The sequence below is a fragment of the Sinohyriopsis cumingii genome, chromosome 14 (assembly GCF_028554795.1).
Source record: "Sinohyriopsis cumingii isolate HCF-2022 chromosome 14, ASM2855479v2, whole genome shotgun sequence".
NCBI classification, from domain to species: Eukaryota; Metazoa; Mollusca; class Bivalvia; order Unionida; family Unionidae; genus Sinohyriopsis; species Sinohyriopsis cumingii.
In genome coordinates, this window is record NC_142974.1 from 63,042,180 (window position 1) to 63,186,358 (window position 144,179).

A 144,179-nucleotide genomic window follows, 5' to 3' on the forward strand; every position below is an offset into this window, starting at 1 on the left:
AAACATAAAACAATTCAGGTCAAGTAGAAAATAAACTTGATTTAGGACAAGGTTATGTCCAATATGCAATGTTACTTTGCAATAGCATATAATGAAATATAAAAAATAAAAACTAACGAACAATGCAAAGTAAATATACATAATACTAGTACAACGTAGGTTCTAGAGTACATCAAGGAACAATAATTTGACCAACACTCTTTTCCTAGCAACAGCAGTGACATCCTAATTGAAATTGATTAAGAACGTCGACTATTCGCAAATGACTATATGTTACTAATTAATCAAAACCGGGCCTGATACTAAGATATTGCAAATGACATTTAAAAAGCTTGGACGATAGGTTAGAAAATGTGGCATGGGATTCCAACTTAACAATGCAGCATATGATTATTGGCAAGAAAGAAATGACATAAAACCAATATGTCGTATTTGCTAGAAGATACTATGTTAGAAAACCTCAACCAAACAAAATATCTAAAGCTCACAAGTACATGTGATCTGAAATGGAACCTTCAAATTTAACTCTAACTTTAAGCCAATAAAGACGTATCGTATCTTGTCATCTTACCCATCAAAAGCGAAAGAACTCTAGACTGTTATTTGACAGGCTAGGGGCTCACATGGGGATTGTGTTTCCGCTCCTGAGTTTGGAAGCCTATCGTATGATAAGCTAGAAACTCAAGGAGATGTGGTGTCTTTTTTTCTTTTAAATATATAATATTTATATATAGATGAATTCTGAAAATATCAATGATGTGATTGTTGCTATTAAAAAATTAGAAGAGCGCTGATTAAATATATCACTAAATTCTGAAATAATTATGTCTGATTTTGAATCATTGCAAGAAGCTTCATGCGCAGGGCGTTATATTTTTCCTGCTCAATATCGATTTGTAAAACAAATTCAAAATAATTTGTATAAATCGCTGGCTACAGTAGAAGAAGCACAAATAAATGAATTTGTTTCACTGTCTCGTGCAATTGAAAAAATTAGGTTGGCATTGGCGGCCGAGTATGAAATGAAAAAAATAATAAATACGCGGATTAGAAAATTAAAAAATGGTATGTCCCTTGACAAAGTCAAGGACGAAGTCAAGAACGAAATCAAGGATGAAATCAACGACGGCAAAATCAAGGAAGTAAATACCTCACCTTGATTTACTTGGAATTGAAACTGAAAGTAAAAAAATATATCACTTTTTTTACTTCCTTGATCAAATCGCCTTGATAAAAGCAAGGTGATGAAATCAGTGAGATAAGTTGGTCGGGTTCAATGCAGGAGTGTGCATAATTGAGAATTTGATCTCTGTCACATACAATTGAAATAAAATGCTCGCATCTGAGACTATCTAACTGTTGCTGTGTTAGTAAGAAGTCTTCGTCACCGTATTCATTAATAAACAATTTAACGTTAATTTCCTTTTGTGCAAATGCAGCCCTAACTGCTTGCTCGAGCGTTTGTTTGTCATACACGAAAACATTTATGTGGTCATACATATTTGAGATTTATATAAAATCTAGGATCTAAATACGCGTATATATTCGAGGATTTGATGTATACGGCAATGCGTGATCACAACACAATACTTGTAGTTGCGCATCAGTCAATATAAAATCGTCATTACCGTATATTTTTTCCGGGGTAACTTTTCCCCCGCTGACAGCTTCATCAAGAAGTTCTTTATTATGTATGAAACATTTCACGCGGTGATACATTATATAATGCTTGCTTGATTAATTGTGGAGTCTTCGACTTCCAATACTTTTTACAACTAATTTCTGTGATTTTTACTAGTAAACACCGCTATGAAATTAGCAAATCGGACGATTTCTGTGATTTTTACTAGTAAACACCCCTATGAAATTAGCAAATCGGACGATTTCTGTGATTTTTACTAATAAACACCCCATAAATTTCAGTGAATTTGTCAGTGTTGCAGAAAATATATATAAAATAAAATATTTTTACTGTTCTGCGAACACCGAAGATTTTTACGATTGAAAGTCATAAGACTGAAAAATCGTTTACGATTTCACAAGGAGACTAATATGTAGTGTTTTATTCCGTAAATCAAGAGGATTCCCACGCTGGTCTGTCAGCACGAAATTTATTCTGGTCAGCCATGGATTATGACAGCATAGATAGATCAGATTGATCGGCTCTTGCACAATCAGAAATCCAGGTGGTTCTTTCGGAGTAAATTAATAAAGAATAAATCCTTGCTGGGCTTGATTTGATACATCACACACAGGATTGACCGCGACCACTTCAGTTATGTTTACGATGCCCGGGGATACATGCCTGCCTTGCCCTTCGGTGTTATTGTTGGTCTGAGGATAGTTGGCTCCGGTAGTGTTCGCTTGTATTGTGCGAGTATGTTGTCGAAGGACTCATTGATGAGGTCGGTGACGGATTTTCTTAACTCGTGTACGTTATACCCGGGAAGTTTAAAATTTGTCAGCGTGTCTTCTGTGAGTGAATAATGGGTTAGAAATCGTCTATAGTCATGTATGTTGTCGTCAGTGTAATTGACTACTGCATGAATTGCTCGATGGTTAATATATTCCATGTCTGTGGCAAGCTGATTTAATATTTCAATCTGCGTAATAATTTCGCTGCGTGAATTTTCTATATAAAAATACGTTCTTGGAAGAGCCGCCGTAGCTGCGTTAGTTGTGTTTGATGTAACTCCTTAATGATTTTAAAATGTTCAACAATATTTGTTAGGTCAAGAAGAAGAATATGCCCTTTTTCTTTGATAAAAGTCCACCGAATATTGTCCTTGTCGGGAAAACTAATCCTGCTACCCAACGTTGCACTTTTTATAGCATCCAGATGTTGTTTGTATGACGGTGCACTTTCATGATATGATTATTTGTCAGTGACATAATCGGACTTTTTAGGCTCAGGCGGTATTGGTGGCGCCTCGGGTGGAGTTTCAGGCCATCCTAACACTGTTCTGATTGACCTATTGTATATACCCACGGCGTAGTCTGGGGTGCTTATTTCGATCGTGGACGACAGCGTTGGCTCATGAACAGTTATTGCTATTTTGGATTCCTTCCAGGTGATATTTTCTATTCGACGTTGTAGTTCCTCATTGATTTCTTCGATTTGATAAGACCCCGACTGTAACCCAATGACGTTCCAGTCTGGGGTGCCATTGGGTTTATTTTTATATGCAAATACAAACGAATTATTTGCTGACAATCAACCAAACGATTTTGATCTGATATTGGGCCAACTGTGATATACTCGTAATTGTGCTAACGCGATTTCGCTTACTGGAATCGCAGTTGCAAAATTAATACTGAATTTTGGCTTAGTTGATATAACTGTTAACAAAGATGTTCGCGCCGGGCTTGTATTTGCGACTATTTGATGAAGCAGTAATTCCATCATTATTTATCTGCCGTCGATTCAAATCGAAGTTCTTTATATGTTGAGCATAATCGTTGTACACCTCTGCCATCTGCACGAATTCGAAATCCGATATCATTATATCGTCAAGGCTGGATGATATCAACGACGACAATTTGGAGTAGGTGCTTGTGGCCGCGCTTTTTAACTTTTCATACTCGTACAATTTTGTTAGCGCACACGAGGATATTTTTTTCGCGATGATATTAGCAACTCCTGCAATCGTCGTTGATGTTGAAATTGTGATTGTAATCGCGATTGTAGTTGTCACTGGTGTTAACGCAGACAATAATACTCCCGTAGATGCAACTACCGCAGATACCGAATACACTATTGTGACTAACACGGTTACACGCCGTTTGTATTCTTTTATCTTTGTTGTGCATTTGTCAATAGTATTTTTAACTCTGCATGCCATTTGCGTCCTTGATCATATCTGTATTGTTGCGCTGTTGACTCCGTTGCCATTTATTATTTTACGCAGTAACTAATTGAGGCGTCTCAGCGATAAATTCCAAACACCACCTGTAAGATGTTGCGGTTAATTTCTTGAAGGCGGATTCCAGCATAAATTCCTCTTCAGTTCCACTGTTTATTATTACAGTTACAACACCGGAATACTTGTCGGTGTAATGTCTCCAGGGATATGTTGTAAAGATTTCAAATTTTGCAGCACTGAACACAGACAGTCTATACACGCCAGTGACTGTTGCTGTATATTTTAACGTATTATTTTGTCGAGACCATGTTGAAAATCCAGATTATACCGTGTACACTATGTTGGTGATATGTCCAGGAGTTATTCCGGCTGAAATTTTAATCAAACTGGTTTTGTTAACGATATCAGGAATCCCGCCACGATATCCTGCTGTGTGTTTTTCGTCGTGTCAATGTTGATCTTGATATCAGAAAGTTTCATGTCGATGACGGGAGGAGTTCCAAAGAACGTATCATCGGTTTTTTGAACGTTTCTGCAAAATCTTGAGAACGCGTTTACATGAGCATCATAATCAGCCCGCAACGTTGCTAGTTTACCGTTAATGACGTCAGTGGTTAAGTCAACATATAGTTTGTTTGCGGCATCTTCCGGGGATGTTGGAACCGCTAACGCGATTATTTTGTTGTTTCCGAGACGAAGTTCACCTGTCATTGTATCACCGGTCTTTTTTACGCATTCTCCTGCAGCTTTTTGTGTCATCTCGAAGAGCCGCAATTGATATAGATGAATCTTTGATTTTTCCACTATCAGTGAATACAGGGATGTCTCCCGGAATAGCTCCAATAACCCTAAGAATTATTTCATGCCATTTGATATCGCTGGTTTTTAGTTTTCCGTGCTGGTCCTGAAAAATAACAACCTCATCTGGATCTATCCCGGTTAGACTTAAAAGATTATCGATTTCATCTTTGGTCGCATATTTTGATAAATCCACGTCGGTGCGGGTTTTTTTGTCTTTGTTTCTAAAAGAGATCTTCCGTAAATATCAACCATTATTTGATAGGAAACTGTTAAATCGACCCATGGTGTACTCGTGCACGATTTTGTGAGGTGGTTTTGAAATCTTTGATTTCGAGATCGCATCAAGAACATTCAATACTTCACGGCCACATATCGAAGGATCGGTCAGTGTTTGTGTTGGTAGCGTTGAATACCTCACTTTTGTCGTTGTCAAGGACGCGGGGGCGTCTTTTGTATATTTTAGAAATTCAACTGGCGGTGCTAACCCATACGAATCAAAATAGATAATTCCACGTGGATCGATCGCGTAAGCAACCCAGTGAGTTCCTGGACCATCGCTGATATCAAGATTAATAATTCCGGTTTCTGGATTATTTGGTTCTTGTGGTAATTGATCTCGCATAAAGACGCTTCTGAAATGTTTTATATTTAATTGTTTAACAGCATGAAGCAAATCAAAATTTGACATTGGTGTAAAAATGCTAGCGGTTTTTAAAACCGTTTTGGGTACCATGATGGTGGAGTTCCTGGAAGTCTTAGCCCGCGTCCCTTTTATTTTGTATCCTTTCCTTGTGGCTTTCTTTAGTGCCATTCCAGCAGCGGTTCCAACAGCTCCTAACGCGGCAGCTTTGGCGACTGCGGGGGCAGCAGCAGCTATCAGTGCTGGTATTGCTGCGAGAAGAGGAAATATACCACCGGTTTTAACCATATCTTTGACAGCTGCAGGAGAGAAATCAAGTTGAGTTCCAGTTTTCGCCTGCTTTGCTTTACTGAAATGTTTTATTTGGGTTTTAGTCAACCATAACTTGTTTGGACCGCCATTAGCGATTTGATCGTGTTTTAGTGTTATTTTTGTCCCACATGTGCTCGCGTTCTTCGATTGTAATTTTTTTCACCTGACCATGAGTCAGAGTGACATTAACATGACTGTATGACATTTTATTTAATATGAGATTGATCTAATTGTTTACACATTGTTTAAACAATGTCGGAAAACTACAAGTTTTCCACTGGTGCATCAGCGAAGATCATTCGGCCGTCAGCACCTTCAAGCAACATTGCTTTATCGGAAAGTATGATCGCGATTGCTCTGTAATTAGCTATAGCTCCTACGTCTCTATTCACGATAGCCCGAAAGTGTATATCAACGACAGACTGTCTGGTTAAATCAAGATGCTCTAACGAGAAGTAATAGATTGGATAATGAGATATAAAATCCAATTGTGATATTTGCAAACCAGTATCGATATTTAGATCATGCGCTAGATATTTCGTCTATCGTTGATATGCACGTGCAACATGATTATTACCAAAATTTAACAGTATGTTCTCAGACGGTTCTTGATGTCCGTTTATTGTCAGAGAAACGTCAGTGATACCAAGTTGATCAAATATCATATGCGAACGTGTTTCATTACCCACTCGTGCAACATCCTGAAGAGCAATAAAAATATGTTGCGGCGCGGAAACCCCCTGCTTTGATGCTATATGCCATGTAAATAAACCGTTATTGGTACATTGAGCACTATCTATGGTTGTTGTAAGCCACGATAGCAACACTTTACCGCCTTGATTCATAAAAGAAAGCAGTTGCTGTTCTTCAGTAATTGCAGGAGTCATTACCGGCATCCATAGTGATAGTTTTGTTATGTTTACCTTACCAGCGTCACCTATAGGTCGCCATAAAGCATCATTGTCGTTGGCTTTTCTAACAAGCACGACAGTATGTTTTGCTCCAAAAATTACCTTTCTGACATCTCTGCAAAATCCAAAGATGTGCGACAGCGGAATAGCACATGAAAAATTTATATGATCACCTTTCAACATTTGTCTACGTGCAACGAAATCTAAATTAAATTCTGTATTAGCGCCATGAACCACCGGCGCCACGTCAGCGTCAGCGGTATTGGCAAAGTTTCTTGGTCGTCTAATATTGTACTGATCACTGTTAGGATGATTAGAAGTGTCCTTGGCAAACATCATTGATGGACCGGCTGATCTTGTATAATCATCAGAATATCTAGCTAGACAAATTATTGTTGCAGCAACATCGACATCCTTCTGAATCGATTCAATATTTTTTCCATCAATCATGTAGATAGCACTATCAAATAAGGCCATAATTCCGTTATTGACAAAACCGATTTTAACATCAAGTCCGTATACTGTATCATCTGTTTTTATAATTTCTCCTTCTACTTCAATAAATGCTTCAGCGGTCAGAAAATATCTACTTGTATCCTGAACTTGCAATTCAAATCGTCCTCGTTTATTTGGTTCTCGTGCGTCATAAGAATAATACTGATAATCACGCACTGATTCATTTTAAAGGACCGGTTCGTCTATGTCGAATGCTGGGTCGGATTCCCGTTTAAACATTTTATTATAGAAGTTATCGTCTAAAACGAAGACCACTTCCCGCCACCAAACTTGTGTTTATTTGTTCAGGATTTATCAGCGCTGCTAGTTTTTGATTTGCGGCTTCATTTATTACTTTACTAACATTTGCGGGCATGTCTGCGGTGGTTGGTAATTTTACCGGCGAACCTCTTTGAGGTTTGCGTATTAATCGTGCTAGTCTATCCTTGATTGGCAAGAATGCTTTACTGGCAGCGCTACCAACAGCGCCAGCAGCTTTATCTTTGATAACGTCAATAGCTTTCATCGATAATTGTTTTGCGATCGGTATTGCTTTAGGTGCCATCCTCGCGAATAAACCCCGAAGAACATCACCAAGTCCGTTGCCATATGTCATCCTGTATACGGGTACTCGTGAATTTACAACCCTGACCATTACTGGTCTACGATGAGAATTGTGTACGATCATTTTATTTAACTAGTTATTTCTCTAATCGCTATCCGTGAGTTCATCAATAAGTTCTCGGTAGATGTGAGCATCCATGACAGATATCGGCCGCCTCATTAATTATTTCTGGCGAGTTATTTCTAGCCCGCGCTCCTCCTAAGAGAACTCCTAACCGCGATACGTCATTGATAATATTGTTAGGGCAGGGAATAAAATCACCCCCCAACCACTGCCAGTTGCTCCTTCTGTTGTGTTTTTCTTAGATAAGAATCTTACTTTTTTAAGAAACTCCTTTTTTCTAAGTTCTGGCGAAGGAGACTGTTGTTGTTCTATTTGTTGCAGAGGTGGCTGGGATTCTAGTTGTTTTATTTTCTCTCTATAAAGGTTCTTTATTTATTCATCAAGAATTCTATAATTTAAATCATCATCTCTGGCTTGTCTTTTGTTTTCATATATGCGATATATCCAGTTAATAAGATTGTCGTCGGTTACTCCTTCAAACCGGATTTTAAGATATTAGGTTTATTAAATATACTAATTGATATTTTTTCAGGTAATTTTTTTCTTTTAGTATTTCTAATATCTTCAATAAAATCCCTCCTAAATTTTGCAATCAGTCCAATATTTTCCTTTACTGGTTTAGAGTTTAGTACCAATTTGTTCAATGCCTTCAAATATTTCTTCACCGGCGAGCGAAGGTTGAGCTGTAGCTATATCAGTTGGAAGATCTTGTAAAAGTTTCTTTGTATGTTTGGTTCTTCCAGCAATTTTTTCAGTCTGCTCAGCGGTTTGTTTTAACACTGGAAGAATACCCTTTCTTCGTTCCTTTTCCTCCTCGATATCATCCTTAGGATCTCCCAGTAAAGCTCTTTCAGTGACCACCGCAGCTTTCTCAGTAGCTGTTGCAACGGGTTTAAATAATTGTTCTGCACCTGTTGCAAATTCAACTTGTGCTTGATGCCGTGCTTGTAATTTTTGTCTTACAGAATCTCTTGCAGGAAGAAATGTTTTTATTGCTTCTAGTCGCTCTCGAGCTAGTCTAGCGGAATGTGCTTCTCCAATGTTGGCCATTATTGTTGACATAAATTTTTAATTTACAGCAGCAGAAACGGCGACGACATGCAAACCCTTCCAGGATATTACGGAGCAGACACAGAGCAGCAGAGAGGGCGAAACAATACTGAGTGTTTTCGCAAGATAGACCCTTGTATTAACAGAAATAGTTGTATAGGTAGATGTTTTCATGAGATAACCCTTCAAGTCAGCAGAGAAAGCCTATTGTGTCATGTTTTCTGAATAGAGGGTTTATTTTGTGAAAAGAATCGCTCTATCTAAAATGTTCTCGATAGAAGGTTCTGCTAAGCGAAATACTTTGCGGGATTCGCCCTCTCTGCTGCTACAACAATATGTTGTTGTCATACATATATAATATATTCAATCTTAAATGACATAATAATTTCAGTTGAATGTTCATTTATAAGTAGTGAATTGTTTCAGTTTTCGCATCCTTGGGGAAATGCATCCAGCGTCACTCGGTAATCACTATGATGCACATAGGGATTGCCGAAATGAAGGAAACCATCAGGGTATGTTTGTTGTTGTTGTTGTTGTCGGGTTTAACGCCATTTTTCAACATAAGAGAGGTCGTACATGGCGGCCATTATTAAGGGTAAAGGAAGAACCCGGGAGAACCCTGGAAAGAATCACTGACCAACTAGATGCTACTGGTAAGCTTTCTCACATACCGACATTGGCCGAACCCGAGACTCGAACACACGCCGACATGGTGGTATTGCAGTGATCCGAAATGGTTAGCACTTTAGACCACTCGGGGCCCCTGAGTATGTTTGAAAAGTACACTTCCATAGCAACATGTATAAAGGGAAACACATTGTGTCTGTTTCTTGTGCGTGGAGGTGCTGTGTATATTTTGTATACATGAAACTATTCTTTTATGTAACTAAGAAACTTCTTTTGTCATGTACCTAACTCGATGCTTTATGCAAAATCTCCTAATGGAGGAAATAACGATTAATGCGCGGAGAAAAAGTCTATACATAAGTATTGTTAATGTCAGCCGTATCAGAAAGAAAATTGTTGATACGACTATTATCTTCGGATCGTAGAGACAATATAATTTCCAAAATATCTTCCCTTCCCAAGTGACCGTATCCAATGGATATTATTTCTGTATTACCTAGACATCAAAACAAACATTGCTCCGGTTTGGTTGGGGAGTAGTCAAATGCGATTAGGTACGAGTAGAGATTGAGTTTAGGCATAATCGAAATTTTTAATCACGCGCCCCCCCCCCCCCCCAACACAAAACCTTAAACCTTCCAACCCCATCACCTTCTATCCGAGTTTGAGTTGAATCTCTTTTCACGGAAGTCCATCCAGTCTACCCACTGGATATTTTTATAGTCAAGTTTACACAGAACATATAGTCCAACCCCCCTCTATACCCCGACCTCCCCATTATAGGTTGGTCGTAGATTTAACATTGGTGTAGTCTATAACATGAAAAACACGTTGGCCAAGTGTGTTAATCAACAACATTCGTAACTTCAGGATGGTTGATTGTTAGACATTTACACACAATGAGGTTACCTCCACTGATGTCTAAACTCTGCTGATAACCCTTCATACCATTTCTATATTTCTTCAAAGTTACAAATCGGAGATCACGTCTTGTCTGAGTGGTATGGTATTTTGACGTAACAAAAGTTTCTCTCATACATAATGCAAGAGTCAGTTAGGAAAGGAACTCCAAGCATTAACGCACGTAAAAACACTTTGTAACTTTGTTTGTGTTGTTGTTGTTGTCATTATTGTTTATCCGATTCGACGTGTTGGTGAACTTAACGATGGACATGTTTTCTTAAATTCGAACCAGAAATTCGGGTCACCCGAAGCGAGCGAGATGAGAATATTTTAAGATTTATTTTAAAGGCGAGCATCTTAGACCACTCGGGTACCTGAGCCCATGATTTTCCTTTTCTATTTGTTAAATTGTTATTCAGAATGTGTCTTTGCTCCCATTCCTGGCGGGGAAGCCGAACGGATCCTATCCTAGGGCCCCTCTCTTCTACTGCAAGAGGTATGTCTGACTGACCTTTCTGGAAATGCACCAACCCCTACCATCATTCCCCACCCCACCCCTTCTATGTTTTCGGCGAACAGGACCACTCGGTTTTACTTTACTAGGTCAATTGCCCGTCCTTGGACAGGAATAAAAAAGAAGTAAAATATATTGGGATCAGCGACTTTAAACGAAAGTTTAAACATACAAATACAAAAAAAGTTTAAAAATAAGTGTGATGCCGCCGCTCGTTTCGAACTCGCAACCTCTTGTTTGGCAGCCTGGATTTCACAAAAAGACAGATGTGGGTTTTTTTATATAACTATGTTGATTCCCCGTCCTAGGATGGGAATTGGAATAATAAAAAAAATAAATAAACTGGGGTAGAAACTTTAAAAGAAGTTTGAAGATAAATATAAAAAAGTATTTAAAAAATATGTTTTCGAATGCCGCTACGAGTTTCTAACATGTGACTTTTTGATTGGCAGCCGGAACATATAGAAATACAAATATGATTTTTATTTATAAGATATACCAGGGTTTCTACAAAGCCGGGTGTTTTTTTTTTTTTTTTGGAAGTTGAAAAAGATCCTTTATGCATAGTAGACTATCTATCTGAAAGGTACAATGCTGAGTTTTTATTTTTGCAGTTAAATTCTTTCTCTCTTTATTTTTATTCAGTTCAATGTCGAATGACCTTTTTGCGTATAAACTTTCTTTTTCCAAAACGTGTTATACTGGTAATTTTTTAAAATATCTTCTTAATGCTACATCTCCAGTTTTCTAACAGAAAAATGCATCCATACTGTTTCGAGAACTAAACATAAACAAATTTGTATAATTAAATGCATTGTTGGCTGAGGTATTCACACAGGTTTCTAACTCTAGAAACATCTCGTCTGCCTTCACATATGAGCACATGATTGATCTTTGTGCGGTTTGGCTCCATCGCTAAATAATAAGGGAGACTGAAAAGGAAAGATAGGATGAAGTATAAGCCCATTTTTCGTATTTCTACATTGTTGCAACATGTCGTATTGATCTTCCCTTTCAATCATTCCAGTATGATCCGCCCACTCACCTTTTAAAAGCATTAGACATACAAGTGCCGGCAAGAATACAAATGAATCATTTATATCCAATAACGCAGCTTTACTGAGAGAAAACAAAAGGAAAATAAAAATGTACACTATACACAATGCTTCACTGATTATTTCTTCATTTTTTACATTCGATAACGTGTAGTTGCGAATATCAGCTCATCAATCCAACAGCTCAGTGAAATAAACGAGTCTGTTGTGAAATGCAATGATGTACGATGAGAATCCTCAAATATAATCACAGGATGAGACTAAAATTACGCCTTCATAGAGTTAAATAGTAACTACCTAGTCGGAAACGTCAGCGGTACCTTTATATTTGATTCATGTCACTACGGTTCAATATTCTGGTAGAACTGTTCCTGTGACTTGTGAATTCTTAAAACACTAAAGATAACGCGTGCGCACGTATTGCAACCATGTCATATCCATACCCTTGATACACTAAAACGCCTATATTAAACAGTCCATTGCAGTCATTGTAGCCAAAAGAAGCCTTATTTTAACATCTGCATTAACAGAATATACCATCAAGTTAGCCAAACCAGAGAACACAGTGCACACTAATGTCCATTTCCTGTTTCTAATATATATGGTTTGTTGATCTGGAGCCACATAACTCTGCGTGGTTTCTTGTGATGTGTACTCTGTGTCTAGTGATGTTGGTTCGGAAGAGTGCACTGGTGTTCCCAATGCGAGGGACCAAGGCTTCGCGACCATCGGGTCAGTGTTGAAGGTGAGGGCTCTCGTGGGGTCCTTCAATAGATATAGACGGGTGGACCATGCGTTGGGGCTCTTAGACAATTGACTAAAGCGGGTGGAACCGAAGATACATCTCTGACGTCAAATGGGCTCCACGATAGTTATATATATATATATATATATATATATATATATATATATATATATATATATATATATATATATATATATATATATATATATATTACGTGTTCTATGGTAGTGTTATTTTCAATATTGCTATCTGAGCAACGTTGCATGCATTCACATTTCAATATCGCTATATGTGCCATATATTCATAATTTCTTGCATTCCCATTTCTATATCGTTATATGAACGATAGATTCATAAATTCATGCATATTCTGATATCGCTTGATGAATTGGTAAATTGAAGAGTTGATAGACTAATGAATAGATGAGTATTATATTGATAAGTGCATAAATCACATGTTCTGGTCACCCTTGGTGTTTGAAAAAACCTTAGGGTGTAGATCATACAATTTGTTTTTGCTGATCGGTGATAGGACGTTATTTGCGTTTGTTTAAAATGCCATTCGTTAAATTCATCTTTGAGTTCTCTCGTTGAGTTACTTGTTGTTGATAGTTCCATGTTAGAAACTTTAAAACTCTCCATATCTTTTTGTTTATAACGGTGTCAGAGTTGGTCATATTTAATTTGCTTTTATAAGTAAATATCTTATTAACTGAGTTGCTTTCGGTGTCTTCACTAATCCAGTTCCAACCCGGTATACGTCATTTAAATAGCGCTTGGAACAACGGTAATACACAAATTATTGACAACCAATTCATGTTGTCCTTTTCCTTAATATCTGTAGTAAGAGACACGTACGACTCGATTATACGCATGGTTATAGTGATGTCAGATCGTCAAGTGCCTACGTTTAGCATGGCTGTTTTACGGCCTGCTAATGTCATACAAAGATACTGTAATGTGCTGCAGACCTTATAATTTCGTTATAATACATTTGAAATTAAATTATTATGATGAGAGGTCAATTGGATCTTCGCCAACATTTTCTTGTATCAATAAAAGGGATTCGCGAAACTTGCTGTAATTTGATTTTCGAATCTGAACAGATCAGCTAGATTTGATCAGTATAATGAAACCGGGATGCAGAAAGCGCATTATCACAAGCTAATAAAAACGTAATGAAAGATATTAATCAAACATGACCAGCAGCCGTTATAAAAACATATTGAGCCGAAGAATGAATGACAATGTTCGAAACAAAGGATATCCATGGTAAGCAAACATATATATTATGTATATATAAGCAAACAATTGTGTAAACAAACTTAGGAAAAATTAAAGTTAATATGCAATTCACCTACATCAAACATCTTTTTCATTGTGCTGCTCAACACAGAAATAGTCCCTTATATATATAGAGGCTAAATTTGACGCGTGAGCAAATTATACCATGTATTCGTAATTTACTTTTGAATATATAATCCAATAAATGTTGAAACTTTTGTTCAGTTTCCAGCTCGGGTGCAACAAATAATTCACGTGTATTACTTGTTAAACATAAGATTCTTGGATTAGCTTCTAAATCAAATGACATTTAATTGTTACAAGAAAATTCTCGTAATCGAGTATAATGACGATCAGATAGATATTCAGATATTAGGAATGGGTAAGATATAATTTACACCAAGACCTAGTGAAGGGATGGCACGAATCAAGCGTATAATGATTTTCGGTCGTTGTTTAAGAATGTATCGTCCCTACGTACCTTTAGCCAGGGATTGATCCTGTCTTAATACCGCCACGTTAGACGTTTGTGCAGAAGACATTATGTATTAGATGATAAATGAAAGACTACACTTTTATCGCGTTTCTACATCCGTTTATTCAAAAAAATCACCTATCTCGTAATTTAAAAAGTATTAACCTTTTCGTTTGGTATCCAGTATTCTAGTAAGAGAATTATATTTCATAGATAAAATCAACTAATTTTAATTTTTGATTAGATTAATTTATATGGACTGCAGACTACATGCAAAGCGAAGCGATTTTCCAATATTGACACTTTAAAAGTATTATTGACTCTAACCAATGACTAACTCCTCGTAACCCAAGTCGACGTGGCTTTGAGATGATATTCTATATTACGAAGGTCAGAGATGATTCACTAAAATATTGGCTACGCATCTAGGTATGGCTTCCTTTGTTAGTCCCCACCTTCAAGTGCAAAGGTCAGGGAAAACCGAACTTAGAACTGAACAGAATAGCTCTTCTAAATACCAATGTATCCCATTTATTCACTCTGAAGTACGACCCAAATATATTCACTAGGACATAATCCTAACATTTATAAGGAAGCACGTGTAATATATCGCTCAAACTATCGGTTCGTTTGAATGTATTGGTTGAATGTCCACTGCCCCAACAATCCTAAATACGATCTCCTAAAGTAATTTCTAGGTTGGTTGGGTTATGTCCCATCTTTGGTTCCATGCCTAGTGGCTTTGGTTAGTTTCTGCTGCGCAACAAAAGTGAACTATGTTATATAAGGACACCGTACCTAAGCAGACCCAGGCTGATATGGGAATATAACAATGAACTCCTGGGTAGAAAGGAAGTAAATGTCGAAACCTCGACACTATATTATTGGTGCTCATGTGAGAGACAAACCATCATCTCTTGTATGGTTGGGATTATAAGAATATATGTTGTGGTTCGGATTGAGACATGAAAATCTCTGTCATGGGGTTATATTATTTTTCTCCGTATTCTGAACAGACTCGTGGGCAGACAAATAATATAATCATGCGACTGGGGGTTTCTTGTCTTGGTACAAACTTCAACATATCTTATTTTTCTCACCCATATTTCATCCGATTCAGTTTGAATATCTCTGTACCTTGCAAATTATACGACATATTTAAAACACGGTATTGATCATAAATATTACTGCTTCTCACACTTTATACAAGTCATAAGGATTTGTACACCTTTATTACAATCCGAAAAATGATTTAAGTAGACTAGCAGCATACGCCGTTGCTATAAAACAAAACTAAAACAACAAAAAGGTAATAGTTGTTAAGTGTTGAAAGTATTGCGCAACTAGCGTCTCGAACCACATGGTATTATTCTTCAAAACATTAAGGCAGATTTATAGTGATATTTTTATGAGAGCAATGCGGCATCCTTTACCCTATGTAAACAAATCCTACCCATGAGAAAATAGAAACAAAAAAATAGTTGATATTATTTCTATATTATCACGTGTAATCGACAGATGTAATATGGAAGTACAAATATAGGTAATATCTTTTGATTGGTTAACTATTAACTTTCTTTAGTTCTTATTTGTAAAAGGTTTTATGATAGGCAAGGGTACGATACCTTACTAGGTACAGACTGCAATACCGTTTCTAAGTGAGTAGTGTGGAGGGGTTTTCTCATTCATGATAGTCTTGGAAATTAATATTTTCTTTCGTGGAAATGTGGCAAGTGTTGATATTACTAGATCAATGATACTCTATATGAATACCTTCTGGTGGAATAGCGTGAGGACTGATGAATGAAACACCCTGGTAAATGCAGGAATTATCATTTATTTACAATGTCTGATTCAACTAGGCTAGTTGGTGGTGTTTGACAAAGTTTGAACAAAGCAGGTCCGATAAAACACATTTCAAGTTGTTGCTATCTTTACGGTAGCCCTTGAGAGTGTTTGTATTTTCCATTTTGCAGTCAATACTATGTAGTCGTTGTGCATGGATCAGTGTTTGTGTTACAATTAGTTCTACAAAGCATCGGAAATTTTCGTCTCATCTGTAGCTCAGTAAATTTTCAGCTAAGCCTCATTAAATGTAGCTAACTGTACATCATAAGAAGTATCTAAACCTAGTTAGGTTCTACAGTCAGAATACAATTAACAATGCTGTGTGGAACGAACAAATTTCCAGCGTAATACCAGATTGCTCGACTTCGTGTGATTTTGTCGGTCTCTCTCAAACTGTTTTTGTATTATGTTTTGTCAAAGCGATAGAGATCAGATGCTGTAATAATCGTTCATATATATATTTAATTTAATTGCTAGTTTGTTAGTTTTAAAAAAAAAATCGTTGTATGCTTTTGTAATGTAACATTGTTTTCTAGATTTGACCTAGTCCAAAATTTAGTTCTTTTCTGCTTGAGCTGATTGACTTTGGTTTATTTTGTTTTCTATTTCATTTATATAAACAACTAATAATAGCTTTATTATTATCTGTATGAGCTTATCAACCAAATTATTATTTAGGTATGCTGAATTCAAACCTGGAAAAATATTTATGTGATTCAAAACGCCATGAAAGGTGCCATCTACAGCACAGCTATGTCAACGTTTGGCAAGAAACAACGACCCAGCCAGGACTGGTTCAACGCACACCTATCAAGGATGGAACCACAAATCGAGGAGAAACGAAAAACCTTCATAGCTTACAAAATAATGCCCTAATGAACGGACGCTTGCTGCTCTCAGAAGTGCCCGAAGTAACACCCAACGCATCGCTAGACAGTGTGCGAACGAGTACTGGCAACAACTGAGTGAAGGGATCCGGACACATCCAAGATATGTACAGTGGCATCAAGAAGGCTCTAGGCCCTACAGTGAAAGGGGTCGTTCCCCTGAAATCTCTGATGGGAGAGAAGATCACAGACCGTGGGCAACATATGGCCAGATGGGTAGAGCACTACACAGAGCTATACTCCCGAGAAACGCCAGTCACCGATGCAGCCCTCAGCAGCATAAAGAATCTGGCTACCATGGAAGAGCTCGACAAAGTGCCAACCTTAGAGGAGCTCAGCAAAGCAATCGACTTCCTTCCAAACGACATAGCACCAGGTAGTGACAGCATCCCGCCCGAAGCTATCAAACGTGGAAAACCAACATTGATTAAACTACTGCATGAGCTACTTTGCCTCTGCTGGGAGGAAGGAGGAGTCCCCATGACAAGCGCGATGCCACAATTGTGACCCTTTACAAAAACTAGGCGACCGCAATGACTGTAATAATTACAGAGGGATCTCGCTCTTGAGTATCGTTGGTAAAGTGTTCCCCCGCATCATACTCAACAGTCTACAGTTACTGGTGGACCGTGTCTACCCGGAATCCCAGTGCGGCTTCAGAGGAGGCAGGTCGACGACATACACGATCTTCTCTCTACGACAACTCTAAGAGAAAGCGGAGAGCAAGGTCAACCACTCTGCATGATGTTCATCGACCTCACCAAGGCCTTTGACTTGGCCAGCAGGAAGGGCCTTTCTGAACTTCTGAGCAAGATCGGTTGCCACCCATAACTCCTCAGCATGATAGCCTCTTTCAATGCAGATATGAAGGGAACAGATCTGTATGATGGATCCTCCTCAACCTCCATCCCAATTAACAGCGGTGTGAAGCAGGGCTGCGTGCTGGCACCAACTCTTTTTGGGATCTTCTTCTCCCTGCTCCTGTCCTACGCCTTTGACACGTCCACGGATGGCATATATCTACACACCAGGTCTGACGAGAGGCTGTTCAACCTGGCACGACTGCACTCAAAGACCAAAGTGAGAGCTGTGCTCATCAGTAAGATGTTTTTTACAGATGACGCATCTCTTGTGACCCACACCGAGGAAGCCCTCCAGAGACTGGGAGACAGTTTAGCTGATGCCTGCATGCAGTTTGGTCTCACCATCAGCTTGGAAAAAACAAATGTCAGCGTGCAAGATACCACCATTGCCAATTCCATCAAAATCAACGGTTTCACCCTGGAAGCAGTCAACAACTTTACCTACCTAGGGTCAACTATCAGCAACAATCTCTCGATTGATATGGAGCTGGACAGAAGGCTTGGAAAGGCAAACACAATCATGGCTCGATTAACGAAGAGGGTGTGGGAAAATAACGCGCTGACAGAGCACACCAAGGTAAGAGTCCACCAGGCCCGCGTTCTCAGCACCCTTCTGTATGCAAGTGAGACTTGGAGTACCTACATGAGGCAAGAACGCCGGCTCAACGAGTTACATATACGGTGCCTAAAATGCATAATCAAAATCAGCTGGCAGGACCGTGTTCCACACAGCGAGATCCTACAGCGTGCAAGTACCCTGAGCATGTACTCCCTGCTGAGCAAACGCTGCCTTCGATGGCTGGGACACGTCCGACGCATGGAGGATGGAAGGCTGCCAAAGGACATATTATATGGACAGCTGGCCAATGGCATGCGAAGAGTCGGCCGCCCCTCACTCCGTTTCAAGGATGTCTGGAAAAGGGACAAGAGGGCATGCAACGTTTCACCCGATGGCTGGGAAGAGCTGTCAGCGGCCACAGTAACGCAGACTACCCAGTATGTCTGCACCAACTCCAATGGGACTGTCATTCACGTATAGGCCTGCACAGCCACAGCAGACGATGCCAACAGAGACAGACAACACCCCAAGGGCGCTATTCGCATGGTCTTTCGAGACTGAGTCGCCAATGATGATGATATACTGCTTGATGTGCTTAACAACACACTCTCTTGCCTTGTGACTGGATCGCACAAAACGAAATAACCTTGTGTGAGCCATATTACTGCAATATTTCTCATTCATTGAAATGTAGAATTTGACTTGATCAGCAACCGGTCCCACACAAAACTCCTAAAAGATTGTTAAGGCATCGCAACAGACAGAAATATAACTAGTTTTGCTTCTTCCTTTCTCTATGTGTGATGATAGTCCTGTGAGAAAGACTTGAGATGGTGGTTAGTGGTTTATATTGCGGGGCTAATTATTCAGAAGTAATTTCTCTGCACATGAACCCCCAATTAAAGGAATATGCAATATATTTCAGTATGTTAAGCTACAGTTAGATCCTGAAATTGTATTGGAGTGATCGATATGTATGACCAATTAAAAAAGCAATGAGCGTATTGTATACTAGAGTACTTCCGTTTCAATACTGTATCGTCGATCTTAAATGCGTATATAAATCGAATTCATGAATATGTTTAAGAAACCATAAAACATTAACAGGCTCGACAGTAGTACAGTTAAGCACCTGCTCCGACGTTACATCGTGTGATGCGTATGTTAATCACTTTGAGATTTGAATAAACATCAAACACGGCGAACTCGAAATCTCAAAGGCATTAAAAAATGGATATTCTGTTTTACAATGCACAGGATCACCGTTCGTATGCTCATATAGTTTAACAAATGTGCATCAGGTACTTTAGATTAAACTATGACTTGCAATGTTATTTGCATGTCCTCGCTCTTGTTAGATTGTTTGGGGCTTTTTAAACATATTTTTAAATTATTTTCTCTCACAAAGCTGAGGAGCGAAAGAAAACACTGACTTTACATAATGTTCATGGGTTGAAACATTATAATATCTAGACACTATTGTAAAAAGAGAATAACTTTGTATTTACTATTAGTAGTCTGAATAGATTCAAAATCTAAATCCAGTGGGATGTATTTAATTGCTCCTATGTTTCAAATACTATTATCTTGCCAAAATAAAATGAATAGTCGTATAATATGTCCTGTATGTGCTCAATGCAATCAGTCAGTCTCCCAATCAATAAGGCAATCAGATATACAATCTTTTAAATTACAATCCACAAGGGACTACTGAAATGAGTGTACTCGCATATTATACGTAATGCATGTTAAAATTAATTTTGATAAATTAATAGTTTGCATTGAACGCTTCTGAGCAATCAAACGCATTATATGCAAAAGAAATGAAGAGCTTTGCTTTTACACTAATAGGTTCGCAAATACATGATTCTGATTTGTTTGATCGTGCCTACATGTAGGAATATTATAATCGGACTACACCAGCCACTATCCTCCACTCTTATCTTTACTCCTTCTGTTTCATTAGACCAATGGTGACTAATTCCACAATTCTGGCCAGCGTGCACGTTAGTTATTCATATGCATAATGGAAAGGATGTTTTCAACTAAAAACTTACTTTCAATCATTTTGCCCAATACACATAGTTTTCATCTTCTTGGCAATAAGACACGTTTTAACGAACTAAACACCTTTACAACAAAAAACTGAGTAGCATTTGTATTATAGAGATATAATATGTTGACAGAAGATTGTACGTACATGGAGTTAGCAAAAGTCTCAATTCTTAATGTACAGCAGAACGCTGGTCAGAATGGGAATTGAAGGTTTCAAAAAAATTGAAACAAATACAATACCTTACCTATCTGACATTTTTACTAAATATTCCTTAGGTATGCAATCAACTTGGAAATTACAATTATAATAACATCCAGATTTTCGTTAAACTTCAGCCACTAAATACTATCAGAAATAATGTTCTAAATACCTAGCTAATTGAATTTTTGTACGCAGGAATATATTGACTGCATTTGCCTAGTTACCGTTATTTAAGCTTCAAGTTCTTTTCATCTGAGCTATTTTTCTTATTATGCAAATACACAACAGCGGTAAATAGCATTTTTCTTTAACTAGACATACAGAGAGGACAACATCTGGCACTTAGTTCTACCACATTGTTCCATAGCTATATATGACATTGCATTTAAATCCATCAATCTCAACCTATATAATAGTATTCACAAAAACTGTTCTCTTAATTACAATTGCCTCGTGGTGTTGATGTCATCTAAATGTATTCTCCATCAAATATCTTCCTTTGGTGAGTTAGTTTTGGAACAAATAACAATCGAAGCAGCATGACGCTAATAAAGATTATCTTTAGGTATTTTTTTCTCTGCATATTTCAATCTTCTACATACAATTTTAAACTTAGTCTCACATGATATTTCGCCGAATTCAGTGTCATTTTCGTAACCAGATATATTAACCCTGCCATAATCTCGACGATCGCTAAAAAAGGCTAGATCAATTTGTTTGGATCCTATTCCAACCTCTATTGCCCTTTCTAGTCCACATTTGTCTGCAACTCTGAGATGAAAGAAAAATTGTGGGTACATTCTGTTCTCAGTGGTCCTCACTTTCTTGAACTTTCGTATAATATACTGCTCGCATATCCTAAGAACTCTTTCATATTCAAACCTGCGTGCAATGGTGGCAACTGGCTCCAGATTTGTATCTATAAACAAACATAAAACGTTTTAGAGTAATCTCAATATAGTATTACCTTGCAGTTTCCTACTATAAGGACAATATAACGAAGCAAGTTAGTTGTAATTTGTCCCAAGCTGGAACGGAACCCATGACACGATTAAAAGCACCTATCGTCTGGCTTTCATGATCCAACGTACTAAACCACTCAGTCCTCGGTCATCATCCACCCCCAATCAAGATAAATGAGATCTCTTTGTCATGATCGACATAAGAGAGTATCGTAATAATAACGTGATAAAACTGTAAGACGCCATCATTGTGTGCGTAACATTTTTTATTTATTTCAAGATTCACAAATAGTAACAAAATACGGCATTTTATCAACAGTCAAACTACGCTGCATTTGAAAACCAAGACTAATTAGATCCATGTTGTATATTGTATGTAATACGTCTATATACATACATGCATATATATATATATATATATATATATATATATATATATATATATATATATATATATATATATATATATATATATATATATATATATATATATATACTCAGTAGAAAAAAAAGAAAAGACTAGCTTTCGACTAAAATTTGTAAATTGTATATTGCTTCAATATGAGGTCCCTATAAGGTTTTCCATGGTCATTAAATCCAACACTGACATATCCTTTAATGCAAAGGTTCTCACATCATTGATGAACAGATCTGCATCAATAAATACAACTTTTGCACAACTTTATTGTTAAAGAAAATTTAATTATTAATTAAAAAATATTAAATTTGAAATTAAAATAAAAATACCAAAATGGCCTTAATAAATATCATCGCTTGTCTCACAATGAAGCAAAATATACTGCTCACCTAAACGTTAGCAAAATATGTTCATTTATCAAACAAATGTATGCATTTCCCTAAGACATCGAATGGCAAAACTAAAAGACTTTTATAAGAAAAACATGACGTTTCGTAAAGAAAAGAATTACTAATTTCATAATCAAATTTTAAAATTCAAAATACTTTATACACAAAAAATTGCCAATATAAATAGTTTTTACTAATAAACCGATGGACAATCCAATGTCTGTCTCCAGTGAATATTTTAATCGCCCAAATGAGTCATAAGTATAAATCACCATATTTGTTTTATCATAACTATTAGCTATGAATGCGCTACAGAAGGAATTGGTCAGAGATTGAAAATATTTAAATTTAAAACTATTACTCAAACTCTGTAACTGATCAGCTTTACTTCAAATACATTTCACTTATACAAGAAAAAAAAGGATGATCAGATGGTTTACAAAATAGACGACTTTTAAAGGAAAATACAGATTTAATATTGGTAGATACTAAATTGTCACCGTTTTTCGGACAAGAGCATTGTCAATTTTTGCTTTATGTTAACCACAAGCTGAAGCATGTATATGAAGTGCTTCAATATGGATGACCAACTGTAATTCTGAGCTATATCTGCATGATTTTATTAATCGGAGCATGAGCAAATTTAGACACGATTATTACTATATGAAATACAATTATTTAACATAAAGCCAACAACAAAATTAAAACATAATAAAAGGGTAAATATCACGACATTTATCATTCAACGATTGCCTCATAAAAACGGTGAAATAATAACAGAATTTAATTAATGCCTTCAGTGTACTAAAATACAATTAATTAGGACAGGGCGAGATAATCTAATCGAGTGTATATCGATTCTTATAATACTTAAAAATCTAGTTCACCATAAACGATGATGTCATAATAATGTTGTCAAGAAACAAAATAGAGTAATGTGTACGTTTATTTAGACATATACTTCCAATACCAAGAACCGTAAGCAGATTACTACCTCAGTAAAAACCATTTAAGATAAGGAATCATAGTAGGAAATGTCTGCACACATGGTTCCATCATTTAGTTATATTTAACTATCAAGCTTATAGCTCATCAAACTCCCTGCGGAGACTCGTCATAACTACAATGTGACACAACATAGCACTCTATTTCAATATGATGAATACAAGTCAAATGGAGGATGTCGTTTGTGATATATGAGACACTGGCATACTACATGTTAAAAAGAAAGTAGTTACCACACTAGGTGGATGTTTTATAGCAATGACAAAAAAGATTAAATTAGACGGAAACCATTTGCAATTGTTGGCAAAGGAACTCAATATATCTCACAGCGTGTAAGAGATACACGACATTATATAATATTGCGAATAAAGAAAAGGAAACTCTAGTAGATATGTTAATATCATTTTAATCGATTCATCTAAGCAAACATTCAAACAGAATGTTGTTATTGCTGTTGTTGTTGTTGTAGGGTTTAACGCCATGTTCAGCACACGATAGGTTTACATGGTGGCCAGTATTAGAGGTGGAGGAATAAACCGGGAAATCCCCCGTAAAGAACCACCGACCCGCGGGAAGCTACTGGCAAGCGTTCTTACATACCCACATGGGCTGAATCCGAGACTCCAACCTACGCAGACAGAGGTGAGATGGCAGTGACCCGTAAAGGAGACCACTCGGCGCCCCTCAGTGGAATGAATCATAATAGTATCGTCATTGTCTTAAATGGAAATATGGAAGCCAAACGTTGATTTGATACTTGAAGATTTACTGTAGCATAATGCATACTATATAACCATTTTATTCCTTTCCTTAACTTATGTGTGAGACGAGACGGATGATTTTAAACATTTTCTATGTCCGATTTAACTCTTGCAAATCTGCGTTATTGTTGGCTGTATTTAAGCAGAATTATATGATAAGAGAGATCTACACTCCAGCATTATCGTTTTTCCCTACGTAAAACGCTCAAACATAAACGTTTGAGAGGCTCTAGAAATGGTTCATAAGCTACTTCACAACGAGAAACTTCAAAGACACAAGTCGTCGCATCGCCCATGTTAGGTGCTTTACCATAAAGGTATATTGACGTGAAGTATTTGCCTCACCGTGTCTTCCTCATTTAAATTTAAGTATTTTAAGTATATAATGACTTAAGCATCCATTGGCTTATAAAATAGTAACAGTTTAGTCCTGAAATTATTCATTTCTTTAAAGAGTGTTCTGATTTAATCGAACGAGCGGTAAACCTTATTGCAGGGAACGCTTTTTCATACTTTTTAAAAAATCTTTTTTTGATTATCTTTGTTTTGTACGTTTAAATATTTTCCAATGGATATGTCTTTATACATTGTAAATAAATATATGGTATAGGTGAATCTGCAATCCTTTGTGTGCACATTGATTTTCATACGAGTTCCTAAGAATACAATCTATTTCATATCTCAAGCATTTTAAAGTATCATCATGAATAAGTAGTGATGTATAAGACAGCACCAGTGAACTGTAACACTGTACTTGATGTTCATATGCAGTAGTTTACATCTCCGATAGGGTTACAATTTAATTGACATGATTTTCGCTATTGCATCTATAATATTTGTCCGTCTATTTTTATGACAAGGGTCTTAATACCAATAGTCGTAAGAATAGTCCATCAATTTTTATCGGGGCAATATTTGCGGAAGATGCAGTGTGTTACATTGGTCTCTCGCATCCCTATATTTGTAGATCCCTAGATGCAGTAAATTATTATGCATTCAGTATAACAAAATATGTAGATTTTAAACCAAGACGGTGTCATATTTTTATTTTTTTATGATAAATTACATAAGGTGTCCTTAACTCGCTGCAAATGATAACGAAACAACTTCGTAAGATTTTCACCCGTAAGTAACAGCAGTTGGGTTGTTTTGATCATAATGCATCACTGATTCAGTTCAAACAAACTCAGGAACAAATATAATAATTTAATTCTCATATTAATAGGGAACATGGACAGCACAGGACCAATTATATCAATATATTCGACATTTCATTTATACTGATCTTATTGCAAATGTTTTTGTTTTAAAAGGTGTATGGATATTTGTAAAAAAACTACAACATTTAGCAATCATGCATATCATGAATTTAGATTTACACTTTACTGTGGGGATTTTTGTATGCTCTTTATTTAATTACTTTTCAAGATCTGCTATTCATTTTTTATCTCTATTGTTTTAAAAATGTGTAGTTCTTGGAGAAATAATTATCATACTTTTTAACTAATATGACTTGTTATTTTCACAGCTGGAAAAGTGTCTTCTTTGGATGTGACAATGAGGGGATTTTATATGATGTGTGTCGCCTGATTGTGTATGCCTAACAAAGTTATACATGCAACAAAAATAACATAGCATACGTGAAACAGATAATATAAACGGTTCCCCGTTAACTTTGAGATATGGACATTATTTCTACTGAATAAATTGTACTGGATTCTGTTCGAGTCCCCATACAGTTATTTCCACGTATTATCTTGACAACAATGATAAACAAACTGAGATACATTGCTGAATGATTCTTGTGCTGTTATCAGATAGGTTCTAATATTTTACATCTATAAACAATGTAATTTACTGTATCATATTGGGTCATCCCAATCCATGACCTCTCTTTAGTAGGTCTTATTTATATGATAAGATTATTAAGGTGCGGTTCATTTACCGAAACGAAAAGCTAGATGCAGCGTGTTGAATATTCAATTTATTATTTAAAGCTGTGTTTCGTTAGCAATTTAATGCCAGACAATATTCACACTTTTTTAACCTGTACAAATGCGTGAAATCATTCCTGTAGAGGTGCAAAAAACAAATCTAATTTAAGTTGTGGCTTCATCAAAGTTCATCGTTAAATTATAATTGCTTTGTATCACACGCTGACATATATCCAATATGTGTAGAGTACTGTTGACTAGTATGAAGTTTGTACAGAACATACTAGGTGGATGACTCGTTTATTATGATCCGTGCCAAAAACGATAATAAAGCGGGATTATCTTTCACATAGTAAAAGTTGCTAATGGCAATTGTAAAGAAACACAACAGTTTTATTCAAATCTGAGTATGATCTACCTGTAATCTCCAGGAAACTTTTAGGATGTAGGCATTGAAGAAACATAATAAAGTCTTTGCATGTGAGAGCATCAACTTTCAACCGTGATGGATCTCCACTGTTCTTAATCATCTGGGCAAACACACTTGATCCCTCCACTAGCAAATACTTGGCAAAGTGCAGTTCTTTTCCTTCTATAATGAGGGTGATATCTGTCAGTTCAGATTTCTTGAATAATTCAGGTATCTCTTGATCACTTTCGACATCATCAGGTAAACTATCGAACATTGTCTCAGGCGCCATATCTGAAATGACACATATGTAGGCAAATATATCATATTTTACAATTGAGATGTCTCTTGAAGACAACAAATATCAATCGTAAAACCAAATGAACATGAGTGATTTGTTTCATGTCATTTGAAAGGAGAACGTTTCCGCATAACTTGGTTTTAAATTTACAACGTGTAAATGATTTGTACAAAAGAAAGAAGTACTTACGCAAAACCTCTCAATGCAAATATATATATATAGACGGAGTGCTATCAATACGAATCCCCTCCAATGTCACCATTAGTCATCAGATCAGCACCATATTCATTCAGAACAAAGAACAAAGCTTGACATCGTCGATAAGTATTTTAGTGAAAGTCTTATGGAAGTGACAAGACATTCAGAAAGATTGTCAAAAAGAATGTTTTCCAGATGTCGGTAATATTGGCCATTTTAGATGTCTGATGGGCACCATTGTCACCTAGGACAACATATACATCACAAAAGAATCTTAGCGAAAAGTTCATTGTCAATGCAGAAGAAGTAACGATACAGTGTAAGATAGATGCCGAGTCAGCTATTTTGAAGATCGGATCGTCACTGTTTTCATTTATTACCAACATAAGGATAGTTTCAGTAAACAACCCATGTCGATAGTTCCATCCATTCAGGATGAGTAGCTGCTATCTGCTGTCTGCCGGAGCTGGATTTGTATTATTTAGGCGGAACTACTGGATTTACGAGAGGGGGCTCCTGTGAGCACTGCATTTGTAAATAAACTTTTAAGCAAGTTTTATATGATATCGAACTTAAAATTTCTTCCATCGATTTAAAGTTAATTTCTTTATATAGATATATTTTTTTAAAATTACTAACGCTAGGGGCACCTGTGAATGCCGGGCCCAAATGGGCCACATCGGTCCAATCCGCCAAAAACAGGCTCTGTTTCTGCTACTATTTTCTATACAAATATCAAGATAAACACAGTAGAAAATAAATGGTGATCAGCTGACATTATCCAGTAATTTCTACTTCAATTTGTTATACATTTTGCTAGCCAATACGTTGGAGTGGAACATAAAGTCAAATCGGCTAGTATTGGAAATAGCAGGCATATGGAAAACCTAAAAAAGATAACGTTACCAAAACCAAACCAAAAAAAAAACACATAATGGAAGCAATATACAGCTTTTCAAAAAAGAACCAAACATTACACAAATATATCACAGGGATTATAGAATTTTTGCAAATCCCACAGGACTTTAGGTCTCAATGCGAAAAACTTATGATATCGAATGAAATAAACGCAGCATTCAAGCAACTTAATAAAGGAAAATAGATTGATTCTGGTGGCGTAACGACATATTTATATAATACCTTAAAATATCTCTTAATTCCAATATTAAAGACATTTTATGTTAATATTCTATTAAATAATGAAATGACGTCCATGACAAAAAAGGGGCAGAAACACTTATGTATAAGGGGAAAGGAGATGTAAAAGATATAACGAGTTGGATATCGATGTCGTTTTTAAATACAGACTATACAATACGTAGTAAGATCCATGCTAACAGAATAAAAACGTGTATCGGAAACACAATTAACATTATATTCATACCAAAATTTTAAAATTAAAAACAGCGATTGATTTTTTTGGAAACTAAAGGAGAGTAGGGGGCCTTGATCTTCTGCAACAAGAAAAGGCTTTTAACAGAATAAAGTGTAGTTGCATAGAAAAAGTTTCTTATATACGCACGATGAAATTTAATTTAGAACGTTCCACGAGACAGGATTGTTCCTTATCGATAATATTATATGTAATAACAATAGAAGCCGTCCGAATAAAAATATATAACAATAAAAATGTAAAGGGAATTTAACTCCGAAACCTCAGTAAGGAACTAAACAAATGGTACAGCATATTCATGACTAATACAAATTTTGCTTCCGATGCCTGCACCTTCAAACGTTTAGAGAAGAAATTTATGGAATTTCGGAAAACAGTAGGATCTAAAATTAATGATACAAAAAAACTGAAATTATGTTAATAGGTAACTGGCGTGGGTGTGTGTATATATATGCATCAAGCAGTTAATACTATAATAATATAATTTCTTCGAAGACACAAGACACATACTCATAACTGACTTCAATGGTTTTAAGTGTATACAACATTTTTTAAAGTATTAAACAAACTAAATGACGAATACTAACACTGGCGATTTAATTTCAATCAAATAAACATTTGGATTACTTGGCTTCTAATATGTACATACCAGAATACACAGCTGTTTCGGAAGAAACCTCTGGCCCGTGAGAGTTCATACTTTTTACTTGTTCAGCAGGATGAGTATCTAGGTTAAGTCCAAGTTGGAGGGTTTCTCAGTGCGACAGGTAAATTAAGCCCAAGATTATACCACTCAAATAACAACCTGCAATAAGATGTTAAAAACTGCTGACGCACTGGCGATAGTCACGAAAAAACATTAATTTTATCTGCTAAAACAAACCTGTTTATGCCAGCAAACTAAGTAGAAAGCTAGAACTCAGTGAATGTGAAATTGTCTTTCCTGCTGTAAACATCCTGACAGTACAATGAATGCCCCTTAACACCCAAGTGCGTTTGATTTGTATATCATATCATTCATTTAACTATTTTGTATGCCTGTATGCATACATACATACACACACACACATCCACACCCACACCCACACACATACATACATACATACATACATACATACATACATACATACATACATACATGCATACATACATGCATAAGACATGAACCATATTTACTTCAAAGTGAAAGATAGAGATGACATTTTGTCTATTTCCAAACGTTTTGGTAACATTAGCCTGATATAATGACGATGCACAGTGCACCAGGGATTTGTTTTAAAAGATTTGCAATGGCTTGACTAACAAATATACATACACGCTTCAAAGAGTTGACACACACATATATATATATATATATATATATATATATATATATATATATATATATATATATATATATATATATATATATATATATATATATATATATATATATATGCAATAAACTGACAACGAACAGTACAAAACTAGTATATAGCTAGGCTGAGTACTTATAACATGTTCAACCATCATTTTGAATAAACAGCTAATAAGGAACACCCAAAAAAAGGCGAAAACGCGGGCATCAGTGTCTTACTCCTGCGTGAATATCGATGCACTGTGGTGCGCAAATAAAACACATCACTCGTATATACTAGATACTAGTTTCGCACGTTTGGATCCAGTGCACTTGGTATTCGCCGTATGATTTGTATTGTGTGTGTATATATATATATATATATATATATATATATATATATATATATATATATATATATATATATATATATATATATATATATATATATATATATATTACCAGCCTATATGTAACATAAGACGTATATAATGTGCGATATTTCACGTTCAAAATGTTTACTAGATATAATCATTCAGCGAGCACATTTTCCGTTTACAAATTATAACCAATCAATGTTTCTGACATTGCAGGAGGCCAGGTTGAATATATTATTGTATTTACTCTTCTTTATGAGCACAACTTAAATGCCAGTTGACCAGATCCTTTATCGTATCAGTAAAACTATCCTATCAAACATCGCTTTGAATTATTTGAAACAAATTTTATATATTAAGCAATTAAACTGTACAGATGATTTGAAAGCGTATTATGGAATGTATTATAAATGCAAAATGTTTCAAAAGAACTAGACGATGAGCGAACCTTATATTGATTTAGACTCAAGTGTTTACAATTTTTGACAAAATAACTCGTGGTTCGATTGTTTCCCTCTATACACTTAGCACACAAATAATACATACTTACAAGCTAAATACTAATTAGACTTTATGCTCTTTTCTAGATTATTGACAGGTACTGTGTGACCGTAACAAGAATATGGCAATCTTATGTGTAACAGTTTAAAATATCATGACATAATTCAATAGGCAAAAATGTGTTCCTTGAATATATATATATATATATATATATATATATATATATATATATATATATATATATATATATATATATATATATATATATATATAACAATTTAGATAAAAATAATACTTAGGGTCATTGTGTTATTGGTTCGTAGTGTTGCCAAAAATGTACAAAATCTTCCCAACAAATGTCAGTTAATCCGACTCATAAATTTCACATTAAAACTGAATGTACATACTTGCCTAAAACGATTTGTGATAACTATCACGATTTTCGTTTCATGACAAATATTTTACTGAAATACGAAACTAAGACTTAAGCAAGAAGACTTTCATAAATCCTTTTTAAGTATGTTGTTTAATATAAAAAAAATTAACTTACAGGTAAGACCTGTTACACTGACATAACTATTTAAATTATCCCGTCCCTGTACAAACTTTGAATTGCTCAGAATATTACCTTTTCATCCGTGCTGTCATGCATATCCAAATAATAATGAAAGTCATTGGCAACAAACACGTCAATACCTCAAAGCTAGTGCAAAGTAAGATTCCCGAACGGGAAGTGGAACGATAAAACTGAAATATGTCGACGCATGAGGCAACAGGCTTGGCTAGGCATAATATGTTCAATCACCATTTTGAACAAACATTAAGAAAACTGTAATTAATAGGGGACAGCCATAAAAAAGCGGAAAAGCGGGCATCAGTGTTGTATTCCTGCGTGCCTATTAATGCACTGTGATACACAAATTACGTCACTCGTATACATGGAGCGTCCTAAGTCATGTGAAATTTTTCGCTCTATGTAAAGTTATTATTTTGCATTAAACACATTAATACTTAGGTCAAAATCAAACTTGTTCTACTAAGGATACATTTAGTAGTCACACACGGCAAAATATTACAAAAATCTGACAAAAGGTCGGTTATAGTCGATAGCGTCAGAAGTCAACATACGAAACGATCCATTGCTATCTACGCCACTGCAATGTTTTCCAAAATTATCTTATACAGGTTGGTTCTCATACTAATATTCTGTTTATGTTGTTTCAATAGTTCTTCTCATGTATGCTTATCGCTGTGGTTACCACTTCTACTCTCTCATTTAAATGTATTTGCGCACAGCTGCATTTTGCTGTCTTGTTGCGATTTGTCCAGTCATGTAAACCTTGTGGTACACAAAACACGATAATGGCGGATACCTCTTGCTATGTATAAGCGCTTTGGTCTACTAATTAATGTCATCCATAAATCAAACGTTAATTCTGTGTATGATAATCAATCCATTTAAAAAAGAGGTCAATACAATGACAACGAGTAAGAATTTTCCACCTGTCAAACTTTCAGTAATTTCGCTGAGATATGCATACATACCTTTCATATGCCGCTTATCACTGGAAATAAAACATGCATCATGCGGAAACGTTATCTGTGAAAGGGCCTCAACAGCAGAGGTTTGTATTGTACGCGACAAACAGGGTTACCTTCCTTATACAATTTATACCACGCGACCGCGTTTTTCGTGTCTGAGTGTAAGTGTTTTCCAGCATGTTATATATTTCATCGTCTACGCTGCACTAATTCAAAATAATGAGAACTTTTAATAACATTGCACAAAAATTCTTAGTTTAAGCAATTAAGGTAAATCAACTGCTATCTCAGCTGAGTAACCATTTTCACTGACAGCTCAGGCTCAAAATATCAAACAATCACCAGAATAATTCATGAAATATTTTTTTAATTAGAAGAGAAATGAGAATACATTCAGATTTTAGCATAATTTAAAGTCTCTTAGAAACATTTAAAAGTTTGTGTGCAATATATTGCATGCACATATTTAAAGGTTAACAAATACATGGCATCAGTCGATATGCAGTGTTATAGAGTAGACAAAACTATTCATTCGTAATTACTTGTAATATATATATATATTTATTTATTTATTTATTTATTTATTTATTTATTTATTTATTTATTTATATATATACAGAAAGAGAGAGAGAGATCTGCCTAAAAATTCGTTTTCGGCTGACTAGAGCTTGGTCTAGACGGCAAATTAAAAAGTTTGAGACTGTCGCCAGTCATTCTATTTTTTCACGTTTTAATATCGGCACAGATAGGACAATAAAAAGGAGACTAAACAAAGCCATCACCTACAAAAGTTGTACGTCTTCAACTTGAAAATTGGAAGCCTAACATGGGTAGCGATGATAAAGATAAATGAAAATCAAATCGCAGAATATGACTACAAATGCACACTGCTGATTGATAAAAATGAGTTGGTAAAAGAAGCCTGGCTGGCTAACATTTCATGGAATAATTTTTGCAGAACCCCAACAACAGTGAAAAATATTATTTTTAAGCCAACTGAGAACTGTATGACTTTGGCAACAAAGGAATAATTTATGAGCGCATTCAACACTTCAACAGTTACACACCAGTCTTTGGCTACCTCAAGAGAATTAACTATACACTGTTCATCTCGGAAAAAAGGTGTTGTATCGAAATAGAACGGAAATGGCATTTTCTAAAACAAATAAACCTTTTATAATAAATCAATTGTCGAAAGGTCTCATAATTTATTGGTGACCTTGCAGTGAAACAGTGACCGTGTAGTTTTACGTACTGTGATGCGATAGGTTTGTACAGTGGTCAGAATCAATGAAAACCAAGCTAAAACACAAGTAAGTGCTGAATACTCTGTTCGCAATGAAACAAATTATCAAACAAGTTCAGAGATTATATGCTTTAAAATTAAAGCGTTGATAAAAGATTCAATAGGTAAATCTTTGCGTCCGCCACCAAAAGCGATGATGATTACGTCGTGCAATTTCATCGCATCAAGAGACTGTTGCCACATCGACGGCACGTACATCTGTCTGAAATGAATATAATTACCAGTATTCCTCGATGCATATGTATGGATAGAATATAAAAATCGCCAGGTAAATTTGTATGGTTTAACCATGACATTTGGTTTCACCTCATCCATATACAATTACTAACAAGCAGAGTGGAAGCAATTCCAAACAAGAAAGAAAATTTCCATTAATTAAAATGCAAAATTGCAATCGATAGTTTCGAGAGTCACAAGCCAATATAACCGATTCAAATATAATTTTTTTATATCAAGCATTATCTGCTAAATTCACAAACAAATGCTCATATCTCACCCATTCGGATGCTTCTCAAAACATTATGAATGTCGTCAAATACAATCATACAATATATTGCAAGCGCCATATTAAATGAGACAGTCCAAATAAGAAATATGTAGCTCATAGCTGAGACATTTATTCAGTTGCTATGGTTCAGATTTACAGCCGCTGTGGTCGACTTATATGGTCAGCTCTACAGCTAGTACCCCGTAGACTCTGATCAGCTCTATAGCTGAAGATGTGCAAGTCATTAAGTAGACTGATCACCGACAAAACGTCCTGTAATGTAAAGATTTCGTCATAAGATGAGGCATGTATACACAGACGATGAAGCCCTACATCCTTTGTGCATTTGATGTATTCGTTTTTTTTCGATCGAACGCACTTCGCACGTACGGCATATGATGAACCGGACTCACTCTTTCGTAACATAATACAATATACATAAATCACCCTCAGGTATAGATGTACACACACAAAAAACGAAACCCGAGTATATGCATTTAATACATAAATGGATTTCTACAATTCCGTGACACTGATATACACGAGAAAGTGCATCTGCAATTATGTTTTAATTTCCCCTTGCAACATGAAACTCGATCTTAACAATCTTTGACATTCATTTTCATTACGTTTGTGAGTGTAAGAGGGTTGTGATCATTAAATACAATAACTGGAGAAGAAAGAGGGCTAGTATTTACTTCAAAGCAAAAGCTAAAGCCAAACGATCCCGGATCAAGGCACAATTTATATAGTGATTGTTTAATTGTGTTAGATAGCACACTAGATGATCCAAGCCATAATTATCTTCCTGAATTAATTTCCCACCTACCCGTACCTAACTTTTACCAACAAATGGTTCTTTGAAATCGGGAGCTAAAAGAACTGGTGCACTTGTATATATGGCCTCTAAGTTGTCTACCGCCGCCTGACTTATTTCCGACCAATAATACTTGGTCTTCTTACACATTAAATTGGTCAGATGATGAGCAGTTATGGAAAACTCTGATCACATCTTTCTGTAATATCCAGCATAGGAAGTTCAGAGACAGATTTAACCTATAACAGGGTCAAGTACAACTTGTTTGAGGTTAGTTAAGTTTTCTTGTTCCATTCTAATCAGTCGAATATTTGTGTTTTATAGAGATGTTCGCAATGATAGTTTTAGAGCCAAACAAATAGTCATATTATTCCATTTAAAATGTCAAATATGAAATTCGGCGTTCAGGAGTTGATGCAGGTAAAGTTGAGATGTTAATGCAGAATTTGTGGATGAATGTGTTCTCTTCTTCATTGGCGACTAAATCACGCTTGCTATAATTTATTCAGTCAGCAACCACCTAAACGGTGTTGCTTCTCGCGCATGCCACATACGCACACCTACCAACCCGTATTGCGGGACAATTTACATGGCGAATAAGAACAAAAAAGATGGAGTTACTGCACCAAAACATATTTTCGAGGCCCTGTCAAAACATATAAATCGAGATGTTTTTCAAGAGCAAAGTGAGATGATAGTTGACACCTTAATAGTGACTGAAGTTATGTTCAGGTCAAACGGTAATGTCGAACCCTCTGAAGGAATTTGGCTTGACTATATTGCAGAAACTCCTCGAATTTCACATTAATATTATAATTTGTGGCCGTACATTAACGCCATCAGAACATCAACTAGAATTTTGTATGTCGGATCTAATGTATTACTGTTCATTGTAACAAATGAACTTGTTCATGTACTTTTATACACGTGTATCTCCAGCTGGCGATAATGGCATATGCTATGCTGTGAAACTTTACGACATTACTCATTTTTTGGGTATTAGGGTCAACGATATGTCTGAAAAAATTCATAACTGAACTGCTGCGTATTTAAAAAATAATGTCCTATCATGAAGTGACGTTAAGCCTTAATGACAAAAAAACTTGCAAAATTATATAAAAACAATAACATTAATTTTGGGGTCACATTCAAACGTTCTCTAGAAAAATGAAACGGAATTTTTTCTTTGTGGTTTACACAACTCGCTCAGCTTGATGCGGCCAAGCAAAAAATACCTCAGTGACATTATTCTTTTTAACTAAGACGAGACATAAATGCAGAAGACTGGTCGAATATTTTCATTCCTTGTAACGATTGAAGCAGCTCCAGTGGGTGTAAAGGATGTATAGTTATGGGCTGGCGGACCGGCATCAATCGGGCCACCTGGCAGAGGTCTTTGATTACCAGGTCAGGTCCCGTTGCCATACTTGATTTACTCACGCGGCTAAATCAATCAAACATTTTCCTGGTGTCTTTATATGAAATGGACTCGCATCGATGGTGCAAGGCACACGTAAAACCAGTATTGTCAACATGGATTTTGCAACATGACATTTGGGTTTGCACTTATTGATTTCACGCTAAAGAACTTATCGTGTGGTAGAGAATGGCTACTAATATTTAGGGCCGTTAATCTGCTGGATGAAACAGTGCTGATGTGGATCATTTGGTTTGCGGCCAGAGCACATGTGAGTAAGCTTACTAGTGTTGTTGTTGGTGGTGCTGATCCAGATGAGATTATGATTGTTCAAGAATAAACTGGCAAATTGGAAACGTATAACGTGGACATTCAAGATATAATTATCAGTTGAAAAACGCTCTAGCACAGAACATAGCTGAAGTCACTGAAAACGTTCCAATTAAAGACACTGTTGAATAATTTGCTTATATCACAGACGATGTTGATTATACTAATGACTCAACGAAACAATACGTCTATAACCAAATCACTAAAGTTCCCACACCACCGTGCCTATTGACTTCATTTCCCTTCATTGTGCGAGTATTAATCAGAAAAGGAGAGGAACAATCTAATGACTCAATCTAAACAAATGATCGACTCATTTTAAGTTACATAGATGATAGTGTCGCAGTAGGAGTGGGATCCGACAAAATGCATGAAACCGTTGAAATGACTGATGTAGAACAAGATAAACTATATGGGACACATCGTGATGGTTTTTGTGTGTTGTACAATGTGAATATGTTTATTTGATATACACAACATGGGGAAATCGATATAAGGGGCATCGCACGAGTCTCAATAACGTGATTAACATATTTTTCGCTATTTTCGTCAATTTAATCGTTTTTAATATAACGACCAATGAAATCTTTTTGATTTTTCATTTTTCCATCATCTGAAGCATTTGTAATCTCGAAGTATCATTTCAACGCACGATATTTTCTCCCAATAAACGCTACACACAACTGTGCTTTACCTTTATTGGCAACTCCACAAACCAGACAAGGTTTTAGGCCGGTACTTCCACGTTGATGCTATTAGTAAACTTCTAACTAGATGATAGAATGACTAAAGAAATACAATTATGTATACTTATAAAAAAAAGTAACCATATAGCATGGGACGATGTGACGAAGCTAGATTACTGCCAAAGAAAATATCAAGATCTCACAGGGAACATAACCATATTACCAAAATCAAAACCGATTTAAAACTCATCAGAAATTACATCAGATCACTTCAAGCAGTACAAGATAAGTTTGCAAGATTATCTAAAACTGACCACATCACCAAATCAGATTTTGACGGATTATCAGATGACAGAAAATAAATACATTTGAGTTACCACTGAATGATTTTGTAAAACAAGCAAAGAACGAATTTATCAATGACGATGGGTCCCATGTTTTTTCAACATTTAAGATTGATCACGATGGAACATTTATTGATTGCACCATGAATGACAAACGAGCATCTGCTGTTGTTTATAATCTTCTTGATGACAGCAAGTATATATTCCGAATAAAATGTATTGCTGAACATGTTAGTGTAGACAGCCCGACTGGGATTCTTCGTGATAAACTCGACCCTGTTAAGGAATCACCTCGTTATAACAATGATATCATAGTAAATAACAATTATAAGGCAGTTATTTTCAGCGGAATGACAAACCATACTACAATAATGCATATCCAGTTTCCGCAGTTGTTTATGCGTGTTATCGTTGAAATGAACTAGACATAGCTGCTAATGCTCCGACGAAAACAAACACGCTAAATTACGTGGATCAGCATGTCAGACAGCATTTCGCAAACTCGAGATGAGGAAATGGATTTACAGAATTAAGAATAAGAACATACATACATGGGAATGCTCTCTTATTAACAAATCTAAAATAAATGACGTGTTTATTTCAGAAAAAAATTAAAGATTCCAAAATGTAAAAAATAACCAATTAGATTTTGTACAATTGTGTAGCATTTGTGTTCCGATAATTGTATGTGATCATAATTCACGTGTATTGACCGACTCAGTGACAAAATTTCCAAGAGAGAGAATAATACGATTTTATGACGGCGATATCTACGAAGAAATCTAGAACATAGGGAGCGTAACCCTCTATAGATCTGGCTATTTCACGGAGATGACTTTGAGTCGGATGAATTTGATCAGTTTATTGTGCCATCTGGCGTTCTTTATTGGAACGATTCCTTACAACGTGCGATGAAACAAATGTTAGCAACATGTAATATATACAACGAAGATTTACTCGTTAACTGCTTTATGACCACGGCCGTTGTGGCTCATATAGCCCAACAAAAAGATAAATGACATCCAATTCCTAAGGCATTTCAAGATCATGTATCACAATCTTTTGTTGCGTTTGGCTATGATAATAATACACACAATATAATTCCTCTGACATGATTAATGTTGACATCATTGCTGCTAATCCGGCGGCTTTTCTTGGACTTGGCGGGTGTCATCGTTATTTTGAAGGCCACTACCAAATATTCTTCATGTAGTACCAATTTAGTTTGGTAAGCACGTCAATAAACCGGATACCAATGTCACATTTGCGCAAAATATCAGCGTGTTTGGTCTCCGATATTGCTATTTCGATACATGTTCCATGCTAAGTTTCTCACATCATTACCTATAACCTCTGCGATAATTTATTACAAAATCAAAATAATCTGTCTGGTTAACAAAAGATTACAAAGATATCTGCAGAAAAAGTATCGTAAGTTTAATCAGCGTTTATCATCTGATAATGCACGTCGTTGCACAAGATTAATCATCTATCCAGCCGAATTAGATTTTGTTGTCAAGGTCGCAGCTGCGCGAGGTGTGTTTTTGTCACTGATTAATGCAATCATGCAAGATGGAAAACACGTAGGTGCAAAAGTTATCTACTATGAGGGAAATTCTCCTCAGTTTACTCATTTGAGATCATATATGTTGGCATACTCATCGATACACTTATTATCGATGAACAACATATTTCCCGACGACGCTGTTACAGTCGCCACAGATTCTTTTTATATTAGTCGTTGTAGCGTGGACCTTCTTGAACCATTTATATATAATGCCAGGGGTACTGGCTGGGGTCCATATCGAGTAAAACTCGATCAAGGATTTTTTAACGCCAACTCACTGGCTTGCCAAAGAGATGAGACAACCTTGTGTCAGCCCATGCACGCATCATAGTTTCTTCGGATGGCGAGGTGATGACCTAACGAATCGTTGAGAAATATATCCCGAGACAAATTATATGGGATGAGATTTGTATATTATTCAAATAAACACGTGCTATTCATGTTAGCGATTATTGGCACATATGGGGAAGTCTCCTAGCCTCTGCGTCGCCGTATCCAATCTGGTGGTAACTAAGTATTTTTTTAACTGAACTTTTTCACGCACAAATCCACGTTGAGGGCCATTTGAATTTAATCCGTAGATTGGTGGCTTTGTAGTAGATCTTACAATGCTGGAAAGTGTTGTTACTCTCCACATGAATCGGTTACTCTTACTGCACCACCCTCAAGTTTAACAAGGATGATATAAATACCTCACGGTAACATGACTGTTCAACATTGGTTGTTGCAGCTGATCTGGTGATTTTTGTCGTGGTATGTGTTTTGAAGCAATTGCATCGACATGTTTCATGTCATTTCCCTCGTGACCTCCTTCTCTAACGAAACCACCACATGAGGTAGTCACGCAAACCATTATCGAGATCTGTCTTGAACGTACAGTAATTATTGGGCATATTGATGTCCAAAAGGTCGCTGTGCACCAGTTTGAATATATCGTTCAATGATTGCCTGATCGCGATGTATCGCTGTGTGTCCATGTCTGATTTTAAAGTGTTGCCGCTGCATCGGCATCTGTACTGCACCGAGATAATCTTTGCCAGGATCACGATGTAGCAGTTGTGGAGAGCGCAGAGGTCCTTGAGCAATAAACTCGTTCAAGCGCTGCTACGACCTCAATAACTGTTTTAGTCGATATTGGTTCAGCCTTTGTATATCCACTTGCAACATCTGCTACAGTCAACGTGTAGTTATATGTGCGCAGTTTATGTACGTTATGTGGTAAAAACATGATATCTGCCTGATGAACATCGTTCGGTGTGCTGACATGAAAATGTTGAATTGTTTTGGAACGTGGATGTTAATTTGCCATAGTGCCTGTCGTGACAACCAATCTGCGGCTACAGCACGTGTGAAACCTGCTGCATCGGCGAGTTTTTTAATTGCTGTTGTACCTCTCCAGTATCCGACTGGACTATAAAAAATCGACTCCATCATTTAATTGTTGACTTTTAATTACCGTTTCCCAGCGCTTATTTACCTTTTATCTTACCGATCTTCTTAACCACATCGAGAGTGAGAGTTTTTATTCTTTAAAGCATTTATGGTGTGAATTAAATTGATATCTGCGATATGACGTTGTTGTAGAAATGGATTTTGTACGCGACAACATGAACATGACACGTTTGATTAATCGCATGTACCGGTAATTATCCTGGTTTCGGTTGATTTTGTTCATCAAGTCTGATATGAAGGCGAGTTCCAGGACCACAGTAATTATATCCTGGAAGATGCTTTTCCCCAGGTTACGTAGCCAATGGTGTTATATTCATTTTCCAGAGCGCCATAGCAATATCGCTACACGCTGCTTCAACAGAAATACTCACAATCTTAATTTTTTTGTGTGCCTCATATTTTACATTTACATTTAAGTGCAGGCGTGTTATTTCTTTTACATGGTTGCTCTCAGAAATGTTGTACCAGTGACTGTCTTGCATATAACACAATATAAAATCATGATTATAAATAATATTCTATCTGTTCTATTTGAACGCGATTTATGTTTTAGCGACGCGTGAGCAAGCACCGGTCAAGCTTAATCCATTGTTACCAAATTCCATTCAAGCTATTCTAATTGGTGCATATGGATCGGGTAAAACCCAGTTGCTGATGAACCTGATAATGAGGTGGTTCAGACAGAACATATTTTACTTAGTAGATACCATCAGTGGATAACAAATGATGCTATAAAATGTTTAATTAATATAATGAATGTATTACAGATATCATTGAAGTACCTTCCGTCGACGATCTCAACGGGGCTATCCACAATCTAGTCTTTGACAATGATGTCATGCTTGACAAACAAGCAAATCCGGCCAAATAGTTACAAGGGGCAGGCACAAAAACACAGATGCTATTTAGGGTATACTCGGATTCCAAAAGTGATCAGAGATAACTGTATTTTTTTGTGTGTGTTCTTTTAAACGTTCGCGATACACATACTCTTTTAAATATTCATGCGACAATGTGTCCTGGAGACATGGACATTGGTAAGTTTAATGAATTATTTGCACATCTTTAGAAATCCCTGCATGCATTCATCACGGTAAGTTAACACGATCCAACAACACGTCGTCGAATTGGTCTCGATATAAACACATTTGATGTATAATGAACCAGGAAAATATTAATAAGATTATCTATGTGATCGAAAAATTGCAGCAAGATGGTCTCGCAATACAACTCTTTGCTGAAAAATCAGCGATGATTTTGAGATGATACAGTAGCGTGAAGAAGGCAGATGTACACTAGCGGAAGTGTATAGATTCATCAAATTGCTCATTGGAAGATTTACACGAACAACTTGATATAACTAAATTTATTTGATTGGTAAGAGTCATTGAGATAATATGATTAAATTTGTCTTGAGAATAATAATCTTCACCGGCCGCAAGTGCACGTGCGAGACAATTAACGCAATTTGTTAGTCGATGTATATTTCCGCACGATGAGAAAAATAGCACAAACAACAACAAACAAAGGACAATATATTGGGTTTTGGGGGTAATTCTTTTCATGGTGTGCCGTTTTTACCTGTCACGCAGATGCAAACTAACAGTCCATTCTTCACAACTACATGTTTCCAATAAATTACCGCCTGGATCGATTAGAAGAAAATGTATTCGTAACAGTGACGGATAATGACAACGTAAATAAACAAGATTAGTTGGCACCTGAACAATCAAATGACTTGGAGGGACATCCGGAGAAAAACTTTAAAGAACATATCCCTGCTGAGCCTGCCCTAATGAATACGAAGACTCAGTATAGCTACCGTCGGCTGCGTTATAGACCAGATTTACAGAAATCGTCGATGTGTTATAGACAGTACCAGGAGACACATGACGACCGCAACCTGTTGGATCGTTGTTATGTCAGATAAGATATGTAGGGCCCCGTAACTTCTCCAACGCTGCAATAATTTTCGGAAGATATTCGTATTCGAGTTCCTGCTTCATTTTATATATATATCCAACCCAGGTAGTTTCAGCGTAAATATTTGTTCCTCTGCAATTTTAAAATAATCGAGAACTTACTCTTTGTAATCGCACTGGGATATTACATATATATGAATCTTGCCAATTATTGTTACTAACACATAATTCTGAAAGTATTCTGCATCAAAATTTCACCATTCTCGTATATGATAATATAATAGTGGTCTCTTGATTAAGAAAATCATTTTTAATGATATACAGTTCAAACGCTGGAACATCAATATCGGATTCTTTCTGTGTAGACGCTGTTGATATCAGTGTACTCGTCGGTTGTGTTGTGTTAGCAATAATCTGTGCTAGTCGTATCCTTATGTATGTGGTCATTATTATCTTTTTCCGATTCAACATGTGGCCCTGGCAGCATTGGCTACCGTGTCATATTGATAACAAATATCCCTAATTGTCTGATAGTGCACCGTATATTAAGCCCGCTAACACGTGCGTCGCGTATAACGTACTCATTATCGTCATTTTTTCAGCGACCAGTGAGGAAACAGCGTATACAATAATGTCGATAACGATGATTTGTCTGCGATATGTATTTTTTGTTATATTATGTGCTTGTCGTTGATTTCCTGCACGCTCATGCTTGATTATACCGAGTGCATTATGTAGGATTCATTTTTGTATATAATAAGTTTCCAGCTGAGGTGTTTTCGCAACAAATTCCATACACCACCAACATGTCGTTGCGATTAGTGTTTTGTCTTCTGGATACAGTATGAATATTTCTTCGTCAATTTAGCACAAATCGTACGGTTCCGGATAATCTAACGGTGGAATGACGCGATATATATGTCGCAAATGTATCAAATTTAGCGGCGCTAAACACAGAGGGCCTGTACATCTCAGTGACCTGAGCGATATGTTTCATGGAACTGTTTTGCAGTGACCACGTTGCCCATCTAGAAGCCACTGTGTATTCCGCATTGGTGAGCGGAGTCGTATGAATTAGGCGATATTGAATCGTTTTGGTTTTCCAGCGATTTCAGAGAGTTAGATGTTGACAACCGTTATATTCACAATAAAATTTATCTTCGAAATACCAATGCTATTTTCTCACGTGTTGAGTTCACCACTCATTGTCTCGCCGGTTTTAACAACGTACTTACTGTTCGCAGTTCGATTTAGGTGTTGCTGTTATCCACGTATTTTTAGTTGCCACGTCATTGTCTGATTTTTGTTTTCCCGCATTGATAGTTGTATTTATATTCATATTGAGATCGCCATACATGATATCTCCAGCTTTTCTAATTCGTCATAATCTTCCCCATTGTTAAACGTTTCCTCCGAGAAATATGCAAAATAATATATGTCAACGGGATATTGCCTGACTTTAACCAACCTTTGCTGATCTCGAAAACCTACAACGTCATTTTGGTCAAATAGGCGAGACGAAAAGGATCAGTGAGTTTATTTTGTGTTGTATATTTGGATAAATCAATTTTGCCATGCGGCTTGCTTTTAGCAGATATACCATACATATATGCCATTGTAAACCATTGACCTGTTTAAAACAAGGCGTTAAGTACCGCAAGCACCTCTGGAATGCATATTTGTGGATCCGCTGATGTTTGTGGTGGCAATGTTGAATACCAGTTTGGTATGTCACCGTCCAATCCACTACATCCTAAACTTTCTCTCGGTGGTGCCAATCAAGACGAATCGAAATAAACAACTCCAAGTGGATCAACCTCGTATGCAACAAAATTTGCCTCGAGATTAATAATGCTGGTATCAACATGATTTGGTTATATCGGTAACTGGTTTCGCATGAAAAGAACTCTGAAGTTGTTTATGTTTACTCGCCGAGCAACATCACGTAAATCAAAATTTGACCTGGGGAGTTTTAGCGAAACGTTCCCGACATCCTTAGACCTTGACCATACCGTGTTCCAGGTAATCTTAGGCCGCGTCGCTTTTTTTAGGTGTTTATGCCTTTTGATTTATTTCTGTGCCATACCGGCAGCTGTTCCAACGGCATGAAGTGCAGCCGCTTTTGCTGAAGCTGAATCAGCTACTGGAATTAACGTTGGTAAGGCCGCTAGAAACTGGAATATACCGCCGGTATCACTGCTCTCATTCGCAGTAGGATCAAGTCTCACATCAGTTCTTGATTTCATGGTGTCATTGTAGTTTGACTTAACGTTCAGACAACTATACTTTCTTGGTCCTGCAAAGCCACTGATTTCAGAGTTACTTTTACCCAAACTAAATTCAGATGTTCCAACGAGACAAAATAAATCGGATACAACGTCGAATAATCCCGCTTAAAAATTTGCAGGACAGAGTTGAGATTCTGATCACACCCCATAAATCGGATCAAACTATAATACGCCTATGTAACGTTGTTTTTGGTCAAAATTCAGTATTATGTCCTTGGATGGTTCTTGATGTCAATTTACCCTGAGCGAATAAGTAGATACCGCTAATATATCAAACACCACTGGGCTTCTGTCCGTTCTTTATATATGGAACACGCTGAAATGCCGCGAATATGTAACGTGGTGCTGAAATTCCCTGATGTAATGCGATCTGCCATGTAAATGTCCCTATTGTGCCTAGTGCTGTGTTTGTGGTTATTGTCAGCCACGACAGTGTTGACTTGCCGCCGTCATTTATGTTCGACAATAATCATTGTTCTTCATTCAAAGGTGGGGTCATCTTTGGTATCCATAATGCTAGTTGTTTAGCGTTACTTTACCACCACCAGCGCCACAAATCCCAACACGCCATAAAGCACCGTTGACTGTGCCTCTCCTAACCAGGGTGTCTATATGTTTTGCTCCTAAGATAACTTTTCTAACATGTCTACAGAATCCGAAGATATGTGATAGTGGTATCACATATGTAAATGTACCATCTACATTAACCTGATATTGTCATGCTGGAAACCCTAAGGTGAAATGTAGATTAACACCATGTAGTGTCGCAAAAGCAGTGGCTTGTCGTGGTATAGTTTCAGCTGCTGTAACATCAGACCTAGCCTGTGCTAATTGTACCATGTGATGCTGCCTATAGTCTGGGTGGTCCATAATGTCCTTCGCAAAACAACGTGGACGGAAAGACTGACTGTGAACAGTCATCGGATTATTTTGCAGGACTGATCCTTGTCGTAGCAACATCAACGTTATCGAAGCATGATTCGGTTTCTCTGCATTCAGTGATATATCTGGCACTGTAAAACAACGCTATAATATCATTGTAAACGAATCCACATCGTTCAATTGGTGCTTATGCGGTATCATCATTGTTTAAATGATTACCGTGCATTTCAATAAATACCTCGTCCGTCAAGAAATACCTTAACGTGTATTGGATTTGTAATTTGATTCGTCCAGGCTGGTCTGATTTTCGTGTTTTATAACAATAATACTAAAAATCCCGAACAGACTCATTCGTGAGTATTGGTGCGTCAGTGTCAAATGGTGGATCAGATACACGTTTGACCATTGATCAATATCGCCAGCGATGACGGGCCAGACCACTATCTGCTATTAGAATTGCAGTTACGTTTTTTTTTCTCTATCGAGCTGCGGCTTGTTTTATCGTGATTGCATTCAAACTAATTTTTTCAACCGCTCATTTGCAGCTTTATTATTATTTTGCTGACATTTGGTGGCACCACATCGGTGCTGTGAAGCTTTTCTGGAATACTTACTTTGGTGCATGTCAATTTTAATGGCAGTGGTTATTGTCGTACTAATCGTGCGAACCTATCTTTGACCGAAACAGTGCTTTACCAGCAAGATTTCCAACTGTGCAAGAAGCCGTATAACGAACAACTTCGATAGCTTTCATACCAAATTATTTTGAAACCGGATATGTTTTGGACCTACCCTTCTGAATAGACCTTGAACAACATCGCCGAGTCCATCTCCGTATATCATTTACTAAACCGTTAATAGTGAAGATATCACAATGATGCATTCAGGTCTGCGTTTGGCAATGCGTATACTCATGTTATTTTTTATGGTCGATCTAATTGATCACTCACTAATTTCATCAATCAGCGCCAGATAGACTTCACTGTCCATGATACCACCGATACTTAAACGCTGACAAATAGCAGCTGCCACACTGATAACTTCGTCAACATTGATGCCGACTGGTCTTCCAAAAATCAGAATTTCAATCGATCAACATCAGCAAAGATGGTATTGGGACAAAGTTTTTCCTGCATCACCTACGATTCAGCAATCATATTACTGCCGCGTTTTCCACTACTTATATTGGCAACGACACTTCCGGTCGCTCCTTCAGGTGTTCATCATATCGATCTGATGGTGGTTCTAAAGAACGCTGCCAGGTGAGTAGTTTTCTCTGTTTTCCCTGTTTCTTATTTCAGATTTAGTTTATGTACCCGATTTTCTCCTTTCTTTTTCTATTTTTTCAATTTGACTCTCAATTTCAACATCTTTTGTTTTTCTTGTTCAACACGTATCTTTACTTCTCCTGTAAAGATTTCCATTTTGTTTTCTTTGATCATCACTAGAGATGATTTTAGGAATATCAAAACTAACACGAAATATATCCGTAACCCAAATGTGTGAATGTTATAGTGCCGACTTATTTTTGTTTTCCATGTCAATTCTAACAATATATCCAAACGCAGCTATGCCAATTAATTTTTATCATTGATATCTTCAATACCATCCTCATTAAACTTATACATTATATTACTTCTACTCTGTAGTGATGATGACGACGGATCTTCTGATTCTTCTTCTGCATCATCATCCTCATACTTCGATATACTCAATAGGTTGCCGTAAGTTTGGTTGATTATCAGCCTTTTTATATGGAAGATTTCGGAGAATTTCTTTGGTTAGTTTAGTTCTGTTTGCTATTTAAAAGGTTGATTTACCTATTTTTTCGGCTGACATAGCTTTTTGTTGCAACGACGGAAGATCTTTAGTGGCTTTCGTGGCTGTTTTCAACAACTGGTCTGAATCCTCTGTAAATTCAACATGAACATCTTGGCGTTGTTGCAGTTGCTGCTTGACAGATTCACGGATTGAAAGATACTTATTAATTGTATCCAATCGTTGAGCTAATTTAAGTGTTCGATATTACATTGTAAGCACAGAGTAACTCATTATTATTATTACAAAAGCGATTTAATTACAGATGAGAAGATACACAAGGGTTTACTGTATATCAGGTAACGTAACGAATTTTTCCAAATACAATAAACCACCTTGATCTCAATTTGACTCAACAGCTTAGACATTTTCGCGGTTTTGTGACTGCTCTGGAAAATGTATGCGTCAACGCCTTTTCTACTCACTGAAATTTACAGGTCAACCTAAAATAGATCATTGTATCTGTACCTCGTAAACCTGAATAATTTAAAATGCCAGAATACTTGATACATAAATTATACGATATAAATACCTGTACTAGTTTAATTTTTAAATTATTTGTTTATCGGTCTGTTCACAAATATAATATATGATATTTTCTCTGTAAATTGTTCATATTTCGCAGCAGGCTATTTATGAACATTCTGATAATAGACTTACTTTGCTTGACTAATTCTACCTGTGGACTACATATAAAAATACTAATTTAGGTATATTATTTATTTTTCATATATTTTCGCTGCTATATTCTCTGTGAAAACCACTCACAGGTGGTTTGAAACATTACTGAGTGTGAATGCTAACCTTCTGGGCTTGACCAACTCTATATGTGGAATGATTTCTCCCCCATTCGGCAATATACGTTGTACGAATTTAGATATAGTATTTATTTTTTGTAAATAACATTATTTATATATTTTATTTCCACTTTATACTCTACAGCACGGGCTAATTATAAGTTATCGGAAACGTTTCTCGATTTATCGTCAGTGACAGGTATTTATATTAGGTTTTAACATATATATTTCAAGCTTGCGATAGTGTAGTGGTAACATCGTTGTAATTCCAAACCATTACTGGTATACTGCGTGGGTTCGAGCCCCAAAATCGACATATTGCTGGTGGGTTAGAAACTGAGGCTGTTTAGTGGGCGCCTTAGCAAAGCGTTGGAAAGTCAACCGGAAAACTGACTGATAATTTGCGCATTCCCATCACCAGTCCAAACTGGTTGTAGTGCGGTTTTGCACCACCTTGAGTTCGTCCGGAGGGTTGGGCATGCCAGCAATTGTCAGAAATCAGTGCGTATCCTGTTGCCAGTAGAACCATTGCGTGCGCGAAATTAATGGACAACCTCCTGAGTTTCTAGTATTTCGTTCATGTCTAGGAATTCACCTGGGTATGTCCAGATGACAATAAAAGGGAAACAACTTTACCCACCCCTTTATTGCAAAAATAGACCGTAGACTAAAAAAGCTCAGAAATAGCCAAAGATAAATAGAGCCAGAAATAAATGAAAGATACGGCCAAAACATATGAAAGATATAAACAGGAATGCATATGGAAAATCCAAAAGCAAAAATAGACCTCATTTGAAGGGTACCCCACGATGGGACCCCAAGAGAGCAGAAATAGGACAGGGTAGTGTTGAAGTATACCTTATGAAAGCACACCATGTATGGATATAAACAAGCACATACAAATATAACTGGCAATGAACAAAAAGCTCAGACTCTACAGTTTATTTTTGCTTCTTTTTCTTACAATAATATAATAATTAATTATATACAACGACTGACTATTGAAATAATGCCTTTGTGCTATTTTATTTTATGTCGTTGATGGAAAATATTCATTATGTATAGTACATACAAAAAAACATCAACATCACGATGTGTCACATATAGTTTATGTTGCTGTTGGTTGGTAATTCTAACGGTTCCATTCATGTGTTGCGTCATTTTGTCACCCTCTCCCTCAGCCATTTGGTCGGATCACCCCTTCCTGCTGCTCTTGTTGGAAAACCTGAAAGTCACATTTGAATGGTGCACCAGTCTGGATTATATTTGTTTTTCATAAATGGAAGTAAGGGTTCGTTTGGTCGAATGGCAATATTGATAAATGATAAGTGGCAACGTAGTTTTAGTTTTGTATCACCAATATCACAAAATGAATCGACAGCAATATTTTTACATTATCAGCATCATTAGCTGACAGAGACTCAATTCAGTTCGAATCAGTCAGCACTTAACTTAAAAGTCTCTTGGTGTTTGTATTTAAAATTAGATTAATCAATTAATATAAGAAACAGATTTTGAATGTTTTGACAAGGTTGCGGAATTTACGGACGATTTATTTGATCAACTGATGCAGGATGCCAAGACCGATAGTGAATTTTTTTCTTCGTATACACTTAAAAATAATCTTTTTTTAATGGTCAAATAGAAACTAACCGCTGAATTTGTCCTGATCAACCTTTCAAAGCCAATTTCGAGTAAGTATTCAAGCTCGTGCAAACAAGGCGGTCGTTGAATACACAACTAGGTGCGAAATCACTCCGGGATTGTTTCTATAACTGTGTAGTGGTATTCGCTGATATATCCAATCTAGTTTGTTTACCAAAGAAACAGATGAAGGAAACGAGATATCGACAGCTACTCAACAATGATGTACTTGTTTGAGTAACAGTAATTGGTCAAGGACGATCTTCAGATGCAAAAACTAAATGAGTAATAGGTCTTATTTTAGTGTGTTGTAATGAAAAGTGCGCTAAACCACAAGAACACACAATCGCTGGAAATTAAATTATTCCCCAGAAAGAGGTTTTATTTTTGCAGTAGAATTGTACCAGTTAAATGGGCAATTGACTAGAAGTGCGTAACGTTTACCCGCGGGGTCGTTCAAGCATTTCGTATTCACGATTTGGGGTGAGGCCCCCAAACAAATGTGTTTAAGTGTATTTACATTGAAACAGCTGGTACAGGTCGCCCCATTAAATAATTATTTATAATCGTTACTGCATTGTAAATAAAGCATGTTGTGCTAGTCGGCACTGCATCTGTTAGCATATTTTGCGACCATACTATCATGAAACTATTTAACCTTATAATAAGGATTAATCAGGTATCAGTAAACACAGAAGTATTCATGGATTTAGTTCTCGTGGTTGGGTAACGCGACCTCCAGAAGCAATGAATAATGTAACCACACTCACCATTGCGTTAAAATTCAACCAATTTGAATCGTTATGCTAACATTCTACATATATATCGTGCCGAAGATAATTTTGTACTGTGATGTGCTGAACTTGTATAGCCTTTGTGAGGCCAATAAACATTATCAAATACACATTAGTGTGCACTCTCATATTTGATCGTAACAACATGTACTGTTTTCTGCTGAACAGAAGATACTTGATGATGTGAAATCTATTGTTTAGATTTGGTTCAGCCTAGTCTGCTTTGACATCAGTGGTAGCTGCATGCAGCAAAATCGAATTCGTGTATGTGTAATGCATTTTAATTCCGTATCCTTACCGTACCGAAATTGTTTTATCGTAATAGGACTCGAAAATCAAGTGTTTTGACAAATCCAGCACTGACACGCTCACAACGAAAGGCTTTGTTAGTTTTTGGTTCGATATTTGCCAATGTACGGCTAAGATTCACCCATCGAAGACTTCCTCAGACTCAAAGATGCTCATACATAAAAAAGTCTCAGAAGCTTATCTTGCTTACTGTCTCGAACAAGGCCATCTTAAACTAATTTGTTACCAGTGTAAAGTGGTATTTATCTGCAAGTAATGACCCATCCACGTGCTCTGGCGAAATCGTATTATTCGATTATCTTTACGCAAATGCTCACTACCCACATAAAAAGTGGACATTGTAGTTGCCGTTAGTTTTCCATAAATTTGCGTTTTTTGATTCTTCATCTGACCCACGCTAAAACGGAAACAGCAAAGCGCAGGTCACCGATATCGTTTCCGGCTCAGCTGATAATCACTATGGCATAAACGAATCTCGCTTGGATATTTCTTGTCACCTTTAAATGTGTATCCGACATCTCAGCTAATGTCCTAATAGTGTACGTGTATCTTAGCTTCAACGTGTATGGGATCAATCCGAAAAATTTGTCCGCAGAGATTGAGGCATTCTTTTCATCATCTCCAATTTATTAAGATTATTGGACTTTTATAGAAGCTCTTTTCTTTTGATTTTTTTTAATTTTTTTTTTTAATTTTTTTTGGGGCTGTTCTTTTTGTGATAACATTTTTACTAATATAAGATCTATGTATCAATTTATTACATATTATAATCCAAATTATGTACATCATAAAATGACAGTTGTAAGTATGTAGTTTGAATGGATGCTTGTTGGGTCCAGAAGACATGAACTGCATTTGAAAATTGCTATATACATTATTAATCTTATCCATTACAATAAATACTAACTTCTTTTCTACCGCCGCATGGCTGAATTTGGCACTAAATATTCATTTGTTATAATACATACAACATAATAAAGTGAAAACATTTTGTATTTCCAGACTTATTTATATATAAACCTAAAACGTTTAGCGTTCCTAGAGAATGACTGCTTTCGTATTCATAAATATTTACCAGAAATGTTAAATGTATAACAAAAAGGTACGCTGTAGAGGATAACGTCATCCGCGTGCACCGCCTCTGATGCCAGAGATAGCTGGCTTTAACCCGGCCGAGTCATACCAAAGCTTATAATAATGGTATTAACAGACACTCCGCTAGGCGCTTGGCATTAACAGGTAGTGTTAGGACTGGTCGACATGGTGCTCAAAATAATGTGACTGTGTGTGACAACATGCTACAAGTCTGCGGCATGATGCCCCAGTGCTAGACATCGCAATTGAATGCCACTCTGCATATCTCGAAGCGATATGATAAAGTAATTGTTCAAGCTAAGTTAAACATCCACCTCTCACACATAAACAGAGCCACACACACATCCGCGAACCACACAATAATCTCTATAAGTGTAAAGATACATTTTTGTAACGTTTTGTAGGGTAATGCATCAAGATATTCGTCACTCATTGTTTTAATTTACGTGATATTAATCCATAGTGAGATGGGGTTATCCGCCATTTTGATGGCATATATATTCTGGCAACCTTCGGTATTATAAAAATAACGCTATAGTGAAAGTAACCTTTAGTTGAAAGATGAACTGCACCTGATTCTTAATAAAACTGCCTTGCTGTATCTGCTTTGTCTCCGGATAGCTATCTACTGTGAAACATTTCTTATAGCATGTACATCTATTTTTGATGTCAGTAATAGCACAAATTGAAATCTGCGTTTTAGTAGACTGATTTAGTAGATTGCATTTAAATTTTGGCAAACATTCTTTAGACTGCCTCATGTTGGTGTACATCATTTGGTTCTGCGGAAGACAATTGATTTTAGATATTAATGCTGAAGAAGACAAATAAAAGTTCATCCAGGACATGGCATTAGCTCATCGAATTATTTATTCAACTAGGTAAATCTAATCTTAATTGGAGGGTGAGAAGAAATTACTGTCATGCAAACTTGAGTCTTATCATGTAGCTGTCTTGATAGTTGGCAGTTAAAATCACTCTCAATACAGTGGTAACAAGAGAGACCTAGGCACTGGGGGCAATGTTTATCGTGCTGCCCCTACCAAGGTGTCCAAATGCAGTGTTCTATAGTTCCACCCCAACATTTATACAGAGAATATTTTTTTTTGTCAGTTGTTATCCTCCTACACATAATATAAGTTTTGTAAATAATTGTACCCGTTAGGCTAATATGAAAATGACATACCATGGCACAAATCAGCCGCAAAATAAAAAGCCTGATCTCCTTGTGCCACCACTATTACCATTGAGATACCCAGGGGAAGATGTGTCTCTAATTGGAGTGCGGTCATTTGTAATTAAAAAGCTGCAGAGACCCTAATGTATGTATAGTTTTATAATTTGTATATTAAGTTAATAAGCAATACCAATCAGTCGATGGCCAAATCAGATGTAAAGAAACGTATTATTGCCTACATGATAAACGTGTAAGCACAGCAGAACATGCAAATGCTGGCTGCCATACAATTATTTGAAATTTAATTTCAGTTTTGAAGTTCTACCTAAAGGCTATATACAAAAATTTGCCAAAGCTGACATTTAGTAATGCGTGTAAGTTGCATGTAAGTTGTACAAAAGGCATAGCAGATACTAGCCAACTTTGACTAAGCACACTTTATCTAAATTTTGCTTTCTGCTTAAGGTCACACGTGTACGTTATTGATAGAGACAGTAAGAGGGATAGACAAATTTGACTAATCATACTCTTATAAAGACTATGGTTTATAACACCTATCAATTTACGTTATACAAAAAGGCATAGCAGAAACTAGTCAAGTTGTGGCTAAGCATACATTTATCCAAACGTTTACATCTGAAAAAACGTCATTAATGTACATTATGGAAAGAGACAATCAGGCGGAGAGCCAGGTTTGGCTAATCATACAGCTAGCCAGATTTTGGTTTAGAAGAGCCATACAGGTAGGTCATACTAAAAGGCACTGAATGCACTAACCAAATTTTCGATCACAATATATTTAGCGAGACTTTGATTTTCTCCTAAGAGCTGAAAATATTGCTTGTGATAACACTGGTATACAGCCACGATGCTTCCGAAAAACATGTATTCCAACATTACTAATTTAGGGTCACTGAGAAATAAAACGTTGCTTAAAATTGTTGGTTGGCTTTAGTTTTAAAGATATGATCCTGGGTCAGTATATACGACCCTTGACTTCGGAATGTCGAAGATAAGTGAGTTACAAAGGGGAGGGATTTCAATATAAACCTATGCCTAGAAGTAATGTATGATGCAATCATATTTGAGTAGATAGGATTACCAAAGAAAACATAATTGCACGCAGGTTTCTGGCAAAACCGTTGCAGCAGCGTACGATTAGATTACTGCCCATGCACTCAGTGAGCATTTGACACGGGCAACACAGTTGCCTGGAACAAGGTCTTCAAAGCCGTCATCGGAATTCACGAGTTAAATGTGTCAGGGTAGGCAAACCATTGTGGAGAGACTTTCTGACCTTATGTCGAAATGACGCTTTCGATTCTGAACATGTTTTGGGTGGTTTTCTGCGATTCCTGCTCGTTAAAAGAATCATCGGCAGATTAGCCTATGGCATTTTTTAAGCGTGTACGTGATTGACATTTTTTGTTGGCTGTATCTAGTTTATGGTTGTTAGCATTGATCACATCCTCCCATATACACATTTCTTTCTATCCGAAGATCTTCACAGCTCGTATCCAGATCACAATACCTGCAGTAATACCATTTTTTAATAACAAAACTTACACTATGTCGCAGGTACAACCACCGACTCCTACGATGACGTTGCCGCTTCCGGAAGTACTGTCTTTGATGGTTCAGGAGAGATTTTCACGCAACCCTTCACGATCTGAGAGTTTTTATCTCTACATTCCATAGTGAGCTATCTGATTACATGGGGAACATGTTTAGTCATCATTTCTACTGGATGTCTCTGCCCATTCTAGCCCTACACCTGGTATGAAGGAGATAAACCTCAAGAATCGAAATACTCATCTTGCTGCAGTGGGTCGTTCACCCAGTGAGTTCCACATCCATCATAACAATTCTGCATCTTAATCACGCAGTTCTGATCGGGTTTATCTGATCTGAAAAATGATCCTTCGAAAAGGAATCTTTTAATCTTATGACCTTAGGTGTTAACTCATTTTCGATGTCAAAGTTCGACAGTGAAGCTGTCTACAAAGGGTGACACAGAGCACATCCCACTGATCAACGGAAACCCTGAAAGTGATGTGGTGTGATCATCTCGGCGGCATCGGAAGTTTTCGCCTCTTTCAAGGCTTATTATGTCTTCGCTCATCACCTCTCACCCATGTACACTAGAAGAGGATGGTCAGCAGCTGGAGCCACGTCTAATTTCTCGCTTCAGATCCAGATCCTCGTGACGGTCGATAACTGGAAATTTCAGGTACGCGGCTCACTTCTGAATCAAAGCGCGTTCCCCGTTGAGACTAGATGGCAACTGGTTTTATGAGATTACTTTAACCATCTGGGCAATCACTCTCGAATTTTACTGTCGCTTCCGCAATGTGCACCAAGTATTTCACGTTTAAATTAACGGCGATTAGGCAGAAATTCATAATACTGGATATAAGACGATGTGAGCTCATCTGAGCAACAAGCGAATAAATTTACATTGATCCAACTAATTTAACTTATGCCATGGCTGAGTCATAGAAATCGCCATCGAAATGTACCATTTACTGTTCGACGATACAAAACGTCAGTATGCCTGGTACGCCGGAAACCATCTGCAGGGGCTCAAGCTGACCACCGGACATTTTGCCGAGATCAACCGAGAGCAGATTATGTGTAAATCCTTGCTCGAAGATGCATACGAGTGATTGAAGCACGATAAAGTAAATTTGTTTTAATTTTTCCGTTGGACGCATACTACAGCAGCAGTTGTAAGGATAGAGGATCGATTAACTTAGTTAAAGGCATCGAAGGGCTAGTTCAGAGTTCATCCAGAATCTACATCCTTGAATTAACAATGCTAGCGTGAACGCCGGATTCATTAAGCGTCGTAAGTTTGCAAGAAAGAGAGACGATGACGCGCACAAAAATGACCACGACTGCATATCAGTATTTAAAAGAGAAAGCAATTTCGCAGAAAACGAATATTGCTCGATGTCATCGACAAAATACTGCTTTTTCAGCCTTCTGAATGCGAGTACGAAACCTTGAATGTCATCGTCAATGTGACGGAGCTCGATGAACAATCTGATAAAGCTATGTAAGAGGTTGTAGTAGTGGTTCATCAACGCTGTTTCACGTGATCATGCACAACGTGCAGGGAAAAATCGATCCAGATGTAGCTGAAGCGGCGTATACTTCTCTGGATAATTTTCAACCGAATTAATGTAAACAGAATCTGATCGGTGTTTCTAAACATGGGGTGAATTTGATAATCTTTCAAAAGGCAGCGCCGCATCTGCTGAATTAAATTAGTGACCAAGTTAAGTATTTCAGCAATTACTGAAGTCGATGTGCGTCCGTGAACAGAGGTGTTATGTTATTAACGATACAGGTCTTCCAAAACCTGAACCTCAACGTGGCGAAAATCGCTCTGGTTTTTATTACCTTTGCAAATATCATCAAAGGATATATTATTCTGCAGAAAAAAGTTACGATTTACTCCAGGTCGTGGAAGCGGTACAGTGCGTAGACGATCTTGTCCTGCAGGTAAAAATTACCCATCGTGGCTTTATACAGAGCCCGTGCAAGAATCGAGAGTTAAAGCAGATAAGGTCAGTGAACACATCAAGTTTTTACTAAAATATTTTCATCATCTTGAATTGTAAATGCATAGTTTAGTCGATTCAGCAGAATAATATCAGAAAGGTCATCGATTTTAATCACATCGATGAAAAAAAGTCAGATGAGGATCATAGGGAACTAGTATCGTATTACCGCTATTCCCATCAAAAGGTTTTTGTATACAAACGCGCGTATCGGCATTATCGAGACCTGCTAAGAATTGCCGTATCAGTTCCGCTCGCCCTCGACGAAATCGTATTTACGAGTGCGAATGGTGAATCCGTTCATGCTCCTTTTATCCTTAGCTGGATTTGCTTTACAAACGATGGTCAAGTGGACAAAGCCCACGCTGGAAACGTATCAAAAAGTGCTTAGCAAGATCAGATTGTACCTGCTTTGTCATATATTTGACATGGCGCTGCTGATTCGAGAGCTGAGAATGGTCGACGACATCCTGATCGATCTTGCGCCGATGTCGTTGAGTCGCTTCTAAAAGGCATATGACAAACATTTTTCAAACGCCCCATCGAAAAGAGATTCTGAAGTTCAATGCAAAGTTCCGACCTTGGATCGCAAATTTTCATAAATAACTGACACGGCCTGGTCGATCACGTATCCGTAATTTTCCTGGAGATGCAAGTCACGTTTTTGTATCGCCACCAGTTCAACTGACACATACACATGACGTTTTCCTCTGGATAGATCGTGTTTCTAGTGAACACGTGCGGATTCATTATTGACCTTTCTAGTGTTCGTACATAACTTTCATATAACAGCATATATTATTGTTCATTGTGCTTGAGCAATATTTTTTTCACAATATTTGAATTCAAGATCAACAATTACGTGAGATGTCACCACAACTGTTTATTAACTGGCAAAGATATTCAAAATCAGCTTTAAATTTGAGGTATTACACCTGCATTTCTAAAATGTTTGGCACGGAACAATCTGTTGCAAATTCCAATATGATGTATATGTATTTGGAATATGGTAAATATGGTAAGTATCTTGACTGATGATTTTGGTGTCGACAGTACTGTCTTGAAGTAACGTCAGCTCAAAATAAGGAAAAGAACAAAAGACAGAGTGTTAGGAAAATAGAAAGAGAACGTATAAAACTCCCCTAGTCTCTGAACAATATCTGGCAAAAGTAGTGGTAAATCCATAGAAAGAGCATACTTGTGATAGATTGCAAGAAATATTTTCAAAAAGATCTTCTCAATGTACAAGGAGTACGAACCGATGCTTCATTTTGCTGTTTCTCGCAATGTAACTTTATATTTCGATGGCGACTTGGAACAATCATTACTTTATAAATATGACTGAATATAGATTGAAATAGGACTAAAACAAGGATTTCAAGCAATTATTATTTTAATGACATTATTCAAAAACAATCAGCGTAATAAAAGTACAGCTAAATATTAATATTACAAGCTTATAGTTTATTTCAAGGTACATTCCTTTTTTAACTTTAATACTCAGTTATAAATCTTAAACAACTAGAACCAAACCAGAAAAGTAGACATACGCGAATAATAACCACATAGAAGATTTCCTTGCATAAACGTGTGATAAATAGTATTTGTCTCCAACTTGTTTAGTATAAATAATGTAGTCAATAATAAATGTGTATCACGTACTTCAAGATGTTATTTTTTACTAATTGCATTTCAAAGAAACTTCAAGCATGAAAAGTCAATAATCTATGTTTTAAAATACAAACCTTTTTATATATATGCTTAACTTTGAGTTCAAAATACGTGAAGATTATGGTTTACAGTGGTAAATTAGATGACGAAATTTATTTAGATAGCATCTATGCAAATTTGAAAACATCATTAGGTCAGTTTCAGGCTATGTAATTTTTGTCATGATTTCATTAAAGTTATAACTGAAACATTCTTCTCAATAGACAAGTTCAAACATGTCCTCAAGTAAAAATATTTATAGTTATTACCAATAAGATTTATAAGCAGTTTTTCCTTAAAAAGGTAGTTTCTAGCAGCATGCACTGAACAAATATGTGGTATCGAAAGGTATCTATACAGTGGTCAATATGCCGGACTAGCGACCAAAATGGCGCGAGCTTGAACGCGAACTTGAAATAATCCCTACCTGTTTACCGATGTGTCCCAGGGTAAGACACTTTATTCAAATTACCTTCTCGGATTAAATTACAGCCATGTGTTAATCTGCTCTAACAGACAAAACCTAACGAAAGCTAAACTTGACTCCTTAAAACAGAAACACACAAATTAATTACAACGTATATGGACTAAACGTTGACAAAATACCATGCTATGAAAAGAATTTCACATGAAGCTCCTTGCCAAATGTTGCAGCTCTCAATGAGTCTTTCAAATCAAGTTAAATCAAGAACATCAAAAACATGTATCTCTTAAACTTTATCAAGACGTTATCTCTGTAAATGTTGTGTTACTTCCGAACGTAATGTCTAATACGACATGCGAAATGGGAACAAACTCATAAAGACACTCTGTCAGACCGATAATCAATCATATATCAACTGATAGCGATACTGTGGCACATTTGGTATCAACTTCATATGAAATCATCAAACAAGCCAATATGTATCATCTGCATGTATTTAATTAAAACTATAAAGCAAAACGTCATATGAAGGGCTTTCCGTTTTCTATGGGAATAGTTGTTCTAGATTCAACTGCCAAAGTATGATACGAATCATCATGTAGTCCTGATATACATTTATATTAGTAAATGTTTACATGGTCCTATAAATTTATCAAAGGAATTTGCTTTCAAAACTATTTTGTGTTACATATAAATATCCTTCTGCTTTATTATATCCTCATCGCCTTGATATCGTATAAAGTAGATTTTAAACCAGCGTTTATAGTCAATCGCAGCAAATATCTAAAGCTAATGCAAACTTAATGGCGTTTCAAATATAAACATATTTCAAATGCTAATAATCTCTATAAATAGCTTATAGCAAATAGACTTCTTAAGCTTTAGTTGCCTCTGCTAATGACAAGCGATTGTAATTTAATATGTTATATACCCTAACATATTCATTGGTAAATGTAGATATATTGACTGTCAGGAACTGGTTTAACGAAATACTAAATCATAGGCACTGATCAGTAATACATATTGACCTTTCGCATTAGAATTACTGACTAATTCGGATATACATGCATATTATTCAAAACATGATTTATATCTCTTCAGGGATCGACCATTTACTTTGTGTTTTCTGAAGTGGTGGTGAGGAAATTAATTGTTCTTACAATCAAAATATGATTTATTTTTCTCAGCGATATTAACACTTATGGTGGCACGATTTTAGTTCTCTATAGATAATGAAAAGTATTTTATTTACGCATTTCTTGTCTCGAAAATATTTTGAAAACAAAAAATGCACAAATACACCCCCAACTCCGTCGAAAATTAAATAGTCCTCTCTGAAAACGAGTTCATGTATGTACAGACGTAAATACTAATATACCTGCAACAAAATATTTAGAGAGACAAGAGAGATTCATCATACAATAAGTTTAAATTAAACCAAATAACTTCAATTCCACCTCAAACAAATGACTGCGTAATCTTTTCTTACTGAACTATCTATAAGTTGTATAACGATACCCATAAAATTAATACATTCTTTTTATTCTACAAGAAGCTATGTTATGCACAATACGACCAACAATACCACAATGCAAATACTCTTCAAGACAAAACAATTTCAACTTATGAAGATCAATAATTATCATATGTTATTTCAATTCCATCTAGAAACATAATATGCACTACATCAAAACATTTGGTTCATAGAGGAACCTATACATTACAATGTACACTCCATCAAAAGATGTATTATATTAACTTCAATAATAAGCACCATAATGTACAGCTGACACTCATGTATACAATAATACCATTTTCAGGTTATCACGATGACACCCCAACACTCGTTACTTTAAAGGCATCTGGCTCAGTTGTTTAAATATTCTGGTCTTCAATGTGTTGAAATAACCTGTTAACGAACAACGGAAAATATTCAGACGTGTGCGTGTTCATATTTTCGTAAGTTCAATCTTATTTTTGTGAACTATTTGTTGAATGAAATACCCATAATTAAAGAGTTTCTATTTTTCAAATTGATTGAAGACCCCCAAATTAAGTGATACTAACGTGGCATAATTAGGTTACCAAAATTTGGTTCGCATTAGAAAATAATTACCCAGTCAGTAAGGTTTTGCAAAGGTTTAAATTATCTTTGTTGTAATTCCTAATTTGCCTCGCAGAAACACAATAAAGAAAGATGTAAATTCGTGTTTTCATTCATTTTCTAGTCTTACTCTAGCCTATAAAATGTGGCTGGAGAAACAAAGTATGAAAAGAGAAGGACTTATACCATTAGACGTTATGATTGAAGGCTTTGTGGTTATTTATTTTTTGTATTATTAATGACGATGTCAAAGCCTTTTAAACAGGATTGGCCAGTAAAACTAACGCATGAACTAAGTTTAGAAACAAATCACCCTGCTTGTGAAGTATGGGCTTTGCCTTGCAGAAACTCCAATGACGGTGAATTTCCATTTTCAGGATTTCATGTTAAGTATCAATCGTACTATAACACAACTATGTGCGCGTACTGAAGATCCAACGCGGGTTTAACGCAAACTCGTGTTTTGAAATCAATTTGGTGGCAGTGATGTTGCTGCCGAGTTAGTAAAGTTATCCACGACACCGTGGAGAAAATACCCTAATGAAATATATATATATTACTATGCTTTAGCACAAATGGATGATCTGATTCAGACAACCAACCAAGCATAGAATGGATAAATTCCTATAAGTCGTATCGATAATGCATGTTAGCGACATAATCTTGCTTAGTAAGAATTACACGATAACCGTGCGCATCAGACATCACTTGAACCCAATAATCCTAACACGAGAACAGATTCTTTAGATTGCTCATTAACGTAGTCACGATTGCTATGGGGACATTTATTGGGCTTTGTCGACTTATTAGAGGTGCAGCACATTGATATAAGGTCTGCTACAATCCAGCTCAGTACGTCAAGCATTGAAACTGCCATTTAAACGTTAGCGACTGCACAAATGTTGTCCACGAGGCAGTTAAGTCCTGATTAGACAACTAAGCATTTAACCTACGGTGATTTTATACTTGTGATGCATTTTGCAGAAACCTTCAGTAATTTCTTAAACATAGTAACCGAGTCCTGGTAACGAAACAACATTCGTGGCTAAGTTCTTCCATCACGTATGCCAACAGTACAGCAAACCCGGCAGGGAATTTGCTCCGCACATTGACTGTATTTGCTAATGAAACGTTAAAACACGTAGCGTCAGCATATATAAAAATTCGAACTTTCATTCTTACAGTTACAAATATACTTTCCGCCAGGTAATGGCATGATTGTTAGTTGCGCTTTTTGCTTAATACATGTTCTTGGCGAAAACTGAGAACTGATGCCAACAAATCCAAACTATCGCGAATGTCAATATATCTTAATATCCACACTAATCAATGCATCCATATTAGAAATTACTTTGAGAAACAGAAGTTCTAAGCACATAATGCTTTTTGCAGTATAAGGAATCAATATTAGCATTGCATAGCTTTGATAATTCATACTTTCAGAATTCACTTACCTCAAATCAATATTGATGTTTGCATTTAGAGGAAGTACACGCCTAAGCCAAAGAGAAAGCAACACAAACATAACATTATCAGTACGTGTTTCATATATTAGTTATTGTATTGACAATTAACATAAAATACTTGAAACAGGTGAAAAATAAAAAGACGAAAATATTTTTAAAAATTATAATTTTACTGTCCTCGGTAATGGGTACAAAATGGATACTATTTCAATACGTGTTTGTTTCGTTTTGGCTTGTTTAGTCTATCATTTTTCCTTTGTTTGTTGGTTTATTTTGCTGTTTTCCAAAATGGTGCCCTTATCTCAAGAAGACAAAAGCTTCTGGACTTCGCTGTATACATTTATAATTTGACCGAAGAGAAACAATGCCGTGTTTTTTTTCGCAAAATGTCTGAGGTGCAAAATGACAGTTTCTTATAATACGTGCCGAATAACTAGTAAATAAACGTTCTAATTACAAAACCTATGTATAAATCCTTTCATGTTGAGCAGCGATTAGTAGGAATTTCTCAATTGTTTCTCCTAAATATCAAACAGAGACGTTAAGTATAGCAAAATGGTCTGTTTAAAGTATAACTTTAAGCTCCCACCACCAAATAAGCGTCTTATGCTGTTTACTAAAAATATGTCTCTAATGTTCTGTACAGGATCATGATTGTTCTTGCGTAAAGTACAGATACATATTGTTTGCATCAAGTGATCTTATCTGAATCTGTTCTAAATCAGTATATTTCTGATCCATTTTATTTCTAGTCGACTTACTTCACATTGTAATGCCATCGTCCTAATCTTGGGATAATATAATTTAATCGTCTATTATTGTCATATATTTTCTGGTAATCTAAAATGGAAAATATAAAATGATTATATTCCATTTTGTCCCACAATTTAATGACCACATCTGTCTAATATGACATGGGCAGATTTCAACATTATTTACAAACTGAGATAATTAATTACCAGAAACAAAGTTACAATATGTTCATATATTCAATCTGAATATCAGAAAGATTTTCGTACGGTCCAGAATGTTTCAGGTAAATCAGGCTAACTGCTCAAGTACACCGCCTATTTCCAATATGCCATTTATTTCTTCTTGCATGGATCATTGATATTTGTAAAAATATGTCTTTGCTTCCCACTTACTAATCCATTTTATTCTACACAGATTCATATTTTGTATATGTTACAACAATAAAATGTTGCTACATGTTTTTGTTATTAATAAAGTTCGAAATGTATAATTTTCACTATACTGTTGTTACGGTAATATGGGCATCTTACATGTCTTGTTACTTTTTTAGAAGTTTAATAGAGTGTGTGAAACACAAAGGAGAGTCAATACATTTATTTTTATACCCGAAATCCAGCACATGTCTGAATATAGATAAATAGTAGTTCCTTCTCAATAAATATTAGTGTCATCTCTCACATGATTTTCATAATTAAGATGATTCGGACGATGCAGTATAACATGGGTTGACTTAATCGAGGATATAATAACAACTCTACCGATAAAAACAATGAAAATAATAATAATAATGATAATAATAATAAAATGGAACGTTTAACCTTCTTATGTCATCTTTACTGATTTCGCATCGTCAAGAGCAAGTAATGAAATAATCCGCACTTACGTACTTTGTTCCACGAACATTCTTCATACCATGTCAAATTACTTACCGAAGGCTGAAAGGAAATGAACTGTTCATAAGCATTCAGGATACTGGTATGGCATACACATTCAAATATTTTCTTTTATACCTACTTAAAACTGTAAATAAACCAAAAAAAAAAACAATTCAGCAAAATCTAAGAAAGGATTCTCTACATAGTCGAACTCTAATGAAAATATAATACAGAATCATTTTCCTGATTTCAGTGACGTTATTCTCCAAACGTTTACGAAGCAGAGAGAGCGCTTTCCATGCTGAGGATCACATTCCTAAGCTAGATAGTGCACGCTTGCTTCTTTCGAATCTAATGAGGCAACTGATTAAGTAAATGAACTGAAAGAGCACTGTTTTATATTGCAATGATTTGTTTTCTGTATTTGCTTGGGATTTTTTATTGCTTGCATTAATCTGTGACATAAAACACCACCACCACACGCCAAAAACTAGCCATCCGAAGCTCACAAAGGTTATATAGATATATATAGATATATATGTATTTATTGTGTGTGTGTGTGTGTGTGTGTGTGTGTGTGTGTGTGTGTGTGTGTACCAGCATGTTCATGCATTGTATACGGCAGATTGTAATCGAATATCGAGCTTAGTACTTCCAATCCGTCATTACAACACAGATGGATGTATGAATAATTTATATTATTGGGTTGATCAAATATATATTAAACAAAGGAATGAAAAACAATGACGTATGGAATATTACGTGCACAGGTTACATTGTATATTCATTTATTTCCTACAGCACGTTTTAATCGCTGCCAGCTCTTAACTGATTTCTTAGAAATACCAATGGTTATTACATAGCTACGAGTTCTTCCCTGCGTCGGATTAATTACGGTAGTGTCATCTTCGCAAATACAACTTTTGTTACGGCAAGAACAACTCCTGTGCGTTCTAAGTGTTGCTTTAGTTCGGAGTTTGGTCTTGGTAATATTGTCCTTTTCTACTATTATACGTGTCTTAGGTGGTTAAGGTAAACATTGATTTGGTAACAAAAGAAATTTCGGAGTCCCTGAGACGAATTACGTTGAAGATTTCTTGCATATGTTGGAATTAACCTGAATGTATATAACAGTAGCGGTCATTCAGAGCTATGCAATATATCATACTGGAGATGACGTAAAATGGGAAAAACAATACCAATACGATATCATGTTGTATTTTAGTATTCAACCATTTAATAAGTACCCATAATAAAGAGCAAATCATGAATGTGCATAACCTGATGTATACTAGGGTAAGCACTTACTTAATCTGTTTCATAAGCATCGTTCATATAAAGTGAATGTACCTACCTCAACCTGAAAGAAATATAAAGAGTTCAGATTAACCAATCAAAAAATAAAGCTAATTAATACTCAGTAATAAGTTCAGCACATACTAAGAGATATTTGGCACTACTATTAACAGGATAAGCTTAATATCACTTGACTAAATTAGCGTTAGAGTACTGCAGGAGAATAATTAAGTATGGTAGAGCTTCCGTTGAGCGTAACAGCGGAACAGCTTTAGCGTCGTTGTACTCATGCGTATGGAAACATTGAAACAAAAATAGTGTTGGTGTGGATTTTGCAACTTTTCCACTCCAATTTTATATTTCGTACTCTTCATTGAATATTTATAACTTAACCAAAGTTTTGTTATATGCCTTTTTCTTCCCATGCCTAGCATAATTGTATTGCCTGCCAAAAGCTGACGCATATTACATATCGACAAACAGACAGACAGAAACAGACGGACAGAGTTAAACACACTGATATATATATATATATATATATATATATATATATATATATATATATAGAGAGAGAGAGAGAGAGAGAGAGAGAGAGAGAGAGAGAGAGAGAGAGAGAGAGAGAGAGAGAGAAGACAGACAGACAGACATACAGGGTTGAGGGAAAATGAGTGGTGTGCTGTGGTGTATTTCTGTATTTTATTTAACAAGCGAAAATCCGCCCTTTAATTGCAATATTTCACTTGTCGACAACAAAGTAATCTGACACGTTTATATTCGGTATTTCATCCTTAATGAATCCCCATATTCAGTAGAATTACCGGACTGGAACGTGTATAATTATGCAAAGACTGAGTTCATGAAGCAACGGTTATCTCAACAGCAATTACTTACCTTAATCTGCAAGGAAAACAAACGGTTCATATAAGTAAATTAGCCATGATACTGCATACAGTATTTCACTACATATTAACGTTTTGAAATCTTAGAAGCACATTTACTAAACAAATACCAATATAAACTGCTGTTTCTAAGTTATATCGACGCAGTGTTTTTGAAAGATGTTCCACCGCTATTGATTGATCTGAAATGATAGGCGTCTTATATGATTATTATGAAGCAAATGTTTTCGATGCAACACCAGAGGAAGTGAAACAGGTAGACACGTCAACATATTCTATTATGATATAGGTTTCTAGCACATGTTTGAATGTAGGTTGATACAATACTTAGGGCTCTCTTGCACTAAATGCCATTTTAGGTATACACCACTAATAATCTGATGCAGTTAATTCAATGCCGCTTTCTCCATACATGCAACGAGTATTTCAGATGATGCGATTCATACCATGCGTGAATCGGATGTAGGTTAATGATAAGGATAATACTAACCTGGCACGTTAATTTCGGTATTTCACCATCATTGATTCTTCAAAAATAAAAAAGTAAAACAGACTGGCGTGACCTTATTTATACTAGCTTAAGCACTTACGTAATTAATTCATGTCAACACCATTCACCTACCTTAGCCTGAAAGGAAAATGGATTGTTCACATTAACGACTTATTCGTGGTATTGCATATATGTATAGCTACTACAATTAGGTCACAACTATAACATTGATATGTCCTATATCACTTTAAGAAAGTATTTGAGATATGCAATGGCAAATTTTACAACAAACGTATACTCGTGATGTGTGCATTATTCTATCTTTCTCATAGACATCGAAACAAATTTTGTTTGTGTACATTATACAATCTTTCTCTAACAGTTATATCTTTCTTTATGTTTATTCATATTTCTAACGTAAAATATATATTTCATGTATAATGGTGCGTTGTTTAATAAAAGGCTACATTTTCTGAATAATAATAATAATAATATACTGGTGTATTTATGAGAGGTATTTCAATATTGCTTATTCATCATAACAGATGGCATGGAAAGAACCTGAACGACCTGCTTTATACAAGAAGAATAATGTGGTTAATTTGTTCTGCTGAAGTCGTTCAGTTCAGTTGAAAATACTTACCTCTGTCTGAAAGACAAATCAGTGGCTGATTAGAGATTAGCTATTGCAGTCAAATGTAAGTACAAATTATACAACATAAATCATAGAAACACAAGATACATATTTTTAAGGTGAAATATATATGGATAATTGGTTAAGGTAATTTTGACATGCCTGATACATAGCACATATGTGCATAATATAGACAGTGATACGGGTCTTGCAAAACAGTATCAAATACAACTGGGTACGGCATCTGTCTTACAGTGGTAAAAACCAGATATGTTTTTATCGGCATTAATGATTACAGGTAATCAGAAACATGCAATGAATTGGCGGTGACAATTAAATTAAAACAGAAATGTAATGTGTTTAACAAAAATGATGAAATTACTTACCACGGGAGCCTGAAATAAATTTAAAAACACAATTTAATAACTGATGGCATTAAAGACAATTGTACTTCATAACTAAACGTTTCTTAAAACACATAAGAAAGCCCAGAAAAAGATGCCAAAATGATGTATCAATACAAAATCGTTGTCTCTATTAGCAATTAAAATGTGTTCCTTGCATGAAAACATTATATCGATCTAAATCAGTAATTTCTGTCTAGCAGTTAAAAATACTGCGTTATACTGTCATTCCTCTTCATCACGTAGTAAAGCATGACTGCCTTAAATTTAAAAGGAACGATTAAAGCATTGGATTTAAAGAGTAGCTTAAATATGAAGAGAATTACACTACACCAATAACAGAGCATCATATAATTATTCAGGCTAAAGACATATATATATATATATATATATATATATATATATATATATATATAAGGTTATATATCCTGATCTAAAAGATTCAAAAGAGTACTAGTAACTATCGAAGTTATTGACTTTAAGGGTATCCATCATATGTCACTGATGTATACTTCCAGCATCACTTATTGATAGTGTCTAGTCTAATAAATATGTTTCTTTATATCAAGGAATGCTTTTGTGCAGTTCTCCATTTATCTGTGCGGTCGATACATTATATCAAGCTGTGCTCGAAGCATGAACGGTATGATGTATTACAGCAGCACCATTTTCAATGATTCTTGTCATTGTTAAAGCTGCAACTTCATAATTTTGAAAATAATGTCATTCTACTATCAAGGGAGCTTTCCATGGTTTTCTGCAAGCAGCAAAGGAAATGTCAATCAGCATGAGCTTAATATACGTTCATAAGACACGTTCAAATTTGGATATACGAACATGCCGGGTCCTTGTTCCTTCCTATAAATATCAAAAAAGGTATAGACCAGTAATTATGTTGTGAGTTCTTTCAAACATAACAAGTTAGCAAAAGTTATGATCCTCTTTATGCAACATAATATACAATGTGATCTCTTCTATAAATGCAAAACCAATATGTCATGATTACTTTTTGAATTTACAACTACTTTTTCCACAATATCAATGTTGTATAATGACGTTGATCTCGTTAATACCATTTCCGTTATTGGTTTTCACAAACCGGGCTTATTCCAACTCGCATTACTTACCGGAGTCTGAAACAATATAAATTGTTAATATTAGTGATTTACGAATGGCATTTAAATAGGCTTTTCATTTATTATCTATAGCTACTTGAAACGTACAAAACAATTTCATTTAAATACTAGAAAGCTTCTATATAATATCTTTGACGTAAATTAGTGACCTGCAAAAAGGAATCGATGTATCATTGAGTCTTCAAAACGCTGCTGACCAAAGGTCAACATGAATTTTAATCCGACACAATTACTTGTGAAATTTAACCCCTCCTATTCCACATAATAAAGAGCATTAACGAACTGGAGAGAGATTAATTCCGAAAAAAATATGCAATTTCATGATTCGATAAACAAACATTATTCAAGTGCTTTACAATTATTTACCTCAGCAGCCTGAACTAAAGAAATATGTCTTTTAGTCAGTCACTCATGCTACTGCATACATATTATACTCCAAGCTATAGCTACGTAAAATATATAAGAAACTCAGCAAGGTCTACAGATAACGTTAGTTACGATTGCGTAGGAATACCGTTTAAGCCGTTCGTCTGAGATATATTCTTTAGCCCAATTAAACGAAATATTTCCTGAGACTCGGATCGAAAATGAGAATGTGGTATCGTATTTATTACATGTGAAACTCGAAGGTGAAGTCAATGAAATATATATATATATATATATATATATATATATATATATATATATATATATATATATATATATATATATATATATATATATATATATGTATATATATATATGTATCTATATATATATATATGTATATATATGTATGTATATATATATAAATGTGTATATATATATGTATATATATGTATATATATAAATGTATATATATATATATATATATATATATATATATATATATATATATATATATATATATATATATATATATATATATATATATATATATATATATATATATATATATATATATATATATATATATATATATATATATATATATAAAGATGTGACAATCGTTCAAACCGCTACAGTGGCTTAGTTGTTAGAGCGTCCGCCTCCGATGCGAGAGATTGTGGTTTCGAATCCGGACTGACTCAAACTAACGTCTGATAAACAATGGCACTAAGAGCTACCTCGCCATGCGCTCAGCAATAAGAGGTTAGTATTAGGATTGGTTGACACTCAGAATAATGTGACTGGGTGGAACATCATGCTACATGTATGCGGCATCATGCTCCAGTGCTAGACATCACTATAAACTGCGACACTGCAGACATCGTAGCAATATCTCTGACAAATAGTTAAAGCTACGTTAAAAATCTAAACCACACACAAACTGACACTCTTTACTTATTGGCATTCAGTACATAGACTATCATTCTTGTATAGAAGTATTTTGAACAGAATTTTAAAAATACGTAATCCGCACAATACATTATAGCATAGTGTCAGTAGCAGTCACAATGAGGGTCAATGTTTAATATCAATATTCCCCACTGATTCCACATTATTAGATGCATGTAATTGAATGCATAGAGGTTAATTCTCATTCATTAACTAATGTATTCGACAAAAATGGATTCGTCTGAATTAAAATTTACCTACCACAGAAGCCTGCAAGAAAAATAATTTGTTGAATTACTCCCTGCATCTAAAAATCTGAGTACAACTCGTAGCTATTTTCATCATAAAAGCAACATACATAAAATTACCCAAAAGATGTAACCATTACACAGTCGGCATCTTCACAATAGTCATTTTTTATTTAGAAAATTGCAGCGTTGTAGATTACTTTGTTTAATAGACGCAAAAGACAACTTTACCGGGATGTTATGTCTCATAAATTTTAAAATATTTCATTGACTTGATTAGCGACTGCTTGCCTAACAATTTTCTTTTTTTCAAAAACATTCAATGTCTAACAATAACATGGCATATGTCGTAATTATCGTTGCAGATTTCGAATTGTATCTGGTCGAATACTAATTTATTCCATCAACGTAATCTGGCATGATTTCCAGCAAGCAACCTTTCCCATGATAGCAATAGTCAATGTTGACACTAAGAAGACGTCATTGTTTCATAATTTTTCTAACTTCCTGATTACAGCCTGGATATATGTAAATAAGTGCAGTTATGTTTCTATTACGTTTATTGATCGAGTGTATACATAATGAATATTCTACAGTAGGACATTGAGTACCAGCACCTAACTAGTACCTAGGATCTATCATAAGAACTTCGAACACATTATTATTGGAACATATTATATAATATAAATCAATCCTCGTCATCTTCATGAATAGCATGCTACGTTTAAGTTAGATATTTCTCTACGTGATCAACATAAGCAATTTAATGGAATTGACTGGACAACGCTTGATTATATTAGAATAGACATCATTTCGTGGACTAGACAAAGCTCGATAATATAATAATAGCGTTATCATTTAAGATATTGGGCAGATCTTTGTTTATATTAAAATACTAATAGTATATAGAGGACTGGTCAGGGGTTAATTATGTTACGCTAGCAATATCATATATTGGACTCGGCAATGCTTGAAACAGGATAACATTAGAATTCAATGTACTGAGCAGAGGGTAATACTATCTTAAATCAATAGCATGCCACGGCCTGGTCAGAACTTAAATATATTACAATCACATTAGCATGTAGTATTATGAGCAAAACTTAATTATATTAGAATAGAATGATAGGTTAAGACACATGACATAGCTTGGTTCTCTCTGAATAACAATAGCATTTATTGGACTGGTCATAGTTTGATTAAAATAAAATAGAGTTTACATTTATAGTAATGGAGAGAGCCTGATTATATCAGAATAAAAATGACATGAAGTGGTTTCGGCAGATTCTGACTCTTTTAGAATAGCATTAGACTTTAAGGAACTGGGTAAAGCTAGATTATAGTGAAAGGCAATATCAGTGATTGGACTGGGCAGAACTTGAATATATTATAATAGCGTTAGGATTTAAGGTACTGGATAGTGATTGATTATATCAGATTAGAACTGCATATAGTGGTCTCGCCATAGCTAACTTATATTACAATCCAGAGCTTATTTATAGTACAACATCAATAGCATTACTGGTTAAATTTTACTTACATTGAAAAAAGCACTTACTTAAATTCATTCTCAAAAATGGTCAATCTCAATTACAATTACTTACCTTACGCTAAAAGGAAAAGACATTGATTGTACCGGTTAATCACTCATCTTATTTCATGCGAAGGTTTTGCAAAAAGTATTGTTACTTAAATGTTGAAAACAATTACAGCAATTGTACCAAACTAATGACACCATGGTAAATCCTATATATCTAATATGACTTTGGTAAATGACTGTTACAAGAAAGGTATGGTTGTATAGCAGATTGTTAAAGACACGCGTGAAAGAAAAGGACCACGATTATTCTATCCAAACTTATAGATAATATATCATCGGGTTCATGTTCTAATTTCAACGCTGCTTTTATTTTCTTCAGGGTAAATGCTAATCTCTGCAACATTCTCTTCATTCAATTTTATTTTAGTTCTAAGTACGGTCATGCTTAAAGTGTTGGTCTGAACGGTCATATAACTTAATTGTTATATTGTGTTTCATGTCTATGGTTATTTTGTTACCAGTGTAATGTTCAGTGTCAAGTTTGTTTTGCCTCGTACTGTCCATTTAATGTATATATAGGCTGAACACGGGACGGTCGGTAATTATCTGCATGAAATCCTCTTTAATCCTTCTGAGCTACAGTGACGCATCATTCCATATAACATCGTGTATTTTAACTTAGTCTATTTCGTTACACGTCAATCTTATCCTGATTTATATTATTGAATAGATGATATTTGTCAAAACCGGTTATATTTGATTGAGTTGGTGAAAATACTATAGCTTTGCACATGCGAGATCAAATATATTTGTTATTTACTTAACCAAAGAAACGTTTCGTTTATTTTATTTTAAAGTAACACTGTATAACACATTGAAGTATAACATATTGTAATGCAATTGCATACCATTTATTTCATGTTGTGTTTTCAGCACACTATTCAAGTAACTAAGAATACTCACAACATTATATTTCCCTTTCAGGATAATAATGTACATGATTTCAGTAAAACAATTTAAAACAATATACCAATGAGTAAGTTCTTCATTCAAGTGTGTTTTCACTGATGTTATATGCTATGTCCTATGGAGAACTTTTACGTTTGAAGCTTCCACATATTAATCCACATCGGATTTAATGCCTTGAGTAGATTTCGGCAATATTTACTAAGGTAGACTACATCGCTAATGAAAATTTCAACATATGATACGTATATGCCACATTATTCATCTATGATACATTTTGATAATACTGACGTTCTGTGCAAAACTGGATTGAGACAAACACCTTAACGAATCTGCAAAGTATTAGGTATGTTAAATATTGTTATTGTTTAGTTTATGTGCTCGTATTGTGCTGTTTTGCGTTCATTAGAAAGGAATCACTACATTCAAAATGCACTTTCGCTAATTTCACACTAATGCTTGTCAATATCTTTTATATATCGAATTCTTGCAGACTAACACAATTATTTTGACCCCTTGCGCATTAGATAATATTACATATAATTTGTAATACCTTAAACGCATATTTTGGAGGATTCATTTTTACAGGCATAATATTTTGGAAAGAATTGTTCAATGCCTACTCAAAACATATCAATGGAGGAATCGCAAACATTGACGTGTATATGTGTAAAGTGTACGTAACACTTCTTTCACATTTTCATTTCCTACATCAGAAGAGTTATTATTCAGCGTCTTCCTTATGAAAACAATTTCTATAATATAAAACTCCAACTGTTCCAATTTCCTATAAACATTGATAAAAAGTTACAATGTATCATTTTGTCACTGATAATGATCTGTTTCAATAAGAATATTACATTGTTCAAGTAAACAAACAGTACATGGATAACATTAGTGGATGTTGAAAACTACATCATTGGTTCAGTTTTGTTTGTTCAGAACTTGTCAAAGGCGTATATCAGAAGATCTTTGACAATTATACATTTTCATCTGAATTGAAAGTACTTACCTTACGCTGAAAAGAAATAGAAAATCGTATAACATCTCATACTGCATAGAATTTATATATATATATATATATATATATATATATATATATATATATATATATATATATATATATATATATATATATATATATATGCTCAAAACTTAGATACAATTTCACCAAACAATTTCAATGTGAAAAACAATTATATTCTTCAGTCATATGCCTAATTTAAGGACATACATTTCATGCACATTTCTTTCCATTCTAGGAGATCAATAATCCTTTTTAAGGCTACCTTTGGTGCATGCTTTTTTGCCAGATATCCGCTGTAAAAAAATCATGGTTCTTAAAGCTAATGACGACCTTTTCTTTAATATTCGGAATATAATTCAACGTAATCTCTTTATAAGTACATTAATCCCTCGATTTATATCTGACAATATGACAAATGTTTTACAAAAAAGCGTTTAAATTCGACATTAGCGCCTCGGTAGAGGACATGGACTTGAGAAGTACTTTATTTTGAACAAATATATGTTTAAACGCCGATGTTAATATTTCGGGCTCGCAAATAGTTTATATGGCATTTTAAAGAAATATGATGCGTTACGACATTCGTACACTCCAAATGAGAGATGCTATCATTATTTACTGGGGCGAACACTGTGTTATTTGGTGCCGGTTTGCATACTAGGACATCAAAATGGTGAACATGGAAGTGCACACTATTTCATGACGTCACGTCAAAACAAAGGATATGAGTATATAAGGTAACTTTTAATCACGAGAATGTCGACAAATCAACAAACACAATATTATCAAACCACATAATATCCTATACAATGCACATATCACATTACAGGACATACGTTTTGACAATATGAATTGCATTCCGTCCATTTGAATGATTAAAAGTCCGTGGGTCAACAAATATCTAAACATACATATGAAGAAGAAAAAAAACAAATTAAGTAAAATCGACATGCATTTTTTCTATAATAGAAAAAGAAAACTCAAGAGACAAATAACGTATTAAAAATTACAATCCAAATGATACTATATTAGCTATCTCAGAAAGAACTCCAAGTTTTATATTAATTTAAAGATAATACTCATTTAAATAATCCAATTAAGACTTTGACAAAAGAACTTCTAGAATTATATCTGAAAACAACTGTACAGTCTTATCACAAACGGATTCATACAGTGATATCTAAAACTGGAATGAGTTCTTCGCTTACGAAGCCCTTAATTATACATATTTCCTTCATAACATGATATTCATCATTTCAACTGAATAGTCCAGTTTCATTGTAAACAAGACAGAACTTAGAACTTTAATATATATATATATATATATATATATATATATATATATATATATATATATATATATATATATATATATATATATATATATATATATATATATAGATATATAGATATATATATTAACTTCCTATTTAAAAGAGACAATTTTCTTAAAGTAAAGTGTTTTAATCACGGACACAAGATAACCACAAAATAATTGTTAAAGATACATAACAACTGAATGGTGCTACCACTCTTTATTGCTGTATGCTCTACCGAATTTCTTGCATTCGTCAATTTCCCAACTTCCTTAACATGCCCTTTGATTTCTCATTCATCTCCGAATGATACATTTGTTCTCTTAAAACTCTGTTGTAATATTTATATTGTATTATTTCGGATCTTCTTACTTGATGATTGTTTGTTTCCACTGGTACCGCTTTCTGTTGGTTTTTTTTTTTTTTTTTTTGTTGTGAAACTAGGTTATGATGGATGAGTTATATTAATATGATATTAAGTTGTTACGTTATCTTTTATAATACCACTAATGGATAACGTGTTGCATCTTTTATATCGATTTCAGTACATAGTTCGTAAATCTTTGCCTTTTAGAATGCACTTGGAGCTCTTTACAATCAATGTTTTGTTAGCATAACAAATATTTCGTCGCCACCGCCATTTTGTACTCAAACCTATATATTTGCATTCAATTAAAACCATTACTACCACTCGCTGATTAATAACATTGTCACTGGCAATGTAAGTTGTGCCTTCTGAAGGATCGCATGATCTTGCAAAGTAATTTTTCTTTGTTCTCTAGTAAACCCTCTAATTCTTCATTGCATCAATATCGTATTGAATGTATGTCTGTTTGGATTAAAATATATACAAACGAAAAATGCATGAATTGTTTCTTTAATTTGCATTAGCTCTAATATCCAAATGTTTCTAAGATGATATCATCATCAATGTTGTAACACAATTCCTACCAGTTGAGTATCTTGGCTTTGGCCAACAGGTCGCAATTAAAATGACATGACATATGACGATATTCGATATTTCGTATACTTTCTTGTCTTTGTTTTATTCTAGCCAGACATTCATTTTATTCAACATTAAGTATTAACTTATTAACTCTGAAGGAGAAAGAGAGAACAAAACGGTAAAAGTGTGCCGGATATATCAATTATGAAAACGAGTCTGATGGCTTCCTCCATATGTTCAACGTACTTCGCCGCATGTTTTCGTAAGTACAGATCCACTTCCACACCTATCTCATTAGATATAATCATAATTATCACATGTGTATTAAGCGCTAAACTACACATTCATTACTACTGATCGTAACTGCAACGCTTAATAGTACACCTGTATGCATATTAGTTTACCGCTGACAAGATATGTGAAACGACTATTTCGAAAGCCAGAAAATTATCAAACAATATATCACAAACCCTTACCCTAAACTGGCTACACTGAAATCGGTAAATTTCCTCACAAATTTATTTCCTTGAAAGTATATTCTCAGTATTATTTATGTTACCATTTACTTTCAAATACCTCAGTTGTGTAAAGAGACTGCATACACTTTGTTCATCAAGGTCAGAAAAGTCGAATGCTGAGACAAGGTACGATATGATCAATGTCAGCATTTTGGTCCTATGTAATACATAATTTGTTTTACCTTTTAAAGACGTTAATGGATGAAACACATAGTACCTTACGTTTAGTGTTGTATTAGACTGAACATCACTCTAAAAAGATTTCACAGTTCTCCTTCTTGCTAGTTTAATCTGTCAACAGGTTTCATCATTGTTTTTCTGGTGCCTCTGTTATGCATTCAACGGCTCACTATTTTTAACGCTAAGTTACGAAAGCACAATTATTTCGTTTTCCTCTATGTGTGGAGTCTCGGTAGCTCAGTGAATATTGCGCCGGTCTAAGGACCGAAAAAGTGTTGGTTATAATCCTTTCATCAGACCAGCCTAGTTTATCTACCGGGATCAGTCGTTGGACAAGGCACTTGCGAAAAATCACCTCAGCATTTAATACCTATATTGTTTGTGTATACACAAAAATAAAACCAAACCATATCTGTGTACAAAATTACTTTCTATTAAAATTGTAGTGGTCTCCATTGTTAAAAATCTAAAAACAGTTAGACAGTTTAAAATTCTTCAACTTGAATTAAATTAGGAACAATACGGTGTGAAGGATAACTTTAAGAAACTTTTAAAAGTTTTTTTTTTATTTTTATGCCTTTTTCGAATAAAAGATAAATAAGATAAAATTAACCACAAAGCTCAAGTTGAGAAATTCAAAATGACAAAATACGATTTAAAAGATACATGTTCTGTATAAAGCTATTCAAACATAATGGTAACTGGGTGGTGGAGTGATTAGTTTTAGCGGTATATATTAAAATGAGACATATTGACTCCACAAGGCTAGTACCGACTACACAACCTTTGAAAAAAACAAATTGTAGTCCATGGATGATGCGAATATTTTTAATTTCTGTATACGCTGAGTATTATGAGTGTAGCTAAGAAAATACATCGATTACTTTGAGAGATGTCATATTTAGTGATATGAATCATCAATTAGTTTTGCAAACACGATCGGCCTCAATCCCCAAATTTAGAAACTACACACGTTAGTGTGCCAACCTAATAATTTGCGTGCACTGGGAGCATGCACGTCCTTGACATGTTGCATTTAAATCAATCTCAGCAAATGGATCTTCATAATGTTTTCACGCTCAGGTCGACTACAGTAACTATATGTGCCCAATTTTAAAAAAGACAGGTGATAAGATTCCATCAGGTTTATATCGGTAGCTTGTTGGCAATGCGCAACGCTTTTGTCTAAAATGCTAAAGAACTTTTTACTTTAACGAGTTTAAATGGAATAGTAAAGAATATAATATTAATTTACACAAAATATGTATTTTTGTTTCATTAGTGACATATACTATCAATATAAATGTACACAGTATATATATTAGGATTGACATTTTAATCAAATTTATCTCTACAATCGTTCAGTTATACACCAACACAACAAACATCAATTCACTTTGACTGCACCCGACCTAAACTGGCACGTCAACCAGTTACTAGGACATATATTGCATACTGCTGAGGTAGTCGTGTAGCGGCTAGGATTACACTAAGCAGAAAACGCAGAGCATCATGGGAGAAACATGACTTCTGAGCTTTCACTAACATGTGTGATGCTAGTTAACGCCATCTCACGAGCGCCTAAAACGTGACTCATAGATCAGAACATGTACCCACTAGCTAGGTAACCTCACTCAAAAACAAACGACAGAATAGTGGGCTAATTATAAGAATAAATATTGTTTTAGAATGACACATGCTAATATCATGCACATATATGACTTAAATATTTACGTAACATATTCAATATAAAATAACTTTCTCTTTAAAGCATATAACTATATCCAGGTAAGGTCGATTAACAACACGCATTCTTGTCTGGAAAACAAACTATCAATGTCAAGGTCAAGCTACATTTATATTATATGTCCTATGTACATATTTAATAATTATTGCATAGTTACTTTCAATAACTGACTATTAATTATATTGTTACATAATTTAACAAATTAAATCCGTTCTAAACAATTATTTCGTTATAAACAACACATCAATATTCGGGAAAAGTCGGTCGATAACTGTAAACATGTATTCCAGTTTGATAACCAGTCAAAGGTACCCTAGCTTTTGAAGTATCGAGTCACTTTAATACCGTATGTATGCTTGTGTTAGTGTCTGAAACTGTATAGATATTGTATCATGAAGAAACTAGAACGTTTGTGTGAATGATGGGCTATCCGCTACACTTTGAGATGTGTCGGAATTTTTACCCTAGGATTGTCTTTCTTGTTTTTTGTTTTTATAATATAACGATACTGACAAAAACAGTACATGTATGTTTTCGAAAAGATGTGGAAGATGAGCGGCCAGATTTTGTGTTAAAGTTTCGAGGGTTATTTTTAATAATGTGTTCGCTAAATTTTGATGGCTATTCAATTTATTTTCATAACATTTTGATGGCCACTGTTTCACTTTATTCTTATAACAAACAGCGGCATGTTTAAGAAGTATGCATACGGTTAACGACAATTAGTGAAATGTTATTTTTAATGGTCATTTCTGCTTGATTGTTTTTAAAACTCAATGAGAAACGAAATAAATAAACCAAACAAAAGAAAACGTTTATTTGTGTGGCCTAGCATCTATGTTCTAACCACTAATTCTACTCCCACGCAACTAAGCAGCCCAACGTTTAAGCAATATCTGCTGCATTATATGTCAGCTTGCCGAATCGTAATGTGCTGAACTCATAGTATTGTGTTTAATATTGAACTCGGGTTTTATTTCAATGTATCACCAATATCGTCACGTTTATCTCTTTAATTATTGGCTTATTCACCAAATTGATTCCATATTCCAAGGCAATCGCCTTAGATTTGTGTGTTCGTTAAGGCAACACAGATTTGATAATTAAAATATAAAGAAACATTTTATATTTTTAATGATTAGGCACTCGGTCTCAGTACTAATATTCAATATCAGTCATTACATCACTGGCGTCAATTTTGAAAGATTCGTTAAAAGACATACAAAATGCATTATGCTTAACTACAACTCTACATGCCAATGTAGAAACATAAATACTTGCCTTAGGAATGTTTAAAATATGCACTTACATGAATTTTCTTCGTCGAATTGTTCATGGTTCCAAGCAATGATATCAGTTTACGGGCCTTTACTTCTGCGGGTGTGAATAGATGCTTCTCAATACGTACTGGTGGGATTAAGTCAGTCTTCAACTTAATTGTCGAAAGTCTTTGTATAAGATCCTGGCCTTTTCTGATAATTTCGACATCTGTACCGTGACAAAACAGGTTTTGTGCATCTTCTTTCGCAGACGATATAATTTCTTCTTTGTCTTCCGCATCCATCGTAAAACCAATATTTTCCTTTCGAAGTTTTTCGTAGACAGATTTGACGCTGCTTTTCATTTTAACAACTTCGATTACGAGCATGGTGATTAATTTTGAATGTTGTTCATCAATTGCTTTTAATTCATCCTCCTCTGCTTTGTTTATCTTAGACGCAAACGTCTCGCCTATGCCTGCAGCAGCGCTTAGTTGTCTCAACTTGTCTGTGCACCTATTCAGTTTGGCCTCTAAGGCTTTCTTCACTTCAATTGCAGCGTCGGCTACACTTTCTGATGTATGATCACCGTGATGAATAGCTTTGCAGATGAGACAAATGAGAACATTGCAATTTTTGCAGAATAGCTTAAGTTCTTCTTCCGGATGTTCCTCGCAATATATTCTTTGTCGAATCGTGCCCTTCTTTTCAGGTTCCAAGTTTCCCAAATTATATATCTTGTGATGTTTTGACGCTTTGGATTTTTCGTGATAATCACAGCAAGTCTTGCACAAGTTCTCTTCGCAGTCTAAACATCTGCCACATGCTACGTCAACCAGCCCACAGAGATCGCAAGGAAACTTCTGAGTTGAGCCTGTGTCAATGCAAATGCTTGAAGGAAAACCGGACACTCCTTTCTTTGGTAACTTTGCACTCTTCATGCAGACAGGGCAAGAAAACCAACCGTTACGAAGGCTCCCACGTACATAATCCTCCAGACACGTGAAGCAGAAACTGTGGTGACATGGTATTAGCTTGGGATTCTTAAAACTACCCATACAAATACTGCACTCTAGTTTTTTCTGCGCCATTTTGAAAGTGTTTTCGTTTTGTAAGGCTACTAGGAGCAGAGCTATAGCTAGTTTTAGTAAATAAGTTTATACATTATGCTTAAGTCTTAACTGCCTCCTTCTGTATAGTACTTTTAACATAATAATAACATAAATGCTTGCAACAATGTATGGGTACACTTCTTAATACAGTACAATTATCTTATTAACATATACCTGGGAAAAATAATGTGTGACTTTTAATTTCGGACTATAGTTTGATATAATGGCCTAGATTACACCCGTGTCAGTAACAGCTCTACCTTGCAGATAGCTTATCTAGGGAAATCTCATCTCAATGAGCGCAGCGCGCGATTAATTGGAGCGGTTTGCATATCTTAAGAATAGTCTATTTCACACACAGAGGGACGTTCCCTGATTCGGCCTCAATTAATGAAATCATATTTTTACTAACATTTGATATTCATACTTTTAGATAGTTCCAGTAACAAGCAAACAAAATGTGAAACCCTCAAAGTTATCTGAGTGTGTAATTCTTTGATTTGCTATAACGTGTCTTGATAAGTTTCATCATCGAGCGCACAATGTATCATTGCACATTATTTACATGCCAGGAATTTGTATTGATTAGGTACTCCCTTACTTGACACCGAATATGTGTGGTAATCATGCTAAAAATAAATTCTTCGCTATTGTACATTTATCGATTACAGTATGTGTACATTTAAAGGTTATTGCCTGTGAACTGTCTGACATCACATGTGATTAAGTTCTTTTGGAATAGGGTCGACTAGGTAAAATATATCTTAAGATAAGACGAGACCACCCAATATATCCGACAGTACACATACATGGACCTATCTATAACATAATACATAACTATTACGCAAAGACAAACACGTTCTTTGGATTCTTTGTTCGTGTTTGTTTCATAGTATATTATTCTAGCAGACGAGGAAATAGGGTTCGATATCCGTTACTGGTAGTTGAAACACTTTGATTTTTCTCGTTTGGTCCTTCATTTTTCATTAAAGTTCTCAAATTTGCTTCTTTAACTTACGTTTGGGAACCCTCAGCCTGCCATAAAACTAAATATTTGGTTATAAATAGTAAAGAGTTATCAGATACAAAGACTAAACATATGTGTTTGCTCTCAGTGAGAGTAAAGAAGTTTGATGCAGTCTAAAAATGATCTGGTCATTAGGCAGAGACATTTGCCGCTTTATAACAAATCAATGTGCAACCATCAGTATGTACATATAAGTAACCAGGGACAGGCCTTAGATAAATAATGTGTACTTGTGTCATCCGGGTAATGTGTGGCTTTGAATTTTAAGAATAAATGTTGCAATTAACATATCATTGGATTAAATCTGCAGACACAACAAAGTGAATGTTTTCCTTAATTACCAAATGGAACATAGGTTTTGGACCAGTAAGTGGCACTTTTTCGTACACTTTACTTACTGCATAGAAACTCTAATTCCAAATAGATTTCATGGCAAATTCTGCCTACACACAGTAATTAAATATGTTCTAGTATACATAGAAAGCTCATTGATTTACAGTACATTCCAATCCCTACTATTTATGGTTTCAGTCAATACAAAAAAGACATTGATGTATTGAACTTAAACTGATAATTTAATCATATATTTTAGGAAATTGAAGGGTCAGTTTATTTTCGATATATGGGTAAGTTGTGTAATATTTATTTGGATATAATTAAGTAAACATTAAACAGTACTGTAATACTGTTACGTTTCCTCCTTAGTTTTAAATTAAAACAGTCGCAAGAATTTAAAATATAAACATACAGTTTTCTTTGTGTGCAAAGTAATTAAAAAGTCTACATTGCTACAAGATGTAATTCTAACTTGGCGTGACCGTTAGAACAGATGCTGATTTGTGTGATATATGTATCTTTATGCTGCAATGTTTCACCCTTCTTTATAAGATTCAATAAACATATTCCATTCCTGTGTAATTTTAATATGCACATTTCAAGTCCTTCTACTTATAATTTCTATTTAAAATATATAATTCTGCACAGCATACTTTTAAAACTCTCCTGCTGAAAAGGATTTGAGATACGTTTGATATCTTAGATCAGTTCCGTTACGTAATGTCTCTTGGGAAGTAATATTGGGTAAAGTGTTCTCGAAACGTAGGACATTTCCGCCCACGACTTGAGTCTCGACATGACTGCCTGAGTCGTTCTTACTTATTTAGATTTGTTGGCGTTTCTGAATAATTATAAATGTATATAAGTAAATGACAAGTGAACTATTATTTAATATTTCAAGTTTCAAAAGTAGTTCCATGATGGGTCGGCAATAATTACATTTTAAGTGTGCTATACATACTGTGCTATACTGAATCACAGATTGAAATAAATAACCAATAATGAGGTTAAAGGCAATAAAACAAGTCATACACATTTCTGTGTTGCCTTTAGCAACGATTAACACCTTATTAGCAATATGATGCCAAGAAAATATAGCTAAGTGCCTTATCCAACCAAAGGATATACCTGAGCAGCTGAACATGACTTCCTTGGATTTTTAATCTGGTGTTGTGCTAATTGGGTGATCTCAATTTCCCAAATGTATTTTGTTTCTTAAAATTCTTCAATTTATCTTTAAACTTCGGTTTATTTTGTTAGTTTTCAAGGCATGGTTTGCTAAGCAAAGTGTAGAAATCTTGTTATAGCTGAATGTCACTCATTAGTAAGAGACCACTATAATTGAGCAGCAGGGGGGGGCGAATCGGACATTTTTTCCAAACGTCATTTGGCTTAATTATTACTTCTGCACTCAGCGGATCCGGTGTAGTCAGCGCTGGTAAAAAAAAAACGACGTCGGTCCATCTTACACGATGGTGACGTCATTTGGTTTAATTAATACCTTCTGCGCGCCGATCCCAGCGTCGTCAGCGTCCGGTAAGCACATCGACGACCGTGTCGATGTCATCGCCCCCCCCCCCCCCCCGCTGCTATGATCTTACAAACAGAGTGATCACTAACTCCTCCTCTTGTAGGTCAATTAGGTTATTTGACTGGTCGGTAATTCTAAAATTAATTCTCGTTAAAAACCGATCATGGCATCGCATATAGACCGGATTAATCGGACTCTCAATGATCAAAAATCCCGGATGGGCTGTTGGTGAAAACGAATAAAGGATATACCCCTGTTGAGCCTGATTTGATTGCTTGGTATCTACCTGGTAACTCCCTTCGATAACATGGCACACTAGATTGATTGCTATCACCGATGCGATATTTACGTTGTACGGGGCAATATGCCTACCATCATCTCCGTTATTGTGTCTGAGGATATAAGTTGATGGACCGAGAAAATCATTAAGAGACTTTCTTAGTTCTGGCGCGTTGTATCCTGGAAACTTGAAATCGGGTAAATCGGCTTCTGTGATATTATACTCGGTTAGGAATTTTTGTTTACTACCATCGCTGTTATCGGATATTATTTTAACGACTCGTTCATTGATATATTCCATGTCTGATATAAGTTGATTTAACACCTCAACGTGTTTTCGTTCTTTTGTTTCCCGTAGCTGTTCTAGTTGTAATTGGTAATAATGATTAATCTCGGCAAACATATCAGTGATATCACTTAAAATAAATATTAATATGGCGACCGATTCAGTAGTTTCCTTATGCTGAAAATACCACTGCATGATATTCCTGCGTTGAAATAAAAACCAACTGTGTGATAACGTGCTTTTTATAGTAGATAATTTATTTAGATAATTGGGATTAATCTCATGATACGATTGATCATTCGTGTGCAAGTTCGCGGGTGGATCCTTAGGCCATCCTAGTATGGTTCTTATTGAACTGTTATAAATATCAACCATATACCCCGGTGTGATTATTTCAATCGTCGACGATAACGTCGGTTCATGAACCGTAATAGCGATTTTTGATTCCTTTCCTGTGATCGATTTTATCCTGCGCTGAAATTCTCCATTGATTTGTTCTATTTGGTATGACCCAGTTGGTATTGTAACCTCATTCCAGTCTGGGGTCCCATCGGGCTTATTTGTCCACGCAAAAACCAGCGAGTTTTTAGGTTGTTGTCCGTTAAATGCGTCCGCTCGGATATTAGGCCAACTGTGATATACTCGCAATTTTGCCAGCGCTATTTCCTTCACTGGAGCCGGCGATGGGAAGTTCACACTGAATTCGGGTTTCGTTGACGTTATCGATATCATATTTGTTTGTACCGGAGTGGTGTTCTCCGCGATCCGTTGAAGCAACTGAAACTCTTCGGGGTTCAGCGACATTATTATTATTCGTTGTCTTTAGTGTCTAATTTCAGCAACCAGGTGGTTCCGGCTTCCAGTTAAAAATCCTCGATTTTTGACATCGCGGAGCTATACAACTGGACCATCGTGGAGAATTCAACATCGGATACGAACAAATTATCAATCGATAACGAGATCAACCCGGATAATTTCGAGTATGCGTCGGATACTATTTGATGTTTTACTGTATACTCGTTGAGTTTTTTCTGAAAACACGATGATATCTTTCTAGTGATTGCGTTGGCGACTGCAGCAACTGTTGTCATCGCGGAGACAGCGATTGGAACAGCGATCGGGGCTATCGTGGTCACCGTGGATAAAATAACACCGGTGCCAGCTACTATACCCGACACCGAGTACACGACCGCGTCGATGGCGGTTATTTTACGACGGTATTTTTTTATTTTTGCACGGTATTGTTCGGAAAGCGTTTTTAAGTTCGCGGAGAATTCTTTTGCGGTATCGAATCGATATTGATGTGACGTCGGTGATACCTCTGATTCAATTACCTTGGTGGTCATTTTTATTTTAAAAGAGCTAGTGTTTTTAATTACTTAGATCCACTACAAATTCCGCATACCATGTGATGTTTGCCCTAAATAGACTGCTATCAACGGCTTTAATTATAAACCGTTCGATTGTATCCTTGTCGATGATTGTTGATATTGTATTGTTAAACCCGGATGAACTCGGCGATGATATACTGAACTGCATCGCCGAAATCAATGTCAATCGATAAATACCCTTAACAATTGCGGTGACATCTATTGCATTACGCGTAGGAGTCCAATCGAATGATCCGTATTGAACCGTGTATACGCCACTGCCGATGATCCCATGAGGTGTTTTCATTTTTTCGAGTTGCTCTGTCATTCTAGGTAGTCTGTCCTTAATCGCTTCAACATCAGTTTTGATTGTTTTTATTTCCCCTCCATACGCGTCTACATTTTTTTTGTTCGCTTCAATATTAGTTTCGAGTTGCTCTGTTATTCTCGGTAGTCCGTCTTTAATCGCTTCAACATCAGTTTTGATTATTTCTATTCTCCGCAAATTCGCGTCTATATTATTCTTGTTCGTTGCAACATTAGTTTTGATTGTTTCTATTTCCCGTGTATTCTCGGTCATACTTTTTTTGTTCGCTGCAACATCAAGTTTGATTGTTCCTATTTCATATGTATGCACGTCTATACCTTTTTTGTTCGCTGCAACATCAGTTTTGATTATTCCTATTCCCCGCCAACACGCGTCTATATTTTTTTTGTTCGCTTCAATATCAGTTTTGATTGTTCCTATTTCCTGTGTATGCGTGTTCATATTACTTATGATCGTTGTAACATCAGTTTCGATTGTTCCTATTTCCCGTGTATGTGTGTTCATATTACTTATGATCGTTGTAACACTAGTTTCGATTGTTCTTATTTCCTGTGCATGCGCGTCTACATTATTTATGATCGTTGTAACATCAGTTTTAATTGTTTCTATTTTCCGTCCATGCGAGTCTACATTATTTATGATCGTTGCAACATTAGCGCCGATTATTTCTATTTCCCGTTCATGCACGTCTACACTCCTTTTGTTCGCTGCAACATCAGTTTTGATTGTTTCTATTTCCTGTCTATACGCAGTGATATCATTTATAGTTGTTGTGATTTCATCCAGCTTGGTATTTTTTTTACCAAAGAATTTATCAAAGTTGTCATCGATCCTGTTAACATTTTTTTGTAACGTGTAAAATTGGCCCGACAGCGTTGCAAAATCCAAAATAGTATTCCTTATTGTTGTAATATTCGGTTCGGTTACCGTCGGGGTCCCGAAAAAACTAGCGGTAGTGAGTTGTATATCGGTGACAGATTTTTTCACCTCGGTGACAGATTTTTTCACCTGCGCGTCGAGTTCGGTCACCAATCCATTTAACCTTATAAAACCGTCTTGGACTAATGTTACCCTATCCGTCACCGTCGACAGATGTTCACCCGGTTTGAGTCGTCCGTCGCTGGTATACAGCGCGATAGTGTTCTCGGCGGCATCACGCCGTCGTGTTAAAACGTCATCCAGCGACACATTACTGGATTTCAATTTACCCTGGCGGTCCTGAAATACAACTATTTCGCCCGGGTCAACACTTGTCAGATTCAACGTATCAGCGATTTCATTCTCGATTAGTTTTTTTATGTCATCGGCGGCGAGCGTTTCCGTGGATTCCTTCAGCGCTGAAGCCGGTCGTCCCCAAATATCAATCATCGTTATTGTAAAAAAAAACGGCGTTTCTAATTAACCCGCCGGGCCTCTACGACCCCACTAGTGTATTCGTTTACAACCACATGAGGTGGTTTCCGCGATGATGAAATCGCCACGAGTACGTTCAATACCTCACGGCCGCATATCGGTGGGTCACTTAATTGTTGTGTTGGCAGCGTGGAATAAAAAACCCGGGCTGAACACGCCCGGGCTAAACACGCCCGGATATACCGCATGAACTCGTTTGGCGGGGCTAACCCGTATGAATCAAAATAGACGATCGCACGCGGATCAATCGCGTACGCAACCCAATGAGTTCCCGCTCCGGAGGACCCATCGAGGTTAATTATGCCGGTTTCAATATTCCTTGGTGCCGCCGGTAATTGATCCCTCATAAAAACACCTCTAAAGTTTTTTATCGCTAGCGCGTTTGCGGCGTCTATTAAATCAAAATTAGACATAGGAGTCATTGACTCTTGCGTTAATAAACGGTTCCCGGTAGTCTTAGACCCTTTCCCGAATACCATGAATACGGGGTTCCCGGTAGTCTTAGACCCTTTCCGGCCACGGATCGTTTTTTTTTATAGCCTTTCCCGGTTGCCTTTTTCAATGCCATCCCCGCCGCGGTACCAACGGCTCCTAACGCCGCCGCCTTAGCCACTGCTGGTGCGGCCGCGGCAATCAATGCCGGAATCGCAGCTAACAGCGGAAATATCCCACCGGTCTTTTCCATGTTTTTAATTGCTGCGGCCGAAAAATCTATTTGAACACCCTTTTTATTCTTCATCGCATTATTGAAATGTTTTATTTGACGCGCCGTCAACGATATCTTATGATTACCACCCGCCATCTGCGACGGCTTCAGCGTTATTGTGGTCCCGCATTGTTTAGCCGACTTTGATCGTAATTTCTTGACTTGACCATCAGTCAACTCTACACTGACGACACTATACGACATTTATTGTAAACGCGTTTGTGCTTTCAGTTACATGTTTTCCACTGGCGCATCAACGATTCTCATTCGTCCACCAACACCTTCCAACAGCATTGATTTATCGCTGAGAATGACAGCAACCGCTCTGTAATTGGCACCACCCGGGGCTATACGAGCTCGGAAGTGTATATCAACGACGGATTGTCTCGTTAAATCAAGATGTTCCAGCGAAAAATAATAAATCGGATACAGCTTTTTAAAATCAAGTTGTGATATTTGCAAACCAGTGTCGACGTTTTGATCACGACCCATATATGACAGCAATCGATGATACACACTTGCGACATGGTTGTCGCCGTAATTAAGCTGTATATCCTCGGATGGTTCCTGTTGTCCGTTTATTCTCAGCGAAACATCCCTGACTCCTAATTGATCAAATATCATATGGCTGTGTTCTTGATTACCCAATCGTTCCCTATTCTGTAGCGCTATAAAAATATGACGCGGGGCTGAAACACCCTGTTTTGATGCCAGGTGCCATGTAAACGTATCGGCGACGTTATCCTCTTTAGCATCAGTTGTTACCGCTAGCCAACTCAACAACGATCCCCCTCCCTGTTCCATAAATGCTAACAATCGTGCTTCCGTGGTAACTGATGGAGTCAGCACCGGCATCCACAATGCCATTTTAGTTAAAACGACTTTACCGGCAGCGACGCCAGCAGCACGCCATATTGCATTGTTATCATCGCCCCTTCGCGTCAGCGCGATTGTATGCTTAGCCCCATAGATAACCTTCCTGACATTTCTGCAGAATCCAAATATGTGATGGAGTGGAATCGCGCATGAAAACTGTCGGCGTGGTCCTTGCAACATTGTTACTCGTGTTGCAAATCCCATATTGTAATTACCGTTAAGACTTTTTATAATATTGAACTCAGCGCCCGGTCTTGCCCTGCGGTCTGGATTGGCTGCTTCAGCTTGATTAGCAACTGCGGTATCTCTTTCCACCAGCACGTTGACGTACTGAAGATGGTCAGCGTTATTAGTGATATCCTTTGCGAACATCATAGATGGGCCCGCCGATCTTGTATAATCATCCGAGTATCTCGCTAACCCAATTATCGTTGTTGCAACATCAACCTCGCGTTCTATTGATTCAATTTCTCGCCCGTCAATAAGATATCTGGCGCTCTCAAATAACGCCATGATACCGTTGTTAACGAAGCCAACTCGAACACGATCGTCATCTGCGTATGGTGCATTATCGGCAGCATTTGTCACGAGTTCTCCCTCAATTTCGATAAACGCTTCACACGGCAGAAAGTATTTACTGGTATCTTGGACTTGAAGTTCAATTCGCGATCGTAGGTCAGGTTGCGCTGCATAATAAGAATAATATTGATAATCGCGGACAGAATCATCCCTGCGCACTGGGGCATCCATATCAAACGCGGGATCAGCGGTTCGCGCAAACATTTTATTATTATTCATGTTGATGTTTTCAATTGAAATCCATCAACGTCGTTTTCGTCGTAGACCACTTCCCGCTATCGCGTTCATGAGCGCGTTGGTTGCCGCATCGGCGGATGGCGAAGTCGCCATTGGCGGAGTCGTCGCCAACGACTCTAGTTTTTCTTCCACGGCGTTATTTATTACTTTACTGACATTTGCAGGCATCACTGTCGTTGATGGCATCACCGGTGGTTTCTGTTTTCTTTTTCTCACCAATGACATTAGTTTATCCCGCGCGGCTGAAAGCGCCTTTCCGGCAACATCTCCAATGGCACTAATACCCTTATCACGAATAACATCAATAGCCTTCATTCCTAATTGTTTGGCTAACGGCGCTACTTTTGGAGCCATTCTTGTAAATAACCCCGCAATGGTGCTACCGAGACCATCTCCATAGTACGCGCGGTAAACAGGCAATCGCGAGTTTACCACGTAGACGAGTACTGGTTTATCATGGTTGTAGTGTATGATCATCCTTATTAAAAACACCAGTTTTCCAATTAGTAATTGTGATCACCAGTGATTGATCACCACCCCCCCCCCCGCCGAATCAAAAACCGGAATAAATTTTATCAAAATTTCCTTGGGTTTTTGCCCTCGATAAAAATCCGGTTTTTTTCTGTTTTTTTCTTGATTTCTAGTCATTTTTGGTCGTTTTTTGTTGCCTATAGTCGTTTATTTCTCGATTTTTCAGAAAAACATCGATTTTCTCTAAATGATTTCCTTGGGTTTTTGCCCTCAAAAAATAGCAAAAAACAGTCAAAAAATGGCAAAAAACAGTCAAAAAATGGCAAAAAACAGTCAAAAAATGGCAAAAAAGATAATTTTATAATTTTACAATTTTTTTAATCATCCACGAGTTCGTCTATGAGCGTTCGATATGCATTAATGTCCATGATACCGCCTGCAAATAACCGGTTGCAAATATCAGCGGCCTCATTGATTATTTCCGGCTCGTTTTCCTCCAATTAGTACCTCTAGCCGTGATATATCACTGAGAACATTACCAGGACAAGTAACACTAGCGTTTCCAACTAAGCCGCTGCCTAAATATCCATTTCCAGTTGTTTCTTTAGTTGTGTCCCATTTACCAAGAAATCCAGTTGACTTTTCTTTATCCACTCTACTCAATACCATCTTTTTAAAATCCTCGAAATCATTGCGAATATTTTTTGTGATTTTAAATTTGCCGCGTTTTGCCAGGTATACTTTTTTTATCCAATTCTTGTCATTTTTTATGTACTCTTTATACATTTTGTTTACAGCGTTTTCTCTTAGATCAGGTGAAAAATTCAGCGCGGTGAATCTAGCTAATTCAGTGACATCTAAACTTTTAATTTTATTGTATACATCGTGTGTAAATATACTTTGTGGTGAATATATTTTTTCTATAGTAGCGTCTCCTTCCTCTTCTTTAGTATCACCTTGTCGTCGTAGTTCTTCTAGTACTCGTTCTTTTTGTCGTTGTTGCTGTCCAGTAGTTGTTATATCCACGGGAAGTGTTTCCAGAGACTTTTTTGTTTGTTCGGTCTCTGCTGCTATCTTTTCAAGTACAGGAAGAAGAGGCACTTCTCGTCGCTCGCCCTCCTTAGGAATATCTCCATATATTGCTCGTTCTGTTGCCGCTGTAACATCCTTAGTCGCTTTAGTTACCGGAGCAAATAACTGTTCACTTCCAACAGCAAAATCAGTTTGCATTTGTTGCCGCGTTTGAAGTTTTTCTCTCACTCTGTCTCGTAACGGTATAAACTTTTTAAGCGCTGCTAGCCGCTCTCTGGCTAGCCGAGTAGTAAGTGATTCACCTACCATTATTGTAAATTGATCCGCAATTTTAAATAAAATTTTCTAATTTTCCGCCGAGTCTTTCCATGGTGGCAGAAATATATCGAAGCGAAAGTTGTGTCATTGTGTGTGTATATGGATAGGTAATTAAAAACGTTATAGTATACGACTTTATCGAAAAAAAATAAACCATTACTTTTTCACATCACATGCATATAATGTTACATTGGTATGCCGACTTCGTCACGCGACGTGGGCACAGGTAACTTCAAGCTGAGGCTCCCCACAGGGGTTTCGTCTATAATCCTCCTAATGTTTTTAATCTTACTAGAGATCTCGCGGCGTTTTTCATAAAGCCGCCCGAGTTTTTTTCGTATTGTTTCAACGGTAGTGAATAACCCAATGAATACGCTTACGTCATTGCCATACAGGTTCTCATTAATTGTATGTTGTAATCGTTTTATAAAAGAATACTCGCGGGCTAGCGTAAAACGCCCCCGCTTCGATTGCTCGTTTATAACCTCATAATCGGATAATATTTCCTCGCTGTTGAGCCTATTAGATAATACAATTCCTTGATTTTTTAATTTTGAAATCTCAGTTAATATATTATTGATGTCTTGGGGATCCATATTCTTATAAACATCTTATTTCTAATATCAAAAATTTTAATAAAATTATTGGGGGGTCATTTTTGACCCCGTTTTTTGTATGGACAGTACAATGCCGTAAATCTCCACTCGATGTTGCAGAAGTGTTTGTGGCAGATTACAGGCATACATATACTTAATTATGGACAGTACAATGCCGTAAATCTCCACTCGATGTTGCAGAAGTGTTTGTGGCACATTACAGGCATACATATACTTAATTATGGACAGTACAATGCCGTAAATCTCCACTCGATGTTGCAGAAGTGTTTGTGGCAGATTACAGGCATACATATACTTAATTATGGACAGTACAAACAATGACGGGGGCGTGGTTTGCACTCAACCGAACCAAAACGCAACCCATAAAAATCAATCATGGTTGCGTAGTTGGAAAAAACCAACCGCGCACACTATGAATGAGTGTGTGGGCTGCGTTTTGGTTCGTTTTGAACTTCAACGAAGGGGGCTTTATCCCCTCCCCCCAATTATATAGAAAAAAAAACATCTAACCGTTTCCCGCCAGGCAATTGCCCACTGCGAGGCGCGAACCCGTAAATTGTTGACTCGAGTTTCATAGTCAAACATGTTTGCATCGGACTACGGACGCACCTAACAAATAACGAGTTTTTAAAAAATATAAGCACGTAGTGCGTTCCAGGTGAACGCGCATAGGTAACTCATTTACATTGAAACAGACGACAATTTGCAATCACGTGACAGCATAACTCTATCATGGCGACTTCGTCATACCCTCACGAGTTATCCCCCTTCAGATATGAAAATCGAATTCTATGTCCGTTTTTACTTGAGAAAGCTGTTTGATATACTCGTTCTGCAACAAATCGTACTGAGGCGCTACAAATGTCAAAATATTTTCCTGCCTCATTCATTGACTGAAATATTTTTTCCTCGTGCGTTGATGTATCAAATGATTTGACGCCCCTTGCTGCTTTTGAGTACTTACCAGTCTGGCCTTTTTTAATATTTTCACTCTGAGAGATAGCTTGCAGATTACACAGTCTGTTATTTTGATAATTAGAATCAATGTGATCAATAACGAGACTATCTTTGATCAATTCGTGGAAACATTCATAGATGATTCTGTGACAGAGATATTTTTTCCCTCCAGCAGTAAACATTAAATACCCGTGATTGTTTTTCCATCCAACCGGTTTTTTTAGTCTGCGGTTTCTAACAATGCCGTCGCAAGATGCCTCGTAATTGACGAGCAGGGGATGCGGCTGAAATTCTTGGTCCATTTATATAATAATACTACTTGTCTAATTTATTATTTGGTTTAATTATAAATCTTTCAACATAGTCTTGGGGGGTTTTGATGACGGAGTCAGCGGTGGGGTCAATGACGGCGTTTTTAATTCGTTTGTCATAATAGCGTTTTAGTTCCCTGTATCGCTTTCCGCCACAATTAATACACAACTGCGATTTTCCTCTTACACCAACGTGACAAACCAAGCACGGGAGGGGGCCAAGAGAACCATTACGAACGCTTTGTAAATGATACCCGCAGAATTCACCTCTACATGATTTATTGCACGGGGTTATCGACCCAATCATCAACCATTTGCATTTATTCATTATACTATATTCTTTTATTTAAATACTTGTTTTAATTATATGGATGAGTTCGAGAGATTAGCAGTAATAAAGCCCTGGAAAAATATTAAATTCAATCTTGATAGAGTCCTCAAGGACGCACCAAAAGCGTTAATAAACGATAGAACCCTGTTGAGTAAAATACGCGATTGTATCGATGAATTCAAGCGTGATGGTGCATCTCATAGTTGGTCAACATTTCGAATTGATGGCGTTGTTGATGCTACCATGAACGACAACCGCGCAGCAACGATAATATCACAACTTGACGGTAAAAAGTATTTCTTCAGAGTAAAATTCATTGTCCGGGTGGAATCAGGTGATTGGATCATACGTGATAAATTTGAACCAGTTCTCAGCGACAAGAAAACAGTCACTCTCAGCCGCGACTCCAAGCCGGGGTTGTTAACCGGAATTGACAGACCATACTATGAACGAGCGTATCCTGAAACAGCAGTTGTTTATGGAATATACCCGTTAAATAAGAAACCTGATATCGGAAAACTGAAACCGATGAAACAGTCAACGGGGATAAATTGTGTAGCAGAACGAATAATAGAGCATTTTACAAATGCATGTCGAGGAAACAAATTGACTGATTTACGACGTAGCAAAATCAACCAGTGGGAACTAACCGTAAAAGAGCGTGGAGCGACCATCAGCGACATAGCGAGATTAGAAACGTCGTTGAGATTTCCAATAACCGTTACAACGATAACCGGTGAAGTATTATACGAATCGAAGTATAAATCGAAGGGAGCCCCAATCAAAATTATTGATCATAACGAACACGCATGGACGCCCGCGATCACAGTGTTTCCACGGGATAGAACGGTAAAGTATATCCCGGGGGAATTTATACAAGATGGTTTTCTCGCGGAGAGGAAACTATTTGATGCTATCGCTTATTTGTGTAAAAACGACCCTGTATCAGTGTGGTTACTTCGCAGCGCTGAAACCTTTGATCAGTTTGTAAGACCAAACGGCGAATTATATCGCACTGAAGCATTTCACAACAGGATGAAAAAAACCGCCATGGAATTTGAAGAGCATGATGAACAACTGCTAACAAATTGTTTTACGATTCCATCGGTTGTAGCTCATGTTGCAGCGAGGAAAAATGCGTGGAGACCAACGCGCAAGGAATTTCTACCGGATGTACAATCCAGTTGTTTGGAATACTATCACGGTGGACTATGGAACACTGAATACAGCCGCGACGCTATGATCTCGGTTGATATGGTTGCCTGTTATCCAGCGAGTTTTCTCGGGTATGGATCCGCCGCTGAGTATTTCAAACGATTTGGACACCCCAGACATGAAATGACTCGTGTTGCTATTAATGGACCACTGCCTGATTTTGATTTAACCGGATTCGCTCGCATAGTATCATTTGAGTTCGCGGCAGGACTTCATCGCTGTTGCTATATTTGGATCGGTAGACACATGGCTGAAAAGAAGTGGCTGCCAATAGCGCTGCTACGGTATATGATTGATTGTAGCATGCTAGTTTCGTTGATTGTCAGTGACGCGATTATATCATACCGGGCACAGACTGAAGTCTGGTTACCAGAACCGGAGCGTCTAGATAGCATAATTGACGAGTCCAGAAAAAACATTGATGCCGACGAGGAATATATCATCGAATGGTCCAGGAGGATATTTAACCAACGAAACCGCGAGGCAAAAGATCTCGGTAGAAGAATAATCGGTAAGTTCACACAAGGTGGAAAAAACCACGACTACAAACGATATTGCTCACGGCTGATTATAGATGACGAAGAATATGATTTCGTAATCAAGGACGCAGTGGCGAAAAATAGATACGTGAACTGCGAAACAGCTTTCTTGTCCAGTGGAACAAGGTTGGGTACAGTTGTTACCTACAGCGATGGAGACAGCCCGGCATACCCGCATTTGAGGGCGTCTATGCTGGGTTACGCCGCTATCAATTTATTCTCGATGATAAATAGATTCCCCGGCACCGCGGTTAGAGTGGCCGTTGATTCGTTTTATGTTGACGTAGCGTATAAGGGAAACGTAGCCGAGTTTACTAGTCCAGACGAGAGTTGGGGTACATGGAGAATTAAAAATGAAATACAACGCGATTATTCCCCGTCAGCAGATGTCACCGTTGAAAACAATTACCTACGCGGTGATAAATTATCAGAATGGTCTAATGCACCACCGTGTTCTGATCCAATTTGTAGACACAAGACAGTTTATTTAAGCGGCTGTGGCGGGTCGGGAAAGACGACTCGGGCAATTGAATTATTTCGAACGCGGGCAAGTATAATCGTGCTTACACCGACCCATAGACTAGCGCGAGAGATAAAACAACGAAATGTTGACGCCGTTACTTATCACAGCTTTTTTCGATACAGCGGCGGTGAGTGGACTCCTGATCGAATGGGTGAAAAATTTATTCCTGAGGTTATCATCTGGGACGAAATATGTACTGTTTCGTTAGACGTTTTACAAATGTTTCTTGAGTGGTTGCTGCGCGCGAATACAGCGGTAATCATGTGTGGCGACCATGGCCAACCACCACCATTTGTCGGCGAGGGTCCACATGATTGGTTAAAGGGTTTTGTGGACTATTATGAAGAAACCGATACTGATTACCGGGCACTTGATGAACAACTGCGCGAGGTTAAAAAATTAATCAGATTACAGCCAGATAGAATTCAATGTGAAATAATCCGCGAGGTGATTCCGGAAACACCGTTAAATGAATTCTGGGAAACATGGAGACCAAACGATTTGATTGTAGCGAGTAGAAAGATAGTCAGAGACACACTTCAGCGGAAGTTGTTTACGTTGCATAAGGAAAAGTTTCCAACGCGTCCAGTGCCGTTATGTTATAGACCCGCGAATACACGGCGACAGAACATTGAAGTTGAAATCCCGGGCCGGACAGAAAAACAAATTCTCGTGCTGAATGATATCGTGCTCGTTGATATCAGCGTCGTCGAGGACGCGCTACGTGCTGATAAATCCCCGTGGACGCTAGGATACGCAACAACAATACATTCCTCGCAGGGACTAACTATCACGGACACCATTGTTTGGATGGTTGATAATCGCATCGAATGGTCGAATCTAGTCTATCTTGCAGTGTCCCGAGTACGGAGAATAAATCAGCTTCGAAGAATTGTTATTGACGAAGCCACCGACGAAGCCGGCGACAAAGTCACCATCGATGCAAGCGTCATTGATAGAAAACTCTCGGGTTACCGCCAACAGGATAAAAAAAAAACAGCGGCGTTTTGATATTGATGCCGAATTAATAATTGCGTTACGACAACAACAGAATAATCACTGCGCGAGTTGCAATTGTATAATGAGTTGGCGTTATTCGGATAAAGACACTCGCCAATTTACCGTGGATAGGATCGATAACAGTCTCGGTCATGTCAAAACCAATGTGAGGTTGACATGTCTTGAGTGCAATAGACGCAACGGCGCTAGTTAAGACCACGCGGGGGTAATTGAGTATCGTCAGGTATCACTTGTAGTTGCTCGCGTGTAAATCCGCGCTGAGGAGCAGTTGAATCCAGTCTATAGATCGGTGGTCTACCAGTTGATCGTGTTATCGTTGATATGTTATGTGTGGTAACACTCCAGATAGGATCAGTAGCTCTTTTTTTACCGCCTTCAAGCTCTCCTGGTTCATACAGATATCTAACGGTGACATCGCCGAGAATCGGCTTGGAAACGCTATCTATTTTTGATCTTCCGGGTATATACTTTTCTTTAATCGCGTCGCTGGGCTTCATGTTGATTGCTCGGGTAATCTCGTTATTTAACGCTGAAATTACGCCTGGCAACCTTTTGACCCATTCACGAGATCGTTTTTCTTGGATGAATTCCTTCGCGTATTGATATCCAAATAACCGTTCAGCAAGAGTCCGATTGAATCGTTCAACAATTGCCTGATCACGATGTAGCGCAGTATGACCTCGTCGTACCGCGACGCTATGATGTTTCAGCGTTGATAGAACAGCGCCGCGAAATTCACCACCGGGATCAACTTGTAATAGATTTGGCCAGCGCAGAGGACCTCTTCGATAAATTCGCTCAAACGCATCGGCTACTTCAGTTGCTGACTTTGTTTTCAACGGCTCCGCTTGTTTATATCGACTCGCAACATCAACTACGGTTAGCGCGTATTTGTAACCGTTGTCATGCGGCAGAAATAGTATATCAGCCTGATGAACTTCATTAGGTACGCTGATATCAAAGCGCGAGAAGTTGATTTGTTTAGGCGGTGGTAGATAGATTTGCCATATAGCCTGTTTGGATAACCAATTAGCCGCAGTGGCCCTCGTTACTTTTGCAGCGCTTGCAAGCTTACCAATTGCGGCCTTCCCCTTCCAGTATCCTCTCGGAGAATAATAGATGGATTCCATGTTGTTATTATAAACGCTAGCGTTTTCAATTACCAGCGCGAGAAGCTCCGCTTCCAATCATTAATTTACCTTTCATAGCCGATTTTACCAACCATGAGGCCAATTTTTCTTTGACGGATTTATCAGGAATAGCATTTAACGCGTGAATTAATTTTACGTCCGCGATATGACGCTGTTGCAGATCGCTACTTTTGTAGTAGGCAACATCATGAGCATGACACGCCTTATCGATAGCGTTTATTGGATACTCGCCGGGTTTGGGTTGATTTTGATCATCGAGTCTGATATCTAATCGCGTTCCGGGGCCACAGTAGTTATATCCTGGAAGGTGCTTTTCTCCTGGATACTTTGCCCACGGGGTTCCGGGGAGTTTTGATAACCTGGCTGCAATATCACCTCCTCGCTTTTTTTTAAAACATCACCGGGTTTAATAGAAATAAATCTAAATTTCTTTGTACCGCATTGTACACACTTGCCAGTAAGCGCCGATCTGTTATTTCTTGTTGTAACGGTTGTCATATCATTTGTGCCAGTACGCACTCTACACTTTACACAATATAGATCCATAATTTATGTATAGAGACATGAATATAATTGACTTTTCAGCGACTAAAACAAGAGAACCAGTTAAGCATGTTGCAGCGTTACCAAACTCGATCCGGATGATTATCATCGGACCATCTGGATCCGGCAAGACGCAATTGTTACTCAATTTAATAATGAGATGGATGAAGTGGGATAAGTTGTATTTAATCGCCCCTAGCGTAGATGATCAACGATGCTACGAGGTGTTGAAAGATTTCAACGAGAATGCATCAGCGATCGCTAAAAAAAATGTCATCGAGTTTATTACAGATATCAATGATGCACCAGGTATCGATGATATTGATGGCGACGTTAACAATCTAGTCGTGTACGATGATGTTATGTTAGACAATCAAAAAAACCCAGCTAGGATATTTTCCAGAGGCAGGCATAAAAACACTGACGTGATATATGTCACTCAACGATACACTCAGATTCCAAAAGTAATCAGAGACAACTGTAATATTCTTGCTGTATTCAACGGCGTTGATACACACACACTACGAAATATTTGGCAGACATGGTGCGGCGGTGACATGGACTTTAATGTTTTTCGAAACATTTTTAGTCATGCTCAGTCCACCCCACATGGATTTGTAACGATAAATTTACATGATCCTCGGACACGATATCGTATCGGACTTGACCAAATATTCGGTTAAATTGTAACTAATTTTCATTGTAAATAACCACTTAGCAGCAGGGGGGGCGATGACATCGACGCGGTCGTCGATGTGCTTACCGGACGCTGACGACGCTGGGATCGGCGCGCAGAAGGTATTAATTAAACCAAATGACGTCACCATCGTGTAAGATGGACCGACGTCGTTTTTTTTTTACCAGCGCTGACTACACCGGATCCGCTGAGTGCAGAAGTAATAATTAAGCCAAATGACGTTTGGACAAAATGTCCGATTCGCCCCCCCTGCTGCTAATTGAAGTGTGATTTACCGTGACTCAGTAGCGTGCCAGGATCTGATCGCATTTGAAAGGATCAGATCAACCTGGATCGAATGCCTTGATGTGTTCTTGGAAAACTTACCTTTCTCTAAGCATTAAAAAAACTATTTGTGTTACAGTATTATAAAATATCAAAGCCGACCTGAAAGGATGGTCCTTTGACGTTTTCACTGAAATACTGTTTCTAAAACGACTATGGTGCCAATCTGATCTCGAGTGTGGCCCCCATAGTAACCCTCTTGAAACTCCCTTTAGACTACTTCGTCACAGATGGTATTATAGAAATAAACCAAACCCTAACACTTTATATTTAATTCGATGTGTGCTTAACAACATATTTATATATGAACGGTTTATTCAACCACTTTTAAGGATATAAATATGTAGAATAAATACATTTCCATATTATATTAACCTTGTCTTTGGTATGGTACTCATCTTTTTATTATGAGAAGAGAGAAAAAAGGTATGTAATCACTTTGTGCGTGCCAATGATCATGACTAAAAATATTATCTTAATTGGTCAACTTGTTCGTCTGACATGTTCCTAAAATTAGACTATGCATGACTGGGTTTATTGAGTACGTCCAGATAGATTTAGTGCTGAAACAGAAGGCAAGATGAAAGAATCGAACTTAATATGGGTACCTACGGTTTGGTTTTTGGCCGTTAGAGAACACATTCTTTCAAAAACTTTTTGTGTGGGTTTTCTGATCTATTTGCTCATATGTTTGTAATAGCAATGTATGTAAACAAATGATACCGATTCATCATAATAATAATAATAATACCAAAAATCCAAAAAGACTTAAACAATATAGAAACAAGGAGATATTAAACATAAATTATATCCTTGTTGATGTATTTTCGTTCGTTCGATTCCACTTTTACTTCACCTAGCTACGAGTTGTGTGCTGCTCGAAATATACTTAAATTATAATTGTAAATTTGTTGATAGGTAAAACTGATTGTCAAAACCAAATTTTTCCATTCAATGTGCAAGACCAAAAAAAACATTGGAATCACCAAATGTTATCATTATTGTCTAGAATTATATTTAGGTCCACAATTCATATGAGCCTTCTCGACTATAGCCCACTTGTATTTCCTTAACGATATATATTACATCTCCATTTATCTCCGTCACAATTGTCTCTATAGTTTTAATTTCAACAGGCCCCTCTACCCAGATTATTAAATAATGGGTACGCGTAGGCTAATAATACATTATACTAGATTATTCAAAGTTATGTTTAACAAAATGGATCATGCAATGCATTAATCAAACTAATGATAGGATTATTTTTAGCTGATTTCAGTTCCGCTGTAGGTAACAATTAATGCTTTATTTTCCTCTTGTCAAACAACCTAGGGGAGACTGGGATGTCCAGCAAGAGTGATATCCACCTACAAAGACCAGAGGCTGTATGTGATAATACAATTACTGTTGATTTACGATATATATTTGTCACAGGTCCATTAATTGAATGACTCTGATTCATCTGCATATTTGGAAGTAGAAGTGTTACATTTTCCTGCTTGAACTAATATGTTAGTGATAGGAATGGTCAGCATGGTGTCAGGATAATGTGACTGTGTGGGACATCCTGATAGATGTATGCGGCATGATGCCCTAGTGCGACAAATCACTATAAAATGCCACACTGCAGATATCGTATCAATATGACTGACAATGTGTTAAAGCTAGGTTAAAAATTTAAATCTCTCTCTCTCTCTCTCTCTCTCTCTCTCTCTCTCTCTCTCTCTCTCTCTCTATCTCACACACACACACACACATACATAAACAGACACAAACATACATATTTCAGTTATAAATTTAAAGGAATTGCATGTATAAAGGGTCGGGTACTAATTACCTCGTAATGTTTGATGCTTAGAGAAAATTATAAAGGAATATTATCCATGAATAATGGTATCATCTCTAATATATGTGTGTGTACATGCATGAATTTGATAATCACGGATGCTTGTTTTTGTACTAATCATACTCTAAATGGTTTTAGAGACGTTTGACTAAAATGTAAGATAAGCTTATAGTCCGTGATAACAGGATTTTCATCGACTAAGCGGGCATAGCAATCGTCTCACTACTGTCCCGGGTACTACGGATTCTCTCGGATAGGATAGCCCAAGTGGTACTATTTTCGTACAGAATTACGCATATACCCGGCCACATTTAATACTTCCCTGCTATTTTTTCCTCTTCGACCAGGATTTTACATATGTACCTACAACCGGTTAGAGAGGGAGCATTTAACTGGATGTTGCATCTTGTGACATAGAGGCGTGTCGCTAAAAGGCAAACAGAACGTGTAACGGATAGCACTGGGAGTGTCTGTTCTGATAACTCAATTTTAGAGCGCTCATCTGGAAAGGATTCGACAGCTAGCGAGAAGTGAAATTTTCCATACTAAAGGTTTAACGAAGTTTTGAATTTACTTTGAATATATATGCATATATTTGTAGGTTTTCGAGTGTTTGAATATGCATGTTTATATGATGCGTCTCAGCTGATTACATTATACTCTAATATTTTTGACTTTTTACCTCTCATGAACTTCTAAATTAAATATTAAATTTTGAATAATCAAATAAAACCTTTATCATGATGTAAGGACTATGTACAGTTCCAGTTGAAAGAGAAGATATATTTTCAACTGGGTTACATAAAGAATGTATATATTATATTTGTACCAGAAAAACATTCAGTATTACTAAATCCAAAATACATTGGGAGACATAATTGGGTTTCTGGTGTAATTTTAGTCTTAAATCAAGTAATAATGCTGGTGTTCCCATTTGTGTTGGAAATGATTTCAAAGTATGTATCCAAAGAATACGAGATGTCAAAATAGATACATTTTTAACACAATGCTTGATGGTGGTAGACTTGGTTAATTTATATCGTCATATGGATGATTATTCCGACCTCATTTAGAATGTAAACATAGGTTATATGCTAAGTTTTATAATTCATATATTATCTTTTTTGTGATTGGAATGTTGCTCAGGAAATTTAATTTTAAATATATAATAGTATTTATGATATAATTCCAAGGAAAAAGGAGACAACTCTACTCTAAATATAATCCGTCATTGTCTGCACTACCGACAGGTCATAGTTATTAAAAATGTAATCGAAAAATAAGACTAAAGAAACACACTGACTGCATTAAAAAATTGCCAAAACAAATATTGAAGAGTATTGTGCTGAGGATAAAATAAACAATACTGGATTGATGTGAAGACCTGAAACACAGACACCAATTGCTCCACCTTAAACGGGATGTGGTGTTAATATGCATGGACATCAACCTATGATACGATCTTATTATCAGCAGTTTTTTTATAGATATTCTTAAAATGAAAATTAGAAATGATATCACTGAATATTCAAGGGTAAAACTAACCATGACAAACAAACGAAAAACAATTTTTAAGCACACAGAAGCTGCAATTTAAGTTCAAAGAACTGATTCTAATATTTCAACATGGACCATTGCAAAAAAAAAACCTAATCTACCATCGAAACTCTTAAAGAATGTTGCGAAAGTCTCTGGTTTAGTTTTAAGCATGAAAATCTAGGAAAGGATGAGACAAATTGTCAGAAGCAAAATATGATCAGACATTAAAATAAATTTGTTTACTTGTTCCTTTCGACTTTTAGGAAAATGATATGTTAGAGGTAAAGTATGCAAATGAAATAAAAACGAAATCAAAAAACATGATTTATGGATGATGAGAAATCTTTTTTTACCGGAAAAATAGCTTTCTTCAAAATTATTCATTTTTGCCAAATTGTATTAAAATATTCTCCGTTGCATGAACAAAAAGAATTTATTTGGAATTAAATAAAACGTTTGCTGAAATTAGTAACTTCGATTCATTTAAAATATATAAACATGTCAGTGATAGCTGATGATCATGACTACACTTTGAAAGAATACGTCAATAAGCTTACACTAACAATTTCAATAAATATTTAAGTATATACACGTTATCTGGTCACTAGAAATTAACAATCGAAACTTATGTCAACATGAGACTTACAAATGTAAATCCAGAAAATGTTGTATTTTCAACAAACATGAATTTCAAAGCAGTATAATTGGTAAAAAGTACAATACATTTATGGGAAACACAAGGTTTGGTTCAGTTAAGAAAGGTGCTAGATAATTGATCACAACCGGAAAACAAAGATTGCGTTAAGTTAGCTAAGACTTGCAACCAATGATACAAATTTACTCTCTTTTTATTTACAATTTATGCACATAATTATTGTAATTAATCGAAAGTTGAAACAGAAAAAAGAAAACTTGATTGACAAATCTGCTTTAGTTAACAGGACGAACAAAGTTTTGAATACTTATTTTATCATTATCCATTTTTAAATGTTTTAATTGCATGGATTAAATTTTATGCCAAATATTGCGATTTCCAAAAGCGAATATAATCTTTGAACATGACAAGTTTGGTGATATAAATAATTATGTTCATTCTATTTGCAAAATATACAGTTTATAAATCAAGGTGAAATTTAGACACAACAAATGAATCGCAAGTTACAAGCACAACATTTCTGAACTACGAAAATGGAACAATGATGTGTAATAAAACATTCAATTTCAGAAAAGGTGACTATATTTTTAAAACATTAACCAATCAGGGAATATGACATCTGTCTATTTATCTAATATTGAATTATATACTTCAGTGTACTATTTCCCAACCTGGTTATCATCCTATTTGCCCTGATACATGCTTTAAATATGTGTATCTATATTGTTCTTGCATATAAGTGCTAGAGAGAGGTAGAAATAGAAACAAAATAGCGTGATATATGTATTTATTAATATAGAATGTGTAAACGTAGAGTCAGGACTTTTCAATAGTCGTGTATATCTCCTAAACTCCTGTTTAATATGGCGATGCAGGTAATTTGTAAATTACTGAACGTTTGATTACAATAAGAGAGGGTTTCAAAGATATTGTGTCGGTTTTCCTTTATTGACATTCCCGGGAGATGTTTCCGACCAACACAGAAAAAATAAATAAAAACGTATCACTTTTGGTTCAATCAGAAATAAGCTTCAACCTTATTTCCCAGACATTTATTCTTCCTCAAGGCAAACGCTATCTTTGATTTTATTTGCCCCTCAAAACATCTGAATAATATGTTAATTTGTCTACATGTATGTAACATGAGCAAATACTATCCTAAAAAACAATACCCATTTTGTTGGCATAGTTGTTTCTTACCATGAACGCAGTAATTTGGAGTCTTAAATTCTAACAGCTTGTTTGCGCAGTTTGTAATGCTTAATTTTCATCTAATTTAGTGGTTGGATTTTGTTTTTTTTTAAAATGACTCTCTCTGGTTTAAACATATTTTAATTGCTAAATTTTCCAAAATGTTCTGACATCGGTTTCTCACAAAATAAGATAAACCTTTCCCAATAAAAGTACGAACGCGACCACGGATTGCTTCTGTTCCCGTAAGCGCAGACACCTTTTGCACGGTTTATATGGTGACGTTTTTAATACTTCCAGCTAATTCGGGGTGGGAGGAGGGGGCTTAATTAGCGCACAAATGTTTGTTCAAACCTGACTGTGAGGGATACACGCGCAGTCTGTACCATATATTTGACTGTTTGCGGCCTTCATTCACATGTTCAAGCCATTCTAGGCATTGCCTCACATCGTCGCCTCCGTACGAATATAATGTAACACTGCTGGATATTGTTTATCTTTATACGATTGTTTATTCAAATGACGTACCGCGTTTAAACCTCACGATATTTGTGTGGCCCATAAGTCAAATTATTCGTGAACAAACTATACAAAACTATACCGGGTCGAATTAAACTGAGCAAACGTGTCATGAAATTCATCCCACATGTGTTAGGTGGCAAACCAAGTCTAACGATTGTTTCCAAGACCTTTGACGTCAATAATAGGAAATATCAGCATGTTATAGTTAATATGGATCACTCTGGGAACATTGGCAAACTGCTGAGTGAAATCACATTCGTGGTTTTGTGCCAGCCTCGTGAAAATGTCTGTGCGCGAATCGACGTGATTCTGTAGCATCACATCGTTGTACACCATCCGATTGTTTTTGCTGGCGTAGAAATCGTCAATGGAATGAGCGTCGCCAGTGGCAGAAAAGAAATCGACGGTAGGATTACTACCAGTTCTAAACGCTTTTTAACATCTTAGAGCGCATTATAAGACGACTGCTTATAAGCCGATGCCACAGCCACATACAACCAATCAGATGTTACCCATCGTAAAACAGTAAAACCATATTCAAGAGCACTTGCATTTTCCAGGATCTTACAAATCCAATAACCTGTGCTTGAACCGGTCCTTCATTGGTTTCTTTTTTCAGCGTTTTGATAATTATTTCAATACCTCTGCCAATTGTATCGCTGACTACGCTGAATACGCGGGTATTATACAAGATCCACTGAAGTTACAGCTTTGAATCCATCATGATCAAGCGATATAAAAATATGCTCTGAGAACAATGTCTGCTTTGACCCTAGCCTGACCAAAGTTTTGTAACATTGCTAAGATTCCATGAATCGGTCTTAACACGACTGTCGAGCGTCTTTGTCTGAAGTGTAGGTGGCCGGGATAATGGTAACGTGATTATTCCAACTAACCACTACGCTTCTAAAATTTGAAATCGGGAACTTGTGACTATTGTCTTTTTGCATGGACATACTTGGCTGCTCAAGTGGCGATAGGAGAGGCGGGGCTACGTTTTTGTTCTTTCTCAGCAGGAAGACGGTTCTCTTCATATGAGTCTACGATCGTAAGGATGTCGGCTTTCTGGCGCTTTTTGGTATTAGAATATTGTACTTGCACTCTAATTGTCTTAGTTGTTTGAACGGTGTGGAGGTAATAGCAGTTGATTAAGCCCAACGTTGTATGTCTGTTTTTCTCCTACAATTTTTGTATGTGTGACCCGTCTAAACCGCAATACCGTTGGCTTGCCTGTACAAGGTTTAAAGTGTGAAACGTCTTTCTCATCGGAAATCTTGTAAATGGATTGTTCAGTTCTGGTGTTTGGTCAGGATCATAAACTAGGATCTAATCAGTCCTGGCATTTATTTCAAATATTTCTGTTATATTGATTTAATCTGTCGCGGCATCTGTTTATGTTTGTACATTGGCAGCCACAGGTAAAAAAAATGTAAATTGTTTCAGATGAAAGTAGGAGAGTTGTCCTGCTTCTTTTGATGGTACACTCTTTCATGAACGATAATCTACCCTTTCGTTTTAGGTTTATTCCTCAGAAATATGCCCATGTTTCTTTAGTTCTTTTTCTAAGATCACTGCTAAATTTACACGCACATCAGAGTACTCTGCCTTTTTTCAGATAATTCAGATAGGGGCTATATAGCCGGCCGTGGAAACAAATCAATTCACAACAGAACATTTATAGTGCATTATTCTAGCAAGTCTTGGCAGAGTGTATAAATTGATAACTGCAGTTATCGATTTTGTCTGCCTGTCTGAGTAGCAGCAATATTATCATTCACTCGTTGCTGGGCTTTTCCTTTCGAAAATCACTGCAGAATAGAATAGTTCGGATGCGGCTGTTTGACCTCACTAGACACCCTATGTGGACACAAATAGCACTACCAAATTCTAAATGTCATGTTTTGCACACTCGCGTCACGTGGTTGTTCACAATTCTAGCAACCCCTCAACAAAACAGTAACCAAACATCTTTGGGTCGAGATGGGTACTGCTGGTCAAGGGGGATAGAGGTGAGAACGGTTGTTCTGGAAAACACAGGGCATCAAATGAGGCAACAACTGCATTTCCTTTCTACTAATGAAGCCAAACATTTGTCATCAAGATCTTAAGTCAAAAATAGACATAACTCATTACATAATTTCGACAATACGCATAAGCAGAATATAAACTGATAGATACATTGAATAAATGTTCTACACCTTCGTTCGCATGCGTTCAAGCAAGGTATGAGAGAATGCTTGCCAGTAGCTTTCCATGGGTTTGTGGATCTTGCATATCATCCCGTGCTCTTTCTCCAACAAATATTCTGGCCACCATGAATAGCTTATATCGTGACGAAAAAGACAATAAGCCTCACAATAACTGCTCTGATTTACACAGAATGGATAATGCTTGTATTCATAGTTCTGTTCTGACTTTAAAGTCAGATTTTAATTAGAGGTGATGAACATATAAGCGGATACATTGGGTTGTAGTGTATTCTGAGAGTCAATTGAGGAGTTCTTCGAAGTATGATACTAAGTTTTTTCATCCAAAGAGAAATTAGATTTTTGTGTCGCACATTGTCCTCATACATTTATCTTTATTTTATTCCCAAATTAACTTCATAATATGCATTAATCAGATCTTGAGGCCCTTGGTAGGTGCAAGACTTGAATAATGAATTTGAAGTCCTAAGTTCGAGGTCTGACTTTTATCGTTTGTACATAACAATGATGGGTGTACCACGTAGAACTTTTCATGACTTGATTTGGCCAGAGCTTAATAGACAAATGTAGATTTTGAAACTATATTTGTTCTAAGCATCTTGTGCAGCAGAGAGGTTGAACAGACCACATTATGAAGGGTCTAAAAATGGAATAAACCCTTGTGAAAACAAACTCCAACAATTCTTGAGGAACAACGATTACTTTGAGATGGCAAATCACTATTATTATGATTAATACTGACAACATATATCATTCATAGTAATATTGCTGGGTTATTTACATGGCATATTGCATCACAACAAGGAGTTTCTGTGTCAAGGCATATATTTATCGCTTTACAAAATGCTGATCGATTGGATAATCAAGAACATAGTCATATGATATTTGACGACTTTACAGTTAGTGAAGTTTCTTTACAGTTCAGTGGAAATCAAGAACCATCCGAAGATATAACCTTAAATTTTGAAAATAATTACATGGCATGTGCATATCATCGTTTAATGATATATATATATATATATATATATATATATATATATATATATATATATATATATATATATATATATATATATATATATATATATATATATATATATATATATATATATATATATATATACCGGTTTACAAATGTCACAGACTTTAGAAATCTGTATCCGATTTATTACTTTTCACTGGAACATCTTGATTTATCTAGATAATCTGTTCTTGACATTCATTTTCGAGATCGTTTAAATCCAGGTGCTGGTGTTAATTACAGAGCAGATGTTACGATGCAGAGCGACAAATCAATGTTACTTGAATGTGTTGATGGACGAATGAAAGTTATCCATGCCCCAGTTCAAAAGGTGTAACATTGTTTATAAAATGATGTGTAGTTAGAGCACTCACGATATTTATAATGTCATATAACCGTGTTAGTGATAGTCTGACTCATGGTCAAATTGAGAAACGTCGATTAAATTCAAAGAACTGCGGAATGAAAATATCACTAAAGCGAGATCACATCGCAACTGGCCCGAATAAATTATCATTATAAGAACGTCAAATTAAACACTTTATGAAGCCAAACAATCAAAGACAGGTGTTGCACTCAATCTTTCCGCGGGTGCGATCAAAGGTATTGTTAAAACAGGTGGTATGTTTCTGATTCTTGCAACTATATCAGCACTAATTGCCACTGCCGCACCTGCCATTGCAAAAGACACCACACTAGGTGCTCTTGGAACCGCTGCTTGAATGTCAATAAAGAAAGTAACGGGAAAAGGATTTTAAAAAAGAGGGAAAGGTCTACGATTACCAGGAACAAGAAACGGAAAAGGTGTGAGACTTCCTGAAACACTTCGTTAGACACAAAGCGTAATTTTTCAATGTCAAATTTCGATTTACTTGATGCTGCTAAAAAAATTAATATAAATAATTTATGGGGTAATCAGTTACCTTTCAAACCAAATAATATTCAAGCCGGTGTCATAAATCTTGATGAAAGTTCGTGCCACGGTACTCATTGGGTTGCATACGTGGATTGATCCACGTGAAATTGTTTATTTTGATTCGTACAGGTTGGCTCCCCCAAAAGAATGTGTATAATACGTAAACATAATGAAAACTCATGCTTTAAAAACTCCTATCTGGTACTAGTCATTACCAACACAAACAATAACAGATCCGCCAATATGCGGCCGTGAAGTAATTGCTGTTCTCGATACTGTATCGAGATCAACTTTACCACCTTATAAGGTCGTGAACGATTATACAAGTAAACGCTTTAAATAAATCTTAAAGTTTAATGGCAGATATTTACGGAAAATCTTCTGTCAAAGACAAAAAGAAAAAAAGATATCAATCTGTCGAATTACGCGACTAAAGATGAACCTGCTGATATTATGAATCTTTCTGGATTTGATCCAGATGAGCCTGATATTTTTCAAAATAAACATGGTGTTTTGAAGACGAGAAATATCAAATGGAATGACATAGTTCGTAGAGTTCTCTGAGCTACTATGGATAATACTCCAGTATTTAATGAAGCGGTATGATCAGGAACTAAAATATATCAATCGCAACTATTTAAATATAAATTGTAAAAAGTGTTGCTAATGTTTACGATCTACCGGTGATATTAATGACAGGTGAACTCAGCATGGCTGGAAATAAAATAATTGTTTTAAGATATCCAACATATGATGAAGATTTCGCAACAAAACATCAATAGACATGAACTAAAATAGTGTAGATACTAAATTAACCAAACTACGTTATGATCATGACGTTCACGTAAATATGTTTTCAAATCTTCGTAAAAAGTTTAGAAAAATTAATGAAATCGCAGAGGAATTCTTGAAAATCCGTTGACTGTTGACGTAAAATTCGTTGATATTAACATAAAACTTGGCGATATTAAAACAGCTATGTCAGACATTGAAACGATTAATAAACGATTAGGTGTTATCGGAGATCCTAAATTAGTCTCAGAGTTAATCACGACAGCGCAGAGTTATATTTTAAAACAGCTCGGAGCTGCTATAAGTGGAATTCATGATAATGTTCAAAATAATTACTCGGATTAATATTCTCCACAAGCAGATTATCAACATGGTATATACAGTAGCGTCTGACCAATCATTATGGTCACCACTCACTAAAACAATTAAACATTGCGCTGAGGCTATCAGCATATACAGGCTTTCAGTACTTGTTGTTACAACATTTATAATATCTACCACGTTTTCACGGCGTTATCCACTAAATCCGTCAGGTGGATCTCCTGGATCTAGGTTTGTGATGTTAGATCAAAACAACGAACAAACATTTACTGTGGAACCCGAAGAAACAACAAAATCTTTCCTTGATTCATTATTGGTGTCTTGATTTAGTAGCTACATTCCCACTTATTTAAATTATGAGCAATCAACATGTTACCGTACACCATCTTAGATACAATCAAGTAGGTATATGGCAAACTAAATTTAAAAGTATCGTCGATCAATATACAATAAAAGTTTTAAAACAATACGATCGGCGTATAAATTCTATTCAAATAATTGTTTATTCGGTGTCTGCTGTTATTGCTCGAACCGGCGTATTGCTATCAACAAAAGCGCCATTGCCAGCAATGGCGATAATTTTAACAATATGTCTTTCCTCAGCAATAACAATTACTCGAATTCTCAATAGTATTGCAAAGAAAATATCCACATGCACGAATACAAAATTGCACGAGTATATAATAAAACTTCATACAGCAACAGTGGCATATTCTAAATTATCTTTGTTAATATAGTCAAGCCTAAGTAATGGAATAATATTAGATACCGAGTTCAATCAGTTAAAATGTACCAAGAAAGTAAATATGTGATAAAATCCACATCTGATTTAGAAAATTACAATTTGGATATAAATAATAATATTATTATAATAATAATTATTATTATTATTAGTAGTAGTAGTAGTAGTAGTAATAATAATAATAATAATAATAATAATAATAATAATAATAATAATAATAATAATAATAATAATAATAATAATGTCAACCCAGAACCAGCTACTACATCAGATTAAAAATAGTACAGCTCCGTCAAAGACAACGATGATATCAGAAAGTTCGACTAATACTTAAATGAATGTTAATTTTCCAACTGCAATTCCAGTAAAAGAAATCACACTAGCACAACTGCTAGCACATTGCTGTTGGCCAAACATCAGATCAAATTAAAAAAAGAACAGATGAAACCCCCGATTGGCAAGTTGTCGGCGTACCTAAAATCAATTATCAAATTAAACACGGTAAAAGCCCTTATTTTTCTACACCTACTGAAACATTTCCTAATTTATCAAGATTCATATATAATTTTGAAAATGAAGAAAATTATTTTATCGATGAAAATTATTTAAACTCATTTTCCAATAAAATTAAGTCTGAATATAATCGAGTACACGGCAATCTAGTAAATATGTTTTCTTTTACAATGCAAAACCTACAATGATGATATAAAACAATAGATCATTGAAGCAATTCAAATTTTAAACCAGATTACACCAGATATGTTGTTTGTTAATATAATAATCACACAAAAAATACTATTTCACGGACATACAATATTTATTTATTATCAATGAGCAATATTATCATATAAGCAATTTTTTCTTAGGTATTATAAAATAATCGAGAAAAAAATTACAGATGTTTGTAATACCATTGCTTCAAACTGACACACTATTAATATCATTCAATGATCTCATCAACGAATATTTTCCTACAGTCGTTGAGTCATGGAAAAAAGTAAATCCACCAGCAAATATTCCCCGATATAACAATAATCAGCACGGCGAAGGCAGACATATTTCAATAGGAATTGTTAATACAACATCAACTATTGTAGTTAATCTTGTTTGTGATGCAACTGATGGCAGCTATCAAATAGATCTTGAAAAATCTGGTCAGGAACAGCACTTAGATATCTTATATACATTTACACCGCAAGTACCTCCTGGATATTTAATCTTTCAAGAACATATTAATCCTATTTATTATCGGGAATATGTCATAGTTACTGACCAATCCGGACACATAATTGATTTACATGGATAATTTCATTATATATATATATACGTAAAATCTTAACGATTTTAATATCATAGATATTCGTGTTGTTGACTGATTCATGATCAGAGGAAATAAGTATATTATAACAAAATGTATTGTTTAATGATCATTAGTTATATTTTACAATTTGATGGGTATATTACCCATAATATTTCAGATTATCAAACAATTAAATCAAGTTGATGGGTATATTACCCATAGTTTCTCAGATTATCAAACAATTTCATTGAGTTGATGGGTATATTACCCATATTGTTTCAGATTATCAAACAATTTCATCCAGTCGATGGGTATATTACCCATAGTGTTTCAGATTATCAAACAATTCAATTAAGTTGATGGGTATATTGCCCATAATATTTCAGATTATCAAACAATTCAATCAATTTGATGGGCATATTACCCATAGTATTTCAGATTATCAAACAATTCGATCAAGTTAATGGGTATATTACCTACATTATTTCAGAGTATCAAACAATTAAATCAAGTTGATGGGTATATTACCTATAGTATTTCAGATTATCAAACAATTTCAACAAATTGATGGTGTAAGTAATGTTCAAGACAAAAAACATCTTATTGAAAACAAACAATATATTTTTTAAAAATTACAAAATAAGAATCCTCTGAAGTCAATGAGCAAAACTAATATATTATAACATGATTATTTTTTTACTGATTCTCGTCTACATTTTAGGTAAATAAAATACAATCTTGACAAGACAAGGCAGTCAGATTTTGTACTTTGGTAGGCTATATTGTACTTGTAATTGTGAAAATCCTTCTCAAAAACAGAAAATTATATAATCCCTTGATAGTCAAGGATAAATACTATTATCATAATAAATACTATAGACTGAACAACTATATATTCAAGAATAAATATTATTATCAATTTTTTTTTAAAATCTTAATCTTCAATTTCATTATCATTATTGTCATTTGCGACTTTGTCAATATTTTCACTTTCACTACGAATCGTTTCATGATTTCATATAATCTTTCTAATTTGTCTTATACGAGTGTTAATAATCTGTTTTGTTTCGTATTCGTGAGATAATTCTGATCTAACTTTTTCGATCATGCTTGAGCGGGTTACGAATTTTATAAATTCTGTTTCATTGACCATATTCAGCGATTGGAACATCGGTTGCTAAATAAGTTTAATAGACTAGCATTTTGATGGTCGTGAAAACTTTTTTGAAATTTACGTTCTTGCAATGATTCAAAATCAGAAGAAGAAAATATTCAGGAATAAGTTTGTCTGATATTTTTATTCAGTCATGTTTTAATTTGTTCATTGCAGAAATAATATTATTTATATTTTCATAGTGCATTATATATTTAATTCTATCACAACATACAATTTTATCTAACTTAATTCTATCACATCACAACGTATTTGTTTGATTTAATTATATCACAGTACAGCATACTATTTAGGTTGATTTAATTCTATCGAAGCACATTAACTTAATTATGACTGCACAACACACTTATATCTAATTTAGTTCTGACGGCACAGAGCTCACGTAATGGGTGTGGTTTGTTTGCTGTTTGTATTTTCATTTTTTCATTATTCATTATCGATGGCATATTTTAGATGAAACAAGAAACGTGAGATTCATAAAAATCAAAAAAATGGTTCTTTCAAAACAACAACCAAACAGAAAGAGCCAAAACTTTTTATATCTAACAATAAATGGTGAGAAAAACATCCGCACGAAAACAAAATTTATTTATAAGAGCTCAACGTATCCTAGACGGAGTTATCACCCTTAAATAATGCTGAAATGTGTCACACCAACAATACAAACTTTATTTAGTGATGTAGAATATATATAAAAAAATTAAATAAATATTAATTATAATATTAGTAGCAACCACAATCCTTCAACAATAATGAAAACTTATTTTCAATTTATATTTCTAGTAAAATGCCGATCTGGCAATATTATCTGCAACACGTTTTACTGAATGCGTTGAAATAACAAAATATCTTCCAGCTGAATTCATTGATTGAAATATCATTTCTTCGCCAGTTTCTTTATTTACAGACTTAATAAGTCTTCCAATTTTTTAATATTTGCCAGTATTTCCAAATATGCTGTTCTGGCTTTTTGTGATACAGTGTAAATTATTTAAATGATTATCGATTTTAATTCTGTTGATATGATCGATCACAAGACTCTCCTTGATTAAGCCATGATGACAATCATAAATACATTTTTGAGAAAGATAATGTTTATTTCCCTTACTATTAATCATGAGATAACAATTATTAGTGATATTACCGACTTTTAGTCTACAGTTTCTAATTACACCATCACGGGATTCTTCGTAATTCGTTTTGATAGGATGTCGCACAAACTCATTTTGCTCCATTATATATAATAGTATCGTTTGTCTAATTCATTATTTAAAAATCTAGCTAGATAATCTCACACATTTCTTATAACTTTATCATCCTTGATTGTATCGTCCGTGACGCTGTCAATGTTGTTATTTTGTATCGTAATATCCTTTCAGTGCTCCGTATTTTTTAACACCACATTGCAAACACAAATGCGTTTCTCCACTAACACTAACACGGTTTAGGTCCATAACTCACTCTCCGTACATTAAATCCGTATAATTCGTGTACAATCGAGTTATATATCCTATCATTAGCTAAATACAGTTATTCCTGGTTTGAATCATTATATATATATATATATATATATATATATATATATATATATATATATATATATATATATATATATATATATATATATATATATATAGGCTTTAATTATAATATGAAATTGTTAGAGAGATTATCTACAATCGATCGTTGGGAAACGAAGTTTCCTAAATCTAGATTAGATCGTGACAGAAAATCCCTGACTTGGCGAGGCGAGGTCTGGTTAATCAGACGAAAACTGATTAAAATTATTCGTGACGCCAAAAAAGAATTTCTTGATGAATGTTTTTCTTATGTGCGCTCCACGTCTAAAATTATTAATGCGATCGGTGCTACAATGAACGATTAACGAGAGGCAACAATTATAAATTATCTCGACAATCAAATATATATTTTCAGTGTAACATGTATTGTAGCGGTAGATACAGAACAAGGTTATAATTGGATTCTCTGTGACAACCTGTGGCAATTTTGACCCTGTCCGTGTTCACAATGGAAATATTGTTACGTTAAATAAATATTCCGAAGCAGGAATATTAACTGGTATTGACATACCGTAATATGAGCGAGCGTATCCTGTGACCGCTGTTATTTATGCAATATATCCGCTGTATTACAAACCTAGCGTTAATGATCTCAAACCAATGAAATTTGCGTCCTTGACATGATAAATTGTGTAGCTGAGACATTTACAGAACACATCACAAACGCGATACATGAAAGTAAACTAGCAAAACTAAAAGGTGAAAAAATATACAAATGGACTGAATCGGTCGAGGATAATGGAGCTACAATAAACGATGTTGCTAAGTTAGAAAAAAACCGCTAAAATTCCCAACAACATTAAAAACAGTAACAACAGAAGTATTATACCAATTGAAGTATAAATCGAAAGGCGCTCCGATAAATATCGTTGATCACATTGCGCATTCTTGGACTTCTGCGGTGACAATATTTCGACAAGATCGAATCGTCAAGTACGACTTAATGGCATTATTTATCGTACAGAATTGATCCACGAAGAAATAAAAATCTTGCGCTGAAATACACTGACGATGTCTTTATTTAATAATTAGTTTACTGTTCCATCTGTTGTGGTTCATTTTGCAAGAGACATAAACGAACGAGGAGTGAAATCCTGTACTTATCACAGCTTTTTTCGATGGAAAGGAGACACATGGACTCCTGAACGAATGGGTGTAAACTATATTCCTTAGAGTATTATTTGGGATGAAATATGCACATTGCCGCTGGGGACATTAAAACTATTTCATGAGTGGCTATTGTTGAAGAATATTGCAGCAATAATGTGTGGTGATCATGGTCAACCACCACCATTTCTTGGATTGTCTCAGCATGAACGGTTAAGGAGTTTTGTTGATTATTATTAAGAAATAACTGATGATCAGAGAGCTTTTGATCCAGAATTTAGAGAGCTTAAGAAATTGAACAGACTATCACCAAATAAAATTCAATGTTAAATAATGTATAGAACAATATTAGAAACTCCTATTAACGATTTTATGCAAATGTGGAAACAAAGTGGTTTGATAGTTGCAGGTAGAAGGATAGTTTCTGATACACTTCAACAACAATTATTTATGTTTCATAAAGAAAAGTTTTCAAATCTACCTGTACCATTGCGTTTTCGCCCAGCAGATACGCGACGGCAAAATATTGAAAATGAAATTCAAGGATCGTCAGAAAAACAAAATCTTGTACTAAATGATATTGTTTTAGTTCACGTCGGTGTTGTTGCGAGCTCATTAACTCCTAATGGAGATAGGGACAAATCTCCATGGACACTAGGGTATGCAATAACGATTCGTTTATCGCAAGGATTAACTATCGCAGACGACAATGAAGTTGCTGTTGATGATATAATAAGACAAAAATTAGTTAATTATCAACAGTGTAATACAAAAATAAACGCAATTTTGATATCGCTGTTAAAAGTATCATGACTTTAAAACAACAACAAAATAATCATTGTACAAGCTGTAAAACGGTAATGTTGTGGAACAATATTCCTAACAATCCTTGACAATTTACCGTAGATAAAATTAATAGTAGTCTTGGTCATACACGCGATAATGTAATGCCTGTCTTGAATGAAATGGACGAAGAGGTGAGGCACGTGACAAAAGTGAATGCGGCGGTAATTCTGTATCTTCAGGAATTACTTGTAATTGTTTACGTACAAATCCACTTTGAGGAACAGTTGAATCTAATCTGTGTATTGCATGTCTATCGGTGGATCTTACCACGTTAGAAATTGTATGTGTCGTAATATTCCAAATAGGATCAGTCGCTATATATATATATAAATATATATATATATATATATATATATATATAAATATATATATATATATATATATATATATATATATATATATATATATATATATATATATATATATATATATATATATATATATATATATATATATATATATATATATATATATATATATATATATGTGTATATATATAGATAGATAGATAGATAGACAGAGAGAGAGAGAGATAGATGGATAGATAGATAGATAGATAGATAGATAGATAGATAGATAGATAGATAGATAGATAGATAGATAGATAGTTACAGTAACATTACCTAATAATAGTTGTTTTGAAAATTAATGTCGCTGTATTGATATGTGTATTTTGGTAATTGCATTAATATGTTTCATGGCAGTTGTTCGAATAACTTCATTATTTAACGCAGATATGACACTTGGTAATATTAAAAACCCATTCGCGGTATCTTATCTTTTTCTGAATCATTTCCTTCCCATATTCCCTAAGCAAGTGTTCGATTAAATCATTCAACAATATACCTGATCACGATGAATTGCAGTATGTCTTCGTCTTATTTTGACATTTTGTTGCTTTATCAACGATGATACAGCACCAAAACATTCTTTGCCAGGATCAAAATGTAGTAAATGTGGGCATCACAAGAGTCCTCGTTGATCAATTCGTTCAAAAGCAGATACAACTTCAGTTGCTGTTTTAGTTGTTAATGGTTCTGCTTCTTTATACCTACTTCCAACTTCAGTGACAGTTAATGTGTATTTTGTAAGTTGATTGACGTCTAGCAATTGTGATAGTATCGTGTGGTGGAAACAGTATCTGCTTGATGAACTGTATTGCGGGTGCTGATATCAAAATGTGCGCATTGAATTAGTTCCGGTGGTGTAGGTAAATTTGCCATATTGCCTGTGGTGCTAATCACTCTTCAGCAACATAACTTGTGACATTTGCTGCATCAGCGAGTTTACTAATAGCTGCTCTACCTTTCCAATATTATCTTGGGCCATAATAATAATAATCGGTTGATTAATTACCAGCTCCGAATAATAATTTACCTTTCATCGCAGATCTTATCAAACAATGAGATAATGGTTCTTTTAAAGATTTATATTTTATGGAATTTAATGCATGAATCAACTTCAAATCTGCAATATGTTTTTCTTGTAAATCTTTACTTTTATAAGCAAAATCATGAATATGACATGCTTTATTAATAGCGTTTATTGGATATTCACTAGGTCTTGGTTTATCTTGTTCATCAAGTCGGATATCAAGTCGGGTAACAGAAGTGCAATAATTATATCCAGGAAGGTGTTTTTCTCCAGGGTATTTAGTCCATGGAGTTCCTGGTAATTTTCCTAATGAGGTAGCGATATCACCACCGATTTTATTACTGCTAGAAATAAATTTATTTCTTTTGTACCACAACACACACATTTACATGTAAGTGCACGCTTTTTATTTTTTATTATTATTGTTGCTAGTCTACGCGTGGATATAAATGCTCTATATCAAACACAATATAGATCCATGTTATGTTTTATATTTATATAACATGGATGTCATTGTTTTCTCAGAAACATGAAAGCAAGAGCCAGTTAAACATCATCCAGCGCTATCAAATTCTACCAAAGCAATTATCATAGGTCCAACTTAAAGTGGTAAGACGCAATTATTACTTAATGTGATAATAAAGTGGCTCAGATGGGATAAGTTGTATTTAGTAGCTCCGTCAGTTGATTAGAAATGTTACGATGTACTTAAATTTTTTAATGAAAATGCTAAATTGTTAGACGAAGATGGCGATGACATTATTAATTTTATAAATGATATTGATGAAGTACCATCCGTAGACGACCTTGATGGATTTATTATTAATTTAGTTGTATACGATGATGTGATGCTGGACAAACAATGAAATCCAGCTAGGATATTTTCTCGAGTCAGACACAAAAATACAGATGCAATTTGTTACTCAGCGATACACATGAATACATAAAGTGATCAGATATAACTGTAATATATTTAGTTGTGTTTAATGGGGTCGATACACATATTCTGCGAAATATTTTTCAGACTTAGTCTAGTGGGGACATTGATATGATTAAGTTTAAAAACTTCTTTTCAAAAGCGCAATCTACACCACACGGATTTATTAAGATAAATTTACATGATCCTCGATCAAGATATCGTATAAGTCTCGATAAAATCTTTAGTCGAGAGATTGATTGATTTGATTATTCACATATCTACAGCAGCAGGGAGTGTGCGACCACCGATTTAGTCTGGTTTGGTAAAATAAGAGTATACATTTATATTTTCAGTTCAGGAAAAAAAGCAAAATAATATAATGAACCAACCCAAATAGAGAAGCCTCGACTATTGGTTAGAAGCATCAATTTTAGCGTTTTTTTACGTTATTTAATCATCTTTTTTACAAAGGTTTATTTCATTTGTAGACCTTTCTAAAAAAGTGGTCCGTTCACCCTCCCTGCTGTTTATTGTTTTCTCTCCATCTCAGGCACATCCCCTGTTAATATATTACAATCCGATGTATATTATGTCCACATATTTATCCATCAAATCAGAAGTGTAATTTCATTTAGAATCATATAAAAGCCTCATTTTAAAAACTACACAATTACAAAATAAACATTCACAACGTATGATGCACCTAAGCAGGGCCGACAAGGGGGCAACCTGGGATAGATCCCAGGGCCCGGGTTCTACAGGGGGTACGGGCCGAACAAACGTTTTAAATTTTATAAAAGACAAATTTTGTCTGAACAAGAATTATGAGAGGCGCGACTATTTGTTACCCCAGGGCCCGTGGTTTGTCTCTACGGCCTGCACCTATGACGTCATACAACATTCTGTTCGAGTGCAGAACGTCAACTGATGCTTAAATGTTACAATGTAGATATGAACTATATCAATTCCCTTTTTATCCAATAAACTCTCGACCTTTTCGCTCACAATTTCTACAGACTACCTTTTCTGTCTTAGATTATTTGGGGCCTCGAGTGTTCGAGTGATCTAAAGTGCTCTTCGTTACGGATCACTGCCATCTCACCTCTGTCTGCTGCGGTTCGAGTCTCGGATTCAGCAATGTGGGTATGTGAGAAAGCTTGCCAGTAGCTTCTCGTGGGTCGGTGGTTCTTTCCGGGGTTTTCCGGGGTTCTTCTTCCACCATTAATACTGGCCGCCATGTATAGCATATCGTGTGCTGAAAAATGACGTTAAACCCCACAACAACAACATCTTAGATTCGTTTTTGTTCTCGGAATATTTCAACTCTTTTTTAGATGGACCCCACATTTGTAAGCCGATTGTGTTCATCTCCTACTAATGCTACTTTTATGTCGATAAACGTAACATTTCCATATTTCATTTCAGCAACAACTGATCACGCAATACGTACGTTTCTGTTAGGTCTACGAGTACTGTAGGACATTTGCTGTATAACATTTGTTCGATTTCACTGAGTGAACAAAACATACTAATTGTATTTCTCTAGAACATTTCCGTGAAATATCTTTGCATGACACATGTGTGCGTTTCAATTGCAAATAATTAAATTATTATCAGTGAAGATATACAAGTTTTAAGCTTTCCTTCGATTACTGAAGATATACAGAATAACGCCAATCCCTAGCGCCAAATCACGTCCGGTGTTTTCATTCATACATATTTCGTTCTTAAAATAATCTCGGAAGTAGTCAAAACATTAAGGTATTCGCTAGTGCAGTGTAGATGCCGACGTATTCCAGTAATTGTTTTGAAGGCAATTACTTTGAGGGCTTGTGAACAATATTTTCAGCTTGCAATATCATATTTGTGTTGCTATATTGTAAAATACAGAACTTAACCCAAACATATTTAGGTATCCATCAATTTCTTGGTAGGTGCTTTTCAAGTCGTGAGTTAGGCCAAATCAATGACAAAACATCACACACAATTAGTTCATGCTCCAGCTGTCAACGGTATTTTTGAACGAACTTTTGAATGTATTCACTAAACGGAAAGGGCATATTTTTTGCTCTTATTTCTATTGTTGTATGTACATTTCATTATATAACTCTAGGATTAAAACTGATAGTACGTAGAATAGAAGGCGATTTATTATTTACATCATTTCATACCAAGTACAATATAAAATGTATTTATGCATGTAACCATATTAAAACACAGATTTATTTTGTGATGTGAATGTAGTAAACTGAGGTCAGAATTAATGATAGGATAAATGTTACCAAGTTACCCTATCAAACCTATTTCCAACATTACAGAGGGAAAGGAGAAATACAGTCAAAAAGACAGCATACAAACCTATATCCTAAACTTTATATTAAACAAGGTTCCGTAGACGTTTGTCAATGGTCGGCATAATAAACATCATATCAAGCAATGCTTAGGTAAAGGAAAGCTGGGATATAATCATAAAGTAAAGATACAATTTTAAACAATTATATAACATTCATTATCCAAGGGGACATATGTGTCTAATGCCATTTATGATTGGCATAAAAGGTAATCGGATGAAACAGCACGTTATGCATTCTGAGGCACTTCATTCCACAAAATGGTTTCTGCAATTCAAGAATTTTCACAACATCTATATTCCTTGCCTTTTAAACGTTGAGTAGATTGACATCTCATAGAATATAAATTTATTCAACCATCACAAATTGTTTTTGAACTATTTGAACAGATAATATGAATGATGTTTTAAACACTTTACAACACTGACCTGCTTTATCATGTATGTCATCACCCTTACTAGTTACAAATTGAATTCAATCTTCCTCCATTGACCAATATTCTTCCTTAATGTTATTAAGTGACCACGAATTTGATTTAGCAAAAATACACTTACACAGAGGAAGGAGCATAGAATATTGATGATACTTATTTCAGGGTTTGATCAAGGCAAGTATACTCATATTCTCGACATTAATACATTTTGCCAATGATGATACGAATCAGAATTTCTCTTTACATACGCTAAAGGTGTTAATAAAAGCAGTATATATCCTCTTTAATAATACAACGTTTGTGTGGGTACCATGCACTGTAAACTGAACCATTGTCAAAGCTGGTAAATATGAACACCATCGTAAAGGTCACATCGACACGTTTCATTTCTAGACAGTCGGCAATTAAGGAATTTCTCAGTTATAAAGCTATATCATCAAACTGTCAGCAATGGTGGAATATGTAAGTAGCAAAACGTTTTTCACTACTAACCAATTCATTAAATGTGATGTCTTTTTGTTTCTAGGTACAGATCATCCAGGTCCATTGCAGCTTCTGCATTGGTAAGCCGTGTACTTAAAATTAAAAACTTTGTACTGTAGGATAACTCTTTGAAATTCTCGTCATCTTTGTACCCTCTTGGATGGTGAACTAGACTCAGTATTCCGTTTTTACTCACACTAAAATAGGCCTTCTTGACTCTCTCGGATGACACCCCTACCTGAACCGCATTTTCCAGTCCATATCTTTCAGCCACTTGAAGATGGAAGAAAAATTGTGGATACATTCCATCTGGTGGATTCCCTTGAAAATTGAATTGTTGAAGAATGTATTCCTCACATCTGTTCAGGATCCCTTGATGTCCAAATCTGTGGGCAATGGACAACACTGGCTCTAGATTTGTATCTGAACAAAAAAGAGTGAACACGCCAGTTTGTAATGTTTTCCTTATTACTATCACTTACCATTTTATTTTGGTACTATGGTAAAACACACACACACACAAACAAGCTTCTCCCTACAATCTCATAACCTCCTCATATATACATATATATATATATATATATATATATATATATATATATATATATATATATATATATATATATATATATATATGCAATTGGTATCAGTGGGATTTTTTCCATTTAATACAAAAATATAGATCACTGGTATAGTTTTAGACTGTAATCATATTTAACCAACAACCCAGAGGTATGTCATTTTCTTACATACTGAGTGAAATGGAACCTTGTTTTGAACTGTACACATCCGTTCCCGCTATTGCAAAGATACACTGTAGACAACAATATGTGGGTATAACACTACTATTTGAACTTTCGTAGACATTTATACTACTGTTTTGCGAAATTTCATCATGCGTATCGTACAGTAGTCAAGTAGGCAAGTTTAGATTTTTAACTTGACGAATATCGGGCTATAACATAACTTAAGGGAGATAACTATGTTAGCATTTTACACGAGGAAAACATTTCCTGTCAGATGAGTTACCTTTTCACCACTATATATAACATATTTAAACAGGCATAAGATAAAAAAGAGCTAAGACAGGTGTGTGTACACCTCATACAGAATGCATCAAACACTGGACTGACCTTTTTTACAGTCATGTATTCAAGTTTACATACATGTTTAGCTCCATTACTACTTATATTAAGCATGATAGAAGATTTGAATTATATGCTAAGTGTAATATACAACAGCGTACCAGATTGAAATATTATAGATTTTTTTACACGGGCACGTGATGTTATAGGACAGTGTACCGAACGAAGAGAAATCTTTCCTTTCCTATTCTGCTTTATGCGTCATTAAGGAGGTAGGTGTGGTCCACCTAATATTTTAAAACAACAGTTTTACAATGAAAAGACAAAGACTTTCTTTCAAAAAATTTCACTTTATGTTCTCCTTTTCCTCCCTAACTCATAGAAGGTTTACGTAATATGCATATTCATTATACACAGTATAGAAGGATGTACTGGGCTGGATGACATTTTATGTTTATGTTTGCAGCCAAATATACTTTATTTAAATGTATTCAGCGGTCATAATTTTTTTGAAACAGGAAACCAGGAATTCTTAGGTACGCAGATACAACGAACTTCATTGCTTATAATCGAATGTGCGCAATTCAAAGTTAACACACACCATCCCAAATTAAATTGTCCTTAACTCGTGTATGTTGTTCTTTAAGAATACAACCTTATATCGGCAAAATCAGGTTAGGTTAAAGAGATCAAATACAGTTTTTATATAGTCATAAAACACGTCTGTACCTTTGAAATCGCCACTGACACAAACGAAGTACAAACATGTATGTTTCTTGTTCGACCTTTCTCTGACCTTTCCCATACAGTTTTTGTATTAGGAAAAGCTCCACGTTCATTAAACTGAACTCGTTCTTTTGTTTCTTTTATAAAGACTAAATATATGTTCGTTGTTATCAATGGGAAGATAGATTCTCTTCATATCAATATTAGGCAGGTAAGATGCAATACAATGTATTCTAATTTTGTTATCCTCTGGTTAAGGTAAGGTATTCACCGAATGTATTTTGTCGATTAGGAATGCGCTATGTCATCACACTCCAATACCACGTATGTAGAACAGGGAAGTAAAGGTGTGGTAAAATTAAAAATACTGCTTTTCACGCTGCATGATTTCTTTTCATTTATATGTAAAACCTTAACAAAGACACTGCATGGTGAGGAAACTTTATGCTTTACCGTAGTCGCCCTAATTAGTGCCCATAAAACTTAATGTGTTGTTGAACTGGCTGTGCCAAGACTTGTACTGTCGATGCAAGGGATGCATAATATTCCAAATAAAAATTGTGTCGGTTCATGCTTAGTACAAAATGTCAAATTGTTGGGAATTAAAACCGTCACAGAAGAAAACAAAAATATTCAATTTTGACTGATTTCAAACATGAGAGAAACAATCACAACTCCTTTTCATGCAATTTTACTCGCGTCCTCCTTTTTGTATTAATATTAATAATCTTTTTTATAATAGTTATGATAACTTTACTTCAAGCCTCTGTGCAATATATTAAACGAAACGAAATCTAATAAACATAAAAATGGTAACTGACCTACTGTTAAATGTACAATAAGATAATATAGAGATAACAATGTTTACCTGTAATTGATTGAAATATCTTGGGATGTAGACATTCAAGGAACATTATCATGTCTCTGTAAGCCACATCATCGAGTTGAAGTCTTGACTGGTCTTCATTATCCTCAATCATCTGGGTAAATATATCAGATCCCTCTTTAAGTGGATACTTTGCGAAGTGGATCTCCTTGCCTTCAACCAAGAGTGTTATGTCTGTTTCTTTTGATTTCTTGAATAATTCAGGCAGTTGATCATTTTCAACTAGTAGTTGTCTCTCCGTTGCTTGATGAACCAGGTTAGACGCCATAGTTGAACCAAATGGTACATGATGTTTATGCAGGAAACAATTGTACCGACATATCATAAATATGTTTTCCAGGTATAGGTCACGGTATGTACATCTGCAACAAAGGCTCGACTAGCTGAGTTTATTTGAAACGTAAAAACAAGTAATATGAAGACTTGATCACATGAATATTAACACGTTGTCAATATATTTTTCTCTTTATATTTTAAATTTATGTTCAGTGTCAAGATTATATGGAAACACAGTAGAATACTATGAAACAAAAAACTTTTTCCGGTATTAGGAGATATTGCCTTATATGACACAAGATTTGCACGATGTGATGTGACGTGATGTGATTTGGATTTTTAACGTAGCTTTAACAATTTTTCAGTCATATCGCTACGATGTCTGCTATGTGGCATTTATAGTGATGTCTAGCACTGGGGCATCATGCCGCAGACATGTAGCATGATGTCCCACCCAGTCACATTATCCTGACACCGGGCCGACCAGTCCTAACCCTAACCTCTTAATGCTGAGCGCCAAGCGAGGCAGCTGTTAGTACCGTTTTTGTAAGTCTTTGGTATGACTCGGCCGGGGATCGAACCCACGACCTTCCGCATCCGAGGCGGACGGTAGATTTGTACGATATGGTATGTTTGCTAAGACTATAATTTTGTACGTATGACACGGATCAATTTCCAGCTAAAAGTGTTTTTGATGGCATGGCTGCTTGAGATGGTTGCTAATTTTCAGAAGCAACACGTCGGAAATAATTCTCTTTCACACTAACAGCAGAGGGGAATCAGTACGTAAAAGCGGACAGTCACGTGAAGCATACACGGCTGCGCCCATGGAAACAAAAGTAGAAAAGTCTGCACACGGCTACTTTCAATCATCAAGTCGTACGAAGAAGAAGAATAAGACATGACTAGTATTTCAACTCAGATATACAAGACGCATATGCATCCATCCACGAAATGCCTTTGTCCTAATTTAAACGTAAAACTGCATATTCAAATGCTGAAAATGAGAAGACAAATACATATTTGCAGATAGTCACGTTTCCATCTCATTCAAATATTTGGTGTTTGTGTTAATAGTTTTATATCAACTCGGTATTTTACTGTGATTTTAAGAAATATGAAAGAACAAAACGTAGATTAAGAAAATGCATATATAACAAAGAGATGGTGTCTCCAAAATAGAAATGGCATTTATGAATTATGATACTACTGATATAGAAAATCTGAACCAGTCCAGAAACACATTGGACACATCGTAGTGATATGGCCGAATTTTTTAAAGCTACGTTTGAAATCCAAATCAAACACACACAGTCTCCATTTCCATTTTAACAGTGATATTTGGCTGGATAAAATACTTTGTAATAAAGTCATGTTTGGCAAGAAGACAGAGAACCTAATGAAACGTATCGAGTGATGATTTGCACCGCAAAGCAAATGTAAAAAATATTGATGAGGAAGTGTTACTCATGAGCGTGATAAATAAAGAGTGTATAAACATGACATTTTGTAGTGTATTCTGTGAAATTCTGTTTTTGATACTGTTGCAAATTGGTGAGTTAGCCCTTTATATAGTGACAGAGATTGAGAGCGTTTGAGGGGGAAGCCATCCAGCTATCGGGGAATGCTGTTTAAGTTCACATTTGACTTCTGATGGCAAATACGGTGAGCCTTGCTGCACAATCAACCATTTGTAGATAATGTTTTACATAGAGGTATGCGTATCTTTGATCTTATATTGACAATATTGTGCACGACAATGCCTGGACTTACCACTTTAATCTCGAAACCATAATGCACTGCAGTCTATTTTTTTCATTCCCTTTTTTGATATATAACTATTTAATAATGTGATCTACAATACACTGTTTACCTCGCGAGTAGCGCCATGAAGGTTGTTACTTCTACAAACAACTTAGACGCAGAATCATAACTCCAACGAAGACTCAGTTGTCACTGACTTCAAAACATGCTGCTAAATCTAGAAGGCAAAGCAAATTTTGAATTTTAACAGCTGCACCAAACCATGCATCAAAGAAGGGAGTTTAAGCACTGTTTATAATTTGCACATTAGTTCAGCATCTCCTCAATATACCAGCCATACGGCGGCTAAACCGTAGACTTTTTACCATCCCAGCAACAATCAGATGAAGAAATGGACAGTGAATGATAGAAAAGTCTTTTGTTTAAAACAAAAACATTCATTTTAATGCTAAGCATTAAATTCTCTCTGAGATACTTGGTACTTTTTGAAAATAGAATAGACTTGCAAATACTAGCAAAGCGGTATCTATCATGAAAGACACGAACACAATTAGCAGACTCATGGAGGAGTGAGATAAAATTAACTATTTATGAAGATTAGAAACGGTTGACCAATATTTTGTCAATAATAATAATAATAATGATAATAATAATAACAATAATGATAATGATACTAATAAATTTCTAAAATAAATGTTAACAAAATTGGTTTCTATATAATTCTGAAAGATTGGATCACAAAGTGTGTGATGGTTTTGACATTAGTTTTCATGGCTATGAAAATTAAAAGAAATGTATATAATGACTTTATACAGAGTCTACCTCTTTCCAGAACATAGAGACTAGCTTTCGAAATTTCAACATTAGAGTTATACTTGTTTTACCAACTGTTATGAAATGAGTGGACTACTACACTCTCAAGAACCAATTTGCGCCTTTTTATGAAATATGTTAAGCATTTAATCATTTAATCAACAGACAAAGGAGAGAGTTATTGTTTGGTGATGGATCAGTCATTATTTAATTAAAGCTAATAATCATAACGAACATGAATATATTATATGTAAACATGTAATATCAATGTGAATATAAAACCAAAAAAGTAAATAGAATATAGTTACGGTTGATTCCAAAGACATGAAAATATTGATAAAGGTCCTTATAATGTGTGTTCGACTTTCAATAATGTAAAGTACCAAATATCCTGCATCGGTTTAGTTTCATTGCTTCTTCTATCACCATTTGACCATGCTAATCGCTTCTCCGCTAAATGTCATCACTCATGATGACGTTTGGGATAAAAAGTAGTTGGCATTTTCCTTAAAACGATTCTTTTCACAAAAGTGTAGAATACTGTTGTTTTCTGGGCCTTGATATTACACGGTTTCTTTATTCAGTGGAGGCACTGCAATTCTAGCATCCATGATAATCCAGGGATCCGATGCAATGTGTGTATCATGCCTTACACCGTATGTATCTAGTCTTTATGGCGTCGATAACTTCAAGGATATCACATTGGATTTTTGCTAACATTTGTTTCAACAACATTCCTTATTAGTGGTTCTGTCAAGGATTGTTCTGGTTTCGGCAAGAATCATACATGGTGTGATAATGAATAATATTTTACAGGAAGTTATATTCAAAATCGACACATTTCATAAACATTTCTCGCCACTGTCTGATTGTACAATTGTCACGCTTGAATATTTTATTACACCAATTATGTTAAACTTGCGATTATGTATTGTGCAATAAATGATGTGTTGAGGAATGTCATATCTCGCCAAGGGCGATAAGATCGTTATTAGTTTCATACTGAAGGAGAGGGAGACAGACAGTATTAGAGACTGAGACTATTGTATACTCGAGGAAAGAGACACTTTTAGTGTGTGATATGGGTTGCCAAAAGTCGAAGCTAATTGTCAAGAGTAATCGCAGTGAAATTCAATGTCATATAAAGTATAACTACCGGTGAATAATTTCTGATGAAGACAAGTGAATATGTATGTGATGTATCACGTATTCCGGGCGGTCTACGTTCAAAAGACGTTTATTATCTCCTTGCAAAATCTCTTCTGCGTTCATGTGATGTCTCATGACACATGTTATGTCCGATTCTCAACGTCAATATGTCGATGTGTTTTGGAAACCTAAACGCCACCAGATTCTAAACATTTAAACAGCAATGGAAAATAGTCTATTCGAAAAGAATACTACACGAGTTTTTAAAATCAATGGTTTACAGCTCTAGCTTAAACTGTAGAAACAAGGTGCATGATAACACTATGGCAAAGATGTTAACTTTTTATATGCATTATGCTGATCTGGGTACATTCGAATGAATGTATAAATTACAATGCAGAAGTACAACACTTTGCGCATGTTAATTGTTTAATTTTCAGAATAAATAGGCTAATATAGTACGAGACGGATTCAGATCTTCTGACACAAAAACAAAAGCTCACCGTTTTTCATTAAGAGTTTGTTAAGTTGTTCAAATATAGCGTATATGTGTGCATAGTTGTACCTGGAATATATGTAAGCGATATGTAAGGTACTTCAACCTGCATTACACTAAATTTTGATCCATTTCAATTTAAATTATTTGAGACAAAAATGCTATTCATCATGATTTCCTGAATACTGAATTTTCTGAAAATAATTTGATGAAAATTACATACCTTTTGTAAAAAATCTAAAGTATCAGTGAGAAAATCTAAGGAGTCACGGATTTAAATTATGGAATACGTTTGTATCGACATTGGTAAATAAGAATCTCAAATAGGCTATGTGTATCTTGCAATATACCAAACAATGTATACATTTAAATGAGTCACATGTCATGGAAAAACTATCATTATACAAAACAGTTTCTAAGGATTTATGATCCTATGAATGGACAGCTGTTGAGATTTGGTAAAATGTCGAAAGTATGATACAAAGCCAATAAGTCAGGTTCAGTTGCAATATATGCAATTGCCGGAAGCCAGCCGCTCCAATGCCATCCGATTTCTCCTCAGACTAGGGTAAAGATGAATAGCTAGGATGTCTGTCAAAAGCTGGACTTTTGGGTGCATCAAGTGTGTATATTCTACGGCACATTGAACTGACGGAAGTGTTATTCGCAGACCTATGTCAATTCATGTGTAACTCGTTTATTTGTTTTGTACACATCATGTTTACAAGTCCATATGATGCTGGTGTAAGTTGTATTTAGAAACTTCGAATTGTGATACATACAATTACTATTGGTAATATCAAATTCACCGGATATACATTTTGAACGTAACGTCAACAACGTTGATCAAAAGTCATAAGAGGCACGTAAGTCTTTACATGAGTCATTAATACATCAACAATAATGAATAATGTAAGGGAGTGACCGAGTGATTGTACTAATTAATTTAACCCTGGAATATACCAGTGGTCATGTTCACCGCTTCGTAACAGCAATATGTATCCCAAGTCAAGGAAGATACCACGCCACACAGTGATTACAGTAATATTAACTACTCATGCTAAACGCCAACTGAACATGCCACTTAAATTTGTTTTGTTTGCTGTTTTAAATGGGTTCTTTTTTCTCCTCACCAAACGATTAAATTAAGTATAGCCGAGCCTTCAAGCTTAACGGAAATATAAACTGTTTATTTGGCGCACGTGAGAAACAAGAATTTGATTGATTGTGTTTGCCTGACAAAAGGTCCTTCTGAGCTACTCTATACAACATTGATCGGTTTGCATCAGCGTCTTATACAATCCTTTCTACTCGGGTTACGCTTGGCAGAGTCACACCTGGTGTCCTGACGGAATGAATTGTATGGATGTCCATGTCAATGACAGCTCTGTCTTGAATGGGGTGGTTTTCCCCAGAGTCGTGTTCTTCTTGTGGCATTGCGTTAACACAGGTTTTAAATTTATTTTTTTAACGGAACGTTAGATTTCAGGCATAGTGTGCCACCTAGTTTGTCCAAGCCTCGGCACCATTACTTTGCCAGTCACGTACATCTGTCAAATGAGGGTGTAAGTCATAAGCTACACACATATTGTCGTAAACTTCTTCAGTGCCTAAAATTTGACGTATATTTTTTCCTGTGGAGGTCGGGTAGTATCAAGATGAAAGGCTTTTAACAGAATCAGTCTCTTTTGTATACTTAAAGGTACCACCCTCGTGGTTTTGATAGTACCCCACCGTACAGATTGTATTGAGCTAACAAGGGATCGGCTGGTAAACAAAATCCCAGGAAGCAAGTCACTACGACAGAAATCAAACGATGACCACAATTCATGGGCTACAATTCTTGCAAAAGACGTAGGTATCACACACCAAGCGCCGCTCAGAAGTTTCCTCTAGAAATAAGAATAGTTCTTGTAAATATTTTTTGTAGTCATGTAACTCTTCCGTTGGAATTCGATGTACTATGGTCACCTTGTAAGTAGATTAAGTGGCATACCAAGCTTTATGAATCTCACGTGATTCATAAAAGTCTTATCAAAGGAACACTTTAAAATGAATCAAGCATCTATTCCCAATTAGATAAGAGTGGTTCCTACATCGGTGACGTAACGGATGCAATTGTTTTTTGCCAACTCCCGGTAAATGCGTCGCCTCAACTCCACATGCAAACCACTAATATTCTCTTGTAAAGTATCCATCAAGAGATTATTGGGGTCGTCCCAATAAAGGTATGTTGTGACAGTGCGGAGACCATCGAGCATGTTCTTCGCAAATGGGATCTTTGTTCTTCCACCGGTGTAGTGACACACCGCAACCTAAGCACCTGACTTTGTCCCCATCGACCAAGTAGATAAATGCGGCTTTGGCTAATCCTTCGGAGTTAGGTCCTCCCAGATATTAAGGGCATGGAGTAGTTTGCTCAGGCATGGATGCCATCCGTAGGGTGGTAGCCACATGGTTTCACGTGGACACTGACATAGACATTGGAAACCAGTATAGTGATAAAGTGTTCGGTGACGAGTGGCACAGCTTTCGCATCCGTCAGGTTTGATACATCATCACTTTCCATGGTAAGTATGATAGTAATATTCATAGCAAAGTTCCCAGGATATCGTACTGAATCGCTGAGGCCTCAGCGTACGGCATCCCTGATATAGCAGGGACAGCATCGTAATCCACTTGAGAATCAATGAATTTGAATGGTGTATTTTGGTTAGGATTCATCTGTCGTGCTAGGTGTTGGTAGTCAAAATGAACTATAGGTCGTGGATACATTCCCCTTCCATTCTAGCTGTAATGAAGTCTCGAGCTGAGCTTGTGAATCTTTCCTTTTCTATGTCTTCCTTGTCTCTTTGTGGACAACGGTACTTACCTTCTCTAAGGTATCGTCATACATGTACAGCACTGTGATGGGTGGAAAGACCATAGAAAGGTAAGAACAATGCAGACACCATCCAGTATGTTTCACAACAGCTGAATCTTTAGAGATATATCGATCCATTCGCAACTTCTGACCACAACTTAAACACTGTACTTCGTATCCCAATCTAGGATCAGCTCAAAGGTACAAAACTCATGTTCTAGCTAAAATATTCGAAGTAGGCATGCCTACCCTATCCGTAGGCCATTTTTAAACTTTTCCGTTCAACTGGCACAGTTACAATAGTTAGACAAGAAGACAGGAAAATTGTATTGTTTGAATTTCAAATTGGTAGTCGGTCTCTCACACGATTATTACTGTGTTGAAGTAATCCTTGTAGTTTGTGGCTATCGTCTATTCTACCGGCAAGTCCGTAAGATAATGTGAAGTAATTGGGAAGCCGCACTTGCTTATGGTAAACGATTTGATACACTTTTTCCAAAGGCCGACTGCCGATTTGGTGTGTGGTTAAACGGTTAAACGTACAACCTTGTGATATTTGAAGGTGGTCACTTTTAAAACTTGATCCTCTCCAGTTTGCAAGGCTTCTTTCAATGCCCCAAAGTTCACTACTTGACTGGTGGAATAATTGAGAGTCATGTATTTGGTTTTGTCGTGAATCGTCTGGAAGTAACGAGAAGGATCATACATATATTTTACCTTTGGTAAACACGGTCGTTTTGCCATTTTGTATTAAAAACAATTTAACATCACTTTATCAACCGATCGCCTTCCTTCGTTTTCTCGATATGGGCTAAAGTGATACCTTCCGGCTCCACGTGTTTCTGTCTGAATTTCCCTTGGTCTGCGGTAGTGTGGCACCAGGAAGGATATCCGCCAGCTTCTTGTTTCATTTTCAAAATCGCTGTTCTGTCTTGGGAAAGTGGGAAATATCCTAACAATTGGTATCCCAGGTCCAGAGCCTTAAACAATACCCCGCTGACCCACGTTCAAGGCAAGATGCGTTCTTCCTATGTGTGATGACAAGGTTGGTCTTGGTTACATGTTTCGGCACAAATACGGCACAAATGAAAACATCAGTTTTTCTTGGCAATGGTAAGATAGAACAGGATGGTACAAGTTCGTGAGAGGCAAGACTATATATTTACTCAATCCTTCGTATTCTCGAATGTTTTCCACGTCGATGTGTTGCGTCAGCAATGATACAGCGAACAAACGTCCAAGTATCTGATTTCTACTAATTTCTCCTCGTCGGCGTGGTACAGCAAAGAAGTGGCATTCACTACATGCAAACTTTCCCGGGGGTTTGTTGGGTCCACCAGCTTGTAACTTTGCACAAAGCGTTTAAACTCGGAAAAAGTTTTCAAACAGTGATCATACTCGTATTCCCACATTTCCACTATTTGGTATCCTTGTTGTTATAACTTGAAGCACCGTTGACAACTGGCATCGTACAGGTCTTCCGTGGTCCGTTGTAAAAAAATATTTTTGGGTGTCACATTGAGGGTGACAGGTCGGACATCCATGGAATAAGGAACCGTTAAACTCGTACACGATCTTAGGGTTTTCAAAGTCTGAGGCATTGACCGAATACGTTCCGATGGTCTTTTCACCTCCTCCGTTTCGTGCTTGTTTGATCCATTTGTCTTCCTTGTCACTCAAGTAATGTAGCCAGCGAAGGGCTTTGACCTAATATTGACGTTTGACAAAGTTCGTCGTTTGAAGGAGTATGACAGCCAGGTTATTACTGGGCTAACTCGTTTGCGCTACACTAAGTAAAACGCTTTGGCAATGGTGCAGACTTCTTTCAAGGGATCGATCGCTCCGTGCTCCAGGAATAATTCTCACATTTTCCAAGCAACGCCGTAAAATATCCACGTCAGATCGACAATACTTTGACATTTCTTCCTGAAAGTCGAAGGGGTCCGAAGCGTGAGAGTGGAACCAAGTGTATAAAGCATCTCGTTGTTTAGTTTGCATGTTGTCGGGGTTGCCGTAGTGAATATCATGCAAAATGTGGTAGAACGGCATGTTGACTGACGTCGATATTGTAAAAGTGCAGATAAGAGACTTTAGCAATTTCTGTCATTCCAAACGTTTCGGGCATTCGGCTCAATGGCATGGCCAATTAACCCATCGAATCTTTAATATGTACTTCTTGTCACACTTGCATGGATATGATTTTGGCTCCATGATTTAGGACGTTCGATGCTTTGGTTCCGTATAGTATTTCAGAAGAAATTGTCCATCGTAATCCGAGAAATTGTGAGTCATCACCGTGGCATAGCGACGGCAATCTCCATAATGTTCGATGTCCTCTTGCCCCATGTCTCGTCGATGTGGTCTAAGATCCATTGGAAGAAATTGGTCGTCTTTTTCACGTCTTAAAGGAATCTTACTGCAGTGAGGGCAATGACTAAATATAGGCTCTTGGATAAACTTCTCGCACATTTGATGAGCAACACAAAATTTAGGAATGCTAATGCGGGTCTCTTGCATGCATTCGAAATCGAATGAAATTGCATTTCTTCTGGTCATCTTCTTCCTCCTCCTGTTGGGGTTGTTATGTTTGAATGTTCGTCGTCAAAGCAGGGTTTAGAGACCAAACGTTCCTCATATTACGATCCGCAATGCTTTTGTTGCTCTTTATTGTTATAGCCATATTCACATTTATCACAATCATATCGCAGGAATCCAGTGATAATGGTAATAGCATCGAAATGTTCATCATGATAGACGTGAATGTATTTTCTGACTTTGAAATTTTCGCCACGAAACAATAGAGGACCGCGCACTTCTTAAGGGTGTACATTCAAGGGGTAGAGTGTAGTCAAATCTTCTAGCATTTTTTGCATTACATAAATGCCACAGGGTGTGTCTTTAGATTGGCCAGCTTGCTTTAACAGAAGTTCGGTTTATCTTTGTTGTTTTGTTCAGTCCGATCGCTGAATAGTTTACCAAGGTCTTTTACATTATACCGTATCGTTCTAGTTGGTATACGTTCGTACCACCACGATAACACGGGCTAAAAACATATTGTCTTCAGGGTTGTTAATTCGGACGAGCCTCTTTTGGTACTGCGAATATCGTCCACCAATAGCACCTTCTTGCGTCCAGTCCCTTTGGGAAGAGAAACGAAAGCCATGTACAGTGTCGCTTTTCCATAGGTAATGTGAAACTTGTCGTTGGACTGCTGCACGTGTTGAGTCTTGCCGATGACTTTGGAAGGTGTCAGTTATGATGGCCTGCTAAACTCGATCCAAACGGTTGACTTCAGACTGTCGTGATAAATGGGAAGTGTCAAGCGATAATCTTCTTTGGCTTGACATTGTCGTTCCGTGCCGTCAACATAGAATCCCACACATCGGTGTTGAAATCATCTGCATTCTCTTGCGGTACGTCGGACATGAGATCTTTAAACTTCACCGTTTACGTGTAGGCAGAGGTTTAAAGTTTTCTAGACGAACGTTTATCTATCTTTCGAATATGGTAGTATTTTTCAAGAGTTACTGAAAGTGAACTTCTGTTTGGTGTAGACTCATATGGTCTTCTGATTCACTCATGTCATCTTCACAATCGCTGGCATGAATTTGAACCAAGACTACTGTGCGAGGCAATAGGTCATGTTTCTGCCTCTCAATTTATTCTCCTTTCTACACACAATGGTGCGATCGTTTAATTTTGACGGTAAAAATTCAAATGAATGCATTTTTAACGTCATGATCCCCTATATATTACTATAAGACCATTGTCTTCCTTACATAACAGGTAATGTCTTCCGCTAAAAGTATTCATTTCACTCTCAATCCTACCAGAAAGATTGAAGAGACAGCAAAGTTGAAACTTCTGATCAGAGCTTTGCGAGGTATCACACGAAGGCTTTCTTCAGACAAACCGACGGACTAATTCCCTCCTTTGCAGATAAAAGTCAAGATACTTCCAACATATGTAAGAAGAATTGCATTGCTCTTCAGAATGACCAGAAAATCATGTCAAGACAAGCGTCAGAAGAGACGAAAGTCAAGATACATGATAGCATTGACAAGAAAAAGTGCATTGGTCATCAGACTGCCCAAATGAACAACAGAAGCAGGAGGAAAGGAGTGGTTCCGAACAGGAAATAGAGGAAGAAAAAGACACGTCCAGAAAGAGAAGAAAAGAAGAGAAGAAAGTGAGGAAGAAGAGAACCAACATGTGCCACTGAAGAAATTCAAAAAACAGAGAGAGTGAAAAGACAAAAAAGAAGCTAATGAACTTTTTAAAATGATGTGCTGCGTCACTGGATTGTAAAATTTTATAGAGAATATAACGAAGCGAAAAATGTGTCTCTTGGAGTACCGTGACCGTTTGACTATCACTGTCCCTATTCTCTCATAGGCCTTGTTTCTTCTCTGCATCTTCTTCCTGTCGTTTTCTTCTTGACTCCTCTTCTTCTTGATGTTGCTGTTGAATGAGAAAGTCATGTTCTCCTTCTGTATGATGTTGCAAAAATGTATCCGATTCTTCTTTCTGGCTCTGTTTAAAGAAAGAGAAGGTGGCGAATGTGCTGATACCAGAACAAATTTTTGTGAAGAGGATAGAAAATCCATTAAATCACAATTGAAATCGCACTCTTCTGGAACTTGGACCGTGTTTGATTTGGCAACCACTGCCATGTCATCACTTCTCTTCTCCATGGCCGGAGCATCCAGTTCGTCGTATTGTTAATTTCTCTCATGATCTAACAATGTCGCATTGATTATTTGCACACAGACGCTAGCGCATCTATATGCAGAATCTGACGTCATAGGCAGCTCTCTTCGCATTGAAAGACAGACTTCGTACTGTGACTGAACAGTGTAACGCGCGATTGGATTGTTAATATAACTCAATCTGTTTCGATCCGATCTTCGACTATAAATAACTGCGGATCACTGTATTCCCTTAACCTGTACTCGTCACAAGATGTGGACTAACGTATAATTGTCTATCCTCATATCGTCGATGCTGTTTAACCCGGACTATCCCATGTATGTCAAATTATCATGGACTATTACCCAGATGACTGATACAATCCTTGGAAACGAAGGAGCTACGTGGAGAGACAAGGCTGTCTGAAGAGAGTCTTAATCTACGTACCAGAGGTCACACAAAGTTTGAGGAAGAGACAAAGATACTTGAGATGTTGTCTATTTTAGCTGAATGGTGTTAACATAAAAAGCAAAGGCTCCTTTCAGGGCAACTTCACTGCCTGGAAACGATTTACTCTCTTGCCTAAAGGTTTTTAGCAGATGATTTTTGTTTGAGGATTTGTTTCATTGTCAAAGTCTATAAAGACATATGCCCCTCCGCGCCAGGCGTTATATAAATGTATATGTCCCGCCCCGCCAAGATTTTAATAAAGTTATATGTCCAATCTGCCAAGCGTAATAGCTTTTTTCCCGCTCTCCCTGTTTGAGGTCAGCCACTTGCAACATTTTTTTCAGTGTCCAGTACCATAACGCGACTAATGTTCCATTTTCATTTTCGCCACACGGTTCCAACATTTTTTGTTGTTCTTTACTCGTACAAATGTTAAAATTATCCATGTTATGTTCCCCTTAGTCGCCAAAGTACAAACACCCTATTTTAAAGGTAAAGTCCCATTGTCCATAAAGTATCCCACTTTACTTTATTGAACTAGTAGAAGACAAAGGTAAAAGTATGAAGTTTCGTGGAAATCCCACATGAAGATTTAATTTGGTGAATAACGAAGAAATATCTGAGTTAACACAAGCTAATGAAATTGGAAATGACATCATTGCACAATATTTGTCAGAAAATGCCCTTTAAAACAGATTAATGTCTTGGAAGGCTTAGATTACGGAGGCCTTTACTTTCACACTAATGGTTGTATGAACATACATTTCTTCTAAAGCGGTTACCAGATTATTATTGATTAAGAACGTTCAATATTATGGAGAGGCGAACACTCAGAAGATATCATTGTAAGTTTTAAAGAAGACACATGCTCAATCAGCACTAGCAACAAAGAATTCTTACTTTTCAGTTTATTTTAGGACTTCTAATGATGTTTGGGAGACGTTAGAGGTCAGGTGAGTTTGTATTTTCTTTCTGATTTTTAACCATACTAGAAAAGAACGCTTCTCGATAAATATGAAATAAAATGATACAGACACCGACGACTACAGTAAAAGAGTTTTTCTGTGTCAGAATAATGTTATATTTGTGTAGCTGTGTCATAAGGAAATACATACAATACATTCACTTATAAAACTCGTATTTTCCCACCTGTATCCGATTTTAAAAAACACTGATCTATACAGTGTGCAAATTTAATTAATTTATTAGTTACCAATCACGTAGTATTTTAAATCAGCTGGTAACAGAGAATCGTTTCCTTCACTTATAAATGCCACTACATTTGAATAAATATATTGAGAGTTCTAGTAAGCATCACAAACGCAATAATAAGATGCACTGGATCAAAAATATACAAAATACAATTAAAGAAGTTATTAAACATGTTATGTTTAGGCCCATACAAAATGCAAAACAACAAGCTTTGTAAAAGTTAACAAATAATTTATTTCCCTATAAAGACAAGGTAAAATGAGAAATAGAACGTACGTTTTTACGTATCGAATCCAAAAATAATCAAAACATAGTCCAAGAATTAAAAAGTACAAGTTCCTGTAATGAATAGTCCTACAAAAACATAAATAAAAGACTCTGCGAAGCTGACGTGTCCCTTAATATTTTAATAGCGATGGGATTGGCCGAATCACCCAAGAGTGATATAAAACCCTTCGACCTGAATGGTTCATAATTCTCTATCATATAATCCGATTTGGGTTTATTAGACCCAAGAAATGTATTGCTTTCAATTTGTAACAATCAGAAATAACGTTGCTTTTATTCTTACAATCGGTACACGTAGGAATAGATAGAATGTTTTTCTCACAAGCTTGATTTTTAAAAGTTGTGCCAGATTGAAATTTAAAAGGGCTTGTATTAGGCTGAAGTACTTTTCTGCCAGAAGACTGCTGAGTGAAAGTCTTATTTCCAAAATAAACTTTATGAGCTTAGGAATACTCGTCAGCTGCACGAGCAACATTTTCCAAGGTTTCATTAAGAAAAGATTTTATGTCAGCATGGACACAGTTCTCCAACTCTTCAAGTAATACAAGATGTCTAAGACTTTCATAATCTTGATCAACATTCTTGGCTAAGTACCATATATCAAATAACGTTTTCTTTTTCTCTTGCAAATTCGACGTGCGTTTGTACAGCAGTTTTAGAGTTCTGAATTTTTCCGATGAGCCTCAGTGAATAGCTCATAATCTTTACGATGCATTCCTTCACCAAATCATAGTTAACACTCTGCCTTACTGACAGGGATGCACATATATCTCGGTCTTTGCCAAAAAATTGCACACTGTAATAATCGAGCCCAATGCTTCCTTGACCATTTCAGAGTTTTATCAACTTTTACAATATAAGGAAAATATTTGTCTACATCGTTTTCTCTAAAGGGGGAACTAAGCTAATATTCTTAGTGACATCGAAACATGAATTTGTATATGAAGCGGGAACGCGCATTTCACTTGCTAGTTCTATTTCTTTTGTTCTGAATTGATATACTCTCTCATCCTTCACGATTGCATTTGCATTTGCGTATGTCTCTCTCTCCTCTTTCTCCGATTAAAACTGCATTTGCTTCTGTTTCTCTTCTTTCTGTAACTGCATTTGTTTCTCGCTCTCTCTTGTATCTTCATTTGTTATTTTTCTACCTGCATTTGTCTTTCTCTCTCCTCTTCTCCGATTGCAAATGCATTTGTTCTTTCTCTTTCTCTAATTGCATATGCATTTGTTGTTTTTTTTTTCTTTTTGTTTCTGAAGTTCCAGCATCTTATCTCTAATTCCATCTTGCATTTTAGTTGTAATTCCTTTACTGTTATGGCAGTGTCTGATACAAAATTAAGATCGAAACCAAAGTACTTTTTATCCAAAAGACTCGTTTGTACCAAATATTAGGCCAAAATATGTTTTATTTCTAGCTTCGTTAAGGAAGTTTTAGCCATAAAAAGAGTATAGGTTCTGGGACGTTGAATCATTCATCATTTTGTCAAAAGTACTAATTGTTCCTGGCTAGGATTTGACAGAATGATATCCACTTTGGTTCACATCGTAAAAATGAGTGCTGATTTCACTAAAGATTTCTAAAATGTATAAAAATAATTGGGATGTAAAACATTTTTAAAAGCATGGGGCAGTTAAATTTCAAACACAACGTTTTCTGAAATAGTTTAGCCAAACATCATAAATCCCAAAGACAAGCGCCCGATTTTCTTTGTTACGTTTAGGCTCTTACAAAGCGCAACAAGAAGTAAGGACAACAAGCTTTGTAAAATTTAACAAATAGATTATATCCCTAGAAAAACAAGGTAAAAACGAGGAAAAGAACTTACGGTTCCACGTATCAAATCAAAGAAAAATCCAAGAATAAAATAGTTGAAGTCCTAGTAAAACAAAGTCCTAATAAACGTCATATAAAATCCCAATGAAGTCCAAAATGGTAGCCTATGACATATGATGTGGTCAGCGTTGTACTGAACTTTCAATAGTTATCTATTGATTCACAGAAAATAAAATTCCAGTGTTTAAATTCTGTGTAAATTTCGATAACTATCCTTTTCCAAGAATTAATTTAGAGCACAAGTAGTTCCAGGGAAATTTAATATCTTGGAATCTAAATAATTAGCCCATTAAACTTGTAACAACATAAAACACTTGGACTTCTTCAGTGTTAAGGCACAGCATAAATATTCTTTCTAAAAACACCAATATTAAGTCTAAGTAAGACGTGAAACAGATTCCTGGATAAGGGTCGCATGGTTATGTTTCAAGATAGAAGCGTTTTGCATGCTACATCACGTATTCCCAGTCTGGCTTGGATATTACTTTGTAAATCTTACGCTGAGAAATATTTAAATAATTTTTTTATTAAATGTTTCTTTCAACTCTTACTGATATCTGAATCAAAGTCAGGAATAGGTTCAGCATTATATACCACTTTTTTGTTAGTATTTGTTTACGAAAAACCGGTCAAACTGAAATAAATTTCCTGACAATTTGAAATCCAGTAAATAAAAGTCCCATTACACTAGCATGTAATGGAACAAGAAAAAATTAAAACATCCACACCAACAATTAAATTAAATCAAATATAAATTAAATCAGATATACATAACACTCAGAATGCTGATACCTTTCATTTAAGTGAATTTAGTGGTTACAATTAAATAATAATTCATCTGAATATTACAGTTGCTTCTTATGTCCCGATTAGAGGCTTAAGTGTAGGGTTATTTGAATATATGTTCCAAACGTTACATGAAACAAAGCTCTAAAATATATGCGGTTATTAATATCACGATCATATTCTACAAGTCTTCACCCTTTCATAGTATGGACCAGCATCGCATCATATCTACAGGTGATGACAGTTGGGACTTGCGTGATACATATACAGGTGTTGCAAGCAAAACTGTTACACTGTCCAATACCTCGCAGCCGACCATTACTCACATACCCTTGCCCGCTACAAACGCATCTGAACACCTAGGAAGCAAATTGCCTAAGTATGACAACAATTACATATGGGTATGAGTTTATGATGCTTGATGTTTTGTGACACTTGAAGTATAAAGGAGATAACTTCGGATATGTTAAAACAGGGTGATAACAATTATTATTCTTAATCTATTTAGTTGTCCCGTAACATCAGGGGTCAAGCCTCAATTTCATATTTTTCCTTTACATTACCTAAATATATTTACCCAAGCTGAACTCGACCAATATTCCAAAGACACTAGGGTTCGTAATAGTGCCTTATAGTACATTAACATACATTAACATTTGTTAGGTGGCACACAGCAGTTGCTTAAATGACAGTTGGGCAATGCCTAATGCGATCATGAATCCAATTAAGAATGAACCAGATTTTATCCTTATTTTACCTGTAAAGTTCCATCAGACTTTTTCTCAACCACAACAAAATGCATATATGAATCATTACATAGCAACATTCAGTGCTAGTCATGAATAGAAATCATTGACTCCACACCAATCGGGGAACATTACCAATAAGAAACAATAGAGGATATGTTCAGCAAAGTCAGTCTATGAAAGCTTCACTTGCAGGCCTAAAACGTCAGCTCTCTACGTGAAATTACAGTATTGCAAAATGCAATGGAAGCAAAACGGGCAAAGATTTTCCATCCTAAACAAATGAAAGTTGTCAAGTCTCTTGACAAATTCACAAATGGGTGTCATTTAAAGTTTTCGTAATTAATTACCTGTCAGTTTATATTTATATATTCTTTTCCATCATCATGAATAGCACTTTCTTTTT

General features: G+C 35.9%; 3 protein-coding genes and 1 long non-coding RNA gene across 7 annotated transcripts; all 4 read right to left on the reverse strand.

The window, feature by feature from the left end:
- Positions 1 to 20,819: 20,819 nt before the first annotated feature.
- LOC149783988 (uncharacterized) lies at positions 20,820 to 32,385 on the reverse strand. Of its 3 annotated transcripts, XM_089932096.1 has the most exons (5): positions 32,310 to 32,385; positions 29,200 to 29,355; positions 26,668 to 26,952; positions 24,155 to 24,272; positions 21,523 to 21,699 (listed from the first exon to the last, which is right to left on the reverse strand). In XM_089932096.1, the coding sequence occupies exons 2-5, from the start codon at positions 29,246 to 29,248 to the stop codon at positions 21,657 to 21,659; spliced, it is 495 nt and encodes a 164-aa protein (XP_089788222.1). In that variant the 5' UTR covers positions 29,249 to 29,355; positions 32,310 to 32,385; the 3' UTR covers positions 21,523 to 21,656. The 3 variants fall into 3 exon arrangements, with proteins under 3 accessions (XP_089788220.1, XP_089788221.1, XP_089788222.1); XM_089932094.1 differs by lacking the exon at positions 24,155 to 24,272 and having other exon boundaries at positions 20,820 to 21,699; XM_089932095.1 differs by lacking the exons at positions 24,155 to 24,272; positions 32,310 to 32,385 and adding an exon at positions 31,393 to 32,275 and having other exon boundaries at positions 20,820 to 21,699.
- A 25,994-nt stretch (positions 32,386 to 58,379) lies between these two features.
- Positions 58,380 to 68,349, reverse strand: LOC149783989 (uncharacterized). 2 transcript variants are annotated; one of them, XR_016413715.1, is made up of 3 exons: positions 67,022 to 68,349; positions 62,697 to 66,529; positions 58,380 to 61,047 (listed from the first exon to the last, which is right to left on the reverse strand). It is a non-coding gene; the product is annotated as an uncharacterized LOC149783989 (long non-coding RNA). The 2 variants fall into 2 exon arrangements; XR_016413714.1 differs by having other exon boundaries at positions 62,697 to 62,738; positions 63,470 to 68,338.
- Positions 68,350 to 80,282: 11,933 nt separating this feature from the next.
- LOC149783990 (E3 ubiquitin-protein ligase TRIM45-like) lies at positions 80,283 to 81,413 on the reverse strand. Its single transcript, XM_089932927.1, has one exon. The coding sequence runs from the start codon at positions 81,348 to 81,350 to the stop codon at positions 80,283 to 80,285; it is 1,068 nt and encodes a 355-aa protein (XP_089789053.1). The 5' UTR covers positions 81,351 to 81,413.
- Positions 81,414 to 122,572: 41,159 nt separating this feature from the next.
- Positions 122,573 to 126,751, reverse strand: LOC149783991 (uncharacterized). Its single transcript, XM_089932097.1, has 2 exons — positions 126,387 to 126,751; positions 122,573 to 124,130 (listed from the first exon to the last, which is right to left on the reverse strand). The coding sequence occupies exons 1-2, from the start codon at positions 126,727 to 126,729 to the stop codon at positions 123,724 to 123,726; spliced, it is 750 nt and encodes a 249-aa protein (XP_089788223.1). The 5' UTR covers positions 126,730 to 126,751; the 3' UTR covers positions 122,573 to 123,723.
- Positions 126,752 to 144,179: the final 17,428 nt, after the last annotated feature.

What these genes read in the sequence shown, in the direction of transcription:
- LOC149783988 (XM_089932094.1), bottom strand. Translation starts at nt 29,248, where the DNA reads ATGAACTCTCACGGGCCAGAGGTTTCTTCCGAAACAGCTGTGTATTCT. An exon ending in CGAAACAGCTGTGTATTCTG is followed by an intron (nt 26,953 to 29,199) that starts GTATGTACATAT and finishes GTGTCATTTCAG; the next exon opens with ATATGGCGCCTGAGACAATG. An exon ending in AAGTTTCCTGGAGATTACAG is followed by an intron (nt 21,700 to 26,667) that starts GTAGATCATACT and finishes GTTTGTTTATAG; the next exon opens with ATACAAATCTGGAGCCAGTT.
- LOC149783990 (XM_089932927.1), bottom strand. Translation starts at nt 81,350, where the DNA reads ATGGCGCAGAAAAAACTAGAGTGCAGTATTTGTATGGGTAGTTTTAAG.
- LOC149783991 (XM_089932097.1), bottom strand. Translation starts at nt 126,729, where the DNA reads ATGATATGTCGGTACAATTGTTTCCTGCATAAACATCATGTACCATTT. An exon ending in GATATTTCAATCAATTACAG is followed by an intron (nt 124,131 to 126,386) that starts GTAAACATTGTT and finishes TTTTTTGTTCAG; the next exon opens with ATACAAATCTAGAGCCAGTG.